The sequence below is a fragment of the Cryptomeria japonica genome, chromosome 7 (genome assembly GCF_030272615.1).
Source record: "Cryptomeria japonica chromosome 7, Sugi_1.0, whole genome shotgun sequence".
Classification (NCBI taxonomy): domain Eukaryota; kingdom Viridiplantae; phylum Streptophyta; class Pinopsida; order Cupressales; family Cupressaceae; genus Cryptomeria; species Cryptomeria japonica.
The window spans coordinates 854091504-854220147 of NC_081411.1; the positions used below are offsets into that span (position 1 = coordinate 854091504).

Sequence of the window (128644 nt, forward strand, 5' to 3'; positions counted from 1 at the left end):
GTTGTATTATTAAAACATGGCTTGGAATTAATGTAAACATGATTGCAACTTTGGCAACTTTTAAGGGTTCTTTGCCTGCAAGGAAACCAGCCTAGAATTATCTAGTTCTACATCAAAATTTAAAAGGGAAAAGGAAAGTCTTACAACTTGAGGAGCGGGGACTAAAAAGGTAACCAGTTCGAATTAGAAGGTTGTTGGTGAAGCTAGAAAGCCACATGAGTTTTATCTAAATCAATAATTTCTTGGAAAGAAATATTTGCCAAGGCAAGAAGTTCACATTCTAAGTGAAAATTAAGTCGGACATGGGGATGCAAAATCAGCTCTACCTCCGAGACACTGGAATCAAGGCCTAATGCTTGTAAATAAGATTGGTCTTGTTGTTTGTGGTCTATCAGCATCCTTATTTGATCTTCATCAAGTGTTGTCCCATCCGGAAAGAAAGGCGAGGGAAGACCGAGTTGAACCAACTGTCCAGTTTGCCCCTTCACCTGTGATAAGGTGGACTTAAGGGCCATGATACCGTTTTTGCTCTTGAGGGTGGGTGCATTGCATTCAGTGAATTCATTGGCCCTTTTTGCTGCTAGTTTCCTATCATCAATGTTGGTGGCAATTAATGCATCATTGCTTGCTACCTACAATTTTTCAATGAGAGCTTAGGATTTAACTACTTTAGAAGTAATATTCTAAAGCATCTCTTCAACCACTATTTCAACCTTCACCCCCAACTTTTGAGAATCTTCAATGAACTACAAAGTTGATTGTAAGGAGGTGAGGGTGACTTTGATCTTCTTCCAATAGGATACATACAACAATTGGAGCATGGGAAGAAAATTATATTATTGGCTAGAAGAGGCCAATGAAGCTTGCAATTGTAGGATTTGTTGGCCTTTTTCTTTAATTTCCTCCTGCAATTTGCATGTTTCTATCGCGGAGGCAATATTCTTCTAGCATGCTTCGGCTAGTTCTCGCTCTCCTATTTACAAGGCAGACTCTATTGTTTGCCTATTCCTTTTTTCAACATCCACTATGGCTTGAGCTTCTTGTAATTTCTTCTGAAATTGAGCTTCCTTATACTATAATTCTTGTTGACCCTATACATGCATGCTTAATGCATTCTGAAGCTCTTGTTGCACTTAATTCAGATCATGCACTTTTCTCTTAGATGGAAGAAGAGGACATCGTGTTTGCAAATGAGGCATCCACATCAAAATCTCCACAAGTCTATTCAGATTAAAATACCCATTCAAAAAAAACATTTACTAAAGAACTTGTTCCTTAGGTCCAACAATCCAAAATAACTTTTCAAAAATCCCCTAAGCCTGTTGTAGTGGTGCAATATTTCCAAAGACCTAAGGAAATTTCCCCTATAAGCCAAAAGAGTTTAAAGTATCACCTCTTGCATCAATGAATGTGGTGGAATAGTTAAAGAAGGTCCCGGGTAATGTGTATCTTTGGAACATCTTTGCTATTCTGGAGTAGAAGTTGTTATTGAAAGAGATGCTTGAGAATCAAGAAAAATAAGCTTAAAAAAAGGAAAAGGACCAATGGATCCTATGCAAAGTCAACAATCCGATACATTGATAAATTTAGGTGATGATCAGAAGAAGGAAGAGACAAGTAAGTCAAAACCCATGCCCTTTTTCTTGATAGTTCTTATAGGGGATAAGTTGTTACATAATTTCATGATAGACTTAGGGGCTAGCACTATTGTCATGCCAAAATAAATCACGAAAGCTTTTAAGATAGAGTATGAACCTCTAGAAAGAGGAATGGTGCAATTGGATGGGAAGAAAAATGCAAGCTCTAGGAATAGTTAAGGACCTGTCCTAGATCAATTTGCCATCTCCATGGCCTTCCCAAGCGCATCTTGAGTCTCCAATCTAGGGCCATGAGATGGGGCACCAAAACCAATTTATTATCTTGTTTAGATGAATCCTAAATACTCAACCCATCTAATTAATTATTAAGGCTACCACTTATTTAAACAAGAAAACTTCCAATGAGATCCTAGCGGTCTAGACCCACAAGCATCCTTACAAAGAAACCCTTGGCGGCCTATCTCACGTGACCCTGACAAACTCATGAAAGCCCACTCCCCCTAACCATATTCTAAGACCTTAGGGTAAACAACCATATAATAACAAAAAGTCTCTTCACCAAATTCCATATATTACCCATACAAGAATCCATAAAATCACTTCTGAAAACATAAGCCAAGATACCATAATCCCAATCACATATGCCACCAAGATCCTTTTTAAAAAATCAAGTAACATAAAGTAAGGCATTATTCATCTTGTTTAAACCATAAAGATGCACAATTATCCATAGCAAGGTAGAACCATCTTGCTCAATCATAAGTTGCAAATAATATCACTGGTCGTGAAAACTAACTCTAGAAATCACAAAGAAACCCAAAACAACCTCTGGTACAAGCTCTAGGAATAGTCAAGGATCTATCCTAGCATCATAGTTCCTCAAGAAGTCATTATAATTGATATTCATCTAGTATTTGGCCTTTCTCTTTCCCAAGACTTCATTGTAAATATTGGTGGCTATATGTCCTTAGATTGGTCGCATTTGATTTTGAAGACCAAGTATGAATTAAAATTGAAGGTATTATCATAACCTTTATATTCTAAACACATAGCATATGATTACATGATGAATTTTGAGACCACCCATAACTCCATCTCAAAAGGTGAGATGCATTGTGTTGAAATGTTAGAAGATGAAAAGATAATTGGAGATCCTTTCAAAAAGTATCATGCCACCGAGTTAGGCACTTATGTTATATATGACAAAGACCAGCCTATTCCCCAAGTCACTAAAGTAAAAGAATTTTTTGTTGAATATGAACAAGGGCCACGGTATGAGCTATGAAATATGCACTTTGATGGTGCAAGGTGTAGAACTAGTTCAAGAGAAGGAGTTTGTATAACTTTGCTAAGCATAAATCATACATTGAGGTCTTTTCGTTTCCAATTTTCATGCACCAATAATGAAGTTGAGTATGAAGGATTAATCATAGGTCTTAGTTTGGTTGAGAAAATGAGAATCAAATAGTTAAGGATATTTAGATATTTTGAATTGGTGGTTAAGGAAGTAAGGAATACCTCAACATGACCTCAACTGTCAAAAATGTATGAATGAGATCCTATCAACATTGGGCTTGGGATCTAATTGAAAGCTTCAAATCATCCCTAGAAAGTAGAACATATAAGATGATTGATTGGCCTTGATCGCATCACAATTAAACCTAGTAATAGACCTGCACACAAATGAACATTTAGTATGTGTAATAGTGAGACTTGCAATACCAGATAATGATCAAAATTGGCAAGTCTTTGAAAGTGACATCCAAATTGCCATGTTTATTTAACAATTCAAAGAGTTCGCAAAACAGTTATAATCTAAAGTTGAAGAGCCATATGAAGATCATATCATTCAACTCAAAGGGAATAAACTTCTTAAGGGGTTGATAACTTTAGAGAATTTTTTTTATTGTGATGATGCAAAAAATGACAAATAGAAATTTGTCACTAACAAAGGAGACTACACTAACCTAGATGTCGGAAAGGGAATAAAATTGAAGGTAGGAAAAAATGTTTCTTAGAAAGATAAGGATCGCCTGATCTCATTGTGTAACAAATATGAAGGGGTAATAGCTTGGAGTTTTGACAATTTGAAAGGATGTGATAGTGATATTATCCAACATACAATAGAGTTGACAAATGGAGCTAGGCCCATCTAGTAGAAAAAGAGGCATGTCAACCCTAAAATTGAGTCTCTCATGGCTCAAGAACTAAAGAAGCTCATTGATTCTTGAAGTATATATCTAATTAAAAACAATACTTGGGTGTTAAATTTGGTTCCAGTCCAAAAGAAGAATGTTGATATTCGCTTGAGTGTAGATTTTTGGGACCTAAACATGGCATCTTTGAAAGATCACTACCCACTGCCATCAGTTGCAGGGTCTGAAATGTTTTCTCTACTTGACAATTTTGTAGGTTATAACCAAATCTACGTAAAAGAAGACCAACACAACACAATGTTCACCACCAAATGAGGAACCTCTACATATGCCAAAATGGTGTTTGGTTTGTCAAACATGGGTGCCACTTTCCAGTGCACAATGGACATAGCCTTTAAATATTTGATCAATCAAAATATTCTTATCTATCCAGATGACCTCGCAATGTTTTCAAAAAGGAAATAAAATCATTTTGATCATCTAGAAAAAGTTTTTTAGAGATGCCAAGAGTTTGGAGTATCTTTAAATCCCAAGACATGTGTGTTTGGAGTCCCACAAGGGAAACTCCTAGGGTATTTTGTTTTTAAAGAAGGAATTTCTATTGACCTTGACAAAATAAAGGCTATCAAAGAGTTATCCTTTCCCATCAATAGAAAAGGAGTGGAATCCTTCCTAGGTAAGATCAATTTTGTAAGCAGATTCAAATTTAAGTTTGTTGGATTGGTCCAACCCATCACTCTCATGCTCAGAAGGACCAAAATTTTAGATGGACTTCAAAAGGAAAAGAATCCTTTGAAGATATCAAAGAAGTTGTTGCCTCAACTCTGGTATTAGTCAACCGAGATTTTTCAAGAGATTCCATCATGTATGTTTACGGAAGTGAACATAGCATAGTTGTGGTATTGACTTAGAAGGGTGCTAATGAGAAAGGGGAGAATCTAATCGCTTTTCATTCAAGGACAATGAAAGGATATGAAGCAAAATATAATTTTGTAGAAAGAAAATCTTTTGCTATGGTCAAAGGGCTTAAAAAGTTTCAACACTTGATTGCAGCAAACAAAGTTTTGATATATGTGGCACATTCAAGTATGCTCGAATATATAATGGAAGGAGAAATCATTGAAAAAAAAGCCAACTGGATCACTAAGATTATGGAGTATGATATAGAAGTTCTGCAATGCCCGCCAAAATACCCTAGATAAATAAACCATCTAACCAAGAAATAGAGGTAAAAAAAAAATTAAAACATTAAAGTAATATAACACATGTAACTCCATAAACATAAGCATTTATTTTAAGATCATCTAGACGTACTCATGGTCAAATTTAAGCATGATCGTAAGAAAATAAGTAAGAAAGCAAAACTAAATAGCATCACATATATAACCATTCCCTAGGGTATCCTAACACCATTACTTAACACGACACTAAGAACATAAATATAACCAACTTCATATTGACTCTACCATAACCCAATCTTTCTAACATTTACTTCTTCAAGAACATAAGAAATCATCCATTAAACTATACTATCATGAACACATACCACTATAATTCCAATTACCAATTATTCCTTAGATTCATTTTAAATGCACCAAATCCAAATGTTTTTACTTCATATATCCATCATCTAAAACATAACTAATCCATTTTCATATCTAGACAATTACCATACATTCATCCATGACATTCAATACATCATTACATCAATAAGAAAAGTATAATAAGATAATATATTCCTTTAATAACAAGAATCATAAACACTATCCATAAGAATAATCATCCATTACAAAGCTAATCTTATGAGATTACAACACCATTCTACATCAAGATGTACATAGTCTCCAAACTACAAATATACACATCTCATGATGTGCTCATGATACATGATACAATAATGTCTAACCAATCTCAAGAAATATAATAATTTGCTCCAAGAATCCAATCATGAGTTGAAGTAATAGAGAATCCACATCCATGCATATGAACATCCAATGAAGAGAACGTCCCAATGGAAGAAGACATCAAACCACTTGACCATGTGGAACCATAAGGAACCAACCCTCATGCTACGGACAATGACAAAAGGTCCCATACAAACTCTAGACCTAGGCCGATACCTAAAATCCAAATGACATAAACATAACAATAACCACAACTGGAAAGCAACCACATGAACAATAATCTAAATCACATCACAATGCTAAATCAAAAGCATAAAACTCCCAGAGGCTATCCAACAAACAAGGCATAAGGAACTAGGACACATGTAGGGAAGAGTGTCATCACATGCTACCCTCACAAAGAAGGGAGATGGTATCTACCTTGACACCCCTAGTAGACATGTGGAACCATCTCAACCTATGTGAGAAACAAGGGAGTTCAGTTTTCCATCTCCATGGCCTTCCCAAGCGTATCTTGAGTCTCCACTCTAGGGCCATGAGATTGGGCATCAAAACTAATTTATTATCTTGTTTAGATGAATCCTAAATACCCAACCCATCTAATTAATTATTAAGGTTGCCACTTATTTAAACAAGAAAACTTCCAATGAGATCCTAGCGGTCTAGACCCACAAGCATCCTTACAAAGAAACTCTTGGTGGCCTATTTCACGTGACCCCAACAAACTCATGAAATCCTACTCCCCCTAACCATGTTCTAAGACCTTAGGGTAAACAACCATATAATAACAAAACATCTCTTCACCAAATTTCACATATTATCCATACAAGAATCCATAAAATCACTTCAAAAGACATAAGCCAAGATACCATAATCCCAATCACATATGCAACCAAGAGCCTTTTTAGACAATCAAGTAACACAAAGAAAGGTATTATCCATCTTGTTTAAACCATAAAGATGCACACTTATCCATAACAAGGTAGAACCATCTTTCTCAATCATAAGATGCAAATAATATCAATGGTCATGAAAACTAACTTTGGAAATCACAGGGAAACCCAAAACAACCTTTGGTACAAACACAGACTCAGAAAGATCGACCCAAACTAAGGAAAAGACCACAAAATAGTAAACAAAGCAGTCTAGTGCATTTACAAGCTTAAACAACGCATTCACACAATACTATAACGACTCCTTTAACCAAAGCAATGCTTTTAATCAACAATTCAAGGCATACAGAGGATAGAATGGCACATTTACACCACCCCGTGGCACATTTACTCAGCCAAGTAGCACATTCAAACACCAGAGAAACACATACATGTCTTAGACTCACGCATATGAGGGACAGTGTAGTGCATTTAAGATAAACTTTAGCACATATATTCAATAAGGAAGCACATATGCCACGAAGAGGAAAAAAAGACTCGGAAACATAAATAAAATATATGATGGTCCAAAAATAAGATAAGTATATAAAAATGATTCCACAACCAAACAACTCGGGTGCAATACCTCTAGAAATCAAAGATTTAAATCAAACTATGGAATTACAATTGAACAACACAAAAAAAATCACCCGATAAGACACAGAGAACAATCTTCTGCATCAACCCAAAGGAATTGCCAAAGGCATAGAAATAAAAAGATATAGATTCCCAACACACACAATATATAACAAGGTAGATATAATAAGGTAATACAATTACATAATTGCATGCACAATATCATACTCCAGGAATTCACATGTACACCCCTAATTCCAAAAGATGAAAACTCGCAGAAACCACAAGATCAAGCTCAACCCCCTAAACATAATCAAACTATAGAAATATTTTACCATTCAAAATATTTTATCTTAATCGCATAGCAACCCCATATTTCTTCCTGCAAGCACAAAGTATACAATCTTTTCGAAAAATAAAATATAAAGAAGGTAAAAATCCTCCAACCTGGTAATTAGAAGTAATGGTCTCAAGAAATCTAAAGAAGTGCAATCCAAATCCACAACCAGTGAAAAATCCAAAGCCAAGCTCCAATCCAAATCGAAAACCAAAATCTTCAAACAATAAAAATAGTTTCTCTAGCCAAAGGAAACCCCTGGAAATTCTCAAAAAGCTCTATTTATAAAAAATAATCCAATAACTATACAATCTCCCAGCCAATAAAAAATAATTAAAAATATAATAAATATTACCAACCATACCCAAAATCGAGGTAAATAATAGTAAAATAATATTATTTCAAGTCCCAAATCTCACAACCAATAGTAAAAGAGGGTAGGTAAGGTAAATAATAAATCAAATGAGTCAAAAGGGTAAACATTAAAATAAATAGATAAAACCAATAACCAATAAACCAATAATTAAATAAATTTAATCAAATGGCATAAATAAACAATAATATAAAAAGGCTAAATTAAATATAAATCCATAAAATAAGCACTAATAGATAATAACCCCTCAATAATAAAATACACATTAATATTTAAATTTCAAAACTATATATTAAATTAATTTTGATATTAATAAACTATATCGATCAATTAATTATTAATTAATTAAAAATCAAAACTCCACAAGACAACCTAGCATAGGGTAGGGTAAAATACCACATGACGATAGCGAGACGACTCAAGCCAAGACACTCAACTGACAAGTCATCAACTAAGCCTAGAGTGTGCAGAAGGAACTCATGTCACCTCCGATCAACTTGCCATTGGGATGTAAAGACACGCTTAGACCTGTAAGACCAGGTGAAGTCAATGTCTAGTACCTACAATCCTGCAACCACCAATGTCCACACAAAAACATATACATTAACATATATCATAAAATAATCAGACAAGTGAAAGAGAATCACAACATCATATCATGCTCAACGAGTGGTATGGCATCGTCTCTTCCACGAACGCAATAGTAAAACAATAATAGTAATCATATCATCATCTCATTCAATATAATCATGAGGTGGGGTTAGCACTAACAAAATGTCATCACATCATCATAAGCAATATAATACATACATGAATAATGAGTGCATGTAGATCACCAAATATAAATCCAATCATCATAATAATCTAGGATATATCATCATCCACATAAACCATAATGTACATCAAATGTCAATATGAAATTTCTAGCATCAACCATAAGCATCCAACATATAATTAGATCCATTAGCATCTACCAAAGCATCATAAAAGAGTATAAGCAAGTCTATTGTTGCACAAAAGAAAGATGAATCAGGGAGGGGCACTACAAGTTCGACCCACTAAGGTTATTTGTGGAAGAGGCTTATTTGAATATCTGGCCTTAGAGAATGAGTCAAAAGTTGTAAAGAATTAAGCCTATGAACTAGTGTTGGTAAACCAACCTTGTCTCACAAGAGATTGGAGCAAGTTATTTTCGTAGGTTCTATTATTGAGTGTCAATTTTAGCTTGTTGAAGTCAAATCTTCATTTTTTTCTCCTAAGCTCATAATTGTCTACCGAAATCTTTGATTTTTCATGATTCTTATGGTGTTGAAAAGGTATTGAGGATCTTTATTTAGCCATCCATGCACTTTTTTTGTTTTATCCCAAGGTACATTTTATTTCAATTTTCTCAATGGGTTTATTGAAGTGTTATTTGGATATATTGTCACTTAGGAAGTTGTCATTTTGATCTATGCTCTTTGTTTTAGTTCCAAATCATCTATCAATCAATTGTTGCTTCATTAGATTTAGGGTTGTGTTAGTTAAGATTTTTCCATTTGTTCCTTCATAGCAGGACTTATTTTGTTTTCTTATTATGATTCTTAAGACACTCTGTGATCAAGAGTTTCTAGTGTTTCTACATCACGTGTATCTTGTCCTTTGTTTCTTAGATTGAGGGTTCCTATAGTTACTCCATAATGTACTTTTAGTGCTTCCTTGCAGTACGTTATCTCATTATGGGGGGTTGTATAGTCTCTCTTGTATCCTTCATATGGAGTGAGATTAGTTGTATTTGTGATGGATCTATTCATGATGTATGTAGTCATTGGGGGTATCATTGAGTACTCCATGCATCATCCTTGATTGTATCTTTTATCTCTTTTGGAGAGGAGTTTTGTCTCAATGGGTTTTTGTAATGTTGTAAATTGCACCTCCTGCAATTCCACAGCACATATGCACCTTTTCTTTAAGCTGATTGAAGTCATATGTTGCCTATTTGTCCTTTTGTCCACATGGATTGCCTTGTCAGCTTAGAATTTGGCTTCTTATTGAAAATGTTGACTATTTGACCAATGGACTCTAGTGCGTGCCACAGAGACGTTTGTGCGCCATGCTAGCATCCCATGAATATGTTAGTCCGTAGGTGGCCATTTGAGCATTACGCCTACGCCCGAAAGAGTTCGTAACACCTTTGTTCATGGCCACTAACGTTGGGATTCCTCTTTGAAGGCTATATATCATGAATGTTGGGATTTTGTAGGGACTTCTTGATCATTTGGCGAATTTTTGAAGCTCTTGGCATATCTTATATATCTCTCACAGATACTTTCAATTCTTATTATCCACAATTGTTACAAATTCAAGAGGTTTTGGTGTGCTTGACTTCACTCTTTCAAGTGACAACTTCTTGGATGTTGAAGGGAAGTTATCTCCATTTTCTCATTCATATTTCATAATATTGTATCCATTGTTTTCTATTTAGTATACTCACTATCCTGTCTATCTCCAATCTTCTATCTTTATCATTTATCTTTTAATTGTTGCTACTATTTGGGTTGTCCATGGAGGTGGAAACAACAAAACAGGGGTTTGACTGAGGCAAACCTCTAAACACAACCCCCAACATTTTCTCTCTTTTCTTGTGTGTAGGTTTGTGATCGAGGGAGAGAACTCACCTTGCTGGAGGCTTCAGTTATGGACTGATTGTAAGTTTCCTTCACCCTCTCTCATTTTCCTTTATTTGTTTGCACTCTGTACTTGTTATTTTACTTATCATAATATTTTTATTTTGGTCATCCTGGCACGTCCAATTCTATTGTACAGTCTTTGTACCATGTCTGTACAAGACATTAGCACGTTGTGTTGGTGTCCTAGTTCCTTGCGTTCATCCCAAAGATATAGGCCTAATAGAGTTGTCCAAAGGCCCTGTCTGTGATTCATTTATTTAGTTGTATAGTTTGTATCCCTTGGCTCACCTTTAGCGCCAGTTTAAGTGAGGTAGAGCGAAGGTCAATTTGTTCCTTGAAGTTCATCACTTTGAGGGTACAAATCCCATCCTCTACAGTTTTTTCATTTTCTTCATTCGTGAGAGATCATAATTGTCTTTGCATTCTAAATCATTAGCATAATAATTACTTTTAGCTAAGTTGCACTTAAGGGGGTGTTAGAGTGAATAATGTCTTATACCTAGTAAAGGTCTTGTCCTTGTAATTTCTTATTAGAGACACATTCACAAGTTTCCTTAAGTCCTAGGTGCCATTTCTAGAATGGCTATAATAGGACCATGTTTACTTTATTTTCTTTTAGTTACCTATTGTTGGTGTAATTAAGGTATTGTGCATTGTATGTTCTTCACCTAGGTCCTAATTACATGTTACTTAAGTTTGCTTAGGGACCACGTAGGAAGATTCTCAATTTTGGTGGTTTATCAAGTTATCACTTTTCTATCTTAGGTGGGTGATCCGTTAGTGGATGTATCACACTATCGCTTTTCCACCTTAGGTGGGTAATAATCTCATGCCTTCCTATGTTTCACCTTGACCTATTTAACCAAGGATTCTCCTATGTACTGTCACGATTCTATTGCATTCCTGGTAGGAATACAGTTTATTCATGTTATATTATTTATCTCTTGTTATTGTGCTTTCTATTAGTCCTTGGGATCTTGGGTGGCTACATTCATAGCCAAATCTTACATGGTATTAGAGCTTTTCGAGTGCCTTTGATTTATCATTTTGAGATATTTTTTTTGTGTATTTTGGGGTTTCTTGTTTTTCTGGCTTTGTACCGCAGGTAAAAATTAGAGCTTACTAGGTCAAATCTAAGGTCGCCATTGGATTTAGAAGATTTAAGAAAGTTATTTTTACCTTTTGTTTCATCCAAATAGGATACCAGAGGCCAAATCTACAAGCTTTTGAAGTTTGGATGTCTCATGGTGATACAAACATCATAATTACATAATAAATTTTCAAACAATGATATCTGAGTCATCCGGGTTGCTTTTTTTTTTTTTTTCAAATTTAATTTGGGGTAAAGATTCGTTCTCTTCATTGTGGTGCAAGTGTTTTCTAATTTTTTTACACATTTTTCAAAGAATTATGTAATTCCTATTTTTGCAACTTGGAGGCTTCATTCAGGCTCATATGGGCTCCTTTTCAAGTGCAATGTTTTTTAATGTGCATAATTTTTCCCATATTTCATAATGGTGCTATCAATTTGTAGTCATTATGATAAAAAAAATCTTTCAACACTTCGGCCTTTTTTGGATTATTTTTGGCAAATGTAATGCATAGATCACAGTTTGGTATTTTGCATATCAATTTGAGTCTAATAAGTCTAATTCTACAATTTTAATCATCGAAATCAAAATTCTACTTAGCCTTTATTTTGCAAGTGGCCATTGTAATCGCACTAATTATAAAGTGTTAATCAATTATTTTTGGGGGATTCTTTGATTGAGTGAATTTGGGAGGCAACCTTTGGAATGGTTTATTGCATTCTCTTGTTGCTTTTGTGTTCTAATGATGGACATCACACAATTATGCATCATGAAAGAATCAATATGGAATGATCTCATGGGAAAGGGTTATCTTGGCTATCCAAAGGAAACTATTTATCAATCAACTAATCCTAATGCGTGAACAAGATGGGAGATTGAAAGGGAGAAAAAACTTGGGTGTATATTCTCACTAGTCTCATTTGATTTGTAGTTTCATATTGAATCATGTAAAACACCTACGGAGTAATGGGAGACTCTTGAAAAATTGATAAGATTATGGGATATCAAATTGATAATGACGATGAATCTTGACCCAGTAAGTCTTGACTACATCTCCAAAATCAAGCAATTAAGAACACAACTAATGTAATGCAATATTAAAAAGGAGGATTTATAATTAGTTCTTAATGTGTTGTCCAAGCTTGATCCTAAGCATTCAATATTTTTTATGGCTTTCATACACATAAGATTTCTATGGGAGCATCATATGTGTTAGGATAAGGTGAAATTAACCTTGCAATTCTAAGCCAATCATATCTCGCCATGTTCTTTGGAAAGTATTCCCTAGGACGTGTGAGAAAAATATTAAATATTTGTACTTTATGGCCATTTGTAATTGCATTTTTAAGAAGTGAACATTAAGAGGTGATAAATATAAATCAATAGATAAAATGCATTCCTTCCCATGTCCATAATGAGACATGAAGGTTCATGCATAAGCAGATCAAGTTTGGGAGGAGAAAAGGTGTCCATTTGGGGATCTTAATAGTCACTACAAGCTACTGAGTGCTTAAAATGTGTAAAGACTAAGTGGATTTGAGTTTGGTGCCCATGAAGAGTCACTTGAAGAGTTATTTATTATTTTATTGTGTCTACTAGATATTCATTCTCCGGGGCGTGGGTTTTTGCAAGTGGTTTTAGCCCCTTGTTTTGGGAAAATAGCAATGGATTTTCCTCTCCCATTTGGCTATAAATTGGACCCAAGGCATAGTTGTTAGTTCATCGGTTGGTCATTGTTCCCAAGTAGTTCTAGGATCATTTGGATAAGTGCAGTAAAGTGTATTATTGTGGTGTTCTCTCTTTTGAAGAATAATAATATACTTGCTCTTGTTCTCTAGTGGAGATCATTTGGAGAAGTGTAGTTTAGTGTATTATTGCGGTGTTCTCTCTTTTGAAGAATAATAGCATACTTGCTCTTGTTCTCTGGTGGAATTTTTTTTCTGAAAGGGTTTCTCCATGTAAATTTGGTGTCTCTTTTGGTATGGTTGATTTTATATTTATCTTGAATGGTTTAATCACAAGTTAATTTTAAATTTAGTTTAAAATTTGGTAATATTTTCATATTTATAATCATATAAGAAAGTTAATATTGCAAGCTTTCTTCACTTGTTTCCCAGCATTTGGTAGCAAAGCTAACAATTTTGTTGAGAGGGGGATGCTTTTCTCTTTAAGTGTTGAAGGTTTTTTGCTATAGTAGGAGATTTTTTGTGTGGTTTTGCAGATTTTAGAAGAGGATTGGAATCCATGGCTTCTACTTCTCAAACAGATATTGATAAATTCAATGGCACTAGCTACGAGATATGGAAAATGAAGATGGAAGGTCTTTTTGAAGAAAGAGATCAATGTTTTCCGATTTCACGTGAAAAGAAACCAAAGGACTCTATTTTGGATGATGATTCTTGGAAGAAATTGGACAAGGAGGAATGAGGAACCATTTAGTTGTGTCTTGCCGATTTCATCCTCTTGAATGTCTCTATAGAAGACATCACACACAAGTTGTGGAAGAGGATTGGTGACATTTATCAATCTAAAAGTTTGTCAAGTAAGTTATATCTCAAAAGAAGGTTATATTCTTTGAAAATAAAAGAGGTTACATCTATTACAAATAATTTCATCCTCTTGAATGTCTCTACAGAAGACATCACACACAAGTTGTGGAAGAGGATTGGTGACATTTATCAATCTAAAAGTTTGTCCAATAAGTTATATCTCAAAAGAAGGTTATACTCTTTGAAAATAAAAGAGGTGACATCTATTACAAATAATTTAAATGCATTTAATCTGATCATAAGTCAACTTGCATTGATAGATGTTAAATTAAAAGATGAAGATAAATGTATCTTATTTCTTTGTTCTTTGCCTAAATCTTGGGAAAACCTGATTGTTTCTATTAGTAGTGATAGTACATAGCCAAATATGGACAACTTGATTGTCATACTTCTGTCAAAAGAGGTCAAAAGAAAGTTTATGAATGTTGACTCCCAAGATGCCTTGCATGTGCGAGGAAGGTCTAGAGAAAAAGGGCCTAAACATGATGAAAAGAGGGAGAAGTCTAAAGGATGATCAAAGACCCTCAAAAAGAGTAGAGTAAAGTGTTGGAATTGTGGGAAAAGAGGGCATGTGAAGAAGGAATGTAGAGTTAATAAGAATAATGTTGATTCCTTCACAAAAAAATCCTTCAATGGTGATTTTGATGCTTTGTTTATTTTTGCTAACATTGTTAGTGATGATGCTTGGCTTATTGATCCTACCACATGACTCCTCACAAGGAGTGGTTTTCCTCTTACTAAGCATATGAGATGTTTTCCTTCGTGACAGTAGTACAAAGAAGGTTGTTGGTAAAGGAAAGGTAAAATTATGTTTCAATGATCGAAGAGTAAAAACCATTGATAATGTTTTGCATATTATTGAACTTGTAAGAAATCTTATTTCTATATCCAATTTGAATGATTTTTGAGTGCATATGACATTTGACAAGTTTGGTTGTCGATTGGTAAGAGGGAGTTTGGTGATAGCTAAAGGATCTCAAATAGGGACTTTTTTTAGGCTCAATTCCTCTAGTTTTTGTAACTTTGTAACTAGCAATAAAATGCATGTATGATGTGGCACTAGAGATTGGGTCACATTGGTGAAAAAGGTCTTAAGACCATTCTAAATAAAAAGTTGGTTGATGGTCTTTCTAATAATTTTGTTAGAAAAAAAGATTTATGTGAGCATTGTGTGTTTGGTAAATTGAATAGATTATCATTTCCTAAAGGAATCTATAAGGCAAAGAGATAATTAGAGATTATTCATTCAGATGTGCATGGTCCAGTGGATGTTGTTTCTTTAGGTATATCTCGATATTATGTTTCCTTCATTGATGATTTCTTGAGGTACCCTTGGATTTATTTTATGCATTCTAAATCTAAAGGTTTCACTAAGCTTAAGGAATTTAAGGCCTAAGTGGAAAAGCAAACAAATAATAAGATAAAAGTGTCAAGGAATGACAATGGGGGTGAATATTGTTCAACGAAATTTGATGAGTTATGTAAGCATGCACGTATTGTTTGACATAAGACTACTCCTTACACTCCCCCAAAAAATGGGGTAGCAGAAAGAATGAACCAAACCATAATGGAAAGAGCTAGGATCATGTTGAGTGGTGCTAAGCTTGACAGGTTGCAGTATAATTAAAATTATTATTTTAAATACATGTGTCTCTTATAGTATTACAAATAATAATTAAAATATATTATAATTAATTTAATTTATATTTTGTTGTCTTATTATAATTTTATTTACTATGGAATAATTATATTTTTATTTTTTATTTTTTATTTTTTTAGTAAGATATGCCTTAGGGGGCAGTACCCTTATATTGATTCAAAGAGAGAGATTACATAGCATATTGGTTGAGCCATATTACTTACTACATAGAAAATCGACATTCGGTGATACAGATAAGCCATACTAATGCAGGAGCACCCCTGGTCGATGAGCAATCTTGCATCATCCAAAAATATTTCCTTTCAGTTTTGTTATTGTTTAGTTCTTTGTGCAGTTTTCTGTGTTCTTACTAGTTGGTACCGGTAGTTGCTTGTTCTTCGTGGCAGATCTTATTTTTGGTTTTCGAGCAGGTTAATGTGCTTAATTCCATATTCTCAATTTATTTGGGCTCTTTTTCAGTTAGTTATCGCTTGTGGTTGACTGTTTCTGGGTTCCCAGAGAGTTCTTTTGCTTACCAGTTGGTTTTCCTTCATCACCGACGTGATTTTTGGCGTGTGGATCTATCTTGGGTCTTGTCTGATGTTCTTTGGTGTGTGATCAACCTTCTTTTTGAACCACATTGCTTGGTTGTGTTATGCCATGCATACCTAACCCCATCAGTTTCCTTGTCTTGAAAATATGGGTCCCCTCCCTTTTGCTTTTTTGTAGTTTTCCTTGTTTAGTTTTTGCCTTTTGCACCCCAGAACCCCAGAGTCTCGAGGTGTTCTTTGTTGTTTTGAAGTCCTATCCTGGAACCCTAGAGTTCCGAGGTAGGATTTTGTTTCCTGTTTTGGTCCAAGACCCCAGAACCCCGGGATCCTGAGGTCTTGCCTTGTTCCTTTTTGTTGAAGCCTCAGAATCTCAGAATTCCGAAATTCCAAGTTTTTCTTGTTTTGTTGTTTACTTTAGAATTCTAGGTCCCCGAAATCCCAAAGATGTTTTGTGTTTTCACCTCGGAACCTCAGACTTCCGAGGTGCCCTGCTTCTTTGTCACCTCGAAAGTCCAGAACCCCGAAGTTTCGAGGTGTGTTTGTGGTTTTCTTGTTTGTCACCTCGAAAGTCTGGAACCTCGGACTCCCAAGGTCATGTTTAACACGATCGTATAGATGACTTATTAGAGGAGTATAAATAAGAAAAATGAGCTTTTCTAAGCTCATTTGTGCATTCAAGCTTTCTAGTTTTCCAACTCTGATCTCCCAACTTCGTGTCTTTGTGTCGCCGAGCTTTCGTGGGTTTTCTTCCACTAGGTTGGTAGATTTTATTCCCCCTTGTGTTTTCTTGTTTATATTTTCTAGTTTTTTTAGTGTAGATTTTCTTTTTTCTTTCTTTCTTGTCTTTTTTCATTTTCTCGCATGCCCTAGGTTCTCATCACCCCGAAGTTCCAGGCTCCGCGGTGCTTTTTACCCCCGGTTGTTCTTCGTTGTCCTATCTCACCCCAGAACCCCGAAGTTCCGAAGTTGGTGGTTTTTAAAGGAGTTATCCACCTCAGAACCCCGGAGTCCCGAAGTGGGTGATAAAATTGATATTTTTAACTATGTAATAGGCTAATTTGTGGTTCTTTCTTGTAGATCAAAGTAGTTAAATGTACCCAACCTCCAGCAAGAAAGCCAAGGAATTGGACAAACTACCTGCAACCGTGAAGTACCACTATCTAGGAAAAAATTATGCTTCCAAATTACATTATCAGATCAAGTGGGTAACAGATACTGAAGTAGGACATCAGAACTCAATTGGATAAGCCAAGGTTGGAGGCTTCCTATAGGAGAATTAAGAGATCGGGGCTAGTAGAGGCTAACATTTTTTCACAATCTGTCCAAGCCCCAAAATTCATTATGACCATTGCAAAATTTTATAATGTAGACACTTGGTAGTGCATAGATGATCAAGGCAGAACTGTAATAGATTTGTCAGCAGATATGCTAGGTTTTGTATTAGGCATTCCTTCGAGGGATGAAGTCCTGCTAACAACTGAGGAGGAAGCTGCGGAGGTATGGGATAAGGATACCGCCTCTTCTAAAAGACACATGAATGAGAATTGTCTTGAGGAGGAGAGGAAGACAAGATTGAAGGCCAGAGACATTCTGAGGGCCAATTTCAAGGAACCGTAATGGGACCTAATCATCATGTTGAGCAAGGCCTTTGGAAAACCAGATTGCCGATATTTCCCCCCCTAGATGTTTCAATACATGACTACAATTTTGATTGGGAAACAATATTTTGATTGGGCCCAAATATTATCAGATAACATACATAAACAACTAGTTGATGTGCACAAAACAAATAAATTCTTCTTTACTTCTTATGTTTATCTGGGTAGCTGCTCGAGCAGGCAAATTTCCAGGACCGCAGACATATGGCCAACTTGGTGATGAAGAGGGACAACAGAAGGTGTGGGAGTATTACACTCAACTCCCTTTGAGCAATGCAAAGACACATTTCAAGAGAATAAATGATGCCTTCCTCTTCCCCGTTATTATAAAACTCACAGGTGATGCAGGTTACAGAATAAGCCTAGAGGCAATGGCAATAGTAAGGGAATGGGCATGTTAGTTCATCCAGAATCAATGATCCACATACATCAGAGTTAGTGGCTTTACAGGAAATTCTATGTTGTTGCCTAGGTATTGCAACGATCAGGTGATTCTCTTGGAGTATGTAAGGCAGATGGTCAGGTTATAATCACTATTCTCCTCCAAACACAAAACTGGTGTGGACTTCTCTATTTCAATTGGTTATTTTTCTTGCTAAAAAATTCAAGTAGCTAAGGTAGCAGAGAAAGAATTACAGGACTTGCATTTAAAAGAGTTTAATTATGCTTGGGAACTTTATGACCCATATGGAAAATTGAAGCAAATAATGCCAAAAGTTTATGATGGGTATAAACCAAGATTGGAGGAATTTTAGACCAACCTCCAAGACAATTTTGAAATTAGAGAGAAAAATTATTCTAGGCTCTCAGTCCCACAAATAATAAATTCTAAAATAGAAACCAATCTCCCTAAAGAATTGAGGGATGATGGCAAATTGTTAGACCCAACTTACAAGGAGAAAGAAATTTTTAAGAATCCCCTCTCTCCAATAAGGTGGTTAGGACAAGAAGATGCGAATATAGATATAGTAACCCAAACTTTTATTAAAAGAACTAAACAATGGTTGAGTTTGAGGATTAGGCTGAGTACTTCAAAAGGAAAGCAAAAAGAATCAACCATAGATAATCCTCAGTCGAAGGTGCACAGGGAGTATGCCTGGAGAACCAGGTCAAGTTCTAGAAAGAACACATCTATCAAACCAGATGAGATTGTTGGACTTGAGCAAACCACTGATGAACTTTTGGAACAGGTCAAGGTACAAATGAGAAAGGCTAAGATATTGAAAAAGGTAGCAAATTTTGGAGTAAGAGAGGGGCTAGGAGCTGTGCCATTTGCAGAAGTACATCCCGTTAGGGCTACTATTGGGCAGGGACTAGGAGAAGGCACTAAGGAGAAGGATGAGCAAGAGAAGGCTGACAAAGAAACATCTACATCTGCTCAACCCCCTCCTGATACAACAAAAACATATACTCAACCTCCACCTACTGCCACAACGTAGGCTCCAATTTTGACATCCTCAACCACAACAATCCCGGGATAGTGCATGTGTCTGCACTAGTTGATATTTTTTCTACAACGTCAACAACATTACCTCCACTAACACAAGTATTAACTCCTGCTACAAAAAAGGTTATCATTCATAATATTGAGTTTGATTTTGATCAGGAGGATGAGCAACCCATTGAACAATTGATGCAAAAGAAAATTGAGAAGAAGATAAGAAAGAAGTTTGTTCGGCTTGAGAAATAAGCACCAATGGATCCTATGGACATAGATGAACATGAGCTACCAAGGAAATAACTGGTTGAAGAAGAAAGAGAACAAGTTGACCTCAGGGATGAACATGATGAAAGGTTGCTTTTAACCCCTGAAGATCAATAACATTTGTTAAAGGAAATAACAGCTGAGGGGGAATTGGAAGGAAGGGGAAAAACGGATAAAAGATTTGAAGAGGAAGTAAGTGATAGATTGGGAGAGTTGCACAAACAACAATAGTTGAATATTGATATCGCTCTCCAAACCAACCAAATTCAATCGGGTACGTCAACCCAAGGTATTCAAATTTCGGAGCAAGAGGAGGAAGAGAAGGATGAAGCAGGAGAGCAATCAAAGGTACACAAGGTAACTGCAGAAATCATACCACATGAAGGTGATAAGGACAAGGACATGCCAAAATGGTTGAGCTTCACCTTTGAGAAGAAAAAGAAAGTGGTACTATCGAAGATTACCTTGTAACCAACAATCACTGAAGAACCCAAGAAAACAAAGAAGAAAAAAATTGTGCATCATTTTTCGAGAACCGGTTCTGGTGAGGTGATTGCCAATATAGAAATTCCTACATAAGTTGAAGGCTAGAGCTCCCCGAAATTTCAAGTTTCACAAGTAAAATTAGGTAAATAAACCAAGTGGGGAGAATTGGATACTCTGGAACTGGCTACCAGTGTGGTGAGGAGTAGGATAGAGAAAGAACACATTTCTCACTCAGAGGTGAAAGCATAGTTGGAACAGTACAAGTAGTTGCTCGTAGAAATGGGCAAGCCACTAGATGTTTGTGTAGATGGTAGTTTACCTTCAACTTCGTCACTTCCAGAAGGTGACGTGAAGACACTCATTTAAGTGAGAAAGATGGTTGCAACTGCAAAAACATGGACACAAAATAATGCTTCTAAGATTAGATTATTTTTGTAGAATACCATGGAGGTATATAGGAGAGCCACACACATAGGTGGAGCTCTAGCATCATGTTCTCAGCAGTGGAGCGAAAGCTCCACATTTTTTATAAACAATATCACATTTTGAATAAGATTTTAAATCTCGGGGAGGGTATCATAATGGGTGAAGATCTCTTGGAAGGAGACACTGTTGAAAATTTGCAGTCCTATATATACATTTTGGAGTTGAAGAATGAGATGCTTCAGTAGTATGGGAAGGACATAACAAATGCCCGTTCTCGTCTCCTTGGTGCAACAAAGAAACTGTATGAAAAGTTTGTAGGGCAGTTGTTGGGTGTTTTTGGGCTTGGTTTCCTTAATGTTGGACACTTAGAGGAAGATGATGTACTCCGTCAGTGGGATGCATATGTGGCATGACATTTTACAACTTCTGCATAGTTTAATGTTGACTTAATGGATAGATATACGTACTTAATAACTCAATGTCAATAGGATTCAAAGATAATAGAGAAGTTAGAAGATAAAAGTAAGAATGCAAAGGAGATTTTGAAGAAGTACACGTTTAGAATCAAGCATGTTGATGATCCTCCTACTGAGGTGGTTGCATGCATCATTAGTAACTACAAGAGTTATAAAAAGAAGTAGAAGCTGAACATATAGTTGCTAATGATAGCACAGTATTTTTTGAAAATTTTTGCATGTCACTGTGACTGGGACTTCAACTGTCGCTCCAGCATGTACCTAGTATTATTAAGCAAGTTTTGCATGATTACAAAGTGTTGGCTCATGCAACACCATTTTTGTTCTACTCACCCAGTCACAGTTTCGTAGTAGTTAATTGGAGTTCCAGGCAGAGACTTGCAAGTCAACTGCGACTCCTTGCTTTTTTAGTGATAGGTTTATTTCCTACAAAGTAGGACAAGAAACTCTATAAATTATAGATTTTTATTCATTGTAATGGTCCAAAAATTGAATAATTTGAGGCCCAATTAGAAATTCTTTTAGAGATTTTATGCAGATTTTATGAGTTTGAGTAGATGTTATGATGCATTTTTGGAGGCTAATACAAGAAGCATCTTATAGATTGCATTATCTATGCGTATGTGCTATGAATTTTTTCTTTGCAATATGGTAATGTCTATTATTTGAAATCAACAACTTGTTTTGATCTTAAGTTTATTTCTTTATGAATCATATTGCGCACGTAAGTGGTGTATGAGAATTGATGTGATAGAATAATATTGTGGTGCTATTCATTTCCATGAATTTGTGAGGTTGCATGACTTTGCCTGTTTATTGGAGGTTCGTTATTGAATGTTGGTTTGAATGATATTGATGTTATTTAGATTGCAAGGTGCTAATTGCGTAGTTCGTTAAGTTGTTATTGTAATCATTCCATTGTTATTTTCTTATCTGATCCATCTTTTGTAGTTTATTTTGAAAAATAATCTAAACCAAACAAATACAAAAAACTAAATAAGTTAAGTTGTTAGAAGTTGTTTCAACCAACATGCCCCTTTAATAGGTACGGCCGCATCAACCACTAAGTTGTCCATCACTGTCGAGAATAGACTATAGAGACCTTGGAGTGGTTTGTTCCCAAAAACTTATCGCTTTTCAGGAGAGGTGGGGAGTGTTCACATAAACTACATGACTATTGGTGAGTGTGTCAAACACCCGCCAATGGGTTGTTATTTTCTGGAAAGATTTATTTAATTGCTCGGGTCGACCTAATGACACGTTTCATTTCCTACATCGGTAAATGCATTCTTATGAGGCTGACCTGGATATGTTCTAGTGGGTATAAATATGTTATTATGTAATCATTTGTAGGGGAAGATGAAGTAGAATTGAGAATAAGGATTGAGATTCACATTTTGTGATCTGGTTGATTCTTAGAGTCCCAGATTGGATTGTATCTGGCCGATAGCCTGCATGTAACCGGTTAATTGTTGGATGTTCTTTGATGAATATATGACAATTATCGGATGATTGCCAGAAGTTATAAGACATTAATATGATTTTTTTATGTGATCTTGTTATGTTTTCTTCCTGCTTTCGTTGTGTTACTCTTGTTGCATAAGCTGATTAATACTCTTTGAGGGTTTTACCGGTTATGGATGCACCAAGTGGTATCAAAGATGGTTATGGATTGGCTAGTGGAAGAATTGTTTGCGAACATTGAGGCATTCCTTTGGGTGGACAGATTGTCGATTGGAGGCAGGTTGCACATGTGTTCAATAGATCACCAAGAGGAGGCAATTGAAACCGACAGTCAGATCGCTGAGTTGAGGTAGTTTACTGGAGTGGAATAGGAGATGTCGCCGAGGAGGACAAACCCCTAGAGGGTAGAGCAGATGATGGAATACTTCAAGAATGAAGTAAGGCATGAAATCCAAAATGCTTTGGCTGGTTTGCGAAGGAACCCAGATTCTGAGGATGAATATGAGCAAGTCGATGAAGAGCTTAATAAAGCTGAAGGATCAGAAGATTAAAGAGAGGAAAGATTCCTGAGAGAAGTGGCACAAGTGAGTAAAGTTCATAAAATTGAGGTTTCCAACTTTTTCTGGAATGTTGAACTCGGAGAATCTAATCGATTGGATCAGAGAATTGGAGGATTACTTCAAGTTTGAGGATGTCAAGGACCCACAGAGAGTCCGGTTGGCACATACTAAGTTGAAAGGGCATGCTGCCTTGTGGTGGAAAGAATTGCAGAAAGACAGAGTGGAGAATGGTGAATTGAAGATCACCCGATGGAGACAGATGGTTGCAAGATTAAAGGCCAAGTTCATACTGGGAGACTATGAATTGGAATTGTTTAAAAGTTGTAGAACCTGAAACAGAGAAACATGGTTGTTAAGGAATATAGTGAGGAATTATACAAGATGGTGATTAGATTTAGACATAGAGAGATGGACAAAGAAAAGGTGGTGAGGTACATCAATGGGCTTGCTTTTAACATTCCAGATGAGATGAGTATGTTGAAGGTCTCCACAGTTGAAGAAGCTTACCAATATGCTTTGAAGGCTGGGGAGAAGATGAGAAGAAGACAACTGAATAGGGGGAAGGAGAAATTAAAGACGAGTGATATTATGAAGAACCTGGCTGAAGAAGATGAGTCAAAACCTAAGTGGAGTAAAGAATTGAAGTAAAAGACACTGAGGAAAGGTAGTAGCAGTATCGGTAGAGAATTTATTGGCAAATGTTTCAAGTGTGGAGAAATCGGATATAGATTCTATGAATGTAAGCAAGGAATGGTAGGAAGTTGTGTGGAAAATGAGGAATTAGAAGGTGATGGTACTGGATCTGACTATGCACTGGAGCAAGGAGAATCCCTCATATTCAAAAAAAAGGATACCGAATCTACTCTAAGGAAGAGTCTTTTCCAGATTGTGTGTAAATCATGTGGTAAGTGTTGCAAGGTTATTGTAGATAGTGGAAGTACTGACAATTTAGTATCTAAGGAGATGGTTGTGAAGCTTGGATTGAAGAGGCTTGAGCACCCTTGTGATTATGAGGTAAGTTGGTTGCAAGATGATCAGAAGATAGAGATAATAGAGCAGTGTTTGGTGAATTTCAATGTTGGGCCTTTCAGAGATGAGGTTTTGTGTGATGTTGTATCTATGAGTGCTTGTCATGTCTTGTTGGGAAAACCTTGGCAGTATGATAGAGGAGTTATTTATGACTGTAGAAGAAACCTAGTCACTATTGAGAAGGATGGGCAGAAATTCACATTGATTTCTTTAAAGGAGAAAGAGAAGGAGGTGAAGAATTTGAGTACTGAGAAAAGTTGCAGTACTGAGAAACTGATGGCAGAGGTTATATTGGAAGTCTTGATAAAACCGGTTGCAGAGGTTATACTAGAGGGTTTGAAGAAATATCTGATAGAACCAGTTGCAACGGTTATACCAGAAGGTGACATGATTTTGCAAAAGGATCTGATAGTTGAGCCTGATGGACAAATGGAACTAGATGACAGAGAGCTTATGGTGACAAACCAACTGAAGTCTTGTGGTAGAACCAAGTCAGAATTGCAGAAGAAAGAGAATAGTAAACAGAGACAATGTACAAATCTGAAGCAAAAGAAGAGAAACAAAGAGGGTCAGAGGTTAGAGAAGTCGGTCAAGGCACCAGAAGAGTTAAAGCAGAAGTTGGAAGATAAAGAAGATGTTTGGATCATAAATGAGCATGGGGTCTTTATTCCAAATCCTTTTAGATGTTCATGAGTTGCCTCTCATGGAACATATTTTTCTACCTGGGTTGTCTCATGCAGGAGCATCCCCGATCGATGAGCAATCTTGCATCATCCAAAAATATTTCCTTTCAATTTTGTCCTTGTTTAGTTCTTTGTGTAGTTTTTTGTGTTCTTATCGGTAGTTGCTTGTTCTTCGTGGTAGATCTTATTTTTGGTTTTCGGGAAGGTTCATAAGCTTAATTCTAGATTTTCAATTCATTTGGGTTCTTTTTTGGTCATTTATCGCTTCCAGTTGACTATTTCTGGGTTCTCAGATAGTTCTTGTGCTTACCGATTGGTTTTCCTTCATCACTGACACAATTCTTGGCATATGGATCTATCTTGGGTCTTCTTCGATGTTCTTTGGCGTGTGATCGACCTTCCTGCTGAACCGCATTGCTTGGTTGTTATTTTCAGGAAAGATTTATTTAATTCTTAGGGCCAACCTAATTACACGTTTCATTTCCTGCATTGGTAAATGTAATCTTATGAGGTCGACCCAGATATGTTCTCATGGGTATAAATATGTTATTATGTAATCATTTGTAGGGGCAGAGGAAGTAGAGTTGAGATTCACATTTTGTGATCTGGTTGATTCTTAAAGTCTCAGATTGGATTGTATCTAGTTGATAGCCTGCATGTAACCGGTTAATTTCTAGATGTTCTTTGATGATTATATGATGATTGCTGGAAGTTATAAAGCATTAATATGATATATTTATGTGACCTTGTTATGTTTTCTTGTTGCTTTCGTTGTGTTTCTCTTGCTGCATAAATCGGTTGATACTCTTTGAGGGTTTTACCGGTTATGGCTGCACCACACACCCTTCCCCATAACCACAAGCCTCTCCACCAATCCTTTGGAAAAAGATCCTTATTGTCTTGCATGAACTCCTCGAACTTGTCCAGACTATATTCGTTCCCCACTCTAATATTGTAAATTGACCAAGCTTTCTTCATTTTAGTCTTTTTGCCTTCTGCAGCTAAATAAAATAAGCCAACCATAATGCTAGAGTTTGGGACAACTTTGAGATCATTCATAGTAATTTTGACTCCTTCAGCATTCTCCTCTAGAACCATTCAGTGGACAATCCCAAAGGCGCTCAGAGGAGTTTTTATTTTAATTTATGTAATAAATAAATTTTAACTTAAAACCTACTAAGAAGTTTAGAGCGAGAGAGTGAGAAAGAGAAACTAACTTTTGAGTACTCATTTCATGTCAATAATTTAAGGATAATTTGTGTCCTTAAGTAGTTATGCTTAGGGTAAAATGTCCTTTGATTATTATCTCCATCTCTCTCTCTTTGTCTCTCTTCTCTTCCCCCTCTGTTCTTTCCAATATATCTATCTATCTCTCCCTCTTTCTATCACTCTATCTCCTTCTCTCCCTATTGCTCCTCATTTTTATTTCTCTACTTCTCTATCAACTCTCTCCCTCTCCCTCTCTATATATTTATATATATTTTTGTCCCTCTCTATATCTATCTCCATATCTCTCAGGAACACATTCCCTATTTCACCTTCCTTATCTCAATCTCTATATCTCTCACTCACACAAAATCACACTCCCTATTTCTCCTATCTTCATCTCTAGATTTCTATATATCTATCTCTATCTCTATCTCTATCTCTATCTCTATCTTTCTCCTTCTCTTTCTCCTTCTCCATCTCCGTCTCCATCTCCATCTCCATCTATATTTCTATTTCTATGTATTTGTCTATTTCCATGTCTTTGTCTATCTCTATTTCTATGTCTATCTCTCTATCTCTCTCTTATACACTCCTCTCCTTCACATCTCCTACTTTCTCTGTATATATATTCCTCACAGACTCTCTCTATTTATCAGTTCCTATAACTTTATCCTTCTATCTCTTTATCTCCTCCTCTCTCATTGTCTCCCTATTTCTATCTCTATTTCTCCCTCCCCTCTTTCTCTCTCCTTCCATCTCTCCCTCTCTCTCACCCCTTCTATATTTTTCAAGTTATATTTACTCTATCTCTCCTTTCTATCCCTATCTCTACCTCTTTCTATCCCCATCTCTCCCTCTCTCCCCATCACTCTTTTTTATAGCTATCTACTCCTCTCTCTGACTCATATACGCACATTCCCTGTTCTCTCTCCTTATCTTTGTATATATATCCCTCTCTACCTCTCTCTATATATCAGTTCATATACCTTTATCCTTCTATCTCTCCATCTCCCCCTCTCTCATTGTCTTCCTCTTTCTATCTCCATTTCTCTCTCCTTCCATCTCTCCCTCCCTCTCACTCCTATATATTTTCAAGTTATATTTACTCTATCTCTTTTTTCTCCCTATCTCTACCTCTTTCTATCCCCATCTATCCCTCTCTCCCTCTCTCCCCATCACTCCCTCTTTTTATATCTATCTACTCCTCTCTCTAACTCATATACACACATCCCTTGTTTCTCTCTCCCTATCTTTATCTATATCTCTCTATCCCTTCTCTATCTCTCCGCCTCTCTCTATACCTTTCTATCTATTACTCAATCTACCACCTTCTTTCTCTCACACTCTTGCATCCTCTATATCTATCTCCATATCTCTCTCTCTACCTCTCTATCTATATATCATTATCTCCACATCTCTCTCTCATTCATTCCATCTCTCTATTCATCTTCATCTCCCTCTCACTCCTCTCTATCTCTTTCTATACATATATATCTCTTTTTCTCTCTATCCCTCTCTATCTATCTATATTTCCCTCTATCTGTAACACACACTCTCTCTCTCCATCTCCTTATATATATATATATATATCTCTTTAGATCTCTACCTCTCTCTCCTTTTCTCTTCGTGTATGTCTCTAACTCTCTTTCTCTTCCAATATATTTCACTCTCTCCCCATCTCTCCCCCTATTTATCTCACTCTCTCCCCATCTCTCCCCAACTCTCTCCTCCCATCTCTCTCTCTCTCTCTCTCTCTCTCTCTCTCTCTCTCCCTCCCTCCCTCATTCCTTCCCCATCCCCCTATATATCTCTTTATCTCTACCTCTCTCTCCCTTTCTCTTCATGTATATCTCTAACTCTCTTTCTCTTCCAATATATTTCCATCTCTCCCTCTATCTCCCCCTATTTATCTCACCCTCTCTCCATCTTTATTTGTCTATCTCTAGTTTTCTTTGTTTGTCTATATCTTTATCTCTCTCCCTCACCCCCTCTATATCTCTCTATATAAATTCCTCTATATCTTTCCCTCTATCCCCCTATTTTTATGTCTTTATATCTCTCTCTATCTCCCTCTTATCTATATCCATTTTCTCACTCTTAATTTCTCACTCTATCTTTATCTCTAGCTATATCTTCCTCTCTTCCCCTCTATCTCTAGACATGTCTCTCTTTATCCATCTATCTATCCCCTTCTCACTTTGTCTCCCTATTTTTAGACCTCTATATCTATATTTGTTTTTCTCTCTATATCTATCTCTCCATATTTCTTATTTCATCTATCGGGCTCTAGCTTTATCTAGTTATCTCTCTATCTCTCTCTACCACTATATCTCTCCCTCTCCCATCTCTGTCTATTCATCTTGTAGATGCATAAATTTGACCACTTTTCTAAATAAAATATTTAATATTTATTTTAACCCCATTCCTCTTATGAATTAAATTCTATTTAATTAATTTCTTCATTTTCATCTATTTGATTAAATAAATTACTCAATTTATTTAATTAAATTCACACAAACCTTTTCTAACCTTTAATGAAATAAATCACTTTATTTAATTAAATTCTCTTTCTCCCTTTTTAATTAAATTGAGCCTTGCAAACAAATAAATCTAATTTATTTATTAAATCCCCCACTTGTATTTATGCAAGTTGCATCTATTTTAGTTGAAATAAAGTAATTTTATTTTAATTAAAATTATTTTCCCTCATCCACTTGCATTTTCCTACATCTCCCACTTGCCTCCTAAACCCCTTATAGGTTCTTCTAATCACTTCCAATTTAGCCTAATTCATCTCCTAGTTATTGTCACATTCTTAAGTAAAAGAAAGCCACTTCTCAAAGCCTCCAAAATCTTCAATAACCATTAAAGGCTTTGTGTCTTCAAATGGTTAACCTCTAAAGTCTTCCAAACCATTAAAGGCTCTTACATAACCATTTATGGTTAACTCACCTTTGACCTTTGGCTAGAGACTTTCCTCTAACTTAACTATCCTTTTGACTCAAGGGTCTCATCAAACACTCATGACTTTGACCATAGTTATCCTATTAACCCTTGCACAAGAGTTTACCCCTTGGGTAAAAGCTTTATCCAATGGATAACCCTAATCTAACCTTAACCCTTACCTCCTAAGGTAACCCTCATGTCTTCTTAGACATTCAATGCTTCTTGCATCTCCTCTCAAACAACCTCTTGTTGACAATTGTCACCATTTCATTGGTGAAAATTGTAAATATGGATTGATTAACTTTCAATTCTGGTCTTTGTTAAAATTATTCAATCTTAACCATCCATTGCCCTATTTTTCCTATAAATAGAGCTCTCATTCTTCATTTTCCATATCTCCAAGTTTTTATGCATCTACATTATAGCCTAAATTACTAAGCATTTAAATCTCTCTTTGTTAAAACATCATCATAACATTTAAAAACATTTTTCATATCATAGAATATTCATGCTAGGCTAGTATATCATGTTAGGATAATTTGTTAATCTTTATTATATCATTATCTTCATCTTAAACTTAATCATCATAGTTTTAACACATCATATAGAACTTAGAATGCATTCATGCATGTAGATCAAATATCACTCATTCTTGGAGTTGTCATTCTTAAGTCATTTTCTCAATGATCTGAAAGCAAAGCGTTGGCTTTAGGGATCCTGTAAGATAGAGAACAATGAGACACCCCTTGGGAAGTTAAACTAATTCAATTAGTTTATATACTTGCACCAAAAGTCTCATTGGTATGTGGGTCTTTTGATCTCGATTTATTCATTTTGGTCATCACATTTTCCCGCATACACATCTTGCCCCATATCTCTCTCCCTCTCTCCCTCTCCCTCTCCATCTCCATCTCCATCTATGTGGGTCTTTTGATCTCGATTTATTCATTTTGGTCATCACATTTTCCCGCATACACATCTTGCCCCATATCTCTCTCCCTCTCTCCATCTTCATCTCCATCTCCATCTCCATCTCCATCTTCATCTCTATCTTTTTACCCTTCTCTCTCTTTCTATTCCCCCCTCTATCTCTCCCTTGTTATATCCGTCTCTCTCCCTCTCACCCAATTGCAAACATAACACGAGCCTATTGGTAATGAAACTTGATTATCTTCTTGATTCAAAAGTTTTATTTTAGTTATGATTAGATCATTGTAAGTGGATGCATAGTTGATTTGAAGCTACCATTTCTCCATTAAGATCTTTGATGCAAAAACATATTTTCTAAATCGTCTACTAATTGACCTCATGTAGTACACAAATTTGTGCAAAAACTAGACCAAAATTTTTTGTAGTTGACCTTCCACCCCTTTTTAAGCAAGCCCATTGCACACCAAAATGCAATGGCTAATTATTACATTATAACATTCCACTACCAAAGTACAGAGTAAATGTCGAGTATGATAATTTTATAGTGACAATAATTAACATAAATTTGAAGTCATAGAAGCCATTCTATTTTTCACTTTAAAAAAGAGCCGAAATTAATAGGTGGCCGACAAATAATACGCCACGTCACCGGAACAAGATAATTTTTATGCTACATAGGACAACAAATAAACTGCTGAGGTTAGGCAAGCGTACGTGTTATGCGGAGTTTATTTGTAAATGGCTTGCAATGCGAATATGATGCATATGCTTGGGGTCTGTCGAACTGCGCGGCTAACTTCATCTATCGCTTTGCCTTTAGGAGCTGATAAAATTGGAAGAGGATTTTATACATCACTATCTAGCAGGGTTAAATTTACAAGGAAAATTTGCGCTTCGTTGGCACAAGCTAAACCCTCGGCCTCTGGAATGGCATCAACACAGAAAAAGGTTAGCTTAACCTTTTTTAAATCCCTTAACGCTGAATGAAATTATATGATGTTTAACGCATTTTAGGTAAAATTGCTTTATAATTTTGTTCGGATTGTCTAATTTTAAAGCAAAATTTTGGAGCCTGAGAGCGTTGAGTGTTTTATAAGAGCGTTTCATAAGCAAAACATTAGTTTAGCAGATCATTGAACTTCGAAATTTGAAAACGTACATTGAAAATCAACAAATTGGAGATGTTTCCATATTTAGAAATGCCTACCCGAAATCAATTAAACGTACATGTTTTATCTTTGATATTTGGAATCTACTATTTTCAGAAAACACAAACTTGTAAAAATAACCGCGTAGAAGATACATGATCTCGCCTTTAATTTTATGGGATACGAAAACTTTATGTATCTTTTAAGTAGAGTAGTTTTGAGAATTTTTAAATTCTGGTAGGCATTAAATTAGGACACAGACAAATCCAACACACTTCTATGTTTTGACTGAAAATTTAGTTATCTTTTTATTTAAAATTTGATTCTGTTTAGTTGTGCTTGATATTATCATACGTTAGACATTTTTAAAAAAAAATGTTAGTTGTTGTGACTTTTAAATTTGATTGTGCAACTGAGATCATTGTGCAGAATCTCGACAAAAGTTCCCTTTTAGTGGTCAAGAATTAAAATGTTACGCATTTTTCATTATTGAGTCCACTAAACTCCAACATGTTGATGCGTGTTTTGTGACACTCGTGGACACAAAATAAACTACCAAGTATTCTATCCTCTCTTGAACAAGGAAACTTCAAATGCTAAACTATGTGATCAAATAAGGCAACCCCTTGGTTTACAATGTGAACAATGCGACTTTACGTTGGATAGACTCAGTGAATGATGTGATTTGCTGTTAATACAAAGGCACTTACGCTTTGCTGGAATTAGAACTTGAATACTAAATTGACTTGAAATAAAAGACACAAAGAGTAAGGTTAGAGAAATCTAAGCTAAACCTAAAGACAATGATGATAATGGATGGTGCTTGGATAGATGGATTCCATAAATCAAGTCTTGCTTCGCCATGAGGAAACTACACAAAACTGATGCAATCTCCAAAGGTAACAAATGATTTTCATGTTGTAAACATTCATCCCAAATACCCTATACTCGTGCAATTGAAATGAACATCCACAATCAAACTAGTGCTAAATTAGGTTCAGACTAACCATACACTGCAATTTGCAATCGACAAACTTTAAATGGTATGAACCAATGAATTCATCACATGTCATCGCATTTCTCCATTACAAACAATGAACTTCAATTAAAATTTGAGAAGTAGAAACCATGCAAAATGTTGAAACAACACACAAAGATCCACCACATCTTCAATGAAAATTATGTATTTATTCCATCATAGTCTTTTCAACAATTTCTGATCTCCTCCTACTACTACTTCTATTCTATTCTCCTATTATTAACTTCTAATAATAACCATTACAAATGAGAAAGAAAAGCCTTATATAGAGTTCTTGATTACAAATGATGGGCCCAGATTGATTCTAAATCAACAGCCAAGATAATTTATCAAAACCCTAATGTGAGGTAGTTACGACTACCACTTATATACATTTAATACCTTCCAATGAGAAGATTACATTGCTTTGAATACACGTCCTTCTAAGGGGAGGAACAATGAGAATATTAACACAGGCCCAATGGCACAATTGACAATGAGTAGATGATGACACTTCATTCAAGGCACCCACATGTCCACTTGTTCTTCTTCGTAAGATGAGTCAGGTTCAATGAACTTAGAAATTTGACCTTGAATAATTTGACTGGTTGATGATGAGTGGATGCCACCTCAACTTGCATTTGTTTTGTAGTCTTTTCATCCTTCATCACAAAGTCCTTGTACTTTCAACACTATCTCTTGATACTCAACATCATCAAGCCCCCTTGACTGATTGTGATGGTTCATATTCCCAAATTGCACCATCTCGTTGAATGTTCTTTTTCATCTTCATAGTAATTGTTCTTCAATACCTTGGACCTTGATCTCCTTTGTAGTTCTTGAGTCCTCCATGTTGTAATGTTTTGTGCTTGTGCATCTTGATGTTGTCTTGCATTGATCTTCTTGTACAATCCTTCACCCCGATCTTGGATTTCCAAGGGGAATCCAAGATTGTTGTAGAATCCTTTATCATAAAGCAATCCGCTTCCTTCTTCTTTCTTGAACATGTTGATCTCTCTCACGTTGTGAAGTCCTTTTTATGTTGTAATTGATTTCATCTTGCCTTTACTTGCGCATTTCATTCTCAATCTTCATAATAATTCATCTTGACGTTTCTTGAGCTTGTCCTTTTTAAGTGTGAATCTTGATTTTGATTTTTCACGTTGCAAGTCACCATTTTGGATTACATTTTACTCCCAAGTCAGCCTCTTGTTCATATAGCATTTTTCATTATTTCCACATGTTGAGGGTTTTCACACCAAGTTGTCCTCTAATTGTTTCATACGTTTGAGGGTTTTTACACCAAGTTGGCCTCTAATTGTTTCATACGTTTGAGTGTTTTCACATGTTTTAGAGAGGCCCTATCCAAGTCAGCCTTGACCCATCTTATCATATTTCTGCCTTAAATATCTCTTGAGGGACGAAGGATCACACCTCCTACCAAGACCACCACCTTCTCAAGTGATGTGTCTCTTCCAATCTGATTTCTGCCTCTTCCTCAACTCATGGCTCTTTGAGATTGATCCTGATTTTATTAATTGCATCCCTTAATTGATTCCTAGTGATCCCTTGGAGAATCGCCTTCCTTTGCCTCTCCCATGTCAAGAAAAGGTATGATTATATTTAATATGGCTGCGATTTATTTACTCTGTAACAGGGTTTGTTAATCTTAATGAAATTGCACCATATACATGTCTTACTTATTGGGTTGGGAATGTTATAGATTCAAACAGCTTGCTGATATATATTTATGCATCAATGCTGGGTTAGAGACATCTTGTTTAAAGGTTTGCTAACACCACAGATTGCTGATCAAGGGAACGGATTCCTTATGGCCAGCGCTTTAGGTGTTAGAAAATTGTGAAATCTTTGAAAAGACAATTTTCTTTTATTAGGGTATTTATTGTCAAGGCAGAAGCATGACAGATTTAGGCACTAGAGATGAGTAAATCTTTCATTTTTTTCAAGTTTTCAATAATTTTTTTCAAGTTCTAAAAAAAAAATTCAAGCTCTTTTTTAAATTTGGTTTTAGTGAGTTTTGAATTTTTTTTTGAACTTTTTATGCATAATAAGCAGTTATAATGATGATTTTATTTTTATTTTTTTCAATTGTAGTGTTGTTAATTTGCAATGTTTTTTGTTTTAGGTTCATATAGAATGGTTGGTAGTTCTAGCTTGGTTGCCCGAAATGTAGAAAGTACTTTTAAATTTGACGCATTATCACCTCTTTGACGACAAATAACGTGATTCAACAACTTCCTGGTGGTGTGGGTTATCTTTCACATTGTAGCCAATGTGGAATACAGAATAAGAGCTCATATTTTCAAGTGGAAGCTCACTTTTGCACCATTTGTTTACAAGGAATAAAAGTTTGTCTTGGGTTAAATAAAGAAGAGTTGCCAAAGGAACAAATTTTGGCTTATATTAAAGAACAAGAGGATGCCAACATGAAAAGTAATATTACAAAGGCTCTTGCAAAATCCTCCTGCCAAGAGAAGCTTGCAGAAAACTCTTAGTGGCTTCTCACAACTGGCTGGCCCACATCCTTTCCTGCCAATGGCACCATTGTTTGAAGAAGAGAATGTTTTGGTTTTGCAAAAAAGAGGCTCATTAGAGAAGGCCTTAAAAAATGAAGAGAGGGAAGCTGCAGAATAGAGCATTGCTCGTTGCATTTATGGCAATGGGCTTCCTTTCAACATTGTTAGATCACCTTATTGGTGGGATATGGTGATGACCCTTTGCAATACACCCCCTGATTATGTTAGTCTTGGTTATGAAAATGCGCAAAACCACCTTATTGTTGAAGGAGAAACTTTTAGTAGAGACATGATTGAGAGTAGTCAAGGATACATGGCTCAAAATAGGTGTTTCCATCATTTTTGATGGATGGAAAGATTGCAAAAATAGACCATGGATTAGTACTATAGGATTGTCCTTAAAGGGGTGATGTTTTCTAAGGTAGTGGATTGTGAGGGGCAAGTAAAAGATGCAAGTTTCATTGCCAATATCCTCCTAGAATCCATAATAAATAAATATCTTGTTGCAAGACATGACTTATAACAGTTAAGTGTATGCATTTGAGGCAAAATATAGTCATGTGATCATTTTTATTTATGCAACACCCCCTTGCCCCCCCCACAATGAATATTGTATAGTGTGGATATTTGTATGTTTTGCCTATAGTTTTGGTGTAGGGTTAGTTTAGCTTAGGTTTAGGTTTTGTGGTATCCTGCAAAAGAAAAATTAAGATGTTAACATAGCTCAACCATTTGCAATACAATCATATATTTCTTACTTGTGCTCAACCCTAATTAGTTTGCTAACATTTGTGGACACGTCACTTAGGAAACTGCTAGGTGGTATTACGATACAATGGATATAAAACCATGGACCAAAAAAAAAACCTTTAGTGGCCAAAAGGATTCTTGCATGACCCCCCATACCCTAGTTGGTGTGCAGCCCCAAAACCCACTAGGTATGCCAAGGTCTACATAAAGTGTTTAAAACATGCAAAGTGTACAACACATATTCAACATTCTTGCTATTTCTAACTCCTCAAGTTGGGAGTTTTGATCCAGATTTGGTTGCAATCTGGTGGACAACGCACTAAATTATAGAAATTTAATTTGTTATGTAAATAATAATGTAATGTCCCCGTTTCCAATGCCCTAGTTTTTGCCATAAAATTACAAGAAATAGAGTTAGAGATATCATTTACCAATTGTGGAACAAGATAGATCCTGGTTGAGACCTTGCAATTATGTTAGGTAATCATTGATTACTAGAAACATTATCTTAATCAAAAGCACAAATCTTTCCTACTAGGGTTAGGAGCTCATTCCTTTCCATCAAGCCCAAGAGCATGGAATGACACCCGCCATTCAGCCTCCTGGCCCCACTTGGGGTGGCTCTACTTGAATGGAACTTAGGTGCTACTTTCACCCCTTATTATGTATTCAAATAATACTTTTCCTAACAACCTATCCTCATTATGGAGCCCCTTGGGAGATCATTCAAGGTGCCTTGAGCCATTACATTAGGCCCAAGTGCATGGAATGATACTTGCCATTTAGCTTCCCAGCCCCACTTGGGGTGTTTCTACCTAAATGGATCCCTAGCTACTTGCATCCCTCATATGTCGCTTCTCCCCTCCATAATGGGACAGTTCAACTGTTGGTTGAAAATTTTGTACACTTGGGGAAATATACAAAATTGTGGTTTCAACCATAGCACACGAGTAAAAACTCTCCCAATTAAGGGAAGACTCCCCCTATCTAACTACAACTTTGGAAATAAAATAGGATGGGACAACAATCTTTCTTCTTTTTTCAAGAAAGACAATATCCTTTTCTCTTCACAGAAAAGAATAGCGATTGAATATGAACAACAGTAACCACTTTCAAGTGAAATGAGAGAAAGGAAATGAAGTTTCCTGAAAGCGCAAAGACTTCCGTCACTTCCTTCGGGACGGGACAACAATATCAAGCTCAAAGACTTGAATATGTGAAATCCTATCTACCCTTTGCTATACTAAATTTTAGAACGAATAAAAGATAACAACTCAAAGACTGGAATAATCTATTCTTTCTGTATGCGGGGAAAGCGGGTCAATAGAACTTAAAATGTGAAAAATGAAGCCTAAGGAGCCTTGTCCACACACCCACAGGACTTCTTGGTGCAAGCTATGGAGACATGAAGGATGACTCGGCTTCCCAAGGTTGGTTTCATGGTTCTCTATCTCACAAGGTCCCTCAAACCGATGTCTTTGCTCTCAGATCACTGAGCAAAGTGGTTTAGGGATGACAAATGCAAGAACGAGGGATGTTTTGGTTGATTTTAACATGAGAATGCAACCTATCTATGCATGATCCTACAAATGAAATGAACTAGATTATAAGATGACAAGATTAGTAGTGATACTATCCTAACATGATATACTAGTTATATAGTTAAGCTATTGATAAAAGAAGCAATCTAAAATGATTATTAGATTAATTCTTATTTGCAAAGAGAGAGACTAAATGTGATAAAATTGAGCATAAGTATGATACTAAGAGCTTGCATATGAAAATGGAGGAATGAGAGCTCTATTTATAGCAAAATTAGGGCAATGGATGGCCAGGATTGAAAGAGTTAATCAAGGGTTGAATTTGAAAGTTGCTCAATCCATGTTCACAATTTTCACCAATGAAATGGTGACAATTGGCAACATAGGGTTGGTTGAGAGGAGATGTAAGAAGCATTAAATGCTTGAGAAGACCTAATGGTTACCTTAGGGGGTAAGGGTTAAGGTTAGGTTAGGATTACCCATTGGATAAAACTTTTACCCAAAGGATAAACTCTTGTGCAAAGGATTTAGGAATAACCATGGTCAAAGCAATAAATGCTTGATGAGACCCTTGGGTTACATGGAGGTTGAGTTTAGAGAAAGTCTTCAATCATGTTGGAGGGTTGAGTTAACCATTAATGGTTTGGAAGACTTTCAAAGTTAAGTTGTTGAAGCCTTTAATGGTTTTCAAAGACTTTGAGGGTTTGAGAAGTGACTTCCCCTTGCTTAGGGATGTGACAATATTTAGGAGATGGGTTAGGCTAATTTAGAAGTGATTAGAAGAATCTAGAAGGGGGTTTAGAGAGGCAAGTGGGAGATGTAGGATTTTGCAAGTGGGTTGAAGGTAATTTAATTAAAATAAAATTAATTTATTTCAATTGTGGTTGCAACTTGTATTTGTAGGATTTTGCAAGTGGGGGTAAATGTAAATTTAATTAAATGGGTTAGAAGGGGGATTTTAATTAAATGTAAATTTAATTGAATGGCTTAGATAGAAGAAGGGTATATTAATTAAATCTTAATTTAATTAATTGGACGAATTAAGAATAATTAAATGAATAAAATTCACTTAATTAATTGTGCAACTTTTATGTGTCTACACTTTCAACACAAAGACAAGAACTAATGCAAACTCAAAGACTTGCTGCTATTTCTTATCAAAAAATAATTTTTCCTCAAGAATAGATGCAAGCTCAAAGACTTGCTGCTCCTTCTAGAGATTTTCCTATTTTAATTATTCTTCTCTACTTGCAGCTCAAAGACTTCAAATCAGATTGGACTAAGCTCCTTTAGAAACACTTTGCATAGAAGAAATGAAAAGATTCAAACTCAAACATGTAGCTCAAAGGCTCAAAACTTGAGTGATCCTTCTTTATTATTCGTCAAAACCTTCAATTCACATACATAAGCTCAAAGACTTCTTGCTGTAAATTTGGCAGAGTTTTTGCTTGCTTTCCCAAAAGATGATAATTTCAATAGACCCCTCAAGTATTTATAGAAGAGGAGCCTTGAGAAAAAGGTGGGAGGATCCTAACTAACTTGAGAGATTCTCTCAACCACCAAGACTCATTCAATAAGTAACTGAGACTTCATTAACTAACTAAGAGTTATTCCAATTAACTAAGACTTATTCGAACTACAGTCCTAATCGGACACAACTTGTAGTTGCCTTACATGTAATTACAAAAGTGCAAGTAATGTGTAACTTGCTTTTTACAAAAAATACTTTTACATGTAACTTGTCAAAACAAAATTACAAATGCATACAAAAGGGGGGAAAATTCAACTAAGTGTTGAAAAACACTTAAGTTGAAGCACATGAAGACACAAATCCTTGAAATTTTCAGATGCTTGCTTGTAGTTCCTCGGGATTTGGTTCATGGGTGTTCTTGGCAACAACCATGGTCTTCACAATAGTGTCATGACAGAGAAGGAGTGCAGAATTGTTTTTATCTAGGATAGACTGGATTTCATGCAGAAAGGTTTGGTGTTTCATCAATGTTTGAATTGAAGCAGCCGTGAATTGTTCGCTCCTCCATTCATTATGAATCCTCGTTTGTAAATCAGCAAGAACTTCGTCTTCTGGAATCAGCTCTCCATCCTGACTTACTATGTTACAAGAGGCCTTTTCACAATGTGAGACAATATCTCGGTAAACTTTGCCCCAAAATTTTTTTACATCACCGATCTCCTCAATGAGGGATTTAAGAACAAGGGTCTTGTTTTCCAGGAGTTCTTCAAATTCCAAGTACATGACCCTGGAAGAGATGATGACATGCTCCTGTAGAACACTCAGCTGTTGTTGGGGCATGGTATGCCAGATTGTCAAATTTACTTCAACACTTTCCAAATTCTTTTTGAAAGTATTAGAAGTCTGATCCAATTTCTCCTCAATGGTCTCCAACTTAGACATTATTTGAAAAATGTCTTTCATTACCTGTGCACATAGATCATGAAGCTGATCAATCCAGGAATCCAGTGCTTGTACCTTTTGAGCAACCCTTTCCACTCCACGAATTGATTCTTGGGAACCAGAAGAACCTATGGAGTTACTCCCTTCAGCAGCAGGTTTTGTAATTTTATGAATGGCTGCCATAAGCTGTTGGTTTTCCTCTTCTAGCTTGTCTTTTTTTGCTAGAAGATCATCACACCTTTGCACCAATGAAGCAACAGAAAACCGAGCATCATGTTTAATGACCTCATGCGTCTGTTTTCCCAACTCTATCCTTGTAACCTTATAATCGGCAATTGACATTTCTTCAAGTGGCTTATCTGCAATAGGTTCCACAATTTCGGCTACCTTCATCTTGTTACTGTCAACAGTTACTCTGGAGATAGTCTTGGCCTTCTTAGCAACTTTGGATCTGGACTATTTGAGTTGCTGGTAATCAAAGGCATCAGTTGAGATTTCTTGCTTCTTCCTTTTTGGGGTAAAGGAACTAAGCCATGGAGGCAAAGTCATCAATTCCCCTCCAGTAGCAGCTGTAGGCAAAGGAGAAGCAGTTTCTGTTTGAATCACTGTGGTCATCCTGGGAGGAATATTTGTTTGGACAGTGACCACGGTTTGCTCAGTTACCAATGGGCATGAAGATTGCCTCATGAATTCTTCAAAAGCAGAAGTGGAAGTATCAATTTCTGATAACTGGATGCAAGTAGGAATATCCTCAGGAACTTTCAACACACTCTCTTGTTGATGATCAGGAGATGGCTCGTATGCTGAAATGGGAATTGCCTTCTGAGGAGACTCATCCACAATCAAATCAGGAGGAGAAAGAGGCGTCTCAATGGAAACTGGTGGAATGATCTCATGAGGCGAGTCTGAAACTGGAGACTTAGGAGCATCATCAGATTGTTGCCCCTCTTCTGGATTATCCAGATCAATTATCTGAACATGGAATCGTGATTTTTCCTTCCCACGAACTGTTGTCTCCTCAGGAGGAAGCACTACTGCACGACTAACTCGCAACTTGATCCTTGTGCCTGAAGATGATGCACCCTCCTTGTTGTCAACTTGAATCTCAGACTTACGTCCAAGAGGCCCCGTAGAATCATCTTCTTTACCAACCTTGATTTTTATAAGTCTAACAACATTACTTTTCAGCCATGCGTTGGTGTTGGCCAAGATAGGCTGAAATCTGTCAAGGATGGATATGCACTCTTTGTGCGACCATTGGATCAAAGGAAGTGGAGCTTCCTCAACCCTCCGTGAAATGTATTCAGGATCAAGTATGTGCCCATCATCAATCATCCCTTGTGGGATATCCACCAAGTTCAAATCAACAATTTGCTCAACAGTGAGCCTGCAGTAATCCATCTTCAGAACTTCGGCTTCCGTGCGAAGATCTACCTAGATGTCTTCAATGCGATGTACATGCACAAAAGATTTCTTGATCTTCTCCTTCATACCCCTATAATCAAAATCGGCTCTAGGTTTAAACCTTTTGAGCTTGATTCCTTGCAATTCAGTCTCCATGGCCTTAGCCTTCACAGATGTGACAAGGGAATACCGGCCAATTTTCAATGGGTTTGTGGTAGAGATCCCCATTCCAACCTTGTGCTTAGCAGACTGAAAAGTGTGGACAGCCATGATCTGTCTTCCCAACTCCATAAGAATGATCTTATCAGTTGGGTATCTGGGAAGCATGTATGGCTGACCATCATAGCATCCGATCCTCATATAGGTGAAGGTGGGAAACTGCAGAAACAAACATCCATACTCACACACCTTGTCCCATGCCTCATCTGATACTCTCTTGTTCCTAAGATTTATGTCAAACTGACACATGAAATATCCGAAGAATGCATCTTGGACTCTTCTGAAATGCAGTCTGCTGGGTCTCAATGGCAACTAGTCATAATATTCCCAAACTAGTATAAGTGAGCGATCACCCTTGGTAGAAAGACCTGGAAAGTGTCTAAGTGATGCTACTAAGTATTCCAAATATGAATTCATGAAGAAGGTCATGGTGGTAGGAACTGCTGCAAGTTGCTCGCACAAGGCATCGCTGATGACTTCTCCCCATGAAATGTGATGAGACTGCCGTATGAACATGATAAACTGGTACATCCATGGCTCAAAGACATTGGAATGCTCAAGGCCCATCATCCTGCTGAGGAGGGTTATGGTCTCTCCAATCTCCCATTTGAAATTGTAGCGGTACAACTTCGCCCACCTTGAGAAGGAGGCTCGTGGCTCTTGGATCCACCTATTGATGCGTCGCTTGCAATCTTTTTCCCTCTTCACATAATACTCCGCTGCACTTTCTTTGGAGATTTCCATATAAACAAGTGCAGGAGGTATTCTGAAGACCTTCTCGATTGTATCTGCATCGAGACGAATTATAGCTTCGCCATCATCATTTTTGATGACTTGACTCTTTGTCAAAATGATGGGCGCAGGCAAGAATGAACTCAGGTTCTAGGGCAGCCACCGGGAAAGAAGATGCATGGTGAATATGGCTGTCTAACAGCCGTTGCAAGTTATTATCCTGTGGATCTTCTACCCTTTTGATGAATTTCGACATATCAATGTGCCTTATTTCCGTGTCTCTGATGCGATCCAAAGGAGAAGAAACCTGGGAAGGTGCTACCTCATTCTGATATTTGTCATATTTATATTTCATCTTCTTTGGAGTTGGAGATGACGGCAAATCTGACATTGATTGTGAACCTGGAATGCTGTGATGAAGACTTAAAAGAGTTAAGGCAACATCATAGTCAGTCGCAAATATCATTCTTCCTTCTCCAAATGGGTAAAACTTCGATTTTAGAACTGCATGATGTTGTGAGAGGAAGAGGGGAAATATATGGCAATGGGAAAATCTTGACTTTGACCAATTTCGGATCTTGGGGAAATTTTCGCAAGTATACAAGTTGGAAAGAACATACATGCAATCGAGGTTTTAAAACCCGAATACAAGTACACTTGTAAAATTGCAAATAGAGAAATAGATGGAAAATGAGATTTTGACTTGCGGAAAATGACAGAGATGGAAAGTACGGATATGGGGAACATGAATGGATAGAAATGGGAAAATCTGGGAATGTCATTTTCATGAAAATGGGAAGAACTCTTCAACATGTAATCCGGTTTTTAAAACCCGAAATTGAAAGGGAGGGGTATTTCACACTTTTCAACTTGGGATTTTAACCAAAATCCTTAACCGTAGGGGAAGAACAAGAATTTCCAGCGTAAAGAGGGAATTTTGGGAAGAACAACGCAATTCGAAAATTGCATACCAAAGGGAAGATTTATCTCACAAAAACCGATTTTTGGGGGGAAGAACAACATATTTCCAAAAATGCAACTAAGAAAACAAGAAAATAACAAAAAGAAGGAAAGAAAGAAAAGAGAACATAGCTTTCTTCAAACTGAAAACGCTTCTCCAAAAATGCAACAATCTTTGGAATGGAGAAGACACACCAATAAATAGAAACAAACCGAGATGCCAAACCCTTGCCAAACCCTGCCAAACCCTTGCCACGTTTTTAGAAAAAACGTCTTATATGAAAAAACGTGGCAGCAAATGAGTGTTATATGGCATGGAAAAAGGTTGAATCCTCCTTAACCCTCATCGCCTTGGCATGAAAGGCAAAAACGAACTAGGAGATTGCATTTTCGTGGAGATTTGGTCCATCAAAAAGTGGCATTAATGAAAAACGTGGTTGCTGATTTGAAGCGAAAACCAGTAAATGTAACATCCAAATGGCGTGAAAGGTGTCCAAGAATGCATGAAAATAGGGAAGAAACCAAAATGCCTCTCCTTCCTAGAAGTCCTCCACAAAAATTTGCTTTGAATTCTTCAAAAATTGTTTTTTCTTGCAATTCGGGTTTTTGGAAGACAAGTGCAAGTTCGAATTTACACTTGCATGTGAAAATCGGGTTTTTGGGAAAGAAATACAAGTTTCAATTTCACTTTTTCACTTACTAAGCCAAAATCGGGTTTTTTGAGCCTAATAGCAAATTTTATTTTTGACTTTTTCACTTACAAAGCAAATTCGGGTTTTTTGAACCAAATAGCAAGTTTTAAAAATGTCAAAAATGCACTTTATGCATAAAATCGGGTTTTTTTGGAGAGAAATGCAAGTTTTAATTACTTGTAAAAGGGAAATAAAATCCCTACAACAAGTTAGAAATGCTTGCACATATGTAATGGGGATTTAAAATCCCTATTACATGTAAAAACCATTAAAGTAGGGGTTTTTAGACCAAACTGCAAGTTTACTTGTAATCGAGCCAAAAAATCCCGATTTTAACTAAACAAGACCTAAAAACAATTAAAAAAACAAAATCAAGAAAGGGAAATTTAAAAGAAATTGCAAGTAACATCTTTTAATAAAAGTGCACATGTAATAAGCTAAAAATTCCCCTACAACAACCAAAACAATGAATATCATTAAAACTTGCAGTTTGAAGAAAATTCTCCACCTGCAGTTGGGATTTTAAAACCCGAAATTGAAGGAAAGACATAGCAAACGAACCCAGAATTTCATTGCCAATATCCTCCTAGAATCCATAATAAATAAATATCTTGTTGCAAGACATGACTTATAACAGTTAAGTGTATGCATTTGAGGCAAAATATAGTCATGTGATCATTTTTATTTATGCAACACCCCCTTGCCCCCCCCAGAATGAATATTGTATAGTGTGGATATTTGTATGTTTTGTCTATAGTTTTGGTGTAGGGTTAGTTTAGCTTAGGTTTAGGTTTTGTGGTATCCTGCAAAAGAAAAATTAAGATGTTAACATAGCTCAACCATTTGCAATACAATCATATATTTCTTACTTGTGCTTAACCCTAATTAGTTTGCTAACATTTGTGGACATGTCACTTAGGAAACTGCTAGGTGGTATTACGATACAATGGATATAAAACCATGGACCAAAAAAAAAACCTTTAGTGGCCAAAAAGATTCTTGCATGACCCCCCGTACATTAGTTGGTGTGCAGCCCCAAAGCCCACCAGGTATGCCAAGGTCTACATAAAGTGTTTAAAACATGCAAGTGTACAACACATATTCAACATTCTTGCTATTTCTAACTTCTCAAGTTGGGAGTTTTGATCCAGATTTGGTTGCAATCTGGTGGACAACACACTAAATTACAGAAATTTAATTTGTTATGTAAATAATAATGTAATGTCCCCGTTTCCAATGCCCTAGTTTTTGCCATAAAATTACAAGAAATAGAGTTAGCGATATCATTTACCAATTGTGGAACAAGATAGATCTTGGTTGAGACCTTGCAATTATGTTAGGTAATCATTGATTACTAGAAACATTATCTTAATCAAAAGCACAAATCTTTCCTACTAGGGTTAGGAGCTTATTCCTTTCCATCAAGCCCAAGAGCATGGAATGACACCCGCCATTCAGCCTCCTGGCCCCACTCGGGGTGGCTCTACTTGAATGGAACTTAGGTGCTACTTTCACCCCTTATTATGTATTCAAATAATACTTTTCCTAACAACCTATCCTCATTATGGAGCCCCTTGGGAGATCATTCAAGGTGCCTTGAGCCATTACATCAGGGCCAGGAGCATGGAATGATACTTGCAGTTCAGCTTCCCAGCCCCACTTGGGGTGTTTCTACCTAAATGGATCCCTAGCTACTTGCATCCCTCATATGTCACTTCTCCCCTCCATAATGGGACGGTTCATTGGTTAAAGTATTGAAGAGTCTTATATACATGACCTATCATGCCTAAATATCATGGTGGCAATACTAGCAACATATAAATATATATATTAACCACAATATGTTAATTGCTTATCATTCTTACCCCTTATCAAGTGGAGACAAGATAACAGATCAGCCTGATCAGAATTCTTTGCTTTATGCCTCATACTAAGCACTGATCATAGTTTGCTGACTCCCCCCTAGTCATTCTGAAATTAAATAGTCAGTTAAGACACTCAAATCAGATAGTCAGTTAAGATCGATTGACTTCCTTTCTGGTCTGCTGTTCCTTCCTTCTCCTTTGCAGATTGATCTGATATAGCCTCTAAGAGGAGGCGTAGAGTCATCTCCTTTGCAAGAGATGCCTTGCTTCCCAAAGATGTGTCTCTTCCTTGCTGATCACCGTCCCTTCAAGATGTGGCTGGTAATTAATGATTTGTTTAGGATTATAATTTCTTTTGTTTCTAACTAATAATTAATAGGATGATTTAAATATCTATTCTGTCTTTTTCAGATTAATTAATCTGATTACTGGTTCTCTTTCTGATGTAGATCTGCTCTTGGAATAAGAATAATATGCCTTGAATGAATCCCAGAATGATCCACAAACACCTCCTATTAATAAATTTCAACCAACACCTCTTCATCAAAGGTTGCAACCTTTCTAAACAAGTTGGCTAGCAATTAGGTTTAATTATACAATTTATTATTTCCAAACCCTTGCCCAAAGCTGGGCACTCCATAATGGAGGTCGGCCCTAGCAAAATACACAAACTTAGTCGGCCCTTAGGTGAATACTCCATTGGCCATCTAACACTAATCATGCTATGTTCAGGAGGAATGATTTCTGAGTTGGCTTCTAGGGAAAATTTTCCTGGGTCAGCTCTAATGTCATTTTTGCTTGTTGCTTGGGTTTAGTATAAGTGTAACTGATTAGTATCTAGGGAAAGAATGGTCGACCAGTATCCATATTTGCTAATTGTTATATTCAGGGATCTGATCAGTAAGTGTGATTGTGCTCTCCAAAGAGCAACTCCTCCCAAAAGCAAAAGTTGTCGACCTTAGGAATTCTTGAAGTTCTGAAGAATTAAAACTCTGGAAGAACCAGGAACAAAAAGCTCTTCTTTTTTCCACCCAACTCTTTGGTCTTAAAAAAGAGTTCCCTTCTCCGATCCTTCCTGCCCAATCGGAAGGGACAGCTAATGCGTTCCACTTCTCAAATCAGGGTATGTGGTCGGTCTGTGACCCTGGATGCTGAAAGCATCCTTGGAGCGATCTCGTAGTTCCTACAGGGTGGAGAAGATGGGGTTGGTCCATGGCATGACTTTTCCTTCTACCCCATTTTTTGGGCTCAAAAGGGTTGAAGGGAGATAGTACATCAAGTTGTTCGCAAGGGCCAACTTGATCCTCTTCCCCGAGGATCCTAGAAGAAGGATCCCTAGGAGAGCCACCAACTCCAACTATGGGCCATGTACGATCGATACTAGATCTAACCAACTATCCATCCTACCTTCTCTACGTTCTTGATAGTCTATCTTCGTCTCAATAGAGTTTTTCAGTGGCATGTTACGGTCCTGTTGTGCGTTGCACACACTCCCTGTCGCCGACAGGGTCCCCCTCTTTTAATTTTCCAGCCTGTGTCTTGCCAAGCTTCAAATTTAATGTTTATTCGCCATGTTGGGATCCAGCAAGTGGCAGTGAAGCAATGGGCTTTATAGCCATTAAGTGAAAGGGTGTGTTTGGATTTTAAGTCTTATGGCTTGGGAGTTCTACGCGGAGAGTCTCGCATTTTGAATCCCCAAAATCAATCCAAGGGAGACCTAGTTTTAACATAAGCCTGAAAATCTGCTAAGTGGGCAAGAATGTCTATTCCATAACCTTGCAAAAGTCGCCTTTAGGTCGGAAGATGGAAGGGATAGTGAAAAACGTCTAAAATGTTAAAACTTTTCAAAATGGCCTTTTGGGCCGATTTTTGCAAAAAGCAAGTAAAATGAAAAATGTTATAACTTTTCAAAATGGCCTTTTGGGCCGATTTTCGCAACAAGCAAGTAAAATGAAAAATGTTAAAACTTTTCAAAATGGCCTTTTGGGCCGATTTTCGCAAAAAGCAAGTAAAATGAAAAATGTTAAAACTTTTCAAAATGGCCTTTTGGATCGATTTTCGCTAAAAGCAAGTAAAATGAAAAATGTTAAAACTTTTCAAAGAGGCCTCGTGGGCCGAAAATCGCGACAACCAACCAAGTAAAGGTGTTGAGTTTTAAGTTTTACAAAAGGGTCATTTAGCCCGAAATTGGGCAAAATCGCGCAACATTAGAAACTTTTTCAATGATCCTTCCAACCCGAAAAGGTCATAAAGGGCATTTAAACGTTAGAAATCAGATTTCAAAATCGCCTTGTAGCCAAAAAAGGCAAAGATGGTGTGAAAACGCTTAACTTATTTTAAAGTTTGCAAAATGGCCGCTCAGGCCGAAATTGGAAGAAAAGAACATTTTCGCGAAATGGTCATTGAGGCCGAAAATGACAAACTTCACAAAATTGCAAAGAGGCTCAATGGGCCGAAAATGGGGAGAGGTGAAAAGTAAAATCGCACATAAAGCCCAAGTGAGCTGAAATCCACCAAAATTGCCAAAATCGTCATGTATGCCAAAGATTAGGAAAGTCCAAATCGCAAAATAAGGTTAAAGGCCGAAACTTCAAACTTTTCAGAACCCCTCTCTAGCCCAAAAATAGGTAAGGCTTTTTTTTTTAAACTTTGAAAATGGCCTTAAAGGCCGAAAATCGAAAATACCGAATGCGTTAGAGAAGAAAGGGGTGTTGGAAACCATCCGCAGAAAACTTGTGCATTTCCTCCTGAGGTCGTGAATTCCCAATAAGCTAAAATCATGTGAATACCAGGAAACCCGAATTTCATCCCGAAAGGCCGAAAATCAAAGGGCGAAAATGATAAGGGAGGGGAAGTCGCGAAATAAAAGCCTAGGCGGTGTCTTTTGTTTGCATTTATTCCCTCCAGCTCGGAAATTGGGCAATTAGAGAATCGCGTGAGCTGTGGGGGAGGCATTTTAGGTTTGTATTTGTCTCTTCAGCCCCGAAAATCGCCCAGCATCCAAAATTGCGGAGCTATTATACTTTTTTTTTTCAAAAGCCCTCTTGAGCGAAAGCATAAGTTAAGAAGAATGGAAAGGAAAGGCGTTTTCAAAGTTTGCAAAAGGGCCTTGCAGGCCGAATTTGCACAAAGCTTTTCTAAACCCAAAGTTTGGAGAGATTGCAGGATAAACCCCTTATTCGCCAGGTATGACTCGTTTTGTCTCCTTTAAAGTCATTCAAATTATGCAAGACTAGTCACTATGCTTAAACAGTTAATGGAGAATTAATCCGGTGAAATTTTGTAGATTACAATTTTCTTTTGAAAGGTATCGAGCTAAGCGTTAAACATAGCGTAAAGGCAAAGCGAAAATTCAGACTTAGGGAAATTTTGAACATTTTGAAAAAACTGAACTTAGGCAAAACTTTTCTCCAAGTACAAAAATTGGCAATCATTAAACAACCGAGCCCTGAACCGCAGCCAAGTAGCAGATTTTAAACAAAGAGCTTAATTCCCTATTCCATAGCATTTCACTTCCAAATTAATCAGGCTCTTTTACTGAAGCATCGTACTTTCTTCGGATTTCAGTTTTCCCATTGATCCTTATGTGCTAACATCATCCTCTATTTTGACTGCCCTGTTTGTTCCCTTCGTCTCATCTCGTAATCCGCATTTGGTTGTGCAGGATAAATGCCTAAATCGGCGGTAGAATCCTCAAAGATGCCTGGTGCAACCGAAACATCTCGGGTCTCTAAATCTGACATTCCCTGCAAAGGCAAGAAGATGAAGTACCAGTACCAAAGAGGAGGAGTGAGAGAGTCAAAAGTCTAGAGCATATGGGGGGAGAACATAGGTGATACTGATTTGGGCCACATAGACATTTAGGACTTCAGAGACCGGGCATATTCTCCTAATGCCTATGGCAAGCCTAGGCAGATGATGGAAAGTGGTATCACTCAGGCAGCAGGTTTCCCTCCATCCGTGCAAAATTATGAGCAAGTAGTTGAGGCTGCCCGACATTATCAGCCAGAGACCAGATTAGTGGTTCTAGAAAATACGGTGCTAGCTGATTTCACACCTGAGGCCATTGGGGATGCATTTGACATCCCATTTCCTGATAATCCCATTACTACAATTATAGATGAGGCACAGGTTGCTTACGACATGAACCCTGCTAAATGCAGGACATTGATAAACGAAGAATGGTATAAGGAGAGAAGGCCTCTGAGTATTAGGATTAGTAAAAAGACCCCCAGAAGTGACTTTCATAATGAGCATGGTGATATAGTCACCTTACTCAGCCGGGTTATGGGACTCCCTTAGTCTAACTTTTTTGAAGAGTGGATGTTCTACTTTACAGAGCAGGTCTTTGCCGGGAAATCCAAGTTCAACTGGGCTCAGATCATCAATGATAATATCCATACACAGCTGGTCGAACTTGAGGAAAATAAGTACTTCACCATGACCTCCTACCTGATTTACATGTTTGCCCGACAACAGCCACTGACAGGATTAATCAAGAAGGGTGAAATCGGGAACAACCCCAATCAGGTAAAGGTGTACGACTGTTACCCTCAACTGCACTACTACGACATTGCTCAAAGAGAAAAGAACAACGCTTCTCATGCAATTGGTCAATATGAGCGTGTCAATGACGCCTTTACAATGCACCTAGTCAGGTTGATGCAGGGGGGATTGCACATAAGGCTCTCAGAGCAGGCTACCATTTTGGTACAAAAGTACGATGCCTGGTTTATTCAATTCCCTAGGTTCACCTATATCAGGATAGCCGACTTTGAGGGAGCTCCGTTCCGACTTCCATGCTATCCCACAGACAAAATAGTCCTTATGGAGGTTGCAAGGCAGGCACATCCAGCGGGCAGCTTACTCAAAGATAAGAAAGAGTCTGGATTCACCTTCCCTATGATTTTGGGTGCCCTCGATGTGCATTTCAAGAATTCAGTACAAGCTGATGAGTCACTTGCTAAATTAGCATCTTATGGCCTACAGGAACATTTCCCAAAGAAATGTTTCGATCATGACAATTTGGCAAAAAGAGCCTACGATAGGTGCTACAGAGCAAAGGCATCAATTGAGGACTATTGGAGCAATTGTTCCGATGACTATGATGTTTGACAGCATGAGTATTCGAGGTTAAGTGTGCAGCAAATGTGGCTTTATGAGTACCGTTGGGTCCCAGATTAGGTGATAGATTTTGGCAATTGCTTACAGGTCCAAGAGTTCGAAGCAGTAAAATACCTCTTGTTGGGCATTGATTGGTCTCAGGATCCGATTACTGATTTTGAGGCAATTATGGCAGCTCCAGGAAGGTATACCGATCACTGGTTATCCTAGCAGATTGAGAGACTAACCCATGAAGGAATTCAATTTACATACCATATGATGGGCAGTCTCGATTCCCAGTCTTCGGAAGATGAGGGAACCTCAAGTGCACTGAAAGAAGAGGTTGAGAAACCCATAAAGAAGAGGAAGAATGCCAGAACTAATAGAGGGACTCGGGCATCGAAAAGAACTAGAAGGGAAAAGATCCCTATTAGAAGGCCGAAAGTTAGTTCGTCATCCAAAGACCCTAGTTTTGAGGATGACGTTGTTGAACTTGACTATATACCTGCTTCGCCCTCCCAGAGCGATGTTGATGCATTCGAGGCTAATAATCCTCTGGCACAAGGTGAGCCAGATGCAGAGGTCAGGATCATTGGTTCTAATGAGCCTGGAAATCAAGTTGAGGAGGGAGAAATTCCACCTAATCAAGAAGTTGGTAATCATGAACTCACACAAGGGAGTCGGCATGAATTACAACTAAATAGTGCCAACAAAGATGACACCACCGTCGAAGGAGAACGAAAGGGGGATGAGACCCACGAGCCCGACAAAACTGAAGAGCAACCATCACAAGGGGATACCCGACAGTTGTTCAGTGAGGTAGGGGAGAACTCAACTATAAGTAAAGGGCTGGATATTGCATCTGTTCCTTCTGTGACAAATCAATTATAGATAGGCAGTGAGCCAGCTGAAACCTCTAAGGAGCAAAGTGGGAATTTGGCCATAACATCCGAGCAGACCATCCCTCAAGATTGGCTAGTTGCTCGTGCACAGCGGAAAGCAACTGTCAAGCCACCTATCAACTTGGAGGATATCTTCTATGGCATATGGGAAACAAAGTCCAAAGGAAAGAAAAAGCCCAAGACCTACTCCCGGATCACCAAGGATGAGCAGAGGAACCACACCATCCATATCGCTACCCCACCTGTCGATAAGCCGGCAGATCAAATTGCATTGGTCGATTGTAGCATTGCAACCATCCCGATAGGGCGAGCCACCAAAGAGAAAGAAAGGGAAGAGTTAAAGGACTTCGTGCAGAATATGCTCAGGCAACTCGACGAAATGACTGCTGAGAGAAACATGTACCGAGTTCGTGCTGAGCAGGCTGAGGGATATATTGATCACTTGCTAAAACCATTGCAACATGCCCCTGAATCCCATGTCCCCCCATTGGCATTGGCACAAAGGACTACAACAGAGTTTGAAGGAGTACGTGATATCGCCAAAGCTGTCAAGGAAGGGATTCGAGACATTAAGGAAAAGGGAGAACGGATCATTGAAGATGTAAAGGACCACCGAGAGACCATTCTTGTCAAATTGTTCGAGGTAAAGAGGGAATGTCTCAAGGTCCATGAGGTGGTTGGTACAATTCTTCCCCTCATGAGGGGTCTCTTCTGGACCCACACGCAGATTCCCACATTGTCCGCTATCCTGGATCCTTATGACATCAGCGTTTTTAAAGAATGGTACTGGACTGCCAACATGAAGAGTGAAACAAAAGACACCATTAATAAAGAGTAGGAGGAATGCGAGGAAATTTTGAAAAACATGAGGGATCTTGGTGGAAAGATCCTCCGATCAATGGTTTTGGGCTGGAAAAATAGTTTGTCCGATGATCGAGTACAACCAGATTGGGAGGATAGATTGAGAATTGATAAGGTTGCATACTCTATGGAGGACCTAGAGTTTGCCAGTGGATTGCATACGAACATTTTATGTTTTGAGGCTCATCGGTTCGACTGGAACGATGGGTTAAAACAAGTAGATCGCCACTTGGAGGGTATGCAATATAAAATATGTAAAGTTATTTCAATTTCAATTAAAGAACAAGTTATGAACTATGTATGCTATAAATGCATATGAGGAATTATGTTGATGTCTAATAATTCTGATTTTATCTGCAGGTCTAAAAGAGAGAGATCATTTTATGTTTTCTATGTCATCTCCAAATGAATCCAATTGGTATATATATCATTTAGGCAACCGGTCAATTGGTGTATTGGCCGGTCATGCCTTTTAGGCATGACCGATCAATGCACCCATTGATCGGTGCCTTTGTAATTATACCATTAACACAAGGCTGTTTATCGGTTCAAAACCTTGATAGCATATTGTAATATAATATAATGATTGATCAAGATAATGAATCGGTTCATGTAAACACCGATGATTCAAAATGCACGATGTATGTAATCCAACCGGTGCAGTTGTTAACCACTGTTAATTCCAAATGAAGCGGTGTATGTATTAAGCTCGATAACAAATATGCCTGATGATTAAGCCCGATAACAGATGTGGATCGGTGCCAATAGTTATGCACCCGATAGCAAGTATGTATTGGCTAATAACCCGATAACTTCTAGCATTTAATATGCTAAGCAATGTTTGTAAAATCCGATAATCATATGCAATATAAGTTTAGACATGAAGCATGTAAATAACAGAACAAGGAAGGTTAGAAATATCTTATCTTGCATAAGCTACCATGCATTAACACTCCCTCTTAGCTTTGGAAGATAGATAAGGCAACCTGCATCACATTTCCTTTTCATAACTAAGATAATGTCAATCAACAAAAATCATTTATACATGAGAAGTACCATCAAGACATATGATACAAAATAGAAGAACATCACCTGAGTATGTGACATAAAGTATTATTTTAACATGTGATAAAAGTAAGAGAATCATCACCTGATCATGTGAGAAATCACCAAAACATGTGATTTGTAAGATTCATCAAGATATCATCTAACACGTGATATTAGTATTGCCTAACACGCAATACTTAAGGATAAGTCTATGAGAAAGGTTAGTTTCTCATCATATCCAAGTTGTGATAAGTGCAATAACATTTGTAAATGTTTATCACAACATAGTCATGGCAAATTCATGACTTACGAGAGATCCAATCATGATCAATGGTTGAGATATCACCTACACGTGATATCAGTATTGCCTAACACGCAATACAAGGATAACCATATGAGAAGTGCTTAATTTCTCATTACATCCAAATTGTGATAATGCAATAACATTTGTGCAAATGTTGTATCACAACATGGTCATGGCACATCCATGACTTACCAGTGATCCAACATGATTACTGGTTTGACTATCATAAGATCGTCACCTTATGATGTCTACATACAAGTGTTCAGTATCTGAGAGATCGTCACCTCTTAGATATGAACACAGGTGGCAAGAAGCCAAGAGATAGTCCAGACATGACAAAGAAGTTTACACATTAAACATCTTAAATATATGTAAGTATAGATTACAAAGCAGATTACCTTTCTATCATACCTAAACCCTTTCTGAAGTGATCAACCTTCACTCTGGAAAATGGTTTGGTCAGAATATCTGCAGTCTGATCTCCTGTACACACATATTCTAACTTTATCACATTCCTGTCAACCATATCTCATACATAGTGATATGGAATCTCAATATGTTTGGACCTGTCATGAAATACTGGATTTACAGAAAGTTTTATACAACTTTGATTATCACACTGAATAACTGTAGGTTTCATAGGTTCTCCAAATAATCCCACGAGCAATTTCCTTAGCCATACTGCTTCTCGAGCAGCCATTGAAGCTGCAATATATTCAGCCTCTGTGGAACTCTGAGCTACTGAAGATTGTTTTCTACTGATCCAGGATATCATGGCTGACCCTAAACTGAAGCAACACCCTGAAGTGCTCTTTCTGTCAGTCACACTGCCAGCCCAATCTGAATCTGTAAATCCATGTAGATCTATGTCAACCTTTTCATATTTAAGACCAAGCTTTAGGGTACCTTGTAGATATCTCATTATATGCTTTACTGCAACCAAGTGTATCTCCTTAGGTTCACACATGAACTGACTTAAGGCATTAACAGCATAGCAGATATCTGGCCTTGTATTTACTAGATACATCAGGGACCCAATCATCTGCCTGTATTGAGTGGGGTCAGTAGGTCTTGATTCTGCTGCTGCTTCTTTAAGTTTATGGAAGTTGGTTTCCATAGGAGAGGTCATGGGTCTGCAGTTTAGCATTCTAAATCTTGTCAATATGTCCAAGGTGTACTTCCCTTGGTTCAGTACAATATTATCAGAATTCTGCCATACTTCCAATCCTAGGAAGTAATGAAGAAGCCCCAAGTCTTTCATATCAAATTCTGTGGGTAGATCTTTCTTGCATTGATCTATTAGGTGATTATCTCCTGTAATTAATAAGTCATCAACATATAAAATTAATATTAACATATCACCTTTATTTCTTTTGAGGTAGAGATTAGGATCTGCATCATTCTTAGAGAAACCCAGCTTTGAGAGGTAGGTGTCAATTCTTTCATACCAAACTCTGGGAGCCTGTTTGAGCCCATAAAGAGCTTTCTTGAGTCTACACACATGAGACTTTGCATCATGAATTTCAAACCCTTCAGGTTGCTCTAAGTAGACTTCTTCCATGATCTCGCCATTTAGGAATGCTGTCTTAACATCCATCTGATGTACCTTCCACCCCTTTGCTGCTGCAATGGCTAGGACAACTCTTACTGATGTGTACCTGGCAACAGGTGCAAAAGTTTCTTCGTAATCTATTCCTTCCTTCTGTGAGAACCCTCTAGCTACAAATCTGGCCTTGTGTTTTTCAATACTGCCATCTGCAGCATGCTTGATTTTAAACAACCATTTAGAAGACACGATAGACTTCTTGGTTGGCCTAGGAACGATCTCCCAAACATCATTCTTCATAATGGACTGATATTCTTCAGTCATGGCATCTATCCATACTTTATGTTTGAGTGTATCTGAAACATTGTTAGGTTCAGCTTTAGAGAGATCATTCATAAGTGCAACATAGTTGATGAATTTATTAGGCCTCTTGCTTTCCCTGAAGGTTCTTGAAGGAGCAGCGAACTTCTGAGCTTCTGCTATAGTTTTGGTGGCCCATAGTGGTCTTTTCTTGTGATTATCTATAGGTGGGTTTTGTGTTTCACTTATAGTTTCCTCAAGATACTCCCTCTGAAGCTCAGGAGTAGGTTCTTCTTCTAGGTTAGAAGTAGGATTATGAATTTCAGGTTCTATTGTATTTTGAGCCCTTTTGAAGGCTAAATCTTCTTCGAAGATTACATCCCTACTGAGTTCAATATTTCTCTGTCCTTGTACATAGATTCTGTAGGCTTTAGAAGTTTCACTGTATCCTACAAGTATTCCCCTTTTTCCAGAGGGTTCTAGTTTTAGTCTTTTCTCTTTAGGTACATGAATATAGACCGGACACCCAAATATCCTAAGATGGCTGATATCTGGTTTTGTTTTGGTAAAGACTTCCTCAGGAGTTTTATCTTCAAGGTGTGAATGAGGACATCTATTTTGTATGTACATAGCAGTGTTGGTTGCTTCTGCCCAAAGGTTCAAGTTTAGATTTTGATCTAGTATCATGGCTTTGGCAGCTTCTACTATGCTCCTATTTTTCCTTTCAGCTACTCCATTTTGTTGTGGATTATAAGGTATTGATAACTCCCTCTTAATCCCATAATTTTTACAAAAGTCTTTAAATAGTTCTGATGTGTATTCCCCCCCATTGTCAGTTCTTAAGGTTTTAATTTTGTTTTCAGAGAGATTTTCTGTTAATGTTTTAAACTCTTTGAACCTACTTAGGATCTCTTCTGATTCTTTACATTTCAGAAAGTAGATCCACGTCTTCCTAGAGTAGTCATCAACAAAAATTACATAGTACAAAAATCCCCCTAGCGAGGGTACGGACATAGGTCCACATACATCAGAATGAATTAACTCCAAAACTTTGCTAGTTTTCCTAGTACTATTCTGAAATGCATTTTTGGTATTTTTACCTAAGGCACACCCTTTGCAAGCCTCTGAATGATATTGCTTCAACTTAGGTAGACCTGTGACAAGGTTTCCCATGGTTGACAAAGCTCTATAATTCAGATGACCTAATCTCCTGTGCCATACTTCATTTGCATTAGTTGCTTCATGGATCAATGCTAGATTGGGCTCTGTACATAGCTCATACAAATAGCCTTGTCTTCGACCAATGACCTTAGCGTCTTTGATGGAGGATCTCTTTGGCCAAGCCAACACCTTGTTTTCCATGAAGGTCACTTTGTATCCTTGATCTTCTAGTGCTGATATGGAGATTAGATTTCTTTTGATGCCTGGAACATATAGTACTTCTTCAAGTCGTAGTGACATGCCTGACTTCAGTTTGATGGTGCAGGTTCCAATTCCTCTGACTGGATGTGAAGAATCGTCTCCGATGGTTACTTCCTCATCATCTTTCTCTATCATGGAGTATAGTATTTCTCTAAAGCCGGTGATGTGTCTGGATGAACCACTATCGATCACCCATGAGTTAGATTTGTTTGAAGTATGGCTTGTAAGTGCTGAGTAGAGGACATAGTTCTCGGAGTCATTTTCTTTTCTAGATTTCTTCACTTTTGCAAATGTGGCTTGCTTCCCTTTCTCCGGACAGTTTGCAACATAGTGTCCGAATTTGTCACACCTATAACATTGAACATGTGATAGGTCTTTCTTAGAAGTGTTCTTGCCTTGTTTGGCTTTTCTTTTCTTGAATTGCTTCTTTTCGTACCTTTTATTGATGTTTGTATTTAGGACTTGCAAGTCTTCATCTATATTCTTTTGTTTTATTCCTACTTTGTTCAATCGGGATTCTTCTTGTAGACAGTCATCTCTTAGTCTTTCAAACTTAGGATATTTGGACCTTGCACTGATGCCTTGGACGAATGTGCTCCATCCACTAGGCAACCCATCTAAAGCAATGAGTGTTAGTTCTTTGCCTCGGATCTCGTAGTCCAAAGTTGCAAGTTCATCTTTTAGAACTGATATCTGCATGAAGTAGGCGTTGATTGTCTCCCCTTTGTTCATGGTGATATGATTTATTTCTCGTTTTAGTGCTAGAGTACGACTTGCATTTGATATCTCAAATGTCTTTTCAAGTGCCTTGAACATTTTATAAGCCGTCTCCTGCTTTCTAATGATGGGCATTATATTATTTCTTACCCCATCCACTATTATTTTAATAGCCTTATCATTTCCCTCGATCCATGTGGATTTCTCGGTTTCATCTTCTGGTTGTGCACTTTCAGTTTGGACATATGAATCAACTTTGTTTTCTCTTAAAAATCATTTTGATTCTAAACTTCCAAGCTGAAAAATCTTCGCTACCTCCGAGTCTATCTTCGAATCTGATAGCGTTGGCCATTATGGAAATGTGATGTAGTTTGTAACTTAGTCCTTGAATTTTATCAGAATTGAATAGCCTTAGGTTCGATTACCTTGGCTCTGATACCATGTAAAGTTATTTCAATTTCAATTAAAGAACAAGTTATGAACTATGTATGCTATAAATGCATATGAGGAATTATATTGATGTCTAATAATTCTGATTTTATCTGCAGGTCTGAAAGAGAGAGATCATTTTATGTTTTCTATGTCATCTCCAAATGAATTCAATTGGTATATATATGATTTAGGCAACCGGTCAATTTGTGTATTGGCTGGTCATGCCTTTTAGGCATGACCGATCAATGCACCCATTGATCGGTGCCTTTGTAATTATACCATTAACACAAGGCTGTTTATCGGTTCAAAACCTTGATAGCATATTGTAATATAATATAATGATTGATCAAGATAATGAATCGGTTCATGTAAACACCGATGATTCAAAATGCACGATGTATGTAATCCAACTGGTGCAATTGTTAACCACTGTTAATTCCAAATGAAGCGGTGTATGTATTAAGCCCGATAACAAATATGCCCGATGATTAAGCCTGATAACAGATGTGGATCGGTGCCAATAGTTATGCACCCGATAGCAAGTATGTATTGGCTAATAACCCGATAACTTATAGCATTTAATATGCTAAGCAATGTTTGTAAAATCCGATAATCATATGCAATATAAGTTTAGACATGAAGCATGTAAATAACAGAACAAGGAAGGTTAGAAATATCTTATCTTGCATAAGCTACCATGCATTAACAAAATACGCCATCCTCCTATGCTTCCGAGCGTGGTGTTGTTCCAGCTATGCATCAGATTTCAGGAATATGTTCGGGCAGAATGTGCAGCAGGTCAGGACCTCTGGAAGGAGTATTTGCACGGCGAGGATGAATTTATGAAAAAAGGGTCTACAATAGAAAAGGAGAAAGTGCTTTCATAAAGTGCAAGTTTCTTTTAAAAATCCTAAAAGGCACTTTTTAGGCATAAAGTTCATTTCTAACTGCCAAAGCAGTTGTAAATCTTGAGCTCCGTGTATGTGCACTTTTTGGAGCAGCTTTTGGCTAGTTATTAATTACCTTTTTGGATAGTTATTGCTTCTCCATTTGTTGTTGCTGATATTTTGCCTCCCATTTATGGGTATGGGCAGTTTTGATATAGGATGAATCTGGTCCACTTGTTTAAGTTTAAATCTTGGCCATTGATCCGTTTTTGGAAATCTATATAAAGGAATTAGTTCCTCTTTGTGATAGAGAAAAAAAAGATTGTTGCAGAAACTCTGGCAAATACATACAGGATTTAATGGAAGTTAAAGCTGTGTTTGTTCTACTGTGAGTGCATGGTCCTCTTCTCCATTTATTTCATATTTCTGCAACTGTATTTAATTTCAGATAGTTATTTATGCATATATTTGACATAAATCTTAGTTCATACCATTAGGAGATAGTTGATTATTGTTTCCTCTGCAGGGTTAGTCTGAACCCCCTTTTGTGCTAAGTTCGGTTATTAGATTTGGATAAATAGGTGTAAGAAATCTATCGTTCATATCTAATAAACTTGAAAATTCGAAATCCTTAGATGATTGCACTGGTTTTTACCTAGTTGTGCTAATTAGCTGGCGAAGTAATTTCTAGTTATTTTGAGATTTTTGTCTCTGTGTTGAAATATGCTATCTTAGAATTAGTTAGCTGTTCTTATTCACTCTTTATCTCTCTCCTTTTTCCTTTTTCATTAAAGAAACCCTCTAGTCAAGCTGAAATAGCATCAATCAGAGGCAAAATCAGATGATATAGGACTGTTAAACTTTAGGGAACCCGTTCGAAACCAATTCCGTCTAACCGTAAGTCCCCTTTGTGTTTCCAGCAAAACACATCAAACTACTAAGCTATCCTGCAGTCAAGACCTGACAACCAAAACATTGAGGTCATCCCCATTTATCAAATTCTCACAACATTAGGGGTTTCCTTATCTCAAGAGAGGATAGGATTCTTAGTATTTCTATTCTGCGTTGGCCGGATGAAGTCGTAATTTCCGCGACTTGAAACACGTCAACATGTCCTTTCCCCATTACTGATAAAAAGTGAGCCACTGGTTCAGGTAAAAAATACTATCATTACTGCCTAAACAATCAGACATCCAACCCGTAATTACAACAACCCAATTGCAAGAGCGAAGCTCTACCAAATGAGCTATATCCCCATAGATGTCAAATGAAGCAGATAACAATCCTACTACATAGCGCATAATGGGTGGGCTATCTTGGGCTTGAATCAGAGACCTCGCCCGTGAAGTAAATCATCACACCTATGATTACATGAGAATCAGCTCTCTCTTCATTCAGGAGCAACTCAGCCTTCCTGAACACAGCATACAATTTTCCGTTGTACTGCGCTCTCCAAGTGTATTTGTTCCCCTTCCTTCTTCTTCGCCAACTGCAAGAAAAGAAGTCAAAAATTGGATGAGAAGAGAAAAGGAGGCATTAATAAGATCCTCCTAACCCAATCCCAAACAGTCCAAGATCCTTTTTTGATCCTGCTTTTCTCATCGTTCATAGGAGACGAATAACGATTTCCTAATGTACTGATCTGGGAATTGTTCATAGTGATTGAGCGAGTCAAAGACCGAGGAAGTATTTACTTCCACTCTTTTTTCTCCTCTTCTTATAACTAGAAAAAGTATCCCTGCCGGACAAGAATCCTATACTATAGATTTATTCCCTGCATCCTATGAAAAAAGTATGAAAAGACTCGAATGATATGATCCCTTCGTCACCTTAGAATAAAAGGTATCTCGTAGTTCTTGGTCTATGAAGATGCGTTATTAGGTGCTTTTTTACTCATTTAGGCTTATAATAAGAACTTCAGCCTGTGCTCGAGAGATAGCCTTCCATACACTGATAAGATATATATGGATTCTGGAGAAAAAAGTAGCCAAATTGGCTACATAGGACCGCCCAGATCCCACGAATAAATAGAAATCTTGGAATTTATGCGAAATATTCAAATTGATTAACTAGGGAATCTGGTTTAGATTTCTAAGAGTTCTATTCAATCTCCCCATTCATTCCCTTCTTCTAAGTTCTTCTGGAATAAATCTTTGACCATTTTGTAACAATATTAGAAAAATTTTGATAAAAAAATATATCTAGGGAGAGATCCTTTATCTTAAAGCAACGACTCCCTAGATATATAAACAAAAGATTTCCCTCCTCTCCTATATTAAGATATTCTAAATTAGATCAAATTGGAAAAGACCTAGAGTTAAAGATTCATCAATAGGTAACGCTGCCCCAATACCTAACCAAAGAGCTACTGCGGTACCGAATAAGAATACTGTTGTAGCTACTGGACGACGAAATGGATTTTGAAATTGATTCACATTCTCCAAGAAAGGGACTGTCAATAGTCCTGCAGGTACTGAAGCCATTAAAAGGACACCTAATAATTTATTAGGTACTGTATGAAGTATTTGAAATACGGGGAAAAAATACCATTCGGGTAATATTTCCAAAGGAGTTGCAAATGGATTTGCCGGTTCACCAATCATTGATGGTTTTAGAACTGCTAAACCTACGGTACATGCATTAACAGTCTGCTGGTGTTATGGTGGGGAAATGACAAATAAGCCAAAACAAAGGAAACGAACCCAACAAACAAAGATGATACTACAATGTAATAAGCGGAAGCATCATTGCAAATGAGTAATTTACAAGAAGGTAGCAATCTTTCATAAGATTTGATGCTACAACAGTTAAACTTTTTAACTTGTGATGACAATTTCTTAAGAAAAGCCATTTTGATCAGAAAAAAGTCAACATAGAATATTTTAGTTTTCCAAAAAAATTGAGTGTTGCTAGATTTTTACATGTTGCATTTTTTTGGGCCTTTTAGAGTGGTTTCCACAGAATCGGACTTTGTCAAATTTGTTTTGCTCCCTTTCAGTATATTCTACATATTCTAAGCTTTCCAACACATTAAATGGTTTTAAGTTTCTGTAAGTGGTGAAGAAGGTGCATCCAAGGCAAGTTAACTTACTGTTTTGATGGTAATCTGTTAGAATTTTCTTCCAAACTGACACCTGGGTCAAGCTCAGTGGTGGAAGACTCAAAAAATGGACAATGATGGGGCAATGAGAAACAATCCATTGTAAACTTGCTCTCGCATTCACCCACTCATTTGCCAACTTGAACTGGACAATATTTCTAGTGGAGCATTATTTTGCTAAGATAAAAATGAACAGTTACAATGTTAATCCATAAATATGAAAGCAAAATGTTGATTTCCTCAACAAGAGGTAAAATTGCTATCATAACACATCATTTCAATCAGCAAATGATAACTCTAGGAGAAGTAAAATATCTCGTTTATAGAATGCTGTAAAATGTTATAGAACAGTATGACAAAAACAGTGAGGAAAATAGAATTCAGAAACTGTCAGTGTACCATATTCCAGTGCCAAGGAATCTTTAAAGAAAGAAATAATCAATAAAGAAAAATTGACATGCTACCTTGAAGAAGATAATGCAACAACAAAATATAGTAGGCATAAGAAACTATGGAACTTATCAATGGGTCTACAAATCCAATGTACAAGGCTTAAAGCCACAGTTCCATCTCCTTGGCATTGCACTAGGTTAGGCCTTTCGTTAATAGCTGAAAAATATCACTTTCTGTTTTGTGTATGGCATCATCTTTGGAGCCATTTTTTGTATAGAACCCTGAATTGGAAGATTGCAATTCATTTGCTCAGCCCAATGGAAGCACCCTTTTGTATGCCACAAGTGTAGTTTGAGATCTTAGAAACAATTTTTATATTTTTGCCAGAATTTTAAAATACATAAGGCTTCCCACATTCATGAAGACCGTACAGTTACTATAGGCATGGTAGGTGATATGGTTCCTTGTTGATGGTGTTTTTATGCACTATGCAATACAAAATAAAATACTAAGTATTCTATCCTCTCTTGAACAAAGACTCCCAAATGCTAAGCTGCGTGATCAAGTGGGACGATTCCAAGGTTCTCGAATGTCAGGTCTTGATGTGCTCTTGGATAGACTCAGTTGTTTGATGTGATATTGCTGGAATCACAAGGTGAACTTATGTTGAATGCTTGAATACTTTGAATATCACTGAAACGTGGAAATTAACTTGATTTTGAAAAAAAAGGAAAAAGGATAAGGGTTGAGAGAGATCTAATCCAACTCCTAGGAATCTAAGAGCAATGGACATTCTTTAGTGAAATTCAACTAAGCTTTGCTTTGACATGCAGCAAACATCTCCACAAGGTTGTGCGATCTTCTAGGGATAGCTTTATGATTTTCAAATCACCACCACAAGCATGGACACCATCAAGTTGATGCATATCAATGAAGGAGTGATAATTGAAGTTAAACTTGGCTAAGATGGATCCAGTTGACTATGCAGGGCACTTTACCATCTGTAAGGTGTAAGTAGTATGGATGTATGAATTTCACCATTGATCATACACAAAGTCTTTCATCTTCTAAATAACATGAAAATAAATGAGAAGTAGAGACCATGCAAATTGTCGAATCAACATATGAATTTCACCATATCTTGAATGAAGTTTACATGCTTCATACAACAAAGTCTTGGCAACAATCTTTGCCTTCTTTTCCTACTCTACTCTAACTATTTGCTATCTATTGATCAACTACTCACTATTGTCTATTCACTATTAACTTTTACAAATGAAAGAGTGGAGCCTTACATAGTGTTCTCATTACAATTGAGTGGCTTAGATTGATTCACGATCAATGGCCAAGATTGAAAGATAGAAACCCTAATTAGGCTTTATTACACCCATTACAATGCATTTAATGTTTGAGACCAATGACAAAATTACATTTGATGGGACACATGTCCTCCTTTGAAAATTCGACCAATAGATGACGATGGTAGGTGCCTCGAACTTTGCGCCTACATGTGGTAGCTATCTCTTTGATGGATGAGCTAGGTTCATTGAATTTGGACGCCTTATCTTGAAATGATGTGATTGGATAAGTGATGTTTGGGTGCCACCTTAGCTTGCTTGATCTTTTTAACTTATCACAAGTTGTGTGAATGAATGAGGCATATCTCTTGATACTCAACATTTCCAAGCTCTTGATGTGATTGATTGATAAATATGCAACCTGAACCTTGATTTGTCTCTTTGGACTTGACTTGAAGCCTTAACCTTGATAAGGCTTGGTGTGATACAAGCCTTCTTTGTTCGAAACCTTGAGCCTCTCTTCCTAGGTATTGTTGAGCTCCTTGTAGATCTTCATGTTGAGGTCTCTAGCACCTTGAAGTGTGAATGTTGTTCATCTTCACATCGTTTTCCACTTGTATCCACTTCCTTGAATCACCATGAGCTGATCCCTTGTATGTCTTAAATCACCTTCAAATGATGAAGTTCTTCCTTTATATCTTATGATAGCTGGCATGCAGCTTCTTCACTCTCTTTATGAGCCACCTGCAACACAAACAGAGATACAATCAAACACAGTAAACATACTGATTTTACCCATTTTCAACTTTCTAATTAGATATAAATGCTAAAACGATGTGAATTGATGTTCTGAGCACTGTTCTTATGTCTGATTTTTATCACTTCAGTTCTGATTTTCCATTGCTACAGGTCTGATCATGGAAATTTGCCCAATCCTAATGTTGCTGCCTTCAAAGATGAATGAAACATGCCCCCAACTCAAGTCCAAGCCTCCCTAATTCGCTGTGTCCTTGTGTCAAAATTGTCTTCCCTATGAGGTAGTTCACTGTGAGCAACTGGAACAGTATCTGATCAAGATCAGGGTCACTAGCTTTAGAGCTTGTGAAAAGGTTGTACTCGTCAATTTCGCCATCTTAAATAATCGCCTTGTCTTCAAATTGGAAATTGCTGATAAAAGAATGTCCTTTTGTCTTGAATCTGATCTGATTTGAATCGCTAAAAACTGATGAGTGTGATCTCAATTTTGTGTTTGATCAAATGAAACGATCAAACATAATATATAGTTGCTTGAAGAGGAATCGCACCTTCTCATATTTAGCCGACTTTGCAATCATTATTAATGCTTTGTAACTGATTCTTACAAGGCCGACCCAAATTTCAATCCAAAATTTAAATAATTGTTTTGTCATTAGATGTGGCGGGGGCCTTTGGAAATTGCCTTGATTCAAATCGCAGCTCTTGATGCTTAAAATGTTGTCCTTTCATTTACTAAGAGGGGTATCAAATCCATATGTTGCACCTTTTCATTGCCCAAGGATGGGCTAATATCTAAAGTCACTCATTTGCATGGTCAAAGGACGAGTTTAATCTCTTAAGTCACTGTTTTCTTTGACCAAGGGACACCTTGATATCTTAAGTTGCTGATTTGGTTGATGTAAGGACAGGCTGATGTCCTTAAGTCGCTGATTTGAGAGAGGTAGAGACACCTTGAAACCTTAAGTCGCACATTTGCCCGGGGTAAGGACATCTTCTCATCCTAAGTCGCTGATTTCCCTGAGGTAAGGATGGATCAAAACACCTTTAGTTGCACTTTTGCAAGGACAAGGGACGGGCTGAGATGTAATCGGTCCTGGCCAAGGAAAGTTTGCCTTTCAAAATTCTCAAGGAGATGAAATCAAAATGAACACAAAAGCCTCTTATTCGCTGATTTCCTTGGTCATGGGACAGATTGTCCAAAAGATGCATCCAAGCAAAGGGTGGAGTAATGAAGTGCCCTAAGTCATCCTTTCAAATCAAACTAAAGATAATCGGTCCAAAGGAAAATACCCCGTCCAAACAAAATCTGCACTTGATTCATGTCAAAGAGATGCAAATAGCCAACTCTCAAGTTTCTAGATGAGCTATCAACTCAAACTCAATCACTCAAAGGATCAGACTCAACAAACTATCCTAACAAACCTAAGAACTAAGAGCAAAAAAGAGGGGTCCCCATTTGCAATGGGGCGATGTGTGAAAACGTCACAACAGTTCCCCATTTGTCTTGTTAATCATTTATTTAGCATTACTTATGCTCTCTTTGAGCTTCAAAGATCCTCCAAGATTCTTTTTTTACAAAAAGAGGTGAAAGAAACCTTAGTTTGGGGCTCAAGTTACCAATAAAAGGTGACAAATGATAACTCGGCTCTCATGTGAGTTAGTGAATTAGCCCCTTTTCCATATGTGAAGTGTGACCCCTTTTACATATGTGAAGTGTGACACCTTGAAGGATATGGAAGCACAAACATAGCACTGCAAATACAGATTTATCTATGCAATAGCTTGCAACTTAACTAATTCTAATTAGCTCTTTATTTAGTAAAACCCTTCTATATACTTGAAGTTTGACACGCCAAATGATGTAGCAGCACAGCATGACATAACAAATATGAGCTTATGTACATAATAGCTGGTAAATTGTATAGCGAAATAGGTTTATGTTTAAAGCACACTTCTAGCCATTGTTAAGATACTTTTCTATTCTAATGGCCTATATATGAAACTGCATCGAATATGTTTTGAATTGAGACTTCTATTGTTTGAAGATTTTCATTTTGAGTGGTTCCTACCCATCATCATGTGTTTACCAAAATCCTACGATACTTTGAAAATCATGATTTTATGAAGATTCAAACAGGGCCAATTCTACTTAATATGTTTCCTGTTTATATTTTGCTGAACTTGAAAATTTTTAGCATGTAACATATGATAAAAAATTGGGAAGCTTGGAATGACTTATCTTTTGACTATTACCATGTATATTTTTTTTGGTAATTTGACTGTCAGTGCTCCTAGTTGGATGGTCTGTTGTGTCAGTCACTGACTGTGTAAGCGGAGAATGTCTTTTACAGGTTCTAGTTCCAATTGGTTTTGGCACAGAGGAAATGGAGGCTGTCATTTTGATTGATGTTCTAAGAAGAGCGGGCTCTGATGTGACTGTGGCATCTGTGGAAACAGACCTGCAGATTGAGGCTTCAAGGAGAGTAAAGCTTGTTGCAGATAGGCCTATATCTGCTTGCACAGAAGAAATGTTTGATCTCATTGTTTTACCAGTATGCTTGCTGTTCATTTCTTCCATACATCTTTTATGTAAGATTTGACTGATATACATGAATATAGGGTTTAATTCGTGCTTTGTAGAAAGCACTATCTGATCCATATTTGATAGGCTCATTGTATTATATATCATTTTTTACTTTATAGCATGACCTTTAAAAAAGTCATTTTCTAAAGAAACAGGTTAATTAGATATCTTCAGCTTTCACGTTTTGTGATCAGCACACTATCTGGCAAATCTTCCAAGGCCTCACTGTATTGTATAGCATATTCTTCTTTGTAAAATAACCTTTAAAAATTCACATTCACAGAAACAGGTTAATTAGATATCTTCAGCTATTAATCAATTATTATATGGTAGATTAAATTTTGGTATAGTAGAAATTTGCCTTTTAAGAATTTGAGTTGATTGTCGAAGCTGGACTAGATAAGAAATTCTTGAGCTGTCTGAAATGTTAAACTTTTCAGGGAGGGATGCCAGGTTCTTCGAGACTTAGAGACTCTGAGATTTTAGAAAACATTACTAAAAGGCAGGCAGCAGATGGTCGGCTTTATGGTGCGATATGTGCAGCACCAGCTGTTGCCCTTGAGACGTGGGGTCTATTGAAGGGATTGCGGGTAAGATTATGCAACTCTGCTAGTTTTTTCTAGGATCGTAAAACTTAATTAATATTTTTGAAAAGTCATGTTTTACTCTATATTTTGTAAAGGGAATACAAACTCAACTATTCTTGTTTGGATTGTTTATTATTTCTTTACAAATTGGAATGAACTTAGTTCTATTTTCTTATTGCTATCAAGTGGTTGGTTCTCTGGTGTATGTAAGACATGCTTTGAAATATTGAACAACTTAGCAAGGTTCTGAAGCTAAAAAGGTGCATCCATGGCTTTTTGAATAAAATGTTAGAACTTCACAATTTTGACTGCTTTCAGTTTTTTTAAACTGCAAGGCAACTTGTCACCCATCATTCATCGACAAACTATCTTCATCACTAACAGTTGGATCAAGGGTTCAGAAAGATGGAATAGTAACTACAAGTCGTGGTCCAGGCACAGCAATTGAGTTTGCTCTGTCATTTATTGAACAACTATATGGAAAGGAAAAAGCTGAGGAAGTTGCAAAGCCTATGGTAAGTTAATCCTGTTTTGTTGTTACCTTTCCAGTATTCTCTTTGGTCAATTATGCTGATTAGTACCTAAGAATATGCCATTTCTTGGCTAGTTTATAATGCAACTATGTTATTTTGGAAATGATAGTTATTGGCAATGCTAAAAAATATATCAATATCCATTGCATATTGACAGAATAGAAAATGGAAAAGTCACGGTCTGAATTTGTGTTACGGGTCCTATGTATTGCAATAGCACATTATTTTAAACATTGTGACAGGTTCCCACCTTTGTGAACTTTTTTCCTTCAGTTTGAGGAATAGAATGAGAATTGAGACTTGTAAGATGCAAAAATTACAATACTAAGACTCATTTGGCATTCAAAAAACAATTCCATCACTTAAAGTTAGAGCAAACAGTTGCCAAAAACTATAATCATTATTAGATGGAAACATAGTAGACTGAGATCTGAAGACATATTGCACAAATTGTAGGGGAAAGAGGAATCCAAGAACATTTGCTTTAAGTTAAAGCGGAAGCAAATCGTTTGGAAAGTTGATGGTGATTACCTTCAAGTTTAATTTGTGTATTATGGTCTCATCTGATTTCAGGTAGCTTCCGTTGATGTTTAACATATATCCCAAGAACATCCCGTCCTTGATGTGTTAGAATAATAATTCTATATAATGTTAATGGTCAATATTGTAATTAACATGTCTACAGTAGCAGGTAGTTAGAAGTAGGTAGCTTATTTAATAACTACAGTGTTTTTGTAATTTATATAAATGTAACTTTTCCTCAGATTAATGAATGAAGTTTTTTACCAGTTCATTTCCTGAACATGGTATCAGAGCAAGGGCATGAAACCTTTTTTTTTTTAAATTTTATTTTATTCAGAAAATCACGTTTTCGGCTAGGGCACGGAACCTGTATTTTTTTTCTAGCAAATAGCGATTTCTCGCAGGGTTTTTTCGTGTATGTAAAAACACGATTTTTTTCGCATTTGATTTTCTGGGTATCCTGGACAAGCCTGATTTTTTTCTGGGTTTTTTTTGTTGCGCGAAAAAGGTTTTTCCTGCAGCTAGGGTTTTTTAAAAAAAAATTCAAAAATCTGTCCCCTGGGTTTTTCGAGTTCTAAATTGGGTTACCTTCAGATTTTTTTGGGTGCATCGTTTTCCACGCCTTGGTTTTTGAGCCCGTGTATTTGACCCTTCAGTTGTAAAATTATTCTGATTACAAATTCCTTGTGGGTTTTTTGAGAGCTCTTCTGGGTCGTCCAATTTTTCTGGGTTCTTTTTTCGTGCCTAGGGTTTCTGCAACTTCACCTAGGGTTTTGACATTCTGTTTCAAGGTGATTTTTTTTTCGATTGCAGATTCTTGGTGGGTTTTTCGAAACCTCAACTGGGCCTTCGTCATATTTTTTGAGTCTTCTGAAATTTGTTTGCCTCGAAATCCATGCTAAAGTTTCAGTTTTTGCCTTCGAATCCAACTTGCAGAATTAAAAAAAAAACCCTCTGTTTTCATCTGCTAGTTTTTGTGCATTCAAATTCGTGCCTTCAGCAGTTCAACCTCGAGGTACGTGATCGCATCTCTGACAAATATAATGCTCAAAAGCAGTCAGAAATTCAACAGTCGCAACTACAACACTTGGAAGTAGTGTATGCTGACCATTTTTGAGTACCGATGTCTTGATGCAGTTGTTTTGGGCACGTCTCAACGTCCAACTACTGCCGGAAAATATCAGGACAAATGGGATGAGCACAATCACAAAGCAGTCATGCTCATCAAACTCTTTGTCATAGATGAGCAGCTACCTTAGGTACCATCTAGCAAAATAGCGAAGGAGATATGGGATCATTTGAAGAGTCTCCATGAAACCTCTAACAAAGAGCAGAGCATTCTTTCTGAAGAACATGCTTTTTTTGATTATGATGGACGAAAGGACACCTCTGTAGGATCACTTGACCAAGATCAAGGACATCCGTGACCAACTTGAGGTGATTGGTCGCACAATGGAGGAAGAGGACATGGTCGTCATCACTCTAAAGAGTTTGCCGAAATCTTATGAGCATTTCATTGAAACGTTGAATATCACTTCCACTAACGTCGATTTGAAGTTTTCCGATCTTTGTAACAAGCTTTTATAGCAAGATTGGTGGCACCAGTAGTTTGGAAGCAGTACCAGTTCCACCTCCACCGAGCAAGCATTCTCTGCCAAATCTTTTGCTAAGGACAAAGGGAAGGTTCAATCTTCTCAGCTGAAAGGCTTTGGTTCTTCTCAGGATAGCAAGAAGAAGAAGAACGTTCAGTGCAATTATTGTCATAAGTTTGGTCACATGAAGGCCGAGTGTCGAATTCGTTTGGCTTCTGAACAAAAGAAGTAGGGAGGGTCTTGTTGTGACCATTTCACACATCACCCCATTAGAATGGGGACCCCCTCTTTTTGCTTTTGTTTTTGCTTTCTCTCTGCTTTTAGGGTTTTGAGTGAGTGAGTGGTTTGTTTGGGCTAGGGCTAAACCTTAGGGGTTCCTTTTGACGTCATTCAAGCTGAGTCCAATCAAATTTTGAAAGTTGTTAAGTGTCTTCCTATAGAATTGAGGATTGAAAAAAGGTAAACCTTTCAGGGGAGTCAAATAGGTCTCAGGTGAGGTCTATTTGAGGTTTTTAGGGTAAGGTCCAGGTCTGAGTCAGTTAAGCTTGGTCAGTGAAGAAAATGAGTCTGGTGGGATAAGTTAAATAGGTGATAAAATAGATCAAGAGCCTAATGATGTCAAATTCGCTCTTGACCCTTGCTGAGGGCCCAGGGCGAAATTTCTTGTAGACTGGATTTCCTTCACAATTTTGGCAGGGCGAAATTTCTTGTAGACTGGATTTCCTTCACAATTTTGGCTAAGTGTTGAGATGTTTTAAGAGGATTTTGTGTGTTCTTGTCCAGGGAAGTTTTTGATTGAATTTTTGAAAGCAAGATGATGCTTGAAACAGAAAAGTTGCTCCTGACCTCCTCTGAGAAGACTTGCTACCTGGTTCCTGGCCTTTGAAATGACCTAACTCTGCCTTGTGAAGTGTTTGGAGACTTAAATTTTGAACAGTTTAGCCAGAAGGGGTAATTTCGCTCCTGACCCTTGCTGAAGGTCTAGGGCATATTTGTCAGTGACTTTTCTAAATTGTTTTGTGCAGGGTCTCCCGGAAGGATGATTAGACGTGACTGAATGCTTTGAGGGTTTGAAGACAAGAAAAGTGATGATTTTTTGGAGGCTAAGGGAAAAATCGCTCCTGACCCTTGCTGAAGGTCCAGGGCGAAATTTTGATTTCCCTCATTTTGCAGTGGAAAGAGACCAAGTTTTGAGCATGAATGGAAAATGAATGACTTTCTCCACCCGAGTGAAAGAGTTTTCACTTGAAATGATGAAGGATCTTGTTGAAATCATAAAAGTCGCTCCTAACCCTTGCTGAGGGTCCAGGGCGAAAAATCTTATGGGGGTCATTTCTAGCCTTGTTTGGTCAAATTGAGACGTCAAAGGCATGGTGGAGGATGAAATGAGTGTGGTAAAGCATCCAGACTTGATTAAAGATGATGAACTGATGGAGTTTCGCCCAAGAAAGGTAATTTCGCTCCTAACCCTCTCTGAAGGTCCAGAGCGAAATTTTCAAAAGGCACATTTTCTTGCAAGGTCAAAGTGATTTTTATGATTGAAATAGATAAAAGCAAGTGTGTTTTACCCATTGAATATAACTTGGACGATCAACGAGGAAGCAATCAAGCTAAGTTTGAAAAATCGCTCCTAACCCTCTCTGAAGGTCCAGGGCGAAAAATCTAATATTGAACATTTTTCTCCGAGTTTGAGCAAAGCAAAGCCTATACACGAATTTGAAATGATGTTTAAATTGCCTTGAAGTGAAAAAGGATCGTTGAAAGTGAGGATTTTGAAGGCAATTGCAAAAATCGCTCCTGACCCTTGCTGAGGGCCCAGAGCGAATTTCTAAGGTTCTCTCCCTTTTTTGTGGAATTAGGGCAAAATCTTGCGTGGACAGGAAGAGGATGCAATGTGTTATACCTTAAAGGTGATTGGAAGACTAAGAGATGAAGGAATATGCTAGGAATCAAAAAGTCGCTCCTGACCCTTGCTGAGGGTCCAGGGCGAAATCATCATGGAGTTTCATCAAGCCTTGTTTTAAAAATCATTATTCTCCAATTTGCATTAGATCGCCAAAATTGCTAATTTTGAGGCATTTGGAAAATTAAAATTAAATTAGCATTAAATTAAAAGCATTTTGGCATTTAATAAATTAATTATAAGCCTTGAGAAGATCGAAATTTCACTTTGGAGGCATTTAAAATTAATTTTTATTAAATTAAAATTAAAAATAAAGCGCTCAAGGCCTTATTTTGCTTTTATTAGCCAAGTCGGCCCCCTTTTTTTTGAAATTTTATTTATTTTTTACCTCCTTTTTGCCAAGTAGGCCTAGAGGAGGCAAGGGGTGAGCGCTCTATATATTGGAGGAGTTTTGTTTCACATTTCAATTCATTCAATCATCCTTTTAAGTGCGAATTTGGAGAGCTAATTGGAGGTGCGAAATAGAGCTGGTTTGGAGCGAATTTCTTTCAAGTGTTGAAGGCTAAAAAGAAGTGGAGTTTATTCTTTTCCAAGCCAGGGGAGGCACAATTCATCCAAGGGAGAACTTTGATCTAAACATTGCCTAGCGAAATCCATTTTTCTTGCATCATTTTCAAAAGTATTAAGAGTTTAGCACTCAAGAGGAGGTATGGTGAAATCATCTTAACATCCTTGTGTAAGACTTGATTTTTGGACACCTTTTTTAGAGAAGTCTAAGTGTTGATTAGTTAATTAGGAAATGATAACTCTAGACTTATCATGAAGTTTCCTAATTAATATCTTAAATCTTCCTTTTGAGTCTTAATTTCTACACTTCAAGATATAATGCTTAAGAACTAATTTTGAAATGCTGTGTAGGTGTCAAGATGGCGACTCCAAAGGCAGGAGCATCTACTAGTCGCCCGACTCTCATCAAGGAAGATCAGAAGAATGACGAATTGGAGACCAGGATCGTGTCCAAATGGAGTAATATCGGAGATACCAACTTGGGAAACTTCAATGTGAAGAAGTTTCGAGAGGTCCCCTACATTGGCAAACCATCACCTGTTGCGAGGAGGATAATTGAAAGTGGCATCATCAAGGCGGCAGGTTTCCTTCCAGCAGTCAAGTGTCATGAGTTGATGATCGAGTGTGCCCGCCACTATGACTCACAATCAAGGTCGATCGTATCCAAGGAAGGGAACACCTTAGCCTACCTTTCAGAGGAAGCCATAAGTGAAGCTCTTCATCTTCCAGAGCATAAAGATATGATTTACAAAAGCTTAGAAGGAGCCAGGTCAATGTATGAAGATGATCCCGACACTTGCCTGAATCTCATCAATAAGAATTGGTTGCTCAAAAGTCGTCCTCGCCTGAACAAGATTCCCAACACACCACATAGGATCGACTTCCAGGAGGAGTACAAAGATTTGATAACTTTGCTCAATCGAGTTACAGGGGCTCCCCAAGCCTTCTACTTCGAGAAGTGGATGTTCTTCTTTATTCAAGTGATAGTCCAAGGAAAAGGAATGCTTCATTGGGCCAGAATTATTAGCAATAGTCTGGATGTGTAGTTGAGAAGGCTAAGACCTACCAAATCATTCCACATGAGCTCATATGTCATATATGCCTTGATCAGGAGTTTCGAGTATGCAGGGCTACCTCACAGAGGAGTGATCGGAAGAGGACCCGGAGAAGTGAGAGTTTGTGACTCTTATGTTCATGTGCATCATCCTCCTAGAGGTGACTACAAGTTAGTCAATGATACCTTCACGATGAACATCACTAGGATATTGCAAGGTGGGATTCATAATCGACTATCTCTGGATGCACAAGAACTTGTGAAGAAGTATGGTGCATGGTTCATCCAGTTTCAAAAGTTTACATATATCAGAGTTCATGGGTGTCCTTCACCTCCCTACATGTTGCCGAGGTATCCGATAGATAGGATAGTGCTACTTGAGGTGACTAGACAGTTAGCAGCTTATGCAAAGGTATCCAGACACAAGCATGGAAATGGATTTCCAGTGCCCATCATATTGGGGAATTCAATTGAGGTATGTCCTAACACTCAAGCCTCGGAAGATGCAGAGAAGGAATTATCTTTATATTCATTCACATTCTTTGCCTCGCGGGAGAATTTTGATCCTCATGGTTATATGGAGGAGACAGTTGGTAAGAAGTACGGACATGAGTTTCAGGTGGAAGACTTTTGGATGAATCTCTCAAGTGATTTAGAAGTTAAAAGAGAGATGCATTCCAGGCTATCCTTAGATCTCATTAGGAAATGCAAAGTTTATAGAGTAGCTGATCAAGCCCAGGATAGTGGTAGACATCTCCAGTCGTCTTATGACAAAGAAGACAAAGCAGTGAAGATAGATTGGAATGAACCCAAGGTTTTCAACTTGAGAGCTTTGATGGCTCCTGTTTTATCATGTACTCGTAGATGGGTAGATGTACAGCATCAGAATTTGAGAGAGCAGAATGTGTCAATGACTTTCACTTTGGAGGCAAGACCAGATGAGGGAGAAGCAAGCGTAAGTGAGAACACCTCTCATCCTAGAGGCGCAAAGAGGAAAGAAAGACCTAAGAAAAGAGAATCTTCCAAGAAGAAACAAGAGGCCAGTCGAGATCACCCATCAAGCACATCTTCTCGACATGAAAAGAAGGCAAGCCAAGGGGAAGGTCAAGAGAAGATGGTACCTGAAGTTGATGAATCTATGGAATCCATGGTGCAAAATGATAAGCTAGGGAAGGGACAGACGCCGCAGCATTCATCAAGTCAATCTCCCCAAGTTGATGCTAATGAGCTGCATGAAGAGAAGAATGATGATGAAGCGACATCTCCTCTCCAAGAAGATGAACCATTGCCTAAAGAAATACAAGTTAGAGAAACAAGATCTGCCATCCCGGATTGGTTAAAAGAGAGACTTACAAGGGTGATTGTAGTTGAGGAGGAAGAAGATGTAATTGATTTAGAAAGCCTCGTAGGGAATTCTCAGGAGGTAATGGAGAAGAAGAAGGCCACCAAGATGTCCAAGGTGATAAGAGATGAGACAGGATCCAGGAAATTGCAAATTGCTACACCAGTGGTGGACAAATATGAAGGTGAGATTCTTGCAGATGAGTATGATTTAGAAACATTTGAGCTTGGTCCACTCACTACTGAGCAAGCAATGGAAGAAGCAACTGATTCATTTGAAGCACTTAAAGACAAACTTAAGGAATAAATGGAAAAGAATAGGAAGCTTGAGAAAGAGGTCGGTGCTTGGAGAGGTTATTTTAGTCATCTCAATCAGCCCTTGAGACGTCAGGATCCAACAGTATCTCCTTTGCAAGCACTTCCCCTTGAATCAATTGGCGAAGCAGAAAGGGTCAAGAGCTTGGTTTAGCTTATGAGCTCTTGGATTGATAAATCCCACACGGTAGCCGTTGAATTTGCAACAAGAATGATGAAGACAGTCCATCGAGCTATCCAGGTCCTTGAGATTATCCACAACCTAATGATAATTGTAGCCGCTTTCGCTCACACTAGAGATGTTATCATTCCTGTCCTGCAAGTAATCAGGCAAACACCAAGGAGGATTCTAGCACAAGAAAAGATAATGGATGGAGGAACTCATAACCTACTTCAGTGGTCAGCTCTACTCCAGATGAAAGAAGTTCTTTTTGAAGACATCAACACCAAATGCAGTCAAGTTGAGGGTGTCATCCATCCAATTCAGGATAAGGTGTTTGAAGTATTATGTACCATCCTTGGCCGACGGATCGAGATTGAGATAGATGTGGACATCCAGGAGTTGGAAGAGAGAGTCAAGGTCATCTTTTGCGAAGATGAGAATGTCATCACAGATGAGCAACGGGATCTAATGTTCACTACCATGCTCCTGATTGAGAAGATTAAAGAACTTGAACCTGGATGGGAAACAACTCTTCTCACTGCTTTTGATCAGGTCATTCACTTGGAGGAACGAATGAAGAATCTTCCTGAGATTCCTATTGCTGAGATTGAAGGAATTGTGTCAAGATTCGTTGGATATGCTAAGAAAGAGCATAGGAAAGGGAACAAGGTTCTAGAAGAAAGGTTGTTATAGGATGATGTGGCATCTTAATTTTCATTGGTCTATGTTTCCTCGACTTTTGTGCCAATTAAATATTTGGCTATGTATTTAATAATGTTCATCAAAAAGGGGAACTTTTTGTAACAAACCCTAATTAGGGATTAGGTGTCAGAATCTCAGCCATTGATCTTCTTTCGATCTGGGCCATTCATTGTAATTGAGGATGCTATATATACCCTCACTCATTTTCATTTTGTTATTAGATGATTAGATATTAGAGAGAGAGATTAGAAGAGCTTAGAGAGAAAGTTATTGTGTAGCAAGATTGAGTAGTGAAGAAAGAATTTTGAACAATTGTTGTCCATTTGGCTTTGAGATCAATAAAATATTGAAGTTATGGTGTTTTATTGCAATACTTGTGGCTATCTTCATGGTTGTTTATCTTCTTGAATCATTCTCAGTCGAAGTAGTATTTAAGTTTGAAGGACTAAGTGTTGTGCTTGATCTTTGGTGAGATTCATATCCAAACCACTAGCTTCTTACTGATTGTAAGGACGCCTTGTGTGGTCAACTGGAGATATTGAGATTGCTTGAACATTCAATCATTATTGAAATATTGATATGTATCTTTATGGTAGTATCTATAATTCTTGATGATTTGAAAACCACTAATCACCTTAGAAGATCGCATCAATTCTAGTAGAGCTGTAATTCCTTGGCAATACTGAAATTGGTAGAATCTTACCAAGTCTAGCCTACATCGAGTCATTCTTAGGATTAGATTAAAGTTCATCTCTTGAAACCCCTATCTTTTGATCTTTTTTGAGAATTTGTTAGTATTAGGAAAATCCTGTTCCTGCAGTCGAGTGAGAGCAACACGGACCAGCTTTCTCAGAAAGTGCGTAAGACCCCTTGAAGAAACAGCATTTACAACGACCACTGGTGCTTATCCACACGTAGAGATCCTACAGCGAAGAACCTTGAAGTCATCCTGATTGATCCTTTTCGCGATATCTTCAGCATTTAGAGGCTTTATTCAATAGAGGATAAGGTACCATTTGAGTATTTTATTCTGTGTTTGATAGTGTACAAAATACACGTCAACAGGTCTCAACAGAAAGCAAATGTCGCTGAACACTCTGAGTAGAAAGAATTTGCTTTCTATGTTTTTATGGCCAAGAGAACAACAGATCTAGTACACTCTTCTGCCTGGTATATTGATTAAGGAGTTTCGCGGCATTTTACTCATCGTCGAGATTGGTTCACGAAATTTGAACCATTCTCAGATTCAGTAATCTTCGAAGGAGGAGAAGAATACACAGTTGTTGGTAAGGGCATTGTCCAAATTCACTTAGGAGGTAGAAATTTAATTTTTCTTGATGTCTACTATGTTCCAGGCATGGAACATAATCTCCTCTCCGTTAGTGATTATGAGGCATTCTCCTCAATTAGATGTCTTCAGTTCATCCATCTGCAACATTGTTGATAGGGAGACTCGTACTGCAATTGCTATGGGACTTGAGGATCATGGTTTGCATAGACTTGCTGATTCCGGTGATTCTCAGGAGCACGCTTTGGTTGCTCGGAGTACATCCATTTGAACACTTTGGCATCAACGTTATGGGCACTTAAACGTGCACTATCTCTCTCAGTTATATCGAGAGGGTTTGGTTGCTGGTCTACCTAAGATCTAACCTCAAAATCATGGAGTTTGTGCAGCATCGCACACCATTCTCGGATGGTGATTCTTGGCAAGCCTCCAAGGTTCTTCAATTGGTTTAGGCTAATGTATGTGGGCCAATGAACACTCCATCTGTTATTGGTTGCAGGTACTTCTTGTTATTTGTTGACGATTTTAGTCGTAAAATGTGGGTGTACTTTTTGAAAAATAAATCAGATGTGTTCAGTATATTTCAGCAATTTAAGGCCTTAGTTGAGAAAGAATTCGGTTCTCAGAAAATCACTCTAAGGTCAGATAATGGGGGGGGGGGAGTTTTGTTCCAATGACTTCTCTACATTTTGTGCTACACATGGCATTAAACGCCAACTCACCACACCATACACCCCTCAGCAAAATGGTGTCGTTGAACGTAGGAATCGCACCATTACTGAAATGGCTCGTTCTATGATAGAGCATCGCAATGTTCCTAAAAACTGGGCTGAAGCAGTTTACACTGCAGTCTCTGTTGAATCGGTCACCTACACATGTCGTTAAGAAGATGACTCCTGAAGAAAGTGGGCCATTTGAAAGTCTTTGGTTCTACTGCTGTATGGATTCTAGACGCCAAACGTGCTAAGCTGGATTCAAAGAGCCAAACACTTATGTTTACTGGTTACAGCGACAACCACAAGGCCTAAGGTTGATTGATGTGGAGACAGATCGTCTCATTTTCAGTCGTGATGTTGTGGTTGATGAGACTACTGGTCCATTCGTGCCTTCTACTACTAGTTTTGCGACTCAATCTGTGCAAACTCCTGATGTTGGTGTTCGTCTTCCTCTTGGTTCCCATGATGGGAGCTTCAGAGCATTATGACTCTGAAGATGAGGAATCTACCGATCCAACACCACCTGAATTGTCACAGGATTTGCATCTAGATGACTTTGTTTTGGAAACTCCAGGGGATGTTGTTCCTCCAATGCTAGATGTTGGTACTTCTATCCTCCGGCCTAAATGGTGGGCCAAGACTATAGGAGATCTTTGTGATGATGAGCTTTTTGAGGATAGATCAGTTCGCTGCAAGAGAAAGCAGCAAAATACAGTAAACTTTGCACTTATGGCCAACATCCATAGCATCCTTGAGCCCCAAACGTATTTTGAGGCTAAAGGCATTCCTGAGTGGGAAAAGGCTATGGAGACAGAATACCATAGTCTTTTAAAGAATAACACTTGGGTTCTTTCTGATTTGCTTGCTAGGAAGAAACCTATCAGCTGTATATGGGTTTACAAAGTCAAGTATCATGCAGATGGTACTTTGGATAAGTACAAGGCCAAATTGGTTGCTCGGGGCTTTACACAGCGGGAGGGCATTGACTACGAGGATAATTTTTCTCCTACTGCCAAGATGAGCACCATTCGTCTTCTTCTCGCCATTGCAGCTCGGTTTGGATGGAAACTTCACCAGATGGACGTTAAGAGTGCATTTCTCAATGGTGAGTTGCAAGAAGAAGTTTATATGACTCAATCTCCTGGCTTCAAGGTTCTTGGTAAGGAACATCAAGTTTGCAAATTGGTAAAAGCCCTATATGGCCTAAAGAAAGCCCCTTGGGCTTGGTATTTTAAGATTGATCAGTATTTGGTTGAACATGGTTTTCAGTGCAGTCCCTCTGACACTAATCTGTATGTAAAACTCTTCGGTGATGATACTCTTTTTCTTGTTGTCTGTGTGGATGACTTGATCATTACTGGCAATTCAACACATTTGATTACAGCCATCAAATAGAACTTGTGCCAAACTTTTGACATGATAGATTTGGGGCTTCTCCATTATTGCTTAGGTGTCGAAGTCTGGCAGACTGATGACAGTATCTTTATTTCATAGTACAAGTATGCCTGCAGTTTGCTTGACAAGTTTCAAATGCAAGATTGTAAACCTGCTTCCACACCTATGGAGAAAGGGCTGAAGTTATTAGCCAAGTCTGATTCACCTGCAGTAATGAAACCAAATTCAAGCAACTAGTAGGCAGCCTCATCTACCTCATTGCCACTAGACCTAACATCTGTTTTGCTGTTCGCTACATCTCTCGCTTCATGACAGCCCCAAAAGCTATTCATTGGATTGCAGCGAAGCGAGTATCGCAATATGTGAAAGGCACTTCAGACTATGGCATTCTGTATGGCAGGTGCAACGATCCAAAGCTGATTGGTTATATTGACTCAGATTGGGCATGATCGGTGGATGACAAAAAACCCACTTCTGGGTACGTATTCAGTTTGGGTACTGGTGTTGTCACTTGGAGCAGCAAGAAGCAACAGGTCATGGCTCTTTCCTCAACCGAAGTTGAATACCGAGGAATAGTCAAGGCCGCATGTGAGGCAGTTTGGATCCGAAGGATGCTTTCTGACATACAGAGGCCGCAAACAGGTCCTTCTCCCTTGTATACTGATAATCAAGGGGTGCTCAAACTGGCCAAAATATAGTCTTCCATGAACGTACCAAGCATGTCGAGCTTCATTGTTACTACATCCGCAAGCTGGTAGAAGACGGATCAGTTCAGTTGCAGTACGTTCCGACAGCAGATCAGACTGCGGATATTCTCACCAAGTCTTTGAGCTCGGATAAATTTGTAAAATTCAGGGGGCAAATTGGTGTTTTTGATATATTGACCATTAAGGGAGGGTGTTAGAATAATAATTCTATATAATGTTAATGGTCAATATTGTAATTAATATGTCTACAGTAGCAGGTAGTTAGAAGTAGGTAGCTTATTTAATAACTGCAGTGTTTTTGTAATTTATATAAATGTAACTTTTCCTCAGATTAATGAATGAAGTTTTTTACCAGTTCATTTCCTGAACAGATGCAATAATTCTTAAAGAAGCTAGTCTTAATTTAATGGACCAGCTAAAACTTGAGCCTAGGACCTCCTATTTGCTACCATGGTGCTGACCACCGAGCTATGTGTCCTCTTTGTGATCTATGAATTGTTTCTGCTGCCTCTCTTCCCCCTCTCCATCCCTCCCCTGCTTCCCACCTAAGGCCACAGTTCTGTACTTGGGGCTCATATTTTGGCTTCGATACCATGCTAATTTCAATAGATCAGCTAGGATTTGAACCTAGGAACTCCTACTTGGTGCTAGGGTGCTCCACCAATGAGCTATGCATTATCTTTATCGCTCAGAATTTGGATAGCTTTCAACAATTATATCAAATTTCAGTTGAACACTCTAAAAGTGAATTTTTCAATTTATGAAAGGAGATTAAAAGTATAGAAATAAATATAACTACCTATGAAGTGAACTCAGATTTATTTAAGGACTTAGAGGTAGGAAATTAGGAGGAATAATAAACCTATACCTGAGAATGGAAGCCCAAAATAGAGCAAATGAAAGAATCTGCTACCAACATCAAGATTGGTCAGCATATATATTGGAGGTAAGGATGTAAAAAGTAATCTCTTTTGTCCACAATGGCAACTATCTCCATATAGCATATTAAAAGCTTTTTTTCAGGTCTCTAAACACGGATAAAGAGGATCTTGTTGAACTCATCTGCTGTAATGCCTCGCCAAGGACCCATGGGACATTAGCTTGGAAAACACATTTTTTTTCTAACACCACTAACACTATGCATTGACACGACAGTGTCACATTGCACAAGGACACACAGAACAAGACACCACTATTGCTTGAGCAACATGGCACAAGCAAAAGACTTACAAGACTAATTCAACATACCAACACCCAAGAGGGCTATGACCCAGCAAGGGGCCTCTAACACATGGGTTAGACCCCTACAAGACTAGGTAACCATAGGAGACACAAGATCCTTAACACGAGATGACAATAAGTTGAATTCATGCAAGGGTACATTTTCCAATACAAACATTGACATAACTTCTCAATGACGATACCTATTGATGAGATAGAAACTTTAGGAGACTCACAAGACCATAGGGACCAACTTCTGTTCACAACGTTTTACCAAAAAATGTTTGGAAATACTTGTCCAATGAATGGAGGGACAACAACACGCTTGAGGACAACAATGCTTGTAGAGGACACTAGCGTCCAGGTGGGACTCTAGTGTGAGTACATAGGTGTCCAGGAATAGTGTTGGTGTCCTATTTTGGCACCAAAGTCCTTGAGAGGCACTGTAGTCCTTTTCAGAATTGTAATCCTGATTTTGGTGCTAGTGTCTAGACTAGTGAGCAAACCAAGGCTTAGTTTTGTTCTCTAGGACAAGCACAACACTCATGGACTACAAGGAAAGAAACATGACAAGAATTGAACTCAAAATGACAAAAATGGTTGGGAGACCAAGGTTGTTCTAGACACTCAATCTCACGCTACACTAGCCCACAAGGGAGAACACCTCCAAGGGTTTGGAAGCACTCGAGACACTACAACATAGTACCAAAGACACAAGGGATGAAGGGGAAAGTGTCCCACACCTTCCATCCATACCAAGACCACACAAAGGACCTTAAATAGCCTCAAAAATTTTTTTGAACCAAATGACAAAACACAATAAGGACGAGAAGAACTTGTGGTTTAAATGTTAAATTGCAAGTTATCTAAACTTGAATTCGTTTTAGAACCCAAAGGAAAGATAAAATATATAGCAATAGATATAAGTTATAACCACCTATGAAGCAAACTCAAATTTACTAAGGACTTAGAGGTAGGCCATTAGGAAGAGCAATGAATAGAAGGCCCAAATAGAGCAAATGAAAGAATCGGCTACCAAGATCAAGATTTGTCAGCATATTCATCGGAAGTAGTGATGTAAATACTAACATTTTTTGTCCACCATGGCAACTATCTCCAGATATCATATGAAAAGCTTGTTTGCAGATATCCAAACATGGATAAAGAGGATCTTGTTGAACTCATCTGCAAAGAAGCATATTTTGTGAATAATATTATCCATAGGCAAGTGGTATTGATGATGGAAGTTCCTGATCTTATTCATCATTGGTAGAGTCAGTATCTATAATAAAAAATATAATAGATTCTTTAGAGCAACCAGAAACCTGGCTGGATCATTGGAAGCAAAACCACCATGTAATAACTTCTCCTTAGTCTCTAATCCTGTTTGTTTTCCTTTGGAAACTCCACACATTACAATTTTGTGAAAGGGTTTCCAGGGAACTCTGACCTGGAATATATCTGAACTCCTTATCCATGTAGGTTATCCATTATCTTTACAAAAACATTTGTAGGCGACCCCAACCTGGCACGACACTAATTTCCATTGCCATATTTTTGGGTTCATATTTGTTTATAGCTTATCTAAATTTATGTTGTTCAGTGATGCCTTGGTAGGCTTTCGCCATTGAGGGTAATGTGGCAAGGTACGTCTCTATTCCAAGCTATAGGCAGACTAAATCAAACTATGTTGCATGCAGAGATACATTAAGAAAATATTTTATTCTTTTTGGCTAAAGCAGATAGAGAATTAACATGTAATGTGTTTGGGCAGTTAGGGATACATTAAGAAAAGATTTTTCTCCAATTTTGGTTGAGGCAGATATAGAATTAACATGTAGCATATTTGGTAAGTTATTCTTCTGGTATAATTACTAGGAATTGCAGCTCATGTCATGTTGAACAAGGACCAAATTATTTTATATGCCAAAGATATCCCTCTTTGAAATAGTGTCTCATTATTAATTATTTTACAAATTTCCGGGAAATTGCCTTCAACTTATTGGGATTGATATATCTCTATCCGAAGGCATCACTATGCAAGAATGCATTGTGCAATAGTGGCATTGCTATGATAAGAGTGCCTTTTGCAATAGTGGAAAAACATTACTTTTAAAATAGGATTGGTATCTCTCTTGATCCTTGAGCATTACTATGGCGAGACTGCCTTTTGCAGTGATGGCATAAAAGAACTATGCATTGCTATGCTAACTGCTGGAAAAATTGTGATAAAGGTGATAACAAGGGCTCTCAGAATAAGAATAGAAGAAAATGAAAAATTTGAACTTGTATTTTCAATTTTAGGGTGAAAATGATGAAGTTAAGATAAACTTAAGTCAGTGCACGCAAATGGTGATTCAAAATAGGGAGAACAGTGGTTGTACAACAAAGATGCACATATGATTATATTAATTTGGTTAAAAAGTATATTTCATCAACTCTTTCTTTGTTCATGAATCATTTTCTGAAGATAATGCTTAGCAGAATTTTATTTATTCTGTATACAGGTATTGTTCAGATCTCATGATGTATTTGTTTTCCACTCAGTTTTTCTCTTGTTTATGCATGCAGGTCATGTGCACTAGAGATGGCAGTGAAGTGGTCAAACATGAATACAATCCAGTGGAGTGGTCATTTGCGAAAACTCCTGTTGTAAGGGTCGACTGTATAAACTATGTTTAATATTTACGAAAATTATTCTAGCTAACATTTTTTCCTGAGAGATCAATGCCTATGACCAGGTCCAAACTATTCAAATAGAAAATTTCAAGGTCGGATATAATAAAAGTAACTTGTTTAAATGATCCGAAATATACAATTGAAGGGCTTTTGCTAAGTGTGGACCTTATTTGATTGACCTTGAATGTCTTGATTTTGTTGACATTTCTATGGTTAAATGCTTAAGCAAGGTGATAAATATTGTAGTGGATCCCTCGTTTCAAGCAATTGAGAAACGTGTTCTAATGCTTGTGATGGCTTAGTTTCTTACACTTCCTTTAGAGGAGCATCTGAAGTATGCGATAGTAGAAGATAGATGCATCTATAGTAGGCTTAGCTTGAATGAGTAAGTTGTTGGCCTACCTGTTTGGCTAAGGTCAAACTAGGTGTTTCAAGGAGGAAAGTTGTGTGGTAAGCAGCAGGCGTTTCTTCAGAGTGACTGTTCTTGTTGCCTGCACTGGTTTTGCTCCTTCCTTAAGCTCAATAGTCTGAATATCTAGTGGTAGTCCTGGAAGAATATCTTTCCAAAATAGACTGAATCGCCACATTGTAGGATCCCCCATCCTTTGACGGACGTGTGTCGGTAAAAAAACATTCAGCTGCCCATGCTACTTGATCCTTGCGGAAAACTCGCTCCATCCTCTTAGATGAGGCCTCCATATGCCCCTTATTAGATAGGCCATGAAGGACAATCTTCTTTCCATTGTGTTGAAAGGAGAACTCCATAGTTCAATAGCTTTGTTTGTACTTATCAATTAAAAATTTAAATACAGCCATTGGACTCCTAGAACCACCTCCATGTCCATTCTGAGTACATAAAAGTCATTTTTCATTTTATATTCCCCCATTGTCAACTCCATTTTGGGAACTTTATTAGTACATGGAAGAATTGTTCCACTTGCAACTTTAACATAAAAACCCACAATATCCTCAGTTTTCAATCCCATCCTATTTACTACCTCTTCATCAATGTAATTATAAGTGGCCCAACTATCAATAAGGATTGTTACCTTTTGTACCTTCAAGACTCCTCTAAGACAAAATACATTATATCATGGTGCTCCTGATAGGGCTGCAAGTGTACCTTCTGAATGTCCTTCCCCTTGGTGCAAATGCTCCACCTCTTCTTCCTTCTTTTCAGGTTCAGCCTCATCACTTTCTGTTTCTTCATCAGAAACTACCTCTATGTAATGGAGTTGCCCTTAACCCAAACACCTATGCCCTGGCTTCCAAGGCTCACGACATGTGAAACATGGCTGTCTTCTCCGTAGCTTATTCTTGGATACGTCAGCTTGGCTTGGCTTGGAGAGTGATGCCTTGGGAGGTGGTATGTTCTTCTGAAAAAGGTTTCTTGGGCATGATAGGTGGTGGTGCTTTTTTAGAATAAGATGTGTCCTTGACTCCTTGGTCACTGAATCTTCCAAATTGAGCTCTTGTGATGGCTTCTTGCGAAGTATGTGGGTCATAGGCCCTTACTAAACCTTTGAGAGGTTCTGCTAGGCCTTCTACAAACTTTACCATGAGCCTTCTTTGAGTTACATCTGGAACACCATTACTGCAAGCTTTTGGAATTCTGCTATGAAGTCTTCCACTCTACCTTCTTTCTTAAGCTGAGGAAGCTCCCTAAAGTGAATTGCTGGATCCCGTCTATCAAATCATTCAATTATTCCTTGACTGAAATCTTCAAGTGAAGTTATTGAATCATGTCCTTGGGTGAACATACCATTATACCACCATTCATGAGCTATCCCTTTCAGATGTAAGGTGGCAAGTTTGATTGCTTCTTAAAACATTGGATTTAATAAGAAGTATGTGTCTAATTTCTGCAACCAAGCCTTTGCTGATGGGCCGTCAGATCCATCAAAGGTTGGAATGGTAACCTTTTCCAACCGGTGCTGAATGTCCTTCCTTCCTTTATACCCTTTCCTCCCATGCTCCGTTGCTTTCTTCATTTCATAGTAGTCCCTAAAAGACAGGTCTGCACATATGGCAGGGCTTAAGGCATAATATGCATCATAGAATTTTGATACATAATCTTCAGACTCATGTTCTTCCTCCATGTTGATTGCTGTATCTTTGTCCAAAAATTTAGCTCGGAAGGGCCTTGTGTTAACTGAAACTGAGGCCTTCTCTGTCTCTGCAGTTTTCTCTTCCCTTGAACGACTTCCATCTTCTTTGTTGTGAACAGGCCTATCGTTGCTTAGCTGTTGGCCCAATTCCTTCAATAGTTGGACCATTTCCCCTGTAGAATCTCTGATATCTTTTATGAATTGCTGGGGATGCTCTTCTTCTTTATCTCAAATGGTAGCCCCCATCACTCAGCAGCAACCCACAGGCTGGCAAGTCAAATGCTCTCATACCATTGAAACATTCCCACTTATGATTTTGCAAATATGAACTAAGAAATGAAACTGAAGTAGTATTTCAGAAGAAAAAATAAATAAATCATATAGCTCAGATTCAAACAATGTATTAATCAACAACTTTGCAATGTTCAGATAACAATACAGTCTGACCACCCATTATACATTTATGTTGACTCTGTACAGCTCAGAATATCAATTTAGGACTCAGGATTTAGACAGAGATATATTTCAGATTCCAAATAGGAAAGCAATTAATCTTTCGAGATTTAATCTTTAACTATAACAGCAGTAGTCCCGTGGCTTTACCAGGATGATCTCAATATGGGCGCCCTTGCAGTGGCACCAATTGTCTGAGTGGCACTTTGTTTAGATATAGGCAATTTTGGCCCCTAGATTCCTTCCTGAGTTTGCAGAATCTTCTCAATGGTTGTGTGCCCCTTCCCACTTTGATGCCAGACTCCTGCAGATAAATGGATGGATTTGGGCTCAGAGATTTGACTGAGTGCTTAGAGAAATCAGTGAGCAATGGTAAACAACAAGCTTTTATCAGTGATAGGGGCTACGCGCTACCACAATTTGGAGATCCAGTGTTACGTCTGGACTTCATGTGCATTCGTTTGATGCAGATCTGCTACAAATGATTTCAATGCCTTAAACAATCATAGCAAGCAACTTATATACAAGTTTTGGTCAGTTAAAAGATATCTGCCACACACAAGTCGGCCTAAAGCCATTTTATTACAAAATATTTATTCCACAACCCAGGTCAGCCCAGAGCCCTTTTAAAATAAAAATATTTATTTGTTTACTAATTTAACCCTATTTAGTCAGACCAAAATGAATTTATAAAATATTAATAATTTTATTAATTAAATTTTAACTAATAAATCCCTAAGTCGACTTGCATGAAGATAAGGGTCATCACAGTTATTGTGGGTGAGTCATAAGCTGCATTTTGTTTCCTTTCAAATTCAATGGATCTCCTCCAACTATGTGGGGGGTTGGACAACTTGTGGTAGATTATGTTCATGAAAATCTCTTTCTGGGTTTGTTGCTAAACGATGCAATCTGGCTCTATGACCTGCAAATGGGAAAGCCCTTGTGGAGGGCCTGTTCAAGCACAAAGATTTAATGAAAAATTCGGGTTTCCTGTGTGCCTACAGTGCTTTAAAGAAAGGTCTCCATGAACAAGATGAGTCAGTGGTTGATAATGCTCTCTCTGGACACAAGTGAGAACTTGGTGATATGCTCTGGATAGGATAATGACTTCCTATCGTGACATGATTGCTTACCCATATTGCCCACCCTCCAGTTCCTGCTGCGGTCAATGTTCTTGCTGTTGATGATAGCCAATCTATGAACTAATAAATTGTGGTTCCTGTTTTGTTTGTGCATGTATCTCTGGAGCTTTTGGTCAGCCTTTGTGTTCCTTTCGGCTCTGTTCTGCTCCTCTGGAATGCCATTTTGTACTCCTGGCATGTCTACTTTTTATTTGTAAATTTGCTTTCTCATGTAATATGAAAAAGACTCTTTTAAATTTGATTTATTCATTTATTAAACAAATGCTGAATGCATCTTCCAACATAAACTAAGGGAAACCATGACAAGCAAGAGTTACTATAGGAAGACCTTACATGGGCAGTCAAATAGAAAGATGCTCGTGTTCAATCATTCATGCATCCTCACGTGCATAGCAAGGGGTGCAACAAAGGCATCACCAACATTGTCATTGATTGCTCTCAAGTCTAAATCAACATTGGACTCTGTTGACGTGTTTGAAATCGCGGAATTACAACTTCATCTGGCCAATGCAGAATAGAATGTACTCGCTGAGTATCCTATCCTCTTGAGATAAGGAAATCCCTAATGCTGTTTTTTTTTGCGTTTGATCAAAGGGGATGACCTCAAGGTTTTGATTGTCAGGTCTTGACTGCGGGATTACTCAGTGGTTTGATTGTGTTTTTCTGGAAACACAAAGGGGACTTACGGTGAGATGGACAATTGTTGGATGAGTTCCCTAAAATTCTAACAGTCTCGTTATCAGTTGATTTCAGTTGGATCGATACTAATTCAGCAGGACTGCGGGGTCTTCTTGGTAAAAAAGGAAAAAAGAGGGATAGGGAAAAGAGATACAAGAAATCTAATTATTTAACTAAGATAGCTTTTTCAAAAAAAACAAATAGACACCTCCAACTAACCAGATTTAACACTTATTAGCTATTTAAGCACAATGTTTGTAAGAATCTAGTGCGATCTTCAAGGGAAAATAAGTTTTCATGCTATTAAACATAAATTCAGAATTTTATCATTCATTCATTAACTGTCTAATAACCGAACTAAGCATATGAGAGGGTTTAGATTACCCATACAAAGGGAATGACAGTCAGTCAGTCCTTAATGGTATGAACAACGAGGATTCTATTAGATGTTTATCCTAAAATGCTATTGAAAAATAAAAGACATAACATAATAATTTAAATGGTGAAGAAGGAGACCATGCACTCACAAATGAAATGAAAACAGCGTTAATTTTCCATTAATCTTGTGTAAATTTCGTCAAAGCTTCAGCAACAATCCTTGAACTTCTTACAAAAATAAGGGAAAACTAGTCCCTTTAAATAGATTTCTCAAAATAGATGAATGGCCAAGATCTAAACTAAACAAGTGGCCCAAATTCATCTTTACAAAAAGGTACTCATACCCATAAATGGAAGGTAAATATCAGCAACCACCCAAAGGGGAGTAATAACTACCTAAAAAGGTAATTAAAAACTATCCATAATAATTCAAAAAGTGCACATGCACAAAGTTTAAAGTTTACAGCTGATTTGGCAATCAAATATGAACTTTTGCCAAAAAGTGCTTTTTCAAATTTTAAAAGAAGAATGCATTTTTAAGAAAGGACTTTCTCTTTTCCAGCTGTAGATTCCTTTGTGATGAATTCGACCTCGTCGTGCAGGTACTCTCCCCAAATATCCCGATCGGCTGCATGCTCTACCCGAACGTAGTCCTGAAATCTCAGACATAACTCGAATAGTTCGGTCGTCGGCGACATAGGAGGATTAAACATTTTGTAATGAATACCCTGTAGGAGGCTATCTAAATTCTCCTGCTCTTCCCTCCAGTATGACTTGTGATTTTCAAAACATGATATGTCTGCTTGAAGCCCAGCAGCAAAATCTAGATCCTCTACGGAATAAGTGACCCTGGGATTAAGCCTGTCCTCCCACTCTTCCATCCAGTATGACTTGTGATTTTCAAAACATGATATGTCTGCTTGAAGCTCAGCAGCAAAATCTAGATCCTCTACGGAATAAGTGACCTGGGATTAAGCTCGTCCTCCCACTGTGGTTGCACCTCACTATCCTCCATACTATTTTTCCAACCAGGAACTATAGATTTGAAGATCCTTTCACCAAGATCCTTCACATTTTATAAAGTGTCATCGCACTTATCATGCATTTTATTGATATTATCCTTCATGTCGTCCTTCATGCTGAGGGTCCAATACCATTCTTTGAAGGTATTGACACTATAAGGATTTAGGATACTATCAATAGCAAGGATTTGAGAGCAGGTCCAAAATAGAGCCCTAATGAGGGGCAATGCCCTGTCAATCGCCTCATGAGTGTTATAGCATTCCTTCTTTAGCTTACACATTTTGATAATAGTGGCTTCCCTATGGAGGGCCATTTCGCGTAGATCCTTGAAGATTTGCTCTCCTCTTTTTTTAATGCTTTGAATCCATTCTCTGACGGCCTTGGCGGTATGCCGTACTCCTCCAAATTCTGTAGTGGTCCTTTGCGCCAATGCTATAGGAGGAATATGGGAATCGGGGGCATTATGCAATGGTCTCAGAAGGTGATCAATGTATCCCTCGGCTTGCTTAGCACGAACTCAATACATGTCCTTCTCAGCAGTTATTTCTTCAAGTTGTCTGAGCATTTTTTGCATGGAGTCCTTGAACTCCTCCCTTTCCCGTTCCTTGGTGGCTCGTTCGATGGGGACAGTTGTGATGCTATAGTCAGCCAGTGTAATTTCATCTGCTGGCTTATCAACAGGCGGGTTGGCGATATGGAGGGTACGGTTTCTTTGTTCATCTTTGGTTATCCAGGAATATGCTTTAGGCTTCTTCTTCCCCTTGGACTTGGCTTCGTCTATGCGCGAGAAAATGTCCTCCAAGTCAATGGGTGGCTTGGTGGCTGCCTTTCGCTGAGCTCGAGCAACTAACCAATCTTGAGGTATGGTTTGGGCTAATGCTATGGTTAAATTTGCACTCTGCTCTTTAATGTTTTCAGCCGGCTCATTGCATATTTGCAGCTACTTCGTTACAGGAGTGGAGGAAGTGTCAAGTCCTTAGCTTGCAGCTGAATTCTCTCCTACTTCACTGAACAACTGTCTGGTATCTTCTTGTGATGGTTGTTCCTCAGTACTTTCAGGCTCGCGGGTCTCATCTGTCCTTTGCTCTTCTTCAACAGTGGAGTCATCCTTGGCAATACTATGCAACTGCAATTCATGGCGGCTGCCCTGGGTGGGTTCATGCACCTCAAGCCCTTGGATGGATGGAATTTCTCCTTCCTTCACTTGATTCTCAGGTTCGGCAAACTCAATGACCATTACCTCTGTATCTAGCCTGTCTTGTTGTTGTGTGTTGCACACGCTCCCTGTTGCCGATAGGGTCCCCCTTCCTGTTTTTGAGCCTTTTGTCCTCGCCCTATTGAGTTTCGCGCAAAGTGTCTCGCGTCCTTTCGAGCGAGTCCGCGACTTGTCCGTAAAGTGATGATGTCAAGAAAAGAGCCGATGAATCCATCAGGCTAGTCTAGCCCTCGGGCACGAATGCCAAGAGTTTGTTTGAAGTTTTGAAAATCGCCTTGGATAGACGTAAGGTGATAGAAGTTGGCGAAGCCCGCCAAGCTAGAATGGTGTGTCTAAAGGTCGCACGAGGACCCAAAGTTGCCGTTTTTCGCGCAAGAGCTATGAGATAGGTTGCATAAGTGAAATATCCTAGACTCCGATATTGCTTCAAATCTGATATGGGTTTTCGTTTTTGCTCATATTTTGTTTCATCATAATATAATATTGTGACATGCAAACATATAAATTGAACATGCAAGATCAACAATACAAATTTTCAAGGAAATCAATCAATGTAATACAGAGAATCTAAATAAGCCAATGGTATTCTTTGATATAGAAAGTATTACTGTTTACAAATCAAAAGATGCCTAATGCCATCAAGCAACACGTACTCGAAATGCCTCCATACATAAAATAACAAACCCTCTAAAAATCTACAAGATAGATCATCGAATCTCAATGAAAACTAGTCAATGATGTGCAACTGTGAATCTTGAGATGAATTCACCAAGTGGGCTGATCTAGGTTTTCGTCCAAACATCCAAAACCTCCAAGGTTTCCATCCTAGGGTTTACTGAACTTGCAAGCTAAGCTCTCAAGCTCTCAAGGAAAAGTTTCTTTCAAAATAACAAGTCAAGAATGAATCCTCATTGCACTTTTTTCTCCTTTTATAATACTTTTCTTTTTCGAAAGTAATACTTTATTTTATTTCTCTTTTAATTTACTTTTCCCCTCAAAAGTGACTTTACTTTATAATTTGTCATTGACATTGTTATAAAGTCACTTTATAAAATAAAGTATGTCCAGCTGCTAATTAATTAAATTTAAATAATCCCATAGGACTTAGGACTATTTAACACTTAGTTAATTAATTATCACTCAAAGAAAAAGGGGACATTACAGTCCTCCCACCCCAAAATTGCTTGTCCTCAAGCAATCACATGTATCAAATCTGCATTAAGCTCAAATGTCCCAGCCAATACCTGGATCCCAAATTAATCTAGGACCTTTGCATGGTCTCACATGAAGTATACAATGCTGCAACATAGATGTGAAGAGAATCTTGAAGACTCTAACTCTCAAAAGAACAATGATCCTCTTCATGTAATCAGCAAATTTACCAAAGTTCTGCTTTGCTCCACCATGTTTATGCTGCTCTACCCTGATATAAACTGAAAAATCCTTGTAGAGACTCTCTCTAGACACCACGGAAGCATGTGAATCATGAAAAACATTGTGTGACAAACTGCTGTCCAAAAGAAACCGGCTGTTCCATTCACCCTTATACCAAGAGTGGGGTGAATGAACATCATCATATAGGCTGCAAATGAAGGGATAAATGTCCCTCATCAAATCTCCATCAAAGTATATCACTCTAGGACTGATGAGTCTCATGAAAATCTAAAAGGTATCCATCATGTGTACAAAACCAGACATGTATATCCTCTCCATATTGCTGGTGCAAAAGGCAACAACACTGCTGGAACGAAAAATCAGACCTAGAATCATCTTGGGAATGCTTCCACTATCACCAACAAACAAGGATCCATTACCATTTGATCCCCTCAGGAAGAAGTCACATGTTCTCCTAGCTGCCTTAGCTATCATAAAACTGATCCATACTTGCACCTCCTTAGCTGTTATGTTTTTTGCCTCCAACCAACTCCATGGTGAAGTATCCATGACAAACCAAACATTATCAAATTGTAGGATCTTCTTGTTAGGCAATCTCTTAGTCTTTATAATCAGCTCTCTAAGACAATAGGCCTCATCTAATCTTGACAAGTATTCCTCCAATGTAATCATGTGTACAAAACAAGGAATATCAAAATTACTAAGGGCGGTCATACCTTGCAAGTAGCTTAAATCTGCGAGCTCCTTCTTATGCACATCATTGTTGATTGATCCAAAAGTTGTAGCACCTATCTCATGACTGAAATTTGCATCTTCATGTGAAAGTTGCCCCATAGGTGTGGCTGCCTTAGGGAATTGTTTTTCTGATTTGCATTCAAAGTCATGCCTCTCAAAATCAACTACCTCCTTGACCTCTTCTTCACAAAATTTCTCTTTTGAAGTGTTATGTCCCACCCAAGAGTCATGATGGTGTGATGCTGAAACATAGGTGGATTCCTTGAGTTCTTCGTGATCGGTTAGGTCTTTCCAATCTGAAATAATGTTCTTTTCTACACACTCTTCCACATATTCTTCCTCAACCATAGATTGATCATTCAAATCATGTTGTGCTAGAAGTCTTTGATCCAAAAAACTTTCATATGTATGAACAATGTCTCTTTCAAAATTGCTTAAATCTGGATTTGTACCCATGGCTACTATTTTGTCACCCTCATTAGTCACAACATCCACATTTGTAGATGCATGTTCAAGTACCGGTTCATGAAAAATTAATGTACCGATGTTATTATGCATAACCAAATCAGAATTAACTTCCCCCCTTTCAGCAACATTACCATAGTTGCCACAAGTCTCATGTGCCTCTTCTTCAAATGAATTTTCAGCATTGGAATGATCTATATGCTCATCTTTAGTGACTTCAATGTGTTCATCATAGTTATGCCTCTTATCCATCTTCTTAGCTTCTTCCAAAAGCAATTTCTCTAACAATAATAACATATCTGATTGATATTTTTGAAATGCTTGAAAGAAGTCATTCATACCATTCATAAGCTCGTCCATATGTCGATCATTTCTTTGTGGACATATACTATCCCTTCTATCCTTCCTTGATGAACTTGTAATGCCTTTATCCATTGTTGTAACCTTTTTTACACCTGCTGTATGTGACACTGATTTTGGAAGGAAAGTAGGTGGCAATCTTCCATCTATAATTCTACCCATTGTTGTGACCTTTATAAACTTGTTGTATGTGGCTGAAACAACTGATTCAAACTGACATGAAACTGATTAGAAGCAACATGCAACTATAAATTCTGACATGCAACCATCTAGGTATCCTCCAAACTAATCAAAAGTAACATGCAACCATTTGGGTATCCACCAAATTGACATGCAATGCAAATCCACTAACTAGGACTGCTTGGAAATAACATGCGATGGTAAACCTCTTCATAAACTGCTCCTAAACTAACATGCAATCATCTGGGTATTCACCAAATTGCCATGCAATAACTTCCAACACACATGCAACTACAAAATCTGACATGCGCTGCTGAAACCCTAATAGGTTGGCAAGATCACCAACTCTGATACCACTGAATTATCCTAGACTCCGATATTGCTTCAAATCTGATATGGGTTTTCGTTTTTGCTCATATTTTGTTTCATCATAATATAATATTGTGACATGCAAACATATAAATTGAACATGCAAGATCAACAATACAAATTTTCAAGGAAATCAATCAATGTGATACAGAGAATCTAAATAAGCCAATGGTATTCTTTGATATAGAAAGTATTATTGTTTACAAATCAAAAGATGCCTAATGCCATCAAGCAACACGTACTCGAAATGCCTCCATACATAAAATAACAAACCCTCTGAAAATCTACAAGATAGATAATCGAATCTCAATGAAAACTGGTCAATAATGTGCAACTGTGAATCCTGAGATGAATTCACCCAGTGGGCTGATCTAGGTTTTCGTCCAAACAGCCAAAACCTCCAAGGTTTCCGTCCTAGGGTTTACTGAACTTGCAAGCTAAGCTCTCAAGCTCTCAAGGAAAAGTTTCTTTCAAAATAACAAGTCAAGAATGAATCCTCATTGCACTTTTTTCTCCTTTTATAATACTTTTCCTTTTCGAAAGTAATACTTTATTTTATTTCTCTTTTAATTTACTTTTCCCCTCAAAAGTGACTTTACTTTATAATTTGTCATTGACATTGTTATAAAGTTACTTTATAAAATAAAGTATGTCCAGCTGCTAATTAATTAAATTTAAATAATCCCATAGGACTTAGGACTATTTAACACTTAATTAATTAATTATCACTCAAAGAAAAAGGGGACATTACAATAAGGTTTGTCTCTGCGTTGTTTGTAAAATTTGAATAAAGGATGATTTTTGCTTGCTGGTGAAGGAGCAAATTTCCTGGCCAAATGCCAGGGTTGCGAAACTTGCCCAAGTGCCCAAGCTCGCGCTTCTTGAGGAGTAAAATTTTGGACTTTCATTCCAAAACTGATCCAAAATCCATAATTTGTGGAATCTGGTGAAAAATGGCAAAGGGTCCGAAATTTCAAAAGTTGCCAAAATTGCCTTATGGGCCGAATTTCGGACCCAGAGGCCAAGTGTTAAAACTTACAAGGTTGAAAATTTGCTAAAATCGCCTAGGGGGCCGAATTTCGGACCCTGGGGCGAAAATTTCAAAAATTCAAAGTTTCTCAATGGTCCGAAAATGCTTTCTAAATCTTGCAAAAAGACCCTTATGGTCCGAAATTCACTTAAAACACCCAATTTCGGACCCTGGGGCAAAACTTTGAAAATGTGAAATGTTGCAAAAGGACCCTTATGGTCCGAAATTCACTTAAGTCCCCAATTTCGGACCCTGGGGCCGAAATTCAAAGTTGTGCAAATTTGCAAAAGGTGGGTTTAGGTCCGAAAATGCCTCCAGTTCGCCAAAAGTTTAAAAACTCTTAAATTCACCTTGAGTTTGTGGAAAGGTGGCTAAGGTCCGAAGTTTTTAAATGAATTTGCAAAGCATGTTTAATGGTCCGAAATTCGTAGGAAGCGCCTTAGGGTCCGAAGTCTTTTTAAGTTGCATAGCATGCGCTAGGGTCCGAAACTTTTCTAATTTGCAAAGAAAAACGCTAAAACTCCGAATTTACAAACATGTTTAATGCTCCGAAATATCTCCAATCACAAAAGGCGTTAGAATTCATTCAAACACTCCGAAAATTTGCGAAAATGGGCCTAGGGTTCGAAGTTTTTAAAAGTTGCGAAACATGTTAAATTGTCCGAAATTCTTTCAACTCGCCAAAAGCCTGAAACCGCAAAATCCCAAAAGTGATGAATGCTCCTAAGTTTGCATAAAAGGCATCCAGGTCCGAAACCCTGATGTTCTGGTAAAATCTCCAAAATCACATAGGCGTTAAGGTTAGTGGATGCTCCGAAATTCTCCAAGGCACGAAAATCGCGAAGGACGCCATAGCTCCGAGGTTTGTATGACTTGCAAGAAGCGTTGAATGGTCCGAAGTTCGCCCTTAGGGTTAGAGAAAACAAAGTTTAAGTTTTGGAAGGGCCTCCATATCCCCAAGGCCACGAGTTGGAAGATAGATGCAGAATTTGCAAAACTTGCCAGAAGGTCCGAAAATGAGAAGTAAAACGCCATTCAAATTTGTAAAACCCCCCTCCATGCAGCTGCATTTCATGTAAAGAAAGATCACATCCGATTTTGAAAGGGAAAGAGAGCCAATTTCACGCGATTCATATTCAAGGTAAAACGCTGCATAGACTATTCCAAATCATTCAAGTTCAGATTACCAATTGCCCAAGGTAAAAACATTTAAAAATGATAAGTTCTTTTCCATCCAACAACCGCGAAAATTTGAATCAAGGAGATAACTGTTGGAATTCGAAACTTTGCAGAATTGTCCATTTGTCTTTACGCAGCAAAGTCAGGCAATTTCTCGCCATCCACTCTCATCAATTAAGTACACTTTGTCTCTTGTGATCATCTGAAATGCTTATAAATCAAATAGACAAATGTGCAAAATCTGATTAAAATGCTTAAATTTTCGAAATCTGCATCTTTTTCGCTTGAAAACATTGTGCAAAGCAATCAAAACTAAAATTTTTTCCTAAGATTTAACCAGAAATTGCATTTTTCAAACTTAGGAAAATTTTTCAAGCTTTGTCCCTGTTGAGAATTAATCTAGAAAATGCTTAAGTATAAATTTGCGATCAAAAGCTTTATGAATGCTATGGTTAAAATCAATCAAGCTTTTAGCTAGAAATGCCGCTCCATGTCCAATCTAAATTTTGAATTAATCCTTGAATGCTGGAGTATTCTCTATCTAACCTGTCTTACTTCTTTTGTATCACCTCGTAATCCACGTCTGGTTGTGCAGGATAAATGCCTAAATCGACCGTAGAATCATCAAAGACGCCCGCTGCAGCCGAGACATTGCGAGCATCCAAATCAGATATCTCGCGCAAGGTTGAAAGGATGAAGTATCAATATCAAAGAGGAGGATTGAGGAAGTCAAAAGTGTAGAGCGTTTGGGACAATGTCGGTGGTACCGACCTTGGCCATATTGACATTCAGGACTTCAGGAATCAGGTCTTCTCCCCTAACACCTACGGCAAGCCTAGACAGATGGTGGAAAGTGGCATCGCCCAAGCAGCAGGATTTCCTCCAGCAGTACAGAACTATGAGTTAGTGGTAGAGGCCGCCCAACACTATCAGCCAAATTCCAGATTGGTGATCCTTGAGAACATGACCATCGCCAACTTCACTCCTGAGGCCATCGGCGACGCATTCGACATTCCCTTCTCAAACAATCCCACAGCCACCACCATAGATGAAGCACAAGGGGCATATGATATGAATCCGGCCCGATGCAAAGCACTGATCAACGAAGAGTGGTACAAGGAGAGAAGGCTTCCAAGCGCTATAATTGTGAAAAAGACCCCAAGAAGTGATTTTCATAATGAACATGGGGATATGGTCACATTACTCAGCCGAGTTTTGGGACTCCCTAAATCCAACTACTTTGAAGAGTGGATGTTCTATTTTACAGAGCAAGTCTTCGCTGGGAAGTCTAAATTTGGCTGGGCCCAGATCATAAGGGACAACATCCACACTCAGCTGATAGAGCTTGAAACGAAGAAATACTTCACTATGACCTCTTATTTGGTATACATGTTTGCCAAGAACCAGCCGCTGCCAGGTTTGATAATGAAAGGTGAAATCGGGAATGGGCCTGGTCAGGTAAAGGTCTATGATTGTTACCCGCAGCTGCACTACCAAGATATAGCTTAGAGGGAAAAGAGCAGCCCAGCTTATGCAGTTTGCCAATATGAGCGTGTCAATGACGCCTTCACAATGCACTTGGTCAGGCTAATGCAGGGAGGATTACACATAAGGCTCTCAGAGCAAGCTACTATTCTAGTACAGAGGTATGGAGCCTGGTTCATTCAGTTCCCAAGGTTCTCCTATATCCGAATAGCAGGCTTTGATGGTGCCCCTCTCCGACTTCCACGGTACCCAACCGACAAAATAATTCTTATGGAGGTCGCAAGGCAGTCATGTCCAGTCGGCATCTTACTCAGAGAAAGCAAGCAGGCTAGATTCGCATTCCCCATGATCATAGGCAACCATGATGTCCACCTAAAGACCCCTACCCTAGCAGAGGACCATTTTCCGAGAAAGTATTTCGATCACGATAATCTGGCAAAGAGAGCCTATGGCAGGCGGTACAGAGCAAAGGAATTAGTTGAAGACTATTGGAAGAATTGCTCTGATGACTATGAGGTCCGGAGGCGGGAATATTCTAGACTGAGTGTGCAGCAAATGCGACTCTTTGAATACCATCGGGTCCCAGATCAGCTCACAGATTCAGGGAATTGCCTCCAGGTCCGAGAATTTGAAGCAATAAGGCATCTCTTGCCGGGCGTTGATTGGTCCCAAGACCCAATCACTAATTTCGAGGCAGTCATAGCAGCCCCAGCAAGGTACACAGATCAATGGTTACATCAGCAGATTGAGAGGCTAATTCACGAAGGAGTCCAATTCACCTACCACCTAATGGGTAGCCTTGATTCTCAATCCTCCGAAGATGAGGGAACGTCCAGTCCACCCAGGGAAGAAATTGAGAAACCTGAGAAGAGAAAGAAAGCTAAGGCTTGCAGAGGGACTCAGACGTCCAAAAGAACAAGAAGGGAGAAGATTTCTATAAGGAGACCAGAGGTTACGTCATCGTCAAAGGACCCCAGTTCGTCCGACGATGTAGTGGAATTAGATTATATACCTGCTCCGCCTTCCCAGAGTGACGTCGACGCGTTTGAAGCTAATGATCCTCCCGCGCCCGACACGCTAGAAGATGAGCTAAGAGCCCTTGAATCAGCCGAACCAGGCAACTAAATTGAGGAAGGAGAGATTCCATCCATCCAGGGGGTCAAAGTGCATGAACCCACTCAACAGAGCCGCCACGAGTTGCTGCTCCACAATACAACCAAAGATGACTCTACCGTCGAAGGAGAGCAAAGGATAGATGAGACTCATGAGCTCAAAAGGACTGAAGAACAACCATCACATGAAGATACCAGACAGTTGTTCAGTGAAATAGGAGAAAATTCAGCTGCAAGCAAAGAACTTTGCACCTTCTCCACCCCTCTGGTACCAGAGTAGCTACGAATCTATGATGAGTTGGCTGAAAACGTCAAAGAACAGAATGCAAACTTAGTCATATCATCAACCTAGGCAATACCTCAAGAATGGTTGATTGCCAAAGCCCAGCGCAAGGCCGCCACTAAACCACCTATTGATCTAGAGGATATCTTCTCGCACATAGACCAAGCAAAAGCTAAGGGGAAGAAAAAGCCCAAGGCATATTCTAGAGTGACCAAAGACGAGCAAAGGAACCACACTCTTCACATTGCCACCCCGCCTGTAGACAAGCCAACAGATCAGATTACACTGGCAGATTATAGCATCACAACTGTCCCAATTGGACGAGCCACTTAGGAGCAAGAAAAAGAACAATTCAAGGATTCAGTGCAGAATATACTCAGGCAGCTCGAAGAGATAACAGCTGAAAGGGACATGTATCGGGCTCGTGCTGAGCAAGCCGAGGGATACATCGATCAGCTCCTGAGGCCACTACACAATGCCTCCGAATCCCATATTCCCCTGACGACATTGGCGCAAAGGACCACAACAGAATTTGAAAGAGTACGGGACACCGCAAGGGCCGTCAGGAAATGGATACAAGACATCAAGAAAAGGGGAGAGCGAATCCTTGAGGAAGTAAAAGAGATGGCCCACCATTGAGAACTCACTTTGGTCAAGTTATTAGAGGTAAAGAGGGAATCCCTCCACATGCACGAAATGGTTGCCACTACCCTTCCTCTCATGAGAGCTCTTTTCTGGACACACGCGCAGATTCCTACATTGTCCGCCATCCTAGATCCTCATAGCATCAGTACTCTTAAGGAATGGTACTGGACTATCACCATGAAAAACGACACCAGAGAAATTATTGACAAAGAAAATGACGCATGCGAGGTGATTCTGGGAAACATGCAAGAACTAGGTAAGACAATCCTCCGATCAATGGTTTCAGGATGGATAAACGACTTATCCGATGATGCAATCCAGCCGGACTAGGAAGAAAGATTGGGAACGGATAGGATTACCTATTCCGCTAAAGACTTGAGTTTTGCTGGTCAGTTCCATTCAGACATGTTATGCTTTGAGCATAATCGATCCAGCTCGAAGGACGGTTTAAAGCACGTAGACCAGTATCTCGAAGGCATGCAATACAAAATTCGTCATCCTCTTATGCCTCCATTCAGTTTGTTATTCCAGTTATGCATCAGGTTCCAGGAATACGTTCGCGAGGAAAATGTGCAACAGGTCGTGATCTATGGCGGGAATATTTGCATGGCGAAGAGCAATTTCTAGAAAAGGAGTGTGAGGCTGAAATAGAGAAAGTGATTTCTCAAAAGTGCTTTTTTCTCTCTAAGTCTTAGAAGTGCACTTTTGCACCCAAAGGTGACATTTGACTTTTAGTCAACAAAATGTAAAACTTTATTAATGCACCTTTTTGGATTATTTTTGAAATTGTTGTAATTACCTTTTTAGGTAGTTATTGCTCCTTTGGGAGTGGTTGTTGATATTTGTATCCCATTTATGGGTATGGGCAGCCATGCTTTATGGATGAATCTGGGCCACTTGTTTGGATTAGATCTGGGCCATTCATCATTTTTTGAAGCCTATTTAAGGGACTGGTTTTCCCTCATTTTGTAAGAAGTTCTTGGATTGTTGCAAAAGCTCTGGCGAAATTTACAGGAATTAATGCAAAGATTAAGACTGTTTTCAAGTTTCCTTGTGAGTGCATGGTCTCTTTCTTCACTTAATTTAGAAATCTTTCATTTATGTTTATTTCCTTTACATAGCATTTTCAAGCAAACATCTGATAGAATCCTCGCAGTCCACACCATTGGGGAACGAGTGATTGCCTTTCTCTCTGCATGGTTAATTTGGACCTTTCATGCTTAGTTCAGTTATTGAATACTCACTATGAATGTAAAAGTTTTGATGTTGTATGTGATAACATGAAAAATCTTATTTTCCTTTGAAGATTGCACTAGATTTATGCAAAAAATGTGCTTAAGTAGCTGGTAATGCTTAGTCTTGTTATTTGGAGGCTTTTGTTTGTTTGATGAAACTGCTATCTTAGTTAGAATTTACATTTCATGTATTTCTCTCCCTATCCTTCCCTCCTTTTAATCTAGAAAATCTGCAGTCCCAAAAAAAAAAAAAAACAGTATCAACTTAACCGAAATCATTTGATAGAAAGATTATAAAAGTTCCAGGGAACTTATCTATAAATTACCCATTCAACGTAAGTCCCCCTTGTGTTTCTAGCATAAACACATCAAACCACTGAGAAATCCCGCAGTCAAGACCTGACAAAAGAAACCTTGAGGTTGTCCCCTTTGATCAAATATAAAAAATAGCATTAGGGACTTATCTCAAGAGAAGATAGGATACTCAGCTGGTTATTCTATTCTGCGTTGGCCGTATGGAGTTTGTAGCAATGCGATTTCAGATACGTCAACACTTGTTCAGGAGGATCATCAGCTCCGAATGTTTAACATCGCTCTGGGAAGGCGGAGCAGGTATATAATCTAGTTCAACTGCATCATCAGATGAATTGGGGTCTTTTGATGATGAAGTGACCTCTGGTCTCCTAATAGGGATCTTCTCCCTTCTTGTTCTTTTAGATGTCTGAGTCCCTCTGCTGGCTTTAGCCTTCTTCCTTTTCTCGGGCTTTTCAACCTCTTTCTTAGGTGCACTGGAGGTTCCCTCATCTTCAGAGGACTGAGAATCAAGGCTACCCATCATTTGGTAGGTGAATTGGACTCCCTCATGAATCAGTCGCTCAATTTGTTGGTGCAACCACTGATCAGTGTACCTTCTTGGGGCTACCATGACTGCCTCAAAATCAGTGATTGGATCTTGTGACCAATCGATGCCTGGCAATAGATGTCTTACCACCTCAAATTCCCGGACTTGTAGGCAATTTCCAAAATCCGTTAGCTGATCCAGGACCCGACGATATTCATAGAGTCGCATTTGCTGCACACTCAGCCTTGAATATTCGCGCCGTCGGACTTCATAGTCATTAGAGCAGTTCTTCCAATAATCTTCAACTGACTCCTTTGCTCTGTAGCGCTTGCCGTAGGCTCTCTTTGCCAGATTGTCATGATCAAAGCATTTCCTTGGGAAATGCTCTTGTAGGCCATAGGAGGCTAGCTCTGCAAGGGATTCTTCTGCATGAGCTGGATTCTTCAGATGGACATCAAGGTTGCCTATAATCACAGGGAAGGCAAATCCGGACTGCTTCTTGTCTTTGAGTAAATTGTTCACCGGACGTGACTGTCTTGCGACTTCCAGAGGAACTATTTTGTCGGTTGGGTATCGCGGAAGTCGGAAAGGAGCGCCTTCAAAGCCAGCTACTTGGATGTAGGAGAATCTTGGGAACTGGATGAACTAGGCGCCATACCTTTGTACCAGAATAGTAGCTTTCTTTGAGAGCCTTATGTGTAGTCCTCCTTGCATCAACCTGACCAGGCGCATTGTGAAAGCGCCATTGACACGCTCATACTGACCAACTGCATAGGCAGGGCTGTTCTTTTCCCTCTGAGCAATGTCCTGATAGTGTAACTGTGGGTAACAATCATATACCTTTACCTGATTGGGCCCATTCCCAATCTCACCCTTCATGATTAAACCTGGCAGCGGCTGGTTCCTAGCGAACATGTAGACCAGATAGGATGTCATAGTAAAGTATTGTTTTGCCTCAAGTTCGATTAACTGGGTATGGATGTTGCCACTTATGATCTGGGCCCAGTCGAACTTGAATTTCCCAGCGAAGACTTGTTCTGTAAAGTAGAACATCCACTCTTCAAAGTAGTTGGATTGGGGGAGTCCCATAACCTTGCTGAGCAATGTGACCATATCTCCATGCTCATTGTGAAAGTCACTTCTAGGGGTCTTTTTCCCAATTCTGATGCTTGGAGGTCTTCTCTCTTTGTACCACTCCTCGTTTATCAATGTTCTGCATTTGGTAGGGTTCATATCATACACCACCTGCGCTTCATCTATAGTTGTTGCTATGGGGTTGTTTGGGAAGGGAATATCAAATGGGTCGCCAATGGCTTCAGGAGTGAAGTCAGCGAGGACCATATTCTCAAGGAGCACCAATCTGGTGTTTGGTTGGTAATGTCGGGCAGCCTCTACTACCAGCTCATAATTTTGCACTGACGGGGGAAATCCTGCTGCCTGGGCGATGCCACTCTCCATCATCCGCCTAGGCCTGCCATAGGCATTAGGGGAGAAAACTCGGTCTCTGAAATCTTGAATATCGATGTAGCCCAGGTCAGTATCACCAATATTTTCCCACACACTCTTAACTTTTGATTCCCTCAGTCCTCCCCCTTGATATTGATATTTCATCTTTTCGACTCTGTGAGGGATGTCTAACTTGGATGCTCGGGACGTTTTGGCTGCACCAGGTGTTTTTGAGGACTCTACCGCAAATTTAGGCATCTATCTTGCATAGTCGGATGCGGATTACGAGACGATACGAAGGAAACAAAGCGGGTTAGATAAAAGGGATACGTTAGCACACAAGGATTAATTTGAAAACCAAGTTTTGAAGAAAGCATGATACTTCAACTAAAGAGCCTGATTGATTTAGATGTGAACATTTATGGAGCTCTTCGATTACAAATTTATTTATTCGGCTACGGTTCAAGGGCTTAGGTGATTTCGACTGCTGAATTTGCACTTAGATATTTAAGACTAATTTTTCAAAATGAACAAGGTTTAAGATTTTCGCTAAGTCTGAAAATGCATTTCTTGGTTAACTTATAGGAACAGACTCTAATTTCAATTGCTTTGCCTGATGCCTTATAAACGGGAAAAGATGTGGTTTAAAGATTTAATCCTTTGGTCAATTTTTTACACAAACACATCTATCCAATTTTGCATATATATTTTAAACGATTTTAAGAGAGAGACGAAGCAAACTTACCTAGCGAAATGAATGGTGTGAATCCGCACAACCTGGCTTGCAAGAATGATTTCCTTTGGATTTTGAAAAAATGCCTGTCTTATGCCCTATGTTTGAAAAGACAAACTCACAATTTGCAAATTTGGAATGGGAGAGTTTTGCAATTTCAAATTTTAACGGTTAACTCCCTATTCCTATTTTTCGCGCCTAAATTTGGAGAGAAAAATGCAGTTTAGAAACTTAGACTTAGCGATTTTTACCTTGGTGATTTTGCCTCTTGCGTGATTTTTGCCTTAGGCATTTTGGGTGTTCAAAAACCTTCAAACCTTCATACTTCTGCAATCTTACCTTGGGTGTTTTGGGTGAATGGCGATTTTGAAAAGGGTTTGTAACGTTTAGAAATCGCGATTTTTCTCCTATACGAACTTCGGCATTTTATTGCTCTCTGCAAAGTATGAAAACCTCACGTGATTACTATGGCGTCTTTTAAGGCTCTTGGAAACTTTATAAACAAAATCGCGATTTACCCCTAGCTCAACTTTGGCAATTTCAAGTTGTTTGCAAACTTTGTTAGGAAATCGCGATTTTCCTCATGAGGTGCGATTTTCGGCTTTTGGGAGTTTTCGGGGTTTCATGTTGCTTTTGCAAGTTTTCACTTTTGGCATTTATCCCTTAGATCGCGATTTTCGGGGTTTTTAGTTGCTTTTGCAAGTTTTACGAAAATCGCGATTTTACCTTGGTATGCAAACTTCGGGTTTTGAGTTTACTTTTCAAACTTTCTCCATTTCTTAAACTTACCCTCATAATGCGCTTTTCGGGGTTTCATGTTACTTTTCAAACTTTTATACTTTTCGCACTTATCCCTTATAATGCGATTTTCGGTGATTTGATTGCTTCTGAAAACTTTTTACTTCTTTCACCTTTCCTCCATAACGCGATTTTTGGGTTTTTGGTTGCTTTTGAAAACTTTTAACTTTTCGCACTTATCCCTTATAATGCGATTTTCAGGAAATGGAGAGAGTTTGCCAAGTTTTACCTCTTGCATTTTATTCAATACTAGCGAATTTCGGGGATTTCACCCATTTTGTAAATTTCTCAAAAACTTTCGCCATTTTCCCCTTAGTGCGAATTTCGGAAAAATGAGACATTTTGTCAACTTTTGACACTTTACATTATTTATCTCCTCTATATCCTTTGGTGAAAATCAGCACTTTGGGTCCTTATGCGACCTTCAGACGCTTTACCTTTTACTTGGGGAATTTTGCAAGCTTCTACCATTCCTCACCTATCTCGGGCGGATTTCACAAGTTTAAACGATCTCTTGGAATTTTTAATGCCCAAAGGTTCAACTCACCTTGCGAATTCATAGGCTTCCACTCATGACATCATCATCTCATGGACTGATTACAGGCACGCTCAAAAGGACGCTAGACACCCTGCACAGAACCCAACAGGACGAAGGTGAAAAGACCAAAAAAGAGGGGGACCCTGTCGGCGACAGGGAGCGTGTGCAACGCACAATAGACTCCTACTTGGCCTTATTCTCCTTGTAGTCCTTCTTGATGTGCCCAATCATACCACATTCCAATATTTCACCTTGGATTTTCCAAGAGACTTAGATCTCCTCTTATATTCAGCAGGCTTGTCATTTTTCTTGTTCTTCCTCTTGTTGGAAAGACCTTTTACAATCAAGGTATTTTCGATAGAATTTGAAGTTTACCACCACATTGTTGTAGAAAGCAATGCATACCACTTCATCAAGGTTCAACTTTGAGATGGTGCTACTAATCACCATCATGAGATTGCCCTAGCTATTAGGCAAATAAGATAAAGGTTTATGCATTGATCCTTCTCATCCATTTTCACATCCATGGATGCCAACTAGCTCAACATAGTGTTGAACAAATTTGCGTGCTTTATCACTGAATCAGCATCACCTGTCTTCAAAGAATATATCTTCATCAACAAAAAAAAATTGTTTACGAGGGACTTTGTTTGATACAAATTCCCTAACTTATCCCAAAATCGGTGGTGCTCCCTGCCAAAACATTTTGGAGCACTGCAAAGCAAAGCTAAATGGAGTCTCATTGCTTTTCTGTCAACAACTAATCAATCTTTATCTTTCATGCCTGATAGATTTTGATCCACAACTATCCACAGGTATTTGTCCACAAGGAGATCCCCCATCTCAAAGCTTAGAGTTGGTTCCATAGAATCTCTCTACCTCCATTCTAGAAGTGCTTGGTTTTATGAAAAACAAGAGCAACTACAAAACTCCCAGATGAGCTAGGATTAATACAAAAATAAACCCAACCTCACCCATGGATCTAAGGCCCTGCTCTAATACCAAATGAAAAGAATATGAAAGTGATTTCCTACTTAATCTTACGAAGCCAAATATTACGAGTTATTTAATCTATAGAAATTACAGCGAAGTAATGGCATGTAGCAACACTTAATACGAGAACAAAAAAATAGAAAGAATGATTGAAGAATGAATGACAAAGAATAACATTGATATACCCTAGGAAAACATGGCAAAGATAAAAATGTGGCTTCCAACGCATTGAATGAGAATGAAAGTATTAATAACAATGACAAGGTTATAATACAATATCAATCTTCAAGATTATCAACAGATCAACACTCTTCGACTTAAGGAATATTATTGACGTATTCCTGCATAAAACATGGACATCATACCTGTATCTCAATTTCTATATATGTGGATGAAGGAGACCTAGGAAACTAAGGTTTTTGAAAACCATGAGTCAAAGACTAGTCAAGGTGGTCCACATTCAATCCATCCACCCCACCTACAAATGTAACTCCACAAATAGAATTATCTTTTGATTGATTTATTTGACCGACAACATCAAGTGGGGTTAAAGTCACTCTCAAGTGCTCCATGTAGGTGTAGTTATCACCACATATACACCTCTTACACTTTAAATAGCCTGTCAAAATGTTAATTATAGTCCATTTAGTAACCCTCTCACTCAATGGCTTCTTTCAATTGTCATAAGACTAATGACATATGGCGGAGAGTGCCAACTATGGATCCTGAAGATTCAATCCAAGTGGGACACGTTTTTCTATGGGCACATTACTTACCATATCATACAAATGTTAATAATTGTTCCTAGACTTAGGAATTGCAAGGTGTACAATACTTAGTCTCCCAGTCCTATCAGGTAACATTTCCACTTGGATCTATGTGATTAATTACTGCCTTTTGAAGATTCACTTGATGAACCAGTTGCTTTGTTTTGCTTGCATCTACTTTTGATCCATGCTTGAGTGCCCTTTCAGTGATGTTTGAAGTTGATGCTTCTATTTCTGCCTTACATCCTTTTGTAAAAGAATTGTTGACGAATCAAGCTCTCGTCTCTACAATCAAGTGTAGGGTCTCAACAAAAGAATCAAATAATGATGGCAACCTGTACATTGTCAAAGCAACCCAATGCTAACTATCTACTGGCTTTTCGATGGCTGCTGTTTAATCACATATCCTTGTTGCTACTTAGTGGAAAACAAAAGTTTTTTCAAATATAAAGCTTTCTCAGCTTCTGATGCCTGATATTTAGCATTGAGATTCTCCCAAAGTGCAGCTGCTTTAGTGACATTTAGAACCTCTAGGATCAATGCATCCATATCAGGCAATTTTAGAATCATTAGATTAAAGTTTCCTAATACCTTCTGTTATAGTCCTCCTAATTTGAGTTGGACAACACCTTCTTGAACATGATTTGGTCATGGTTGTAATACTCACAAATGTTTTGAGTATATTATGACTCCATAGCCTGTAGTATTTGCTGGTAAGCGTCTGGGAGTTAGGCGAAAGCAATTCTTACCATCTCAGGACACTATATTAGACTGGTTTATGAAAACAATTAAATCAGGAGACTCGTTAAAGTTGGAACAAAACCAATTTATAGGGACGTTTTAAACCCCATTAAACACAATGTGACATGTTTTTAGCAGCAAATTCTTCAAGGTTTGAAAGATATTAAGTTAATAATATATTTTCTGGCAAATTACAGAAATGATTAATTGGGAGACTTGGCAAAGCTGGAGGGAAACAAATTTTCAAGAGACTTTATACTGTTAATACTCGCAACCTGACCAATTTTCAGATAAAAATACCCACTCATTCACAAGTAACAGAATTGATACTCTCTTTGGGTAAACTTAAGGTAAATATTTAATAATTTTATAAAGTTTATGAATTGTTTTTGCCCTAAATTTCTATGAGATTGACTCTAGACAGAGACCTAATATTTAAAAAAATAAAAACAAACTTGGTTGCAGGTTGCACTCAAGCAAGTAATTCTTTCCCCTTTATCTTTTAGATCAAATGCAAGACATGTTAAAGTGCCAACTATGAAATTCTTATGCTGCATTATATGGATTTGCCATGCGTACTCCTTTATGTCTCACGGTTGTCTTTAGCAGCACTCCCTTTGAAACTTCTCTGCTAATTTTGCAGTGAAGTTGTTTCACACCTTTAGAGATCTAACTATTCTTTCAGCTTGCAGACTTGTTCCAATTACCTCACCTTTGTCTTTCCACACCTCTCCTCACACTGCCATGGGCTTTGCCCTCACACTGACCACCATAGGTTTTCATGTCACCTTATGACAGTTTACTGTTTATTGCTTTCTTTCACTCTTTTGCACTCCTGCTAGAAGTTTTTAGACTTGTTCAGGTAGATCCTGTGGCTGCCACTAGCTTTCATCCTCACTTCTTGCTCTTGCTGCTGGAATAATCCCCTCATGTCCAATCTCTCTCTCTCTCTCTCCAATACTATACATATCTTTTCTTTAGTTGAATTTTCATCATTCAAAGATGGCTCTGATAACCATATTAAATTGATCACAAAAACTGTAAGAATTACTTTGCAGAATTGCTTATTACATAAGCCCAAAGAATGAAAATGCAACCCCTACAATTAAGGAACAACCTCACAACGAGACAGCCTACTTGTAACAAAGTGCTAATGATAACACAAGTAAAACTACATTGCAAACAATTCACAAGCATGCAACAAACTGTTGTTGACATTATTTAATTAATCTAATAATTAAGTAAACAATATCTTGGTGCTTAGAAAGGAGTTGCTTTTAAGTGCTATAAATTAAAGAGATTACTGTATGAATGAATATAAGAAATAAGAAGCAAAAACATCACAATATCTAAGTACACCACAAGAAGTTATTCGGGAGAAACCAATATGGGAGATATTTCTACAGGGGTAAGGCAGTTTACCTTAACAATTTCAAGGTTGTTGCCTTTGCGAGGCTTTCAATATTATAAAGTATCCTACATATGTACAAGCCTTGCAGAATTTACATCCTCAGCTGCACACAACTCCATAGCACACTCCACATCTAGAATTGGAGAATGAAGAAAAAGAAGAAGGCACAAATGAATTGTAGCGGTGACCCTGAGGGTCTATTTAGAAATTTTGGACGAGAATAGATTTGAACAAGAAACCCAAGACTCAAAAATATAAGAGATGGCATTTCTAATTCTAACTATTCCCCTTCTCCTTTGACTGCCATAGGCAAAAATTTAATTTCAAAACCAACATAACAATTTCAAGATTGCCATGACACAAGCAAAACCACAAACTTTTTGTTTCTGACAGTTTCGTCACTAACATAACTATACACAGTCTTTGCTCTGTTTTCTCAGGAACCTATTTCAATTCTGCTACGTTAGGTGTCCAGATCACATCATCACCATCTGCAACTTCTGTAGACCACGTACAATTGCTTCTAGTTACACAGTTGTTAATGACTAAAGATAGAGAACCGTGGCTTCTTTAGACTTACCTTCTTTTGATTTAATTTGAAACAATTTCTACTCTATTGCTTGCTTCAGGTTCTTGTGCCAATTGCTAATGGATCGGAGGAGATGGAAGCTGTTATAATTATTGATGTTTTAAGGAGAGCCAACATACATGTGGTGGTAGCTTCAGTTGAAGAGACATTAGAAATAGTGGCCTCCAGAAAGGTGAAAATTGTTGCAGATAAGCTTATTGAAGAAGCTGCAACATCAGCATATGACTTGATTGTTCTTCCTGTAAGAATCTAAATGTGGACTATTTTCTTAACTATGCACTTTAATCGTTAGTTTATTTTGCATATTCGTGGATTGCTCTGTATTTGCCAGTTATGTTTTTTTTAATCTTCTTTTGGCATGATAATGATCTAATTATTACCATAAAATATTAGACGTTGGCTCCCTAACGAGGATAGGTTATAGATAGCATATTGAAAGGGCCTCAAACAGTTTCTGAATTGGAAATAGTTAAGCTCCCATATGCAGTGGCAAGATATGAAATATGCTGCTCTAAACATTGTTTCGCTTTTCTGTAATAGTAGCTTTATGTTCTAATTAGAGCATACCTTCATCAAAATTCATGCATATGTGCATGAGGATTTGTGCCAATTAGGAATTGTTGTTATAGCGTATGGAAATAGAACCCCATAGTAATTCTTCGCATATGCTAAAACTGAATTTCTAGAATTCAGGGATCCGTGGGGCCATAAGTAACACTAGTGATACCATTGCACTAACAAGTTCTTGAATAATTGATAGGGTGGAATGCCAGGAGCTGAAAGGTTGAGCAATACACAATCCCTTACAAAACTTCTTAGAGAGCAAGCAGAGTCTAAGAAGGCATATGGAGCAATTTGTGCATCTCCAGCTGTAGTATTAGAGGCACATGGTTTACTGAAGGTATTTAACAATCACAGTAATCAATTATTGTGGAAACAAATTTAGGAAGTAAATTAATGCACCATATATTTTTGAATCTTCATATATTCGTTTATAGTTATGTAATTTGCTGTGTGTTACGTTTTGAACAGGAAAAGAAGGCTACTGCACATCCAGCATTCTCTCAAAAGCTAGCAGATCAGAGTGCAGCAGACACACGAGTGGTGATTGACGGGAATTTGATTACAAGCAGAGGGCCTGGAACTGCCATGGAATTTGCATTGGCTATTGTGGAAAAGATTTTTGGACAGGAAAAAGCCATTAGCATAGCCGAGGCAATGGTCTTCCCATATCCGTAGGATTTGGACAATATGTCTCGTTTACTTAATTGCAATGCTTGATGCACAGTTTTTGCATTGTGTTTCATAGCATATCATTAGTAGTACACAATTATGCATCTCTCTTCATGTGTGAGGAGCCTTTAAAATTGTGAAAATGGTATGCATTCAACGATAATCAATGTTTGGATGTAATATCTTAGTTTCTCGTTAATATCAGAATTCTATTTATATTCCGGTGCTTTATGATTCTCCAGTATCATTATCAAGTGCGAAATTAATGTTCCTACTTCCATGAGACAGTTGTAAAAGATTTTATGCCATGAGCTTGGAACTTTCAGCTCGCATTTTATGTGTTATCCGAGGTTTATATTTTCTTTCACATTGAGCTTAACAGAAACGTCAAACATGCCCCTCACCAGAAATTTATATCGCCCATTACGTTGACCAAACACACCTTTTGAAAATATTTTTAAAGCCTCATTGTATTTATATATTATCAACACACCAATATTATTACGTCTAAGCCGTATTACTTTCACATATAGTAGTATAACAATAGATTGAAACTAATATTATTAATTATGGAGATTGAGCGTCTTTACATAAAATCTTATTTTTTCAAGGATAAGAATAAGAATGAATATAAAATAAAAATTTAATGGTATAATAATTTAAAATAATAATGTAGTCTATATAAAAATATAATAATATAATGATAATTTGGCACTAAAATGGAAATATCAAGATATAAAAATATAGCAACAAGAATATGTTTTGATCGATGATAAAGATATATTTCTATTAAGTATAGAAAAGATTTTACATATGTAATCAGTAATTGAAATATCAAGAGCAACCTCTACAAACCCTTACAAACTACTATCTACCATTATCTTGTCAAGATAATAGGCACCCTGTAACCAAAATTGGGTGCATACATAGACCCAAATTACAAATTATGCCCTCCCAATACATATCAACTTGAAACAAAACACCCCTACATACAAAGGATCACGAACAAACCCTAAAAACCAAAGACATCCATAAACTTGCAACACATGGCGCTCCCCGTCGCTCAATCCTTCTCTAGCTTCACCATCGGACCCTTCTACACCAAAGACGCCGACCCAATTTTGGGTTTTTTGCCACACAGATGGTGTCTCTTCATCGACACCATTTTCAATTTCAGATCCTTCGCGTTCAAGTACACCTTTAGGGACGTCTAACCCATCTGGGCTTTCGCTCGACATTCATCTTTATCCCCAAACACACTCCATACAAGAAACGACTGCACAGGAATTTTGACATACCCAAATTGCCTCCAATCCCCATGGTTCACCCTCAGACCAACACCAGGCTCTGCCATTCCCATGATAACTGACATCCCACTGCACCATTTTGGCCTCACATTCCTACATCGCTCTCAAGACCTCCTCCTTTGACTCCAATTCTAGTCCCCATGCCATGAACATCGAAGCAATGTCGATGTTAGAGCGGTAAGAATGAGCAACCTTAAAAAAATTCACTCCTAGGATCGACTCCACAGTTTGCATAAACAGGGGATCATCTATTTTAAAGACATTGCCCAACCTCCTCTGAGTGATTTTGTCAAAAAAAAAAGCCCAGATGTTGCTTCACGGTGACAAGTGAGAAGTTTGCCTCCATGGCACTTGTCAAACACACCTTCTCCCAAGCATCAACCTCAAAGTGAAAATGACATTGGCAATTTGAAATTTAAAAGAAATCGGACAACACCTCTCTTGTGCCATTTAGTGATGGTAGTGTCTCCACCTCCAAACATGCCAAATTGTGATGAAATATCCCTCGAAAATCCTCAAAAAGCTCCGGATCTTTAAGTGACAATTATGACACAACAGTCTTTGACAACGTGTCCGCCACTTGGTTCCTACTCCTCTTCACATGGGAAATTTTGAAATCTTCAAATGAGGGGACAGTGGAAACAATTAATTTTACAAATTTATTCAAGCTCCAAGTTGTCGCTTCACGTTTCACAAGGGCATTGATCACCAATAGAGAGTCACCTTCCAAATGCAAGTGAGAAACATTTAGTTTATTTGCCATCCGAGTGGCCTCCCAAGCAAGCTGTCTGAATCTCTGTTTCATTATTAGTCCCATCCACAAATGGCTTTGCTCCAATTGCCAACAAATTCCACCCCTTCTCATGACATTCCCAGAGTTCCTTCAAAGCAGAATTAAAAGGATGAACCCAAGAAGGCCCATAAACCAGAAAATATTAAAACATAATAATATATCTTAATAATGATTTAATATTAATTGTAATATAAGAATATAATAATTTCTCAAGTAGAATAATGAATAAATATGACATTTTTTAGTACTTTACCTATATTCCTCTAAAGATGGGTATGCTAGTAACACTTACTTTATATTAAATAATCTGGTTATTTACAATTGTGAGATTCTAGAAGTTCACGTTTTAAAAAGGAAGAGTATGATACATATTCTCGTCAAACATGTATAACTAGTGATGACATTAGACAAACACATTTGCAATCATAACACTATTTGTGAGATCCCTATATGGACATTTTATTATATATGCAATTGGAAGTCGACCCTAGTTTTTCCTTTGGGACCATATATATCTCTTTTGTTGATGGGATCTTGTAACATTGAAAACCCATGCACTCATATAATCAACTATGTTACACCAAGTTTATAGATTTTTGGGGGATTATAGGAGGTGCATTACAAACATTTCGGAAAACCAGTAGAAATAGAAAATATTTAAAATATCAAATTTAATATATTCATATGATAATATTTATATGATATTCATTATATGTATTATAAAAATTGAATTGAGATTTCACATGACAATCAACAAACAAATTAATCACAAAACATTATATATAATAGTTAATTTCTATATGACAATTTGGATGAAGTTGAATGTAGACCAGTTCTTTTTTTATAGTACAAGAATTACAAATTTGTGAAAGGAGGCAAGTGACGAGCATTCTCAACTACGGTGCATCTTTGCTATGTCATGTCTATAATCCAATAGTGTTGGTTTGAGCTATTGTAGCTTTATATGTTATGTCATTTAGTTTGTAAATGTTTGACTAGAAAGATTGACAAAGGCTAGATGTTATGTTCAAAATAAATTAGAATTTTCACATGTTCATATTTTTTAAAGAGCTTTCATGAGGTAACCTTTCACATCTAATGTTCTTCAACATGAGATGGAGGCGCTCTCTTAGGCCTTGGTATATTCCATTTTGGATTTAGAGGATAGGATACCATTTTAAGTAAGATGTTTATGGTGTTCCTATGTTTTATTACAATGGATTTAATATGTTTTTCATAAAATCCCAAATTAAGATCCTTGCAATGAATGACATTTTATCCACTCAAGTATGTTAACAAATGTTTAATAAATGTCTTTAAAGTTAGGAGAGTTTATATGATCATATTTTATGACTAGCACAATAAGTGAGATGAAAGAGAAAACACATCTACAAAGAAGTTTCAAAAGTTAAAATTTCAAATAAGATTAAGATTTAAATAATGGGGTGAATATTATTACAAAATTAAAAAAATATTAATAAATTAACAACTTAACAATTTGAACTCATGTAATTTCCATTGTCCATAATGTTAGCTTTTCTCATTTTTGGTTTTGAGCTGTGTGTGATACTTTTCATCATCATCAACAATGAGAAAAGCTAACTTAACAATTTAATAATGAGATTAACTATTTTTTATTTCATTGTGGCCTAACAATCATCTTCAAGGATCTTTTGTTTCATACCTTTTTCAACTATATTTGCTTTTGGCCATCTACCTTTTTGAATAAGCTATCATTAACTATAGATGCTCTTGTATTTCGAGCATAATCTTTTACAAAATAACGTAGTTGAAAATTCTATTATCTATGGGCTTGATGAATTTTTCCTTAAAAAAGTCTTGAACAAGCAAAGTGTGATGGTTGGAAATGAACATTTTTATGTCTTTAGTTTTTGCCACCATTGTTTTTACTTAATTTACCTTTTTAATGTCTTTCCACATGTTGTTACAACAAAATATAGAGTCCAAAAATTATGTTTGGAAGCTCCCTCCTCTATTAAGCCAACTAATTTATATATTTAGATCAAATTGGTCAACACTTATATAACATTACAGGCACAACCTCCTTTATGACGGTTTTCAAAATCTAAAGTTCAAAGATTGCATCCTTTCTTTTCTTTGAAGAATTAACAACTCTAAGAAAATAAAACTTAGCTAAACATGTGATAATTATATTGACAAGAGGCTAATGTCTAATATTGGTTTACCCATTTATGACGATGGAAAACACTTATACAAGTTGTCTCATTACTCCATCACTATCTTTAAAACTAACGTTGTCCTTTGTTGATCCATGGATGCTTTTATAAGAATGCTTCTTCTTCCCATGCCACATCTTTGTTAGCTAGATTCTTCCACTTGATTAAATACGTATTAATCTCCCTTGTTCACAATTGTTTGGTTCATGTTTGAATGATTCCTCACGTTCCTATATGATTTTACATTTCACATTGTCTTGATAACTTTGTCTTATTTGAAATTATGTGTTGATAAACTTACTACTTAATTTTATTATTATCCATTGCTTTGTTCTCCTTAAGACTTGAGAGCACCTTTTGTTGGTGTTGAATGTGTTATTTCATTGTTTTAACCTTTTGTGTACCTTCTAAGAAGAGGTGATGGAACGTGGATGGTACCTTGGTACATGATTAGATTCTCTTTTAGGATGCAATCCTTTTAAGCCTATCTCCCAAAATTATTGAATGCACATCTATAATTTCTTGTGGATCTTGTGATGTAGGACTTTTAGACTATTTTACTTCTAATGAAAACAATTGAACCACACATTTGTCTACCCGCTTATTAAATAGTGTTTAAATTTGTTATGATCTTAATATGATATATTCCTAAGTATAATGGTAAGCATTAGTGACATGCTTAACCCTAATATAAATACTAGTTAATTCACTAATACCTCTTAATTAGGATGAGGGGGTATGTCTCTACATAGTTACACCTATAAATAAGGCTAAGAACTCTCTCTCATATCATCAAATATTGAATTAATATCTTATAATTTGAATATTGGAGGTCACCCTCTCGAAGTGGTTTGCTTTATTTTTTTATTTTTACAAATATTTCCAAGAAATATTATAACAAGGGGTTTTAGAGCTACACTTCAAGCCAACATTTTTGTTTCCATCATAACTTCCAAACTATTGCAAATTTTGATATGATTATTTCTAGGTTTTGAAGTATGTACTAGATAAGCCCTTAGAAAAATAATTGACTTCACAAGTAAGTTTTCCGAAAGTTATTAGCATTTTATTATTTTTCATTAATTTGTTCTATAGGTTGCAATTTTTAGAATATTTTCAAAACATTTACATTTTTAAAAAGCTTATTAAAAAATAGATAGGGTTAGTTCTTTGTAATTCATTGTTAGACATAAAATAAGTCATTTAATTTAGTCGTGAAACTTTAGTCAACATTTTAATTAAAGTTGCTCTATAGGCTAAAATTTTATAAATTAAAAAAAAAAACTTTACATTTTTGGAAGGCTTATTAAAAATTAGGCAGGGTTTTCTCTTTAAATTGTATTGTTAAACATAAAATATATTCTTTAATTTAATGGTCAAATTTTTCTCAAAACTTAAACATCAAATAATCTAACACCAGATACTTTCCTACCTTAATAAATCTTTAAAAAAAATTGTTATTGAAGCAATGCCAGCATATCTTTAGGATTAGAGGATCTTTCTATACATATAAAATCTAAGAACCCATTTTATTTTCAACCACCTGAAATTGAGGAAAGAACTTCATAAGGATATTAAATAATGATACATTTCATTAAAGATAAATGCTTGACTCATTTGCAAAATATAGGAAAGAATTGTTATTAGAATTGAAGTTCCAAAGAAATCACCAAGGTGGGTACAACCATAATAAACCAAATCAAGGAATAGGAAAACCTTTTCAAGGATCATACCTATTAAGAATAAGCATTCATAAATTTGATGGTGGAAATGTAATTCCATGGATAAGACTCATAGAAGAACAATTTAAATTCACATATACCAAATAATTCTATAGTTGGCATAGCCTTACAATATTTTGAATTGGGATCTTACCAATGGTACCAGTGGAAAGTGAGTGATAGACAAAGACAAATGTTTAGTTGGAAAGAATTAAGTAAACCTTTTATGAACATCCATGTATTGGAAGCTATTTTTTCCAACTAAAAACAATAAAGCAATTAAGATCTTTAGTTGAATATAATGCTAAGTATTTGAAATTGGCATCTCAAGCTCATGAGGTGACATCATTGTACATCAATATACTTAAGGACAAACTTCAATACGATTTTTGTTTGTTGGAACCTTATATAGTTAGAAAGGCTATGCAACAAGAATTACATATTGAGAAACAAAACACTACCAAAGGTGAATCAATGATAGTAATTGAGAAAAAAATGTAACTAATCCTAACAGTGAAAACATGGACAAATTCTTTAACCTAAGAGAAAGTAGTAAGTTCTCTCATCAAGAAGAGATAGAGAAAAGAGAAATAACATACGTTCAACTTGTGATAGCAAAGGGTTGGAGAGTCTTAATTGTTCTAGTAGTGAAAAATGGGTAAGTTTATTATGAACGAATAGGTTGTGAGTGTGTGCAAAGTGAAATGATGAAGAGAATCCTGAAGGAGGGAGGAGCAATGTCTCTACACATGGTGTTGGTGACCCAGTTTTCACCATGGTACTTGCCCAAGGCGCCACCGAAGTGGTTTTCACCGTTGGATGAAATTATTTCTCTTTACTTTTTTCGATTTTTCAAATTTTTTTTTTTTTTTTTTTTTTGTCACAAGGCGCCTGTTTGCCAGGTTTTCACCAAGTAACGATTTTTTTGTATTTTTGAAATTTTTTGATTTTTTTGTATTTTTGAATAAGGATATCCTGAAGAGCTATGTGTAGAACTTGCGAAGGTGCATGTTGTTGATAGGATCCTCCAAAGGTTCACCTTCTGTAGTTGAGAGCTGATATGCCCTAGATCCATATGTTGTTGTAATGATGTAAGGACCAAGCCAATTTGGTTCAAACTTGCCCTTCTTCTCTCTATCTTGCTGATTTTTGGGATTTTCTCTGAGAACTATGTTGTTTACCTCAAATGTGTGAGGCTTTACCTTGTGATTGTAGTTGCATTGTTCCTTGACTGAATGATGTGTAGCTTGAGTGACTGTCTTCCTTGATGAAGGAACTGCGATAGAATTACTAGTGTGTGGACTACACAGGCCCGTATGCGTGTCACCTGAAGAAGTTTGGGCATCACTGATAGCAAAGACCTTCAAGGAAGCTCCATTAAAGGTCCGTGATGTATCACCAAAAGGGGATGGATGTGTGGAACAAGTGGATGAGTGATGAAGGCTTATGATTGTGAAAAGAAGTGAAAGTAGGATAGCATGATGGGGACTTAAGATCAACAAGTGTGCTTTTTGACTTGAAATTTTAGAACTTTTGCCCCCAGTTATTTTGATATTAGGGGAGATCAACTCTTGTTCTTTTTGCTTCATAGGAGTTTTATCCTTGACCTTGATTTTTGCAGAGTCCAATAGCTTTTGATTTTGATCTGGACTAAAGGACTTTTCTTCATTTTTGACTTTTAGATTTTTCTTTTCAAAGCTTGATTTTTGATCCCCAGTTAGTAAGGGCTTTTTTAATTCTTGTTGATCCAAGTCTAGGGGAGGAGTGGAAATGGAATGAGCGGATGATATGGTAAGGCTATGTGAGTTCTCAAGAGGGTTGGCGATACACTCAATAGATTCTTTGTTAGAACCACTCTTAGGACTATTGATATCAAGAGTTGCTTGCACCGCTAGAGGAGATTTGCATTCAGACTTAGTAAACACAACACTAGGTGGTTCACACCCAATTCCTTGGCATTGAAAATTGTTTGTAGGTTGTTCTTGTTGACAGAATACCTTAGGAGATAATGGGAGTTGGTCAACATGAAATATATACTCACCACATCCTAGGTCTTTAATCTTGAACTTTTCTTTTAGCTCTGCTTGTTTGGATGTAGAAGCTTTTAAGGATTCAGGATCCACATATGCCGATGAAGGAATAGCTTCTCAATTAGCTGGAATTGTTATTTCGGATCTAGGTTGCAGATTGTTGCAATATATGAATGGATTTGGATCCGCTTTGACGGTCACTTCAACTCCATTGTGTGGAAACTTGATACATCGATGATATGTAGATGGGACTGCGCTCATTTCATGAATCCATGGGTGTCCCAAGAGTATGTTGTATGTGAGATCGATGTCTAGGACTTGACAAACCACATCCTTTGTAACTGGCCCAACTCTGAGAGGTAAGGTGACTGTGCCCTTGGATGAACGCTCTTCATCGTCATATGCCTTGATGGTGATTTTGTTTGTAGAATTCACAGCTTTATCAGAATATCCCAATTGTTTAATGGTGTTCAATGTACAAATGTTTAGACCAGCTCCTCCATCTATCAGGACTCGCTTTATTCGATGTTTGTGTATGAAGGCTTCAATATGTAATGGTGCATTATGTGGCTGACTTACGGAGGCGTCATCGGCGTCTGTGAATGTAAGGGAATGTGGAATGGAAAGGTATCCCACCATGGCTTGAAACTGGTCCACGTTCAGATCAGTAGGAACGGCGGTGTCTCTCAAGATTTTGTCCAGAATAGCTTTATGTGCGGGAGATATGCGTAATAGCTCAAGGATTGAAATGAGCACAGGTGTCTTCCCTAACTGTTCTACAAGGTCATACTCAGGTTTGGTTGATGAAGAAGCGGTGTTTTTAGTTGGAGCACCTTGCAAAGTAATTTTACCTCGGCGGGTTGTAACATGACACTCAGAGGTAGGTTCAGAAGAAGATCCAACACCTCTTAGGACAATCTTGGGTCGCTGAGGGGGATTCTCAGGGTTTTTGTTCTTGATGGTAATAGTAGAGATATGATTGATAGTTGAATCATAGTTGTAAGGTGCTCTAGTATAGTTGGCTTGATCATCTGTGACTTTAGCTTTTCCCTTGTCGTGCTTTGGGAATGGTTCCTTAAACATCTCATGTTCTTGATTGGATGAGTGTCCGTCAATCTCAATGTCACCTCTATCAATGAGATCTTGCACAATGTTCTTCAGTCGATGGCAATTTCCTGTCTTATGACCCTTGCTTTTATGAAATTCACAATACTCATCATCATTCCACCAGTTTGGTTTGACCTTTGGTTCATATGGAGGAAAATCTGGAACTGTGATCACTTTGTTTGCCACAAGCTTTTTGAAGACTGATTCAAGTGGTTCTCCCAATGGGGTGTACTTCCTTCGTGGTCTAGAAGTTGTTTGAGTATTCACTTGATTGTTTGTAGAACTTGATCCTGAAAAGATGAATTTGGGTCGCACCGTGTTGGCATCAACAACACCATCATTGACTGTGTTCTTGTTTTTATTCCAAAATCTTGGCTTGTCTTTTCCTTTAAAGTCATCTTTGTTTTCCTTGAATATTTTGATGACTCCTTGTTCAATTAAGACCTTTTATGTCGCTAAGCCTTTTTCAATGACATCCTTGAAGGTGGACAAACAAGCTTTCCTTAGATCATAGCCAATGTCTTTGTTAACATTTTGTGTGAACATCTCTACCATTTGTTTCTGTGGAATTTCACAAGAGCATCTGCTGGCTAGATTTCTCCATCTTTGCAAAAATGATGCAAAAGACTCTCCCTCTCTTTGCTTGGTATTGCACAAAGTAGTGATTGATATGTCTGTCTCTATATTGTAGGAGAAATGTTGAATAAATGCCTCTGCTAAGTCACCCCATGACTTAATACCAGGTGGTAGTTGAGAGAACCATTCCATAGCTTGATCGCCTAAGCTTTGTGGGAATAATCTCATCAAATATGTTTCTTCTGCCGCTACCTCAATGCAAGCTGTGAAAAATTGTCTTATGTGTGCCTTGGGGTCTCCTTTTCCTCTATACTTATCAAATTTAGGCGTCACAAAGTGTGCAGGAAATGGAGGCATTGGAATGCTCTTGTCAAATGGATAAGGACATATGTCTCTCATTGTGTATGTTGGTTTTGGTGTATTTATGTCCTCCATTTTCTTTTGTAAATCTCTGATTTGTTGCTCCAAATTGCTCTTAGGTGGAGATCGACTTCTTGAAGCATACCCCATGTTTGAGACACTCATTGTAGGAGGAGCATATTGCATGTATGGATGATATTGATCATACACATGTTCATATGGAGGAGGTCTATATTGATGCGGCATATATGGAGCACTTGGTATAGCTTCATGTTGAGGAACCCCATATCTATTTTGCGCATGTATACCATATTCTACAGGCATGTCATGTTCTAATGTGTTGCCCCCAAATTTGACACGGGGTTTCCTTGTGTCCAAATTTTGAGCATGCCTTTGAATGTCCAATTGTTTTGGTTGATCCATACCTTGAGCATGTAATTGTGCATATTTGTCTGCATAAGGCCTCCATGATGGTCTTTGAGTGTAAGTATCATACGTTTGAGCTTGTGTATGTGGGATTGCTGGTTTTTGAAGCAAAACTGATGGTGACTCAGGCATCATATTATTCAGTCCTCTATTTCCTCCACTATTTGGTCTCCTTTGATCCATGTTGGGTTGAGTTTGTTGTGAGGGTCGACTTTCCATAAGTTGAGATAAGTCAAAATCATGCGGTATTTTAGCTCCACTTTGTGCCATCATGTGTAAAAAGTACTGACGATCTCTCCTCATTATCTCTTCAACCAATCTATTGAAATGAGGATTCATTATGGATTCTTCTATGTCTGCTGATAGTATTGAAGAGTTGTCAACATTGTCATTGTGTGTAGCATTGTTGTTTATAGTATTTGCGCTTTCCACATTTGGATTGTTTCTATAAACATTCATGTCTGGTAATGTAGTGTGCTCAGGATTGTAGAATAAATCATTGTCATACTCATAAGAACTCATGTTTGCGGACTCTTGAGCTTCTTTAGCTATTCTCCTAGATTTTTGAAGGCGGGTTTCAACCATGAACTAGGTGTTTGACCAAGATGTGAGAGACTAGATGAAAAGTGAAAAGAGTATGGAAGACCAAGAGTTGTATGGAATGTAAATGAATCTTGAGGTGTACTTGCAATGTCCAAAGTGTAAGACCAAGTATGTAAGTAGTAGAGTAGGTGTGACTTCCAAAGAGAGGATCGTTTCTCTTGATGAGGTAAGCTGACCTTGACTCTAAGTAAGACCAAATGAGACCCAAAGGTAAGAAACCTTGATGAGGGACCACTTAGCAAAGTGTAGTTGTATGTAGTGTGTTGAAAGAGTATAGTGAGGACAAGCAAGTGACCTTTTTGACTCAAGTTTTTAGACAAGTATGAATATAAAATGAGATGTAAAGCAATGATGGACTGTATGAGACCTTAGGACAGGTTGAATGCTAGATGAAACCTGAAGAGACAACCTAGGAAGCTCAAGTATTCCGAAACTGATTTTCTTTGTTTGCTGGACTGTTAAAGTTTTCAATTCCTGACACAGACGCCTCTGTATGCTTTACAGACGCGATTCCCAGACACAGACGCTTCTCTGTTGGACACAGACGCTGATAAAAACATAGACGCTATTCTGCCCTTCACAGATGCGGTTAGATTATGCAGACACATACGCGTTTCTGTAAACTTCGTACAATTTTTCCAATCTGTGAAGTTGTTTTGTTGTGACCAAATCCGACTGTTTGACTGTTTTTCGTGACAAGAGGACACAATGTTGATGACTCAATGTTTGCAAACTGTCTAGACTCCAAAAGTGTGTTGTTTGATGTAAAAAGTTTTGCATACACTCGAAGACACAAAAGACACAATGTTTTGTTGTTTAGTCTTGAATGTTTGAGTGTTTAGCATAAGACAAGCACAAATCTTAGGGCTGGCCAAGACAATAGTTGTTGATCCCACATAGGGTTTTACCCCCGAGGCTACACTATTCAAAGCGGATACTTAGATGCTTGACCTCACTGGCTCCACCCTCGGCACTCACTTCTCGGGTCAGCCAAGCATCAGTCCCCATGAAAACTCCCCATGGCGAACTTTGTATCTCTACTAAGAACCGTATGTGTGTGGGCTGCTACCAGAGGTCCGACCTCCTACCTCAACAACTAGAAGGATTTGGGCTTCTAAAACAAAAAGGTGCTAGTAAGGGCATCCGCTCGTGTGGCCATACATGCGGCACTTTCAGCTCTGTAAATACAGAAGGCTCCCAGCCGGTAGGGGTTACGCCCTACAAATGATCAAATAAATTTGATCAAACGGGTTTATGGGGAGACATAGTGTCGGTATGAACTAATCAGCACACGTTATTCATAGTTTTCACCATGAATACATTTGATTATAGTGGTTTGGATGAGGTGGGTTTTCCTCGCTACCACTTGGGTCATTCTCTTCTCACTAGTAGTCCTAATGACCACACGGGAAGACAGGCCCTCTAAAGATTGAACAAAAAGAGCCTATTGCTCAAAACACAAAAGACAATGATTCAATTTTAGTGCACCAATGGAAGTGTTTGCTAATCTATGAAAACAAGGCACACAACAAAATTACAAAACCCTAGCAAAGGCCCTGCAACAAAATTGTTAGTAGTTTGGGTTGTTTCAAATGATAACCCCTTCCTGCAAGAACACAAGTTAGGTAAATTTTAGAAAACCCAAAAGACTTTGTGAAAAAGGGGCCTTCAACAAAAACGTTTTTGCCTCCAAAGCAAGCTGCACAAACTTAGTTAGCTAGATCTGCAAGGGTTAGTCGAAAATAAACCAGATCTGAAACCCTAAGTATAAAATCCGAAAACCCGAATCAAAGAAAAATTTGAAAATTGCAAAACAGAAAGCACAGACGTAGTTATACCAGACACAAACGCGTCTGTATGACACAGACGCGGTTCTGTGATGCACATACGCGCTCACAGAATGCAGACGTTTTTTCCGAACACAGACGCGGACAGATTCGACACAGACGCGTTTTTAATTCACAGACACGGCTCCAAAAACCTGCAAAATAAATTCTGACAAAAACACAGACGCGATTCATGATATTGCAGACGCTTCTGAAACACAAAAACGCGATCCGAACACTTGCAGACGCGGAAAAACCTAAAATGTCATCGAAAATTGTCCGATCTGCAACTTCAAAAATGCAAAATCTGCAACAAAAATGTTAAATGCAAAAGGGACAAGGGTCCCACCGGGCGTGCCAAAATGTATATGGTGAAAATGGATAACAATAATAACAATATTGAAAGGCTAAATGAATCCAACCACTAAACCCTAGCCTAACAATGAACAAAGATCCACCATAACATATGAAGATTACCTAAGACAATGCAAATAACTCAAAATCACAAAGATTATACCATCACATGTCCAATAGGGTTTTGATCTCCATTCTTCCTATCTCCATTGATCTTGCTTGATATATTTGCTCTCAGATTTTTATATGCACAAGAGCTCAACAAAGACCGGAATGTGGTTGCAAGTAGGATCGTAGTGTAGCCAAGTCCTCCAAAATTGTTGATTAGCCTGAGTGATTAGGGTGAGTGATTAGTCATTAGGGTTTGACAATGAAGGAGGCATCTTCTTAAATAGAAGACACAATATGAAATGGAGGGTTAAGATTGAGAGGTGTAAAAAGAGAGGTCGGCTAGGATTAGAGGGTAGGTAAAAGAAATATCAAAATAATGAAAGAGGTAGGTAGTGTATGAATTAAGAGATGAATGACATGTGTCATGGGTAGAAAAAGATAATGAATTAATTAAATAAATAAAGATTTATTTAATTAATAGAAGAATAAGACAATTAAATAAATAAAAATATTTATTTAATTTAGTAAAGGGGTAATTTAAATAAATAAATGCATTTATTTAAATAAGAAATAAGGCTAGAAGAGGATAAATGAATGAATTAAATAAATAAAGATTTATTTAATTAATAGAAGAATTAAGCTTAGATAATTAAATAAATAAAATATTTATTTAATTAGACATGACAATTTTAGGTGTCTACAGAACCAAATATAAAACTTAAGAATGAGGAATCCAAGGAAAAAGAAAACACTATTATCTCCCTACATGTATTGAATATAATAAATACACCATAAACACTAAAATCAATCGATAATATTAAAAATCAAAACGTGAAAGTGTTGGTTGATAGTGGTAGCACACAACTTTATTGATAGAAGGCTCGCTTGTGAACTCAATTCTTTAATTTATCCAATATCTAATTTTCAAGTGATAACAACTAATGGATAACAACTCTCTTGTGGTAGCAAATGTCACCGTATTAAACACTCAATGGGAAATTATCAATTAGATTCAGAAATGTTTTCTATCCCTATTAAGGGTGTGGATGTAATTTTGGGTGTGCAATGGTTTAAATAATTAGGAAGAATACCTTTCAATTTTTAAGACCTATCCATGAGTTTTAGTACACATAGGAGAATATATAAAGTTTTGGGCATACAATCACCATCAAGTGTAATAATTAACTCCCATAGGATGGAGAAATTGCTCTATAAAGGTTCTTATAATATAGGGGCTCATTACATTCTATAGAAGCAAAATATGTGGTAACTCAAGATCACCCAAAAGTTCAAGAAATCATTGAACACCCTTAACAACTATTTCAAGAATCCAAGGTTGTATCTTTATTTAGGGACCATAATCATGATGTTAAATTAATATCAAGAAGCATTTTTAATCCCAAAAGATGTATGTATTTGTCCTTGTAATGCCCCATCTGAAGGACATGGGCACAACCGGATGAACAATTTTTAAAAAAAATACTCATATTAACATACCACCACATGGAAGATAAGAAGGTCACAAGATTCACCTGCACTTCAATGTGCATAATAGTGTCACATAAGAATATAGTGCCACAAGATAAAGATAAAAGAGAAGTGTTGCAAGATGTGCATCTTTGGTCTCCTATTGTTGTGTAGTGCAACACTCGGATTTGCGACATGGCTTAACCGCCTCATGTGGATTCTATATAAGTCTAGTGGTTGTATCAAGCATTAACAAGTTGATCTTTTGGTGCAATGACAGTCGTACTTCTAACAAGTGGTATCAGAGCTTGGGTCATAGGTTCAAACCCCTTCGCTTGCGTTGGGCGGGATCATTGCAAGGTGTGCGCCCTTGGTTTCCTTGTGTTGTGTCGCATAGTGCTCGGGTTTGTGACATAGCTTAACCACCTCTTGTGGATTCTATAGGTCTAGTGGTTGTATAGGGCATTAAAAAGATGATCTTTTGGTGCAACAAGAACCGTACTTCTAATGGGGTTATATTAGAAGGTATATATGCAAGATGAGTGGGTAAGAATAAAGCAATAATTTAATTAAATATCTTTCAAATTTAGAGTAGAAATATTTACTTTATTAACAGATTTATGGACTTGATTTGAATTATTTTTTAACAAATATATGAGTAGATCTACGAGTAGAATTATAACATATCTATGAGATGACTATAGCAGATTTATAAGTAGTGTTATAACAAATATATGAGTAGAGTTATAACAAATCTATGAGCAGAATTATAGCAAATCCATGAGCAGATTTTTGAAGGAGAATTATTCCCAAGTAGACTAAAACTTTATTGTTTTAGAGGTTGGCATCTCTTAATAGAATAGTTTGGTGTCTCTTGTTGGGTTAGTGCTTAATAGTGGGGATTGGTGTCTCTAGTAGGTTGATTCCTACAAATATTAGCAAGGATTGATTTCTCTAGTAGGTTGGTGCTTACAAAGTTTGTAAGATAATTTTATATAAGCAATGTTTTGCCATGTTTTTCTCTCTCAAAAGCATTTCCATGTAAATATTGTATTCTTAATTGTTGGTGTTGTACGATTCATATATTATGATTTTTAATTTAAAAAGTAAAAAATATTACCTTATGCCAATTTATCCCCTTTTTACTATAAGAGTGTGCTCATCAATTGGTATCAGAGTAAGTTCCTTCAAGTATAGTCTAACCACTAGAAGGTAAATCTCAAGAGAACACATTGCCTATCAAGAAGGATTATCCTCAAATAGTGCTCCATTGTTCAATTGAACAAACTATACCTTCTAGATCATAAGGATGCACACATACCTAATGGCTTTAGGTTTTGATATTTGGCAATTAGTTGAAGATGGTTATATTGCTTCAACTTCTTCACCAACATATCAAGCTAGAAAGAGGGCTAGTGAAAATAATGCAAAAGATATGAATGCAATTTTGTGTGATCTATCAAAATTATTGTTTTTCGAAGTAATAAATAGTAACTTGACAAAGGCAATATGGGATAAACTAAAGAATATATGTGAAGGAGATAAAAGATGAAGAAAGTTGATCTTCAAACACATAGAAAATAATTAAAGACTTTGAAAATGAAGGATAGAGAAAACATTGTAGCCTATCTACTCCACGTGGATGAAAATGCCAACATCATAAGAGGACTTGGTGAAAAAATTGAAGATTCTATGATTGTGTTAGAAGTATTAAGGTCTCTCCCCGTCAAATTTGATGCCAAATTTTTTGTTATGGACAAGTTACATAGGATCCTTATGGCATATGAAATGAGGACTAAAAGGGATAAATCATCTAAGTGAGAGACAACCTTTTAAGCCTCAAAGAAGATGTAGAATAAGAAGCTCAGTCCAAGTGATAGCTCCACTAATGAATCAGATGAAGAGGAAGATTATTTTGTGAGGAGGATCAAGAAAAGATCTAACAAGTATAAAGGTAAGTCACCCCTTAAATGTTTTAATTGTGGAAATGTAGGACAATTTGCTACTAAATTTTCATATGAAAATAAAAGTAGTCATG

General features: G+C 37.7%; 1 protein-coding gene across 5 annotated transcripts; it reads left to right on the forward strand.

The window, feature by feature from the left end:
• Positions 1 to 30559: 30559 nt before the first annotated feature.
• On the forward strand, positions 30560 to 111945 carry LOC131028943 (protein DJ-1 homolog A). Of its 5 annotated transcripts, XM_057959321.1 has the most exons (8): positions 30560 to 30895; positions 66646 to 66846; positions 67319 to 67468; positions 67801 to 67980; positions 84056 to 84136; positions 110535 to 110735; positions 111255 to 111395; positions 111527 to 111945. In XM_057959321.1, the coding sequence occupies exons 1-8, from the start codon at positions 30686 to 30688 to the stop codon at positions 111731 to 111733; spliced, it is 1371 nt and encodes a 456-aa protein (XP_057815304.1). In that variant the 5' UTR covers positions 30560 to 30685; the 3' UTR covers positions 111734 to 111945. The 5 variants fall into 5 exon arrangements, with proteins under 5 accessions (XP_057815304.1, XP_057815307.1, XP_057815305.1 ...); XM_057959324.2 differs by lacking the exon at positions 110535 to 110735 and having other exon boundaries at positions 30646 to 30895; XM_057959322.2 differs by lacking the exon at positions 84056 to 84136 and having other exon boundaries at positions 30646 to 30895.
• Positions 111946 to 128644: the final 16699 nt, after the last annotated feature.

Bases quoted from the DNA above. Each gene is read 5' to 3' on its own strand.
- LOC131028943 (XM_057959321.1), top strand. From the start codon at position 30,686: ATGGCTTGCAATGCGAATATGATGCATATGCTTGGGGTCTGTCGAACT. The intron at 66,847-67,318 runs GTATGCTTGCTG...TAAACTTTTCAG, and splicing joins TTGATCTCATTGTTTTACCA to GGAGGGATGCCAGGTTCTTC. The intron at 67,981-84,055 runs GTAAGTTAATCC...TTATGCATGCAG, and splicing joins AGGAAGTTGCAAAGCCTATG to GTCATGTGCACTAGAGATGG.